The sequence below is a fragment of the Patella vulgata genome, chromosome 1 (assembly GCF_932274485.2).
Source record: "Patella vulgata chromosome 1, xgPatVulg1.2, whole genome shotgun sequence".
In the NCBI taxonomy this organism is placed as follows: domain Eukaryota; kingdom Metazoa; phylum Mollusca; class Gastropoda; family Patellidae; genus Patella; species Patella vulgata.
Genome location: NC_065879.2, coordinates 82,047,966 through 82,192,144, shown reverse-complemented (window position 1 = coordinate 82,192,144; position 144,179 = coordinate 82,047,966). Strand labels below are relative to the sequence as shown.

The 144,179-nt window shown below is 36.9% G+C and overlaps 5 protein-coding genes and 3 long non-coding RNA genes across 12 annotated transcripts; 4 read left to right on the top strand and 4 right to left on the bottom strand.

The window, feature by feature from the left end:
* Nucleotides 1–25,991: 25,991 nt before the first annotated feature.
* Nucleotides 25,992–37,043, bottom strand: LOC126824853 (uncharacterized). 2 transcript variants are annotated; one of them, XM_050554253.2, is made up of 9 exons: nt 36,851–37,043; nt 35,936–36,023; nt 34,230–34,360; nt 33,047–33,138; nt 32,385–32,534; nt 31,909–32,029; nt 30,824–30,938; nt 28,746–28,856; nt 25,992–27,337 (listed from the first exon to the last, which is right to left on the bottom strand). In XM_050554253.2, exons 2-9 carry the CDS (start codon nt 35,994–35,996, stop codon nt 27,150–27,152), a joined length of 969 nt encoding a protein of 322 aa, XP_050410210.1. In that variant the 5' UTR covers nt 35,997–36,023; nt 36,851–37,043; the 3' UTR covers nt 25,992–27,149. The 2 variants fall into 2 exon arrangements, with proteins under 2 accessions (XP_050410210.1, XP_050410220.1); XM_050554263.2 differs by lacking the exon at nt 36,851–37,043 and adding an exon at nt 36,819–36,838.
* Nucleotides 37,044–37,314: 271 nt separating this feature from the next.
* Nucleotides 37,315–47,373, bottom strand: LOC126825091 (uncharacterized). 3 transcript variants are annotated; one of them, XR_008788526.1, is made up of 6 exons: nt 47,292–47,373; nt 44,287–44,349; nt 40,228–40,379; nt 39,568–39,691; nt 37,658–37,725; nt 37,315–37,403 (listed from the first exon to the last, which is right to left on the bottom strand). It is a non-coding gene; the product is annotated as an uncharacterized LOC126825091 (long non-coding RNA). The 3 variants fall into 3 exon arrangements; XR_007681786.2 differs by lacking the exon at nt 47,292–47,373 and adding an exon at nt 46,270–46,508; XR_007681787.2 differs by lacking the exon at nt 47,292–47,373 and adding an exon at nt 46,304–46,508.
* Nucleotides 47,374–54,934: 7,561 nt separating this feature from the next.
* LOC126824461 (carbohydrate sulfotransferase 15) lies at nt 54,935–74,932 on the top strand. Its single transcript, XM_050553695.2, has 9 exons — nt 54,935–55,267; nt 58,035–58,142; nt 58,335–58,797; nt 59,571–59,808; nt 60,602–60,730; nt 63,875–64,028; nt 64,736–64,889; nt 66,285–66,432; nt 67,591–74,932. Exons 2-9 carry the CDS (start codon nt 58,039–58,041, stop codon nt 67,830–67,832), a joined length of 1,632 nt encoding a protein of 543 aa, XP_050409652.1. The 5' UTR covers nt 54,935–55,267; nt 58,035–58,038; the 3' UTR covers nt 67,833–74,932.
* A 4,048-nt stretch (nt 74,933–78,980) lies between these two features.
* On the bottom strand, nt 78,981–82,476 carry LOC126825060 (28S ribosomal protein S28, mitochondrial). The gene is made up of 2 exons (XM_050554497.2): nt 81,580–82,476; nt 78,981–79,750 (listed from the first exon to the last, which is right to left on the bottom strand). Exons 1-2 carry the CDS (start codon nt 82,272–82,274, stop codon nt 79,567–79,569), a joined length of 879 nt encoding a protein of 292 aa, XP_050410454.1. The 5' UTR covers nt 82,275–82,476; the 3' UTR covers nt 78,981–79,566.
* Nucleotides 82,477–82,536: 60 nt separating this feature from the next.
* Nucleotides 82,537–103,946, top strand: LOC126808625 (glutathione hydrolase 1 proenzyme). 2 transcript variants are annotated; one of them, XM_056098657.1, is made up of 16 exons: nt 82,537–82,685; nt 83,689–83,785; nt 84,813–84,921; nt 85,937–86,088; nt 86,635–86,758; nt 87,085–87,152; nt 88,479–88,552; nt 89,709–89,905; nt 91,199–91,286; nt 91,655–91,785; nt 92,408–92,499; nt 93,931–94,080; nt 95,538–95,658; nt 96,422–96,548; nt 97,483–97,593; nt 97,950–103,946. In XM_056098657.1, the coding sequence occupies exons 1-16, from the start codon at nt 82,640–82,642 to the stop codon at nt 98,123–98,125; spliced, it is 1,863 nt and encodes a 620-aa protein (XP_055954632.1). In that variant the 5' UTR covers nt 82,537–82,639; the 3' UTR covers nt 98,126–103,946. The 2 variants fall into 2 exon arrangements, with proteins under 2 accessions (XP_055954632.1, XP_050389470.2); XM_050533513.2 differs by lacking the exons at nt 91,199–91,286; nt 91,655–91,785; nt 92,408–92,499; ... (3 more) ...; nt 97,483–97,593; nt 97,950–103,946 and adding an exon at nt 90,873–91,162.
* A 4,641-nt stretch (nt 103,947–108,587) lies between these two features.
* LOC126825130 (uncharacterized) lies at nt 108,588–112,777 on the top strand. Its single transcript, XR_007681808.2, has 5 exons — nt 108,588–108,657; nt 110,241–110,392; nt 111,672–111,795; nt 112,383–112,450; nt 112,671–112,777. It is a non-coding gene; the product is annotated as an uncharacterized LOC126825130 (long non-coding RNA).
* Nucleotides 112,778–122,121: 9,344 nt separating this feature from the next.
* Nucleotides 122,122–125,500, bottom strand: LOC126824540 (tripartite motif-containing protein 45). Its single transcript, XM_050553775.2, has one exon. It carries the CDS (start codon nt 124,177–124,179, stop codon nt 122,704–122,706), a length of 1,476 nt encoding a protein of 491 aa, XP_050409732.1. The 5' UTR covers nt 124,180–125,500; the 3' UTR covers nt 122,122–122,703.
* An 8,656-nt stretch (nt 125,501–134,156) lies between these two features.
* On the top strand, nt 134,157–138,298 carry LOC126825116 (uncharacterized). The gene is made up of 3 exons (XR_007681804.2): nt 134,157–134,317; nt 135,352–135,469; nt 136,096–138,298. It is a non-coding gene; the product is annotated as an uncharacterized LOC126825116 (long non-coding RNA).
* The last annotated feature ends 5,881 nt before the right edge of the window (nt 138,299–144,179 follow it).

Below are 144,179 nucleotides of genomic sequence, written 5' to 3'. Positions count from 1 at the left end.
GGTCCAGGGTTAGAGTTAGCGCTAGACCTGTTTACATCTCGTGACCTTTGACCAAATCTGCAAGTGGCCTTACGCAATATACATAAACCTACACTATATGAGCCACCGTGTACTTGGCCATAGGTAAATAATACCGAATTGTGATCATTGGAACATCTTATATTAACGTATAACAGACGTCATTGCTACCGTCAGATAAAATCACGTGATGTCAAAATGGCCTACATATCACATGACATATCACGAAGCAATTGGCCGGAACAATGTTTTCCTCAATGATCGACTAAAATGTTCCACCCTGTTCGGCCGATTGCCTCTGATGTGAAGGTTGCCGATAATAGGCTGTGCTACATGGGCACTTAGGTCATATCCTGCTTAATCTACAGTATAACCTTCGACTCAAAAGGTGGTGCATTTTCATATTCATTCAGAGATTTGTTTAGATGGCCTTTATGGCGGACAATGTTATTGGCTGACACCGGGTTTATTTGACAAAGCTGCCGATGCAGAGAGGTCGTGTTCAGCAACAGGCGGTACCATGGCAACCATACCAAATTCTGAAACATGGAGTTATTTGCGATTAAAATTTGAAAATATGATAAGGTATTGTTACTCTAAAATAGTCTGAAATAAAAAAAAAATGAAATGAAATGGAATGAGTTTCGTAGTCTTGCTTTTATGCACAAACTGGGACAATAAAGACGGACATAGGTTCTACAGTTCCACATAACGCTGAACTACGTTGCACAAAGGTTTCGCAATGCAGTTTTACAAATGAAGATGGGCATACGCCATACAGTGGGCTATGATGGAAATTTTGCCCGGGCAGCGGCACTATCGCCTACTCTTATATCGAATTCCAACTGCGAATGGATCTTTTACGTGCATTCCAATGTATACACGGGACCTCGGTTTTTCGTCTCATCCGAAGGACTATACAGCTGTCCTTGTCAGGCCCTCCGTCCTGCATCACTGACAAGGGGGAACCACGCCGGAAAATCTGGATGAACTTTTTCGGTCAATGCAGGGATCGAACACCCGACCTCCAGGCTAGCGAGCCAGCGTCTTACCCACTTAGCCACGTGATCCCCGTTTTACAAAGGGGTTGAACTTCAAATTATAAGTTACTGAATTAGAAACATCTACAATTTGTTTTCAAAAACGGTACTCAGCAAGAATTCATTAGTACGATTTAAAATTCTAATAATAATAATACTATATCTACAGTACTATATTTGCGCGCCGAAATAAAGGAGTGAAATTCTATTAATAATACTATATTTACAGTACGATATTTGCGCGCCGAAATAAAGGGGTGAAATTCTAATAATAATACTATATCTACAGTACAATATTTGCGCGCCGAAATAAAGGGGTGAAATTCTAATAATAATACTATATCTACAGTACAATATTTGGGCGCCGAAATAAATGGGTGAAATTATCTTGGCTAATTTTAAAATTATATTTTATGCATCTTTCAGCGACTATGATTCAATCTGGTTGGGTTACCGAGATGAATCTCCCTATTACTGGTATACCCTTCAGGGTAAATTAACCGATTGGTCAGATATGAAGCAAGGGCACAAATGTGCTGCCTTCGATGTGAAATATGGAACATTCAAATGGCAGCCTATAGATTGTATTAGTAAAAATTCGGGCTTGTGTCAATCAACCGGACCTTCTGCCATAGGTGAGTCTAATATACTTATTTATTGAGCATGCGCACATTAGAATTTGTCAACATGGGCCTAACATGTTCTCCAATCTATTTTCAGTTGTAATAAAATATTGTTTATATATTAAACAAAAAACAATTATATTTTGTTAATCATTATGAACATATTTTTAAGGGACCCCAGGTTAACATTAGATATTAACAATTGTGGCTCATCTTGTGAGCAATTTGAAGTTTAGGTCTCGTTCTGGATCATCCGGCGATGAATATAGATTTTAGGCAATACCTTTCATAAATTATAATGGATTGACCCCCCCCCCCTCTAACATATTTTGATGGTGGTTGTGGTGAAGGGGGGCTTTGATTTTCAAAGTACGATATTGTCCGGATAGTTCAAACCGTAGAAAAGCATCTGAGGGTTATATAGCACCGCCAGTGGATCAGGGGCAGAGCTGTGATGAATGTTCTTGGTTGTAAATAATACAGTCGCTACAATGTGGATGCATTGCAAATTAATAATAACTTTAATTCATTCTGATCTACATCAAATCATAAGTTAGCTGTTTGCTCTTTGACGAGTGTTAGATCCACGGTGGCTAAGTGGGTAAGGCGCTGGCTCGCTAGCCTGGGTGTTGGGTGTTCGATCCCTGCACCGGCCGAGAAAGTTCATCGGGATTTTCCGACGTGGTTTCCCATTGTCATCAGTGGCGCAAGACGGGGGCCTGTACGAGAGAGAAATGGGGATTAACGTCCACTCGACACAGACTAGGTCACCTCGGGACCAACATATGGTTTGTTTTTTTTTAATTTTATTACAATAATTCGCTTGCGTGTAGGGGTCTTTAGCAGTGGGAGGAAACCGGAGGACCCAGAGAAAACCCACGAGGTTGGACAGGCAACCCTACTCCTTGTCACGTACAACCGGGGATTCGAAACCACGCCAGTTGACTCAATGACAGGCCTCGTGATACAGCGCGCGCGCGTGCTAACCATTCGGCCATCGAACCTCCCTTTATACAACGTACTATATCATACATTACCATGGCAATAGATTATAAATAATATCAGGTAAAATACAGCAAAAGGTTTTATAATACATAATATTACATAAATTTACATAGTGTTTCTGGTATACTTTGACAATACGAATTGAAATGAAATGGGGTTTAACGCTGGTCCGACTGGGCTAATGGGGACAGGCATACGCCAGACAGTGAGCTATGAGAAAAATGTTTACCGGGCAGCGGTACTATGACCTGCTCTTATATCGAATTCCAACTGTCAAGGGATCTTTTACGTGCACGCTAATGTATACACGGATCTCGGTTTTTTATCCCAGCCGAGCAACTAGACAGCTGTCCTTGGCAGATCCTCTGTCCTGCACCACTGACAAGGGGGAACCACGTCGGAAAATCTTGATAAACATTTTCGGCCAATGTAGGGATCGAACACGCTAGCGAGCAAACGGCCTTCCCACTTAGCCAGCTTAGTTCCCATAGTAGAATACAGAAGTAATGAGATAAAATGAATGTCTATAGATCAATCATGTAATCTGGCTTTAAACAGACAATATACAGGATTGTGAACTTTATTAGGATCTTTAGAAATTTTAATGCATAATAATCCAATAATAATAATAATAATACAAAATTACAGGGCTCAAAATTCCCTTTACATGTCGAATTGAAACCTGTAAAAAACACACATTTAAATATTTAAATTTGTATATTTACAGGGTGGTGGAATATATAAATATATAAAGTACAAGTACTTCTTTGTTTACGGTAGATAAATGCATAAATATACATAACAAAATGGCAATAATCTTAAGTTGTGTTTATTTAAGGTAACTGTAAGACGGGTGGTGTTGTGATCGATGGTAACTGCTACTGGCTGACAACTGACAAATTGGAACAAACAGAAGCTCAAGCGTATTGCCAGAATGAAGGTGGTGAATTAGCATATGTATCAAACAAGCAGGGGTGGTATAATATAACCCATTCATCCTTAACCTTTGCTACCGAGTATGTAATCTTTTTCAGTTCCTATTCATGTCATTTCATTTCACACTGTCAGATACTTATATTATCTTTGAAGGGCATTTAGTGAACGGGGTATATAATAAACAGACAACATTCACTAGGTTGGTTATTAACTGCAACGTTTCAATGAGGATACTCTCACCGTTATCAAGCAATGATACAATCAAACATGTTACAGAAGGTTATATACAAGTAGATAACAATAAACTAATTAAGGGTTTAAATCAGAAGCCATTAAAGTTATTAATTAGTTTATTGTTATCTACTTGTATATAACCTTCTGTAACATGTTTGATTGTATCATTGCTTGATAACGGTGAGAGTATCCTCATTGAAACGTTACAGTTAATAACCAACCTAGTGAATGTTATCCATAAAGTTGTCTGTTTATCAGATACTTATATATTGGCAAATATTATGGCATTTTCCCCTATGTTAAAACACGCCAATTGCCATATAGTTCAAAACCCATCTTGTGCAGCAATACTTATGTTTCCAAAACTGTAAACAGAAGAGGAACAACCATATATAATTTTTGGGCGTATACCAATAACAGAGGTCCAAAATAAGACCCCGATGGAAAACCGTACATACAATTGAAGGGAGTAGCTATGTTGTTGTCATTTTTAACAATTAATAGGCCAGTATACAGAATACATTTGTATTTCAGTGACGTGTTTATAGGAATTACACCTGAACCAAGACCGTTCAGAACATTGTATTTTGGGGAACTAACTTGGACTAATTGGAAACCATCTGAAGTAAAAACAGACGACTGTGTGGTCCTTGACAAGAAAGACTTTCACTGGGAAACCGAACCGTGCACCAAGGAACACTATGCTCTGTGTTCTAATAAATATGGTGAGTGCATGTACATGGGCAAATGTTGTATACAGCTTCAATAGATTTCAATCATAATGGTAAAGCTATTATAAGCTTAACCCATCTTCATTAGGTGCTAAACCCCAAGTCATTTCTTGTTGTTTACTGGCGTCATGGTGGGTAGGTGGGTCGGACAGGGGTTCGCTAACCTGGAGGTTCGATCTCTGTGTTCGTCGAGAAAGTTCATCTGGATTTTCCGCCGTGGTTCCCCGAAGACGGGGAGGCATGGCAAGAAACAACGCATGGTTGTTTGGATGGGACGAAAAACCGACGTCACGTGTACACATTGGCATGCCAGCAACGGTAAAACAGAAATTCTGCGAGTCCTGATCACATAATTTGTGAGTAAAAACGTGACGTAAAGAAATGTTTCGGCCATGGCGATGTCGAAATCATCATTTTTATTTCGTTAACACCTTTCTTGGAGTTTTGGAGTTCAGAAAGTATTCGCAGACTTCAGTTAAGAATTTAATCAAAATGTTCGCCTTATTTTAAATAAACTATAGCCCTTTATAAATCATTTGTTGTTTTAATGTATGAAATGCATCAATAAGAAACTGTGTGCAAAAATCTGTGTTTCTGGATCAAATATATATCTCATAAATCGTGACTGAAAGTTGAGTAAATCTTTACTTTATTCTGAGAATGCTTTATGAACTCTGGGCCAGATGTATCACATGTAATTGTAATATTGATATTACTATCTTTAAGAGAATTTAATTAATATCGAGTTAAAGTAGCTAAGTCTCAAACTCAATATCATCCAATATATTTCTCATAAACCGTGATTGAAAATTGAGTAAATTCTTAACTTCAGTCTGAGAATGCTTTATGTAATTGTACTATTGATATCACTATCTTTAAGGGCCTTTAATTAATATCTTGTTAAAGTAGTTAAGTCTCAAACTCAATACCATCCAAGTCTTCGACATTGAAAACACGAATTATTTGTTAATTTAAATCAAAACAGATGTTGTGATCTTACCGGGAAAAGATGGACTTCTGATATCCAATATTTAAGACAAATTAAACATTTTACTATTGCTACACGAATCGTGTACCATAATGCGTTTCAGCACCATTTGTAACAAGGGACTCGAAGAAAGAGGCTAGACATATTCCACAAGTCATGTCAAACGATGACCTCATATTCTTATCTGGAGAGCACCCGTAATAAATACTATCGCTATAGACTGGAATAACCAGGCGCTAGATTGCCATTCGATTGAGACTTCTGACGTATTTCGCCGAACATAACTGATTAGAAATTACAGTAAAAACAGAAACGATTGAATGTAAATCAGTTTATATACATTCATAATACATTTTGATATGCGTTGCGACCCATTTGAGTAAATTTCTAGGTGTCAAAGAATACCGATTTAGCTCTTTTAAATGTTAAATAATAGCAGTTCAACTTAAATTAAACATTGTTTAAGTGGCTTGTCACAACATAATTAGTTTCAATAGAGAGAAAAGGGGGGGGGGGGTAACGTCCACGATATAAATCAGGTCATTTCGGGACTAACATTTCGATAATTCGCTTGCGCGTAGGGGTCTTTTAGCAATGGAAGAAAACTGGGTGGCCTGGAGAAAACCCACGAGGTTGGACAGGCGACCCTACTCCTTGTCACGTACCAAGTTTCAAGTGGATATCTTTCGAAGGCGTGTACATATTTACCATAAAGGGTACAGAATCGGTACCCATAGTAAGGCTAAACATATCTGTTAAATCTATAATGTCTTTTGTAGCTGACGCTGCATGGCGTAAAAGAGGATGTCTTGTAAACCGTCAATGTTTCTGGTTGTTGGATACCTCATTACAGGATATGAGTAAAAATGCGGTTACGTGTGAAGAACAAGGTGGCACTTTAGCTACTTTTGATAAGGCGACCTGGGACCTTCTAAGGCCACAATTGCCGACAGATGTAGGGTATGGACAGATTTATTAATAACATTGTTTATTATTATATGCATAACCCTTTAAACTAAGATACGAATACATTCACTTTTAATGGTGAGATCAATTGATTATTTAAATATCTAAAATCAAGCCCATCTTAGGATTTGCGATGTTCAAATCAACTGGGAACATTTTACAGCCATTGCCGGTTTTATTGAAATGACATGAAATGAATTCGTTATATTAGACACGACTAAAGTATATTGTACATGAGTATGTGTAAAATAAAGTTGTGAGATCCTATAGGATGGAGCATGGGCACATTGAAATTTAGGCTAATTGAGCATAAGACGGGTAAACTAGTATTAGGGAACACAGTGGCTAAGTGGCTAAGACGCTGGAGGTAGCGGGTTCGCTCCCGGTGTTGGCCGAGAAAGTTCATCGGGGTTTTCCGGCTTGATCCCCACTTGTCAGTGATGCATGATGGAGAGCCTGACGAGGACAGCTGTTCAGTCATTCGGATGGGACCAAAAACCGAGGTCCCGTGTACACATTTACGTGCACGTAAAAGATCCCTTGGAAGCTGGAATTCGATATAAGTAGTGCGGCTGTCCAAGCAAAATTTCCCTCTTAGCACACTGTATGGCGTATGTCCGTCTGCATTAGTCCAATTTTCATTTTGCAAACTAGTACTGTAATTGACCAACAATAGGGAAATTGAACTCATTTGAAATGAAATTAAATGGTGTTTACCGTCCTTATTTTCTGCGCCATTTTGGGCAAATGAAGTGCTAAATACGTCATGTAGTGTGCGACGAGAGCAATTTTGCCCAGACAGTGGCGTTTCCGCCTACTCTACACTGAATTTCATCCAAAAGGATTCTTTTACGTGTACGCCATTGTGTACACGGGGCATCGATTTGTAGCACCAACTCAAGAGCTAGACGTTTTTCCCGTGCCAGGCCATCTGAGCTGCGTCGCTAACTTGAAGAAATCGGGCCGGAAAATGCCGATGAATGTTCTCGTCCAACACCAGGATCAAATCCCGGACATGCTGGATAGCGGCTGACGAAACTCTTGGACTCTAATATTTTTTTTTTTTTTTTTTAATTGATAATTTTCTTAGACAAAGCCAACAATGACAATGCAATGCAATGCATAATATTAGTATTATGTTTTGTTCAGTGAATAACTTTAATATTTATATATATATATAGTAGAATAGTTAATTAAAGCTTCTCTTTGGTAATATATAATTGAAATTAAAGATGGCAAAATAAAACTACATTTTTATGCTAACGTTAGCATAAAAATGTAGTTTTATTTTGCCATCTTTAATTTCAATTATATATATATATATATATATATATATATCATCTTTCTGTCAGTGACGACATGTGGATTGGAATCGCCAGAGCCAGATACTGGTACACAATGTCAGGCATTTCAAAATCCAACCCTGATGAATTATTCTGGAATGCTGGGGAGCCACATGATGAGGATAAACATTGTGCTGTACTCAATATTAGGAATGGCGGCTTAATAGCTGAAACGTGTAATACAGCTGGTAGTCCCAGGTACCATGGAGTTTGTCAACAAAAGATACCCCAGAATAACTCAAGTAAATGTATGTGTATTTATGTATTATAAAAGGTCCAACCCCGTGGGTTTTCTCCGGGTCCTCCGGTTTCCTATAGCACTGACAAAGACCCCTATGCGCAAGCGAATTATTGAAATATACTTCAACCATGTGTTAGTCCCGAAATGACCTAGTTTGTGTCAAGCGGACGTTAACCCGCCGGCCCCCTCTCTCTCTCTCTCTCTCTCTCTCTCTCTCTCTCTCAATTAACGGGCTTGAGGAATAAATAGCATTGTGTTCCTTAAAAGGGCATTAAGGAAGATTAAATAAAGAGCTGACAGTTCTCGCTATAATAGCTAGATCATAGATTATGAAAACAAAATATGCTGAAAATATCAGTCAAATTGCTTCATCCTGAATCGAGATATTAGTGATTCAATTTTAGGCTAGCCTCGAACGTCATAACTACCGTTTGTACGATAAGAAACAATGCCTTGGTTAAATCATTCGTCATAAAATGTATTCAAATCCACTAAATATCGCATTCTAACGATGGCATTGATAAGTAATTAATGTTTAATGTAACATTAGGTTTTATATGTATCATGGCGTGCAAAAAACTCCCCCTTTAGCATTACTATTTTCTCCAACTTTGCGGTAACACGTATATTCGCAACATATTGAACATTTTCAAGAAAACGACACAGTTTTTGCGACATACCTGTGGCAACTTTACGTCAGTCCAACTATCGATACACGTGTTGTACTACGTTGGTCTGAAACAGCGCGCTCTGACCTACGTAAATACCTACGTTAGGTGGCAAAAAGGGTGACGCGGAGTGACTCGTATGATCCTGCACCCAGAGGGGCGGTTTCAGACGAGTGATTTGCCTCAGAATATGATTATCTCCCTTATATAAAGATGAACGTAATATACTTTAGGCATCTCAATGCTATTTTTATACGACCACATGGCTCGCCCCTGTCCGTCCGTCCACAATTGTTTGTGGACACTCTACAGGTCATAATTCTTATCCGATTTCAACGAAACTTGAAATATAGGTTTATCTCCCCAAGATCTCGATTCCTGTCGATATTGGCATGTACCGGACTGTAACTGTAACTTCATGGATTATGGCCTCTGATTGTACGAACAATCGCATTTTTAGCTTGTGGTCCCTATAGAGGTCACAATTTTTATCCGATTTTGTTGAAACTTGAAATGTAAGTTTATAACTCAAAGATCTCAGTTCCTTTCGATATTTGCGCATATCGGACCGTAACTTCCTGAATTATGACCTCTGATTGTACGGAAAATCGCGTTTTGGCTTGTGGACCCTATAGAGGTTATAATTGTTATCAGATTTCAGAAACCGTTTGATTATATCACCATTTCACCCTAAGGATGGTTGAATTCGAATTTCGTAAAATTCGGACCAAAACTGACAGACAAAATGGCCGCCCCTCGTACTCAAATAACGTAAAAATATGGTATACTAGCAGAATGCCCGGCTTCGCTCGGGACTCATAACTCCGAAACCGGAAGTGGTAGACTAACGCCACCTGGCCTATGTTACTCCCCGGTCCGAGCTACCCCTATACCTTAAATTTCAGACTCGGGGCAGACCTAGTGTAGCCGCCAACCCCGAACAGACAGACAGACAGACAAACAAACAAACAAACAGACAGACAAACGACAGTCACAAATATTAGTATAGATGAATGTTGTGGACCCTCTAGAGGTCACAATTTTCTTCGATATTCGCGCATATTGGAACGTATATTCCTGAATTATGGCCCCTGATTGTTCGAAAAACCGCGTTTTTAGCTTGAGGTTCCTCTAGAGGTCACAATTATTATCCGATTTAAAAAAAACGTTTGAATATATCGCCGTTACACCGTTATGTTGGTTGAGTTTGAATATCGTAAAAATCGGACCAAAAATGACAGACAAAATGGCCGCCCCTCGTACGCAAATGTATAACATCTGGTATATCAAAGTTGTGAACCTTCTCGAGGTCTCAATTTTGACCCGATTTTGATGAAATTTTAAATACATGTTTATAGCCCAAAGATATTGGTTCCCGTCGATATTCGCGCGTATCGGATCATAACTTCCTGCAATATGGCCCTTGATTGTACGAAAAATCGCGTTTTTAGCTTGAGATCCCTCTAAAGGTCACAATTATTATCCGATTTAAAATAAAAAAACGTTCGAATATATCACCGTTACACCGTAATTTTGATTGAGTTCAGATTTTAAAAACCGTTTAGATATCACCATTCCACCATAATGAATGTTGAATTCGAATTTCGGGAAAATCGAAATGAAACTGCCCGACAAAAAGTCCGATCTTTGTACGCAAATTGTGTAAAAGTAGGCAATACGAAGGTTGTGGACCCTCTAGAGGTCACAATTTTTATCCGATTTTGATGAAACTTAAAACATATCTTTGATATTTGCACATTTCAGACCATAACTTTCGGGATTATTGCCCCTGATTGTACAAAAAGTCCCGTTTGTTTTTAGCTTGTTCTCTATCAATCTCTTGCAAAATGTGGGCGTATCCAGTCTGGCAGCCGCTGGTTGAAAGAGATGTTCCATGTTGCAAGCGTTTGTTTATAATTACTTGCAATGTTCGTGCGGCGTGTGTCGTGTTCGCGCGTTTCTCTTCTGGTTGGCCTAATGGTTAACGCGTGGCTTTGGATCATAAGGTTTGGCATTGAGGCAAGTGGCGTGGTTTCGATTCCCCGCCTGTACGTGACAAGGAGTAGGGTCGCCTGCCCAAACTCGTGGATTCTCCGGTTTCCTACTTCTAAAATCCTTACGCGCAAGCGAATTATTCACCGTGAAGCATATGTTAGTCCCGAACTAACCTACTTCGTGTCGAGTAGACATTAAACCCCATTTCTCTCTCCTCTCCGCGTGTTTCTCTTTTAGGTTTCGGGTTGTTTTAGTCTAGTGCGGTACCTATGTTCTTACTAATAAATATTATTGGCATCATTGTTTTTAAGTTAATTGTGATGGTAGCAATGCGTATATACACCTGACAGATGACACCTGTTACTGGATCACAGTGGATGAATTTAGCACACCTGTAAAAGCGAATGAGAATTGTGAGAATGATAATGGGAAACTGTGTGTACCAAATTTGGTTTTAAGTAATCAATATAAAGTAACGTAAGTTGTTATTTACATCTCCAATGTACATTATTTTACACCAGTCATCATTTAAATCATCTTGGTCTCGTGTTATTTCAGTAATGTAATTTTCAATAAAAAATAAAATCTAATTTTCAAGAATGGTGACTTCCCAAAAAACAGAGCCCAAGGCCATGCATAGATGAAAATGTTAATTCGAGCCAAGGTGCTAATTTGATTGTCTTTTGTCTTGTTCTAAGGGTGGATTGAAAGAGCAGAAATCGGATCTTTGGTGATAATACATGTACGTCTATAATTTGGTTACAAAGCAGTTTCAAGCCAATGAGAAGAAGCAATATTGTCGTTAGGAACGGTTGCAATTAGCATAATGTCAACAGGGAACTGTACGGTAAAACCCGATACTCCGCTAAAAGTACAATCTTTATCATATTATTAACCGAAAACGGAACAAATAATTTTATTAAAACATTTCGGGGATTCTAAAATTCCCCAGGTATCCAAGTGAAATTTTCGGACAATAGCTTACTTTTGACGGCTTGATCAACTCTAAATTGTGCAGACATTGGGTTTCAACATGGTATTTAAGTCAACCCGATAACACTATCAACCGTTGATAATTCGGAGAACTCTGGATCGGAGACGGTCTAGCACATATAACGTCATATGTGGAGTGTGGGTGAGGTTAGGTCTCGAGATATAAACAGGGCTAGCGCTAACGCTACCCCTAGACCTAGCCCTAAACCGTACCCTAATACTAACCCACAATCCACATATGACGTCATTTTATGCTAGACCGTCTTCGATCTAGCACTTTTCTGATAATTCACCGACTTGGATTCGAAATGAAATGAAGTGAATTGGGGTTTAACGGCCCACTGTTCTGCTCCGAATTGACGGGCATACGCCATACAGTGTGCTATATGGGAATTTTGTCCGGACAGCGGCACAACGGCCTACTCTTATATCGAATTCCTACTGTCAAGGGGTCTTTTACGTGCCCGCCAATGTGTACACGGGACCTAGGTTTTTCGTCCCATCCGAACGACTAGACAGCTTTCCTTGGCAGGCCCTCCGTCCTGCATCACTGACAAGGGGGAACCACGCCGGAAAATTTGGATGAACTTTCTCGGCCAATGCACGGATCGGCATGGATTCAAATATACTCTTCAAAAAAAGTAGTGGATTTTTAGAAACAATACAAAACTGCGGAAATGCACTGCTGTTTTATTAGAGGTAACCAGTGTATGTTAATAACAGCCCAATTGCCTACACATGAACATAAACAGTTCATATACGCAGCTTGTCTGACGGCCCCATTTCACTCGCAAAGAGATACACTGTCAAAAGTGAAAATGGACGTTTTTGATTTTTGTCTTAATAATGAGTAATTGCTCCACCAATCCTCAGACATTCAGCAATTCGTCGTGGCGTGCTCCTAATCAACCGTCCAATCACGATCTGGGGCAATCTGACCCACTCCTCTTGCAGTGCCACGGCCAATTTTTGCAATGACGTTGACGTTGACGAACACGTCTCCCGATCAAATTAAACGTAACACACTAAAGCAAAGATACACTAAACAGCAAATCTTATGCAAGAACCGATAGGAAAGCAAACATGGATAGATAAACCAGCACGCGGCAGATTTCATCAACCCTTCCTTGAAGTGTCAAATTTGACAATGAACCCCTCCCACGTGTATGGCGCTATTGCGTGTCGCATGTGCAGGTCAGTGGTTCTGTTGTAGCGATAAGTTCTCCATCTGTGAACATACTCTCAAAGCATGGCAAATGTCCATGACTATTTATCATATCACAACCTGCATAGGTATTTGCATTTCAATATCCCCTACTTTTTTTGAAGAGTATAGATTAAAAAGAGGTCCAGCCAAAGATTTTAGGGAAGATTACAGGTGGCACTGGTATGTTTATGAGGATTATAATCAAAAGCGGCTGAACAATTTGAACAAAACGGCCGTATTTGTTCTTAAGGGTCATAAAAAAACTAAACGACCAATTCAAGAATTGTTATTTAAAACGAATTCAATGATATCACAGTTTTGTCAATTTTGACAAACGTCAATCTATCTTAATGGATTGGGTTTTTTTTCGTACCTCCGTTTCACCATATCCGGGTTATGTCGTCTGCAAAGAATGCGTAATGTTGCGGCAGTTTCTGTTCACCTTATCGGTGTAAACCATTTGGGCTGATATACTATTGTAGACCAAACAGCTCTTTATTCAGTGTTCTTATTTCTTAATTCCTAATTCATAGTCTTTAATTCTTATTCATTTGTTCTAATATTTTGACATTTGTACGCTAAAATTAACATTTGTATCATAAAATCAATATTTGTTTTACAAATCAGAACACTGATTAAAGAGCTGCTTGGTCTTCAATAGATATACATGCCTTGATTTATATTGTCGTGTCTACAACCTGTAATGTTTTTATTTCAGGGATATTACTGGAATAGATCATGTATGGGTTGACCTAACAGACAAACCTAGATTTTGGTATTCGTGGCATGGGACGCGGATGACATGGTTTAACTGGGGGACATCAGAGCCAGACAGTGGTGAAAGTTGTGTGGTGTTTAAACCAGGATCCTCGTACAAGTGGTTTAGTACTAGTTGTGATGTGGACATAATCAATGCTAAACCTGCTCTATGTATGAGAACAAATGAAACTAATGGTAAGTTAATCAGACAGCAGTGCATCTAAGGGGATGGAGGGAGGCGGCTGCACCCTGGACGGTAGTTTGTAGCAGAGAGAGAGAGAGGGGGGGGGGTGAGGTTTAACGTCCCTGTCCCCTCGACACAAACTAGGTCATTTCGAGACTAACACATGGTTCAATTTTATTTCATTAATTCGCTTGCGCGAATTGTTGGAAGAGTCGAGAACTGACCCTTTCAGACTGAATAAGTAAGGTGCTCGTTCACTGACCAGACGGTACCGGGTTCCATGTCGGTATTGGCGTGTTTCCCCTTGTCAGTGATGCAGTAATCGCAGGTGGAAACCAGACTGGATAATCCCCACAAAATGTGTTCAAATAGATAAATCGAGTCACCGATGGATTGGTAGCATTGTAATTAAAATGGCCACATTTCAACTGTCGAGTGAATTGTCAGTAATTTATATCTTTTTATTTTCAGGTTACCAATATGATATAGAAAATATACTGCCCACAATATTAACAGTTACCAAGAGGATGTGCAGCAGTTCTGATAGCTTGTTGGAGTCTGATAGCACAATGGACTTTACTTCATCAGATATCACAGCATGGTCTTTAACTTTCCCAGCATCTGAATCCCTAACAGATTATTGGATATCTACAGATAGTAACTCATGGAAAATCCATTCAACTGATGTTTTTTCAAGTTCCACCATTTATGGTTTTGTCACAGAACATAGCCCCTCGGTAGTTGATCTCACCACACCCGTTGAAGCATCAACTAGTTTGGATACAGCGTCAATTTCGTTTGACGCATCAACCACTTTTGATATTACATCAAATGCATTTGAAGTATCAACTAGTGTGGATATCACATCAAATTCATTTGAAGCATCTACTAATATCGCAATTACATTAAGTGTATTTGGAGTATCAACTAATTTAGATATAGCATCAAGTTCAATTGAAGCCTCGAGTAATTTGGATATAACACCAAGTGAGTTTCAAGCATCAAGTAATTTGAATATTGCACCAATTTCATCTGAATTAGAAGAAAGTTCCCCAGGTTCAGTTGAAGTATCAACTAGTTTGGATTTCATAGCAAGTTCATTTGAAGCTTCGAGCAATTTGGATATAACACCAAGTGCGTTTCAAACATCGAGTAATTTGAATGTTGCACCGAATTCATCTGAATTTGAAGAAAGTTATCCAGGCTCTGGGGCAAGTTCTGCTACAATATTTTCAAACATTACTAAACCAAAGATACAAATCCCACCCATACCAGACAAACCAAAAGCACACTACAGACTATGTGGATGTGACTGTGGACGAGGACAGGGACGTGTTAGGGAGCCAAAACAACTAGCGGAGGAAATCAAGAAGATCACTAAAGAACTGAAAGTGCCCACCGAAAAACTGTCATCAACCATCCGAAAACGCCAATGTGCTATCGACTACCGTCCCTCCACAAAACAAATAGGAGCAGTAACAATGACTTGTATAACCATTATTTCTATCGTTATTGTGATTCCTGACATAGTTAAAATCTCACGAACACTTATATATCATGATATGTTATACAGATAGAAAAACGTTAATCCCCCACAACCAACTATACTAGCATTCGCAATTAGTTACGATCATCAGCAGTCCAAGGGTGATAACTCTAGCACTACCATTAACTATAGATTGGTAATATTCACAATAGTCCATGTGCAATTATTTTTACGATCATCACAGATGTGTATAATTAGATTTACGATTACCAACAGTGGAAGGGGAATAACTCTAGCACCGCATGTTATAGCCAATATTTATGTTGCTATAGTAACGCCTCGAACACTAATATCTTATGATATGTTATATATACATAGAACAAAACTGTATCGCAACAACTGAATGTGCTTATTACGTAAATGAATATGTGTGAAATTGAAATGACCCTGCATACATACCAGTGAAAGATGCCAATGAGACAGATTGCACGATTGTAGATCCCTCTACTATTCAATAATCGAGTATTGCTAACAGATCAAATCTATCAGATGACCTGTTTTGTTACGTGATCATAAGGCTGCACAACTAGCAGCCATTGGAAAATGGCGTCATAGCAACAAATTGTCGGCTGAGAGTCGCTCTCTCGTTTCCATGACGGGTGGTACGTAGACCCCCAGTATGTCGACATATGAACATGGCATATGCAAAAAGGAACATGGTAGAATAGATTCCGATTGTCTGCGACTCTGTCATGATATGAAGCTGTCTTTTATATTATATTAAGCTCCCAGTGGTAACAGTTAGATGTAATCTCGATGACCAACGGTACCAAATAGAGATTCTGAATTGGGAAGTTGCAGTGTCCCACTATGACAATCATCATCTCCTCACAAGACCATTCTTTATGGACCAGAACGATAGACTACACTGTGCGCGAATCTTAGTGAATTTTTTGTGTCGGGGGAGTCGTAACTACAATAACTTCACCAGCTAGAAACCCTGACCTGAATCCAGCTGAGTATATCTGGGACATTCAGAGGGATCCGTCAGAGCAGAATCTTGACGATTTGGGTCAGGTACTAGACTAGCAATGAAACAGACTATCAGATATCAACATTTTTCACTGCTTGGCGGCTCTATGAACCAATGATATGAACAGTGGCATTTGCTATTGACCTGTAAAAAGCCATAGCTATTTTGACTTGGTTTCAGCCATTTTCCGCCTCTCTTATTGAACTCGATAGAATCACATTAAATCCTCTATTTAAACTTCAGTTTTTGTCTTTCTTTGCTTATTCAATTTTTCCCTGTGACAGTTCGGGAAGATTGAATACCCCCTTCAGCGGTAATAAGCTGACAATCTGATTAAAAGGCCATATCTTTTAAAAGTAACATTCTGCACGTATAATTACTGGCAACAAGGGACAAACTAGACAAAATCGTTACCGTTAAAGTCTGTTTGTATTATATCACGTTCTATAACTTTATATTGTTGTAAATCTTCAATACTTAAAATACCACCAGCTTCTTCAACCTATAAAACATAGTATCAATATTTAAAATACCAGCAGCATCTTCAACCTAGAAAACATGGGATTAATACTTAAAATACCACAAACTTCTTCAACCTAGAAAACATAGCATTAATATTTAAGACACCAGCAGCATTTCCAACCTATATAACATAGCATTAATACTTAAAATACTACTAGTATCTTCAACCACAAGAGTGACTTACAGTTTGTATTATTGTATCAGCTATTTACTTACAGCTTGTATTATAGTATCAGCTATTTACCTACAGCTTGTATTATAGTATCAGCTATTTACTTACAGCTTGTATTATAGTATCAGCTATTTACTTACAGCTTGTATTATGGTATCAGCTATTTGTCCTAAATAAAGTGCATCAGATCCTTGTTCTGCAATTAAGTCCAATGTATCAGCTAAATCTGGGCGTCGTATAAAATCACCAGCCTGTAATACCACACCACCTGGAACAAACACTTCCTTAAACTTGCCTTCGAACTTAGTTGTTTTCAATGAATTGACTGCAAATTAAAAGATTCAAATTATGGTAACTGTGGATTAAACATACTTTCCGTATCTATTGGGGAAAACTAAAAATGAAATGTAGTTAACGTCCTACTGTTCTGCTCCGACTGGGATAATGAAGACGGGCATGCGCTATGCAGCGTGCTATGAGGGAAATGCTGCCTGGACTGTGGCGCCATGGCCTACTCTTATATCAAATCCCAACTGCCAATGGATATTTTACGTGCACGCTAATGTGTACACGAGACCTCGGTTTTTCGTCCCACCCGTCTGAAAATCCCGATGAACTTTTTCGGCCAATGAAGTATCATCTATTGTCGAAACGAAATGAGTTGGTTCTAACGTCCTGCATTTCCGCACCAACCGGACCATGAAAACGGGCAAATTTTGCCAAGACAGCTGTTCAACGGAGAACTAGTATGACGAATTCCATCCGTCAATGGATCATTTACATGCACGTCAATGCTTATCCGTACGAATAGGTACTGTTCCTTGTTAGGTCACAGTTATTACGGAGAGAGAGAGAGAGAGAGGGGGTTAACGTCCACTCGACACAGACTAGGTCATTTCTGGACTAACATATGGTTTAATTTTTATTTCAATAATTCGCTTGCGCATAGGGGCCTTAGCAGTGGGAGGAAACCGAAGGACCCGGGGAAAACGCACGAGGTTGGACAGGCAACCCTACACCTTGTCACGTACAACCGGAGATTCGAAACCACGCCAGTTGACTGAATGACATACCTTAAATAGCTGATACTATAATACAAGCTGTAAGTAAATAGCTGATACTATAATACAAGCTGTAGGTAAATAGCTGATACTATAATACAAGCTGTAAGTAAATAGCTGATACAATTATACAAACTGTAAGTCACTCTTGTGGTTGAAGATACTAGTAGTATTTTAAGTATTAATGCTATGTTATATAGGTTGGAGATGCTGCTGGTGTCTTAAATATTAATGCTATGTTTTCTAGGTTGAAGAAGTTTGTGGTATTTTAAGTATTAATCCCATGTTTTCTGGGTTGAAGATGCTGCTGGTATTTTAAATATTGATACTATGTTTTATAGGTTGAAGAAGCTGGTGGTATTTTAAGTATTGAAGATTTACAACAATATAAAGTTATAGAACGTGATATAATACAAACAGACTTTAACGGTAACGATTTTGTCTAGTTTGTCCCTTGTTGTCAGTAATTATACGTGCAGAATGTTACTTTTAAAAGATATGGCCTTTTTCGCCAGGACTAAGTCCTTAATGGTATAATTTAAAACTTAGTGTGATTGTAAGGAAGAACCATATAGCTAATACCCCAAATTTCTAATTGTGAAGTTAAAATTTGTTTTCCAGAGTTACCTATCCGTTTACATTTTGACAAAATCATGCAAAAGGTTGTAGATTCGTTTTCCAGAGTTACCTATCCGTTTACATTTTGACAAAAGCTTGCAAAAGTGCTCATTGTAACCTTTTTTTCTTACATTTGTGAAATTATTCACGTTGGGCTTAAGCGGGAACCCTAATATTAATCTTAAGAATGATGTCATTGTAACTCATGGAGTTGTCATACGCATTGTCGAGTTAACGTTCCGTTCACATGTTATCTTTGAAAGGTTTTGCACCTGATACAGGTGATAATTCTCTATGGATCTATAAACAATCTTAATAGGAGTTTTTTAAAATTTGCTCAGCTGGATTTGTTGACATTGATTTCAGAGCAGGCATGAGGTACTTTGCTGTTTATTAGCATATTAGGGGACCAATGTATCAGCTAAATCTGGGCGTCGTATAAAATCACCAGCCTGTAATACCACACCACCTGGAACAAACACTTCCTTAAACTTGCCTTCGAACTTAGTTGGATCGACTTTAGTTTTCAATGAATTGACTGCAAATTAAAAGATTCAAATTATGGTAACTGTGGATTAAACATTCTTTCCGTATCTATTGGGGAAAACTAAAAATGAAATGTAGTTAACGTCCTACTGTTCTGCTCCGACTGGGATAATGAAGACGGGCATGCGCTATGCAGCGTGCTATGAGGGAAATGCTGCCTGGACTGTGGCGCCATGGCCTACTCTTATATCAAATCCCAACTGCCAATGGATATTTTACGTGCACGCTAATGTGTACACGAGACCTCGGTTTTTCGTCCACCCGTCTGAAAATCCCGATGAACTTTTTCGGCCAATGAAGTATCATCTATTGTCGAAACGAAATGAGTTGGTTCTAACGTCCTGCATTTCCGCACCAACCGGACCATGAAAACGGGCAAATTTTGCCAAGACAGCTGTTCAACGGAGAACTAGTATGACGAGTTCCATCGTTTTAAGCTAAGTTCATACTACCTCCGTATCCATAAACGTATCCGCATCCGTATCCGCACCAGCGTCCGTATCCGCACCAGCGTCCGTATCCGCACCCGCATCCGTATCCGCGTTTTGCTGTTCAAATAGAAAACGCGAAAACGTCCGGCTTTCAAGGCTGAATTGTCTGTCAGAGATAACATATTGTCATTTGCAATCATGACAGTGACACAGAGGAAGTCTTTCTTTTGTATTTGTGGACCCAAAGACGAAAGAGAAAAAAGAGAGTAGGGGTCCATAAACTGTTACAAAGAAGAAAGAAATATGGAGAATACCACAACCTGGTGCAAGAATTGTATTTTCATCCGTACAAATTCAGACAATATTTCCTCTGTCTTGTCCATGTTGTGTTCTTCACAAGACAACACAAATGACACCAGCCAGATGAAATCTCGTCAAATTTCGCGTAACAGTTGGGTTTCATCAAATCATATAATTATTCGGTGAGACTTCACCTTTATTTCAATGGGAATTGGTTTATTATTTGTTAAGCTATGTGCAGTACAGTTTGATGATTTGGCAAGTTAGTAGATTCAAACATATTCACATATATGTACTAAAATACTTAAATCAAAATGAGTGAACGAATGACATATTGTTATATAAAAAAGAGTTATAGAACCAAAACATAGCTTGTTCTATATGTCAACAACATGGAACAGATATCTCATGAGAAGTTTCTCCAGTAAATTTCAATTGAAATATAAGGGTGGGTTTCGACGTCATTTGACTTAATTAACCAATAGCTCTAATTAATTACATCATATTTGACCAATGAGATAATTGAACTTCCAGAACCCACAGCTACAAAACTGTCGTACTTGTGAAAATTCGTTAGACAGCAGCTTGATTCCAGAAGGAGAAAGATGTAGCAATTGCTATCAGCTTGCCCATACCGAGTCTGGCTTGCTAGGGTTTGAGAATGACTTTAGTGTTGTAATCAATACTATGCTTATATGTATCCAGCTTGATATATAAAATGTAAAAACGAACAGTTGCATTGTTATAACTACTGAGAAGACAAACTCTTAAGAAAACAGTAAGAAGAAAATACACAACGCGAAGGGGGAGCAAAAACAGCTAGGGACAAATTCTAGACGATCACAAGGCTACTAAGATATGTAGTAAGAAAATATGCATGGGTCGTACGTAGGATGTGGTGACCGGTTTCCAACTCCCGCTCTCCACGTCGGACAGAAAGGCAAACTTGCGCAAAGGAACTCCGTAGGACGAGCCACTACTGTGGCTGGAGTAAGGCGGAAGACATCAGTAGTGGAACCATTTCTTGTAGATCAACCCGCATGCAGACCGATAAACATTTATGAAAATTCTGAGAAAACACCATAACAAATAATGATTAAATTCCAGTCTTTATCATGATTAAATCAAATGAAATATACATCTCCGTGATCTAGAATACACACAGATTTATAAAAACGCTATGATACATTTCAGCGTCTAAAATTAGCAAAAAAGACAGTTAAAAGACGCGACAATGTTATACGGACCTTTTCCGTATGGAAGCTGTTCGATACGTGCTGCCGTATACGTGTGTCGTATGACGTATGAGAAATCCACACACATTGATGACGTCACACCTTAAAGTCATACTGATACGCGATACGGACCAGGAATTTACGCTTGTCAAAAGTCTCTATTATCTCTGGTTTTGAGGCGTGTGGGTGATCGTGATCGCCAATCCGTACTGTCATTGTTTTGTATCTTCCAAGTGAATGTGTGCCCGTCACTAGACACTAGTTTTCTCTTGCCTTACTGGATGTCCATATGCACGACATTGAATGTCACTATTACCCCTGTCGTTGGCAAATCGTCAGCAATGGAATCATCTGTCGGCGAACTGTTGACAATATGAAACTAAATGTTGACAATATGAAAGAAGGATTATAATAAACAGATCAATTTTTAAATTTGGCTAAATAATAAGAAAATTAAAGTAATGAAATAAAACAGTACAAGTTCCATGCTGCCATTTTTAAAATCCATCACATTGAACAGCCTCCAGTTTTAAACTACTTCCAGCCTCCTGTCTTAAACTACTTACACGCAAACTATATGTATCGACAGCCTTCTGTCTTAAACTACTTACACGCAAACTATATGTATCGGATATTTTGAAAAATGATAATGAAATTATGCAGATAGGTAAGTAGTAGGTGTTTTATGCCCCCTTCAACCTTAGGTAATATCGCAGACCAGTGTTTCCTAAAAAAAAACTGGCAAGAGAAGCCACATGAAAGACTTAATCCAGCTTTGGAAGGTAGTATCGTTTGTTCGTTCGTTCCTGGAGTTTTACGTCCACTTCCACCAAGGGTGTTAACGTAGACAATAAGGTAGTATACGATTTGAGACTTTTTTATACTAAAAATAAAGAGTTGTTTTGTCTTCCATAATGAAAGACTTAAAGGGACTATCCCGATTTGTACGGAGTCTCGAAACTAAAAGTCTGAGTATGTACGAAATTTAGAGGATGTATTTACCTTGTCTCAAAATTTCAGCTCAAAATATTGAGTAATTTGCACGTGAACGTCAAAACTGCTTATCCGGACACGTAACCCTTTTAAGATTTCGGGTCAATTTTTTCGTTTGGTGGCCTGATAATCGATTCCTGTTCCATTAGAGATCTATAATGAATGACCTATGTGCTGTACTTGATAATGAAAGGTAAATTTCACCTAAACATTATTTTTATAAAATAATACAGCTTCAATTTAAAATCATTAATTACTATTTACCATTCGTTAACCTTTGATGGTTTTAGAATGAATGGATGTATAAAATTGGTTTTTGGGGTCTTACTTTTCTACACCAAACAATTTATTGACGGTGCAAAAAACAAAAACCATCAAAACAAATTTAGCATGATGATAGCCTACTTTGTTTTAGGAAATTATTTCCCTCCCCTTATAACCCGTACCACCCGAATCTAAGCTCTGGCAGCGATGACCTCCTGGAACTATGGTGAGAAACCTAGCGCCTCAAGTCATGTTAACAGCTGCTAATTATTAAACGATCGTGCAGGGGCGGACATGGGCTCGGATTTGGTCCCCATTGGAAAACAAATTTGACATATATTTTTTGTTCAAAATAACTAAAATTCATCTTCGCATCCACTGAAAAGTGATCTGTTCTTCACCGCGTGACGGGGGCCCAAGGATACCAGTTCGTCGGAGGACCAAGAGCTATCCAGCCCACCCCCTGGATCTGTGGTTCAGAAGGTTTGAGTCAGTTGGTCTAGGGAGCAGAGGTTCCGATCGTTTCGAAAGTGCGTTACAAACCTGAATGTGGATCTCTTTTAAAATAAATCAACATTAAGGACAATTGAATGGGCATATATAACATTAAACATAATACTCACCACAATATTAGGAAGTTGTTGTTTTGGTCTTCCCATGTTTCTCTTCTCTTAAACTTTTATACAAAATATCGCTCCCAGGACTCAACTGCTTTAAACCCACTGAACCACCTACTGCCCATTATATAGTCTTCTGTTTCGGGTTATTTGTAAATTGTTTTTGATTACTTTTATTCAGATGGTGTACCTAAAGATGTTTTAAAGTTTTTAGAAAAAAAGAGGTGAAAATATTCAGCCATTTTCTAAGATTCTCATCAGCATTATTCAGGCAGTGATGAAAACCAGTGACAAGATTTATGCTCATTCTGACTTCAGGAAAGGAGGGGTGGCTGCAATATGCGCAATACATGAATCCAATATCAGATGAAAGCTTGCTAGAATCTATTTCCCAAGACTTTGAAGTGTTATAAACCAATTAAAAATCCCACTCATGGCATATTCCCTATAAAAGTGCATCTATTATATTACTAATTCGATAACTGGTGAATAATGAACAACAAACTAGTTCGTTGTTAGTTATTCGCCAATATGAAAAAGCTCATTATTCAGGTAGAAAGACAGATTTTTAGAATCTATGGAATCATCGGACATGGGTTCATCATGTGTAGCATTGTCATCACCAACTCATATAGCGTTGAGCACAGCTCATCTTTCTTTTATTTTATCCAAATCCAAAGGTATACAACAGACTATGTGGATGTGACTGTGGTCAACTACAAATACGTGTTACTGAGCCAAAACATCTAGCGAAAGAAAACAAGAAGATCACTAAAAAATTGAATGTGCCCACCGAAAAACTGTCATCAACCATCCGAAAATGCCAGAGAGCTACCGACAGCCGTCCCTTAAGAAACAAATAGGAACAGTAACGTTGACTTTTATAACCATTAATTGTCGTGATCCCTGATCTATATAAAATCTCACGAACACATATATATCATGATATTTTATATAGATAGAAAAAGTTAATCCCCTACACTATAGATTGGTGGCAATCACAATTAGTTTTAAGATCACCAACGGAGATAACTCTAGCACTCAGTGTTACAGCCATTATTTATGTTACTATAGTAACTACGGTGAAACTATGAAATGAGGTTTAACGTCCTACTGTTCTGCTCCGAACTGGGCTAATGAAGACGGGCATACGCCATACAGTGTGCTATGAGGGAAATTTTTTGCGGACAGTGGCACTACGGTCTACTCTGTCAATGGATCTTTTACGTGCACGCCAGTGTGTACATGGGACCTCAGTTTTTCGTCCCATCCGAACGACCAGACAGCCGTCCTTGTCAGGCCCTCCGTCCTGCATCAAATATAGTAATTACAATGTATCGAACACTTATACATTATGATATGTTAAATGATAGAACAGGTTAGCAATTCACAATAGTCTATGTGCAATTATTCTTACGATCACCACAAGATTTATCATTGACCAACAGTAAAAGGGGAATAACTCTAGCACTGACTGTTAAAGCCATTATTTCTGTTGCTATAGTAACGTTTCGAACACTTATATCTTATTATGATATGTTGTATATACATAGAACAAAACAGTATCGCAACAACCGAATGTTTATGCGCTTATTACGTAAATAAATATATGCTAAACTGAAATGACCCTACCAGTGAAAGATGCCAGTAAGACAGATTGCGCGATAGTTTGGTTCCCATTCCTCGATTATTGAGAAGAGATCATATCTATTAGACGACCAGTCTTGTCACGTGATCATATAAGGCTGCACGACTAGCAGGGCGACCTTCGGTTATCGTGATTTCTTGACTATGGTCATAGTTGTCCGCTCTCCACGTCTGACAGACGACCCATGGTGTTACATTTGTTATTGACCTGTATCAGTCAGTTCTGTGCACTCGGTCTCACAAATTTCCCCGCCTCTATTATTGAACTCGATAGAATAACTCTACATTCTCTACTTAAACTTCAGTTTGTGTCTTTTTTTACTGTTCAATGTTTCCCCTGGGGAAGTCCAGGAAGACTAAATAGTCCCCAGAACATTAGTAAGTTGGCATTCCTGATTAAAAACTAGCACCATATGGAAACTTTTGTCGCTGTATAATGGGTTAAAATGATTAAAGATACATTATGGGAGATTAGATAAAGAGCTAGCAGTTCTTCACTATAATAGTTACAAACTAGGTAATGTAAAGCGAATTTGATGAAAATTTCACTCAAATTGATCCACTATGAACCGAGAATTAAGCGATTGAAATTTCGGTCTAGCCGCGATCATCATTACTGAAGTCGGTACGACAAAAACATAGTATCGATTATCCATTTCATGATTAAATCATGAATGAAAGTTGAGCAGCAAATCGGATCATAATCCAATAAATATCGCAGGCTAGCTTTGACATCGAGAGTTGATTATGGTCTGGATAAGTTAATAAGAAAAAAAAAACCACGAGGTTGGACAGGCGAACATACTCCTTGTCACGTAGAACCGGGGATTCGAAACCACACCAGTTGACTCAATGACTGGCTTTATGATACAGCGCGCGCGTGCTAACCATTCGGCCATCCACCCCGCAAGAGAAAACTAGTGTCTAGTGACGGGCACAGATTCACTTCCAAGATACAAAACAAGGACAGTACGGATTGGCGGTGTAGCATCCGAAACAAGACTACCACCTGTCCGATTGTCACCAGAGAACGAGCCGGGTCGTACAACTCCAACACCGATCACTGACACGCCTCAGAACCAGGGATAATGACAGCTGTCAAGGTTCAGGCCAAGGTAACCATTTTATTAAAATACTACAGCATCAATATTACTAAAGAATTTATTTATATATACATAAAAAGTAAATGTATTTAAAATATCAAAAAGTAAATCTATACAAATCTATTTTTTAGTTGACAGTAAAGGCTGTTATGAAGCTCTTCGGCCCAGCCCAAATTATTGTAGATAATATACTATCTGAGAAAGGACCAAGATATATTCACGAGTAATTGATATAAATTATAAATATTCGATAAAATTCACGAGTATTTGATATAAATTATGACTATTTGATATAATTCACGACCATTTGATATAGTTCACGACTATTTGATAAAATTCACGAGTATTTGATATAGTTCACGACTATTTGATAAAATTCACGAGTATCTAATAAAACTCACGACTATTTGATATAATTGACGAGTATTTGATATAAAAGTATTAATTTTAAATTAATCTTTATTACATCAATATTTAATTAAGTAATCCAGTTATTTTTTTTATTATACATTTATTTCATTTTAATTAATTTCAATATTAATCTTTTATAAATTGTTGATGTAATAAAGATTAATTTAATATTAATACCCTTATAAATTGTTGATGTAATACATTCTTTTATAAACTGTTGATGTAATAAACAATAATTTAATAAATAAAGAATGGTCCGAGTTGTCATGGTAGACTATTATATACATTTCTAAAAAAATATATTGTAAGCTTCGATCACTACAAGAAAAAGTACCAAATGTTAAAATAATATATATTTTAGTTCTTCGGGATCACCCTGAATCAAGGCCCACTACATGTCTCACTGGTCAACTATTATATATATATTGTAAGTTCAATCACTAGAAGAAAAAGTACCGAATGTTCAAAAGTCAACTTCCCAGGTAAAACCAGACCCGTAGCTAGCTGGAGTGCAAGAGAGGTACGTTGGTCGTTGGCTTCGTATTGTGTCCAATCGAAAGGGCGGTAAAGGTGCCCATTTGGAGAAACGATTTATTCTTCCCCAATGGACAAAGGTACCATTGATTGCGCCGATTATTTCCAAGGGAGGCAGCTGTTCCAGTTGTCCCCCGCTAGCTACGGGCCTGCAAAAATATTTCTTTTTTAGCTTTTCGGGGTCGCGATAAATAAATAGTCACCCTGAAACAAGAACAATAGTTCAAAATGAGGAAAAATCAGCTTCATCTGATATTGTAATCACGTATTGCGCATATTGCAGCCTTCCCTCCTTTCCTGAAGTCAGAATGGGCATAGATCTTGTCACTAGTTTTCATCACTGCCTGAATAATGCTGATGAAAATCTTCGAATATGGCTGAATGTCTTCACCCTTGCTTTTTAAATAGCTTAAGACATCTTCAGGTACACCATCTAATTAAAAGTAACAAAAAACACACAATTTAAAAATAGCCCGAAACAGAAGACGGTATATAAATAGGCATTGGGTGGTTCAGTGGGTTTAAAGCAGAGTATTGGGAGTCATGTAGCAGAGTATTGGGAGTCAAGTTTTCTATAAAAGTCTTAAAATATATATTTTGGTTGTAAAATTATCCCAATCCCCCCCCCCCAACACACACACACACACATATCCCTTACGTCATGGGAGAATCACAACATCATCTAACTATGTTAAGTTGATGTTATATGCCATTTTGGATATTCGCATTTAAAATTTAAAAAAAAATCCACATTCAGTTTTGTAGCTGATTCTCAAAACAGCTCGTTAGACCCACTGAACCTTCCGATCCACAGAACCAGGGGTTGGCATTATAGCCCAGAGAGAGATAGAGAGAGAGAGCGAGAGAGAGAGAGGGGTGGGGTTTAACGTCCACTCAACACAAACTGTGTCATTTCGGGACTAGCATATGGTTTAATTTTTTTATTTCAATAATTCGCTTGCGCGTAGGGGTCTTTAGCAGTGGGAGGAAACCGGAGGATCCGGAGAAAACTCACGAGGTTGGACAGGCGACCCTACTCCTTGTAACGTACAACCGGGGAATCGAAACCCCGCCAGTTGACTCAATGACAGACCGTATGATACAGCACGCGCGTGCTAACCATTCGGCAATCCACCCCCCCCCCAATATGGCCATGGTTCCTCAGATCAACTGGTATACTTGGAGAAAAAAATATGTCAAATTTGTTTTAAAAAGGGGGCCGATGGGCCCCTGACCGACGGTCCGAGGTCCTATCCGCTCCTGCAGACGATCGTTTAATTCACAGCTATTCACGTACTTGAGCCGCTCTGTTTCTCAGCACCCTGAGATCATATGGGTCAGAACTTTATTTTCGGGTGGTACGAGTTATGGAAGGGAGGGTTTTTGGTGGGTTTTTTGGAACGTCATTAGCTTTGTTGCTGCAGAACAGAAAGGCGTTAAATCCCATTCCCTATGTTGAAAATGAACTGAAATGGTGCTTCACGTCCTACTGTTCTGCACCGACTGTGCTAATGAAGACGGGCATACACCATACAGTGTGCTGTGAGAGAAATTTTGCTCGGACAGCGGCGCTACCGTATACACTTATATCGATTTCCAATTGCCAAGGGATCTTTTACGCGCACGCCAATGTGTACACGGGCCCTCGGCCCTGCACCAATGACAGAGATGAACCACACCGGACACCCCGATGAATTTTTTCAGCCAACGCAAAGGTCGAACACGGGACTACCAGGTTAGCGAGTCTTACCCACCAAGCTTTCCTGCATGCGTTGACTAATTATATAGACACCATGGGTTAACTAATGGTATATAATGATTAATACATTGTCGTGTATTACCTTCGCACTCAGTAAATTCGGGATAAAGTTGATGATGTAACCTTGGTTTATCTATAGCAGGTGTTAAATTTAAATCAAAAAGCATCACATTAGCTATAACTTCTGCTACACCTTCAAAGGAAAAAGAAAGGTAAAGGGTGGTTTGAAAAGAAAAGGGTGGTTATCATGCAAGATACGGTCCTAACTAAGGTTAACTGGTTAGGTTTAGATCTGGTACTAATTAAGTTGAACTGGTTAGATTTATATCTGGTACGAATTATGGTTAACTGGTTAGGTTTATGTCTGGTGCTAATTGGGGTGAACTGGTTATGTTTAGATCTGGTACTAGTTAGGGTTAACTGGATAGGTTTAGATTTGGTACTAATTAAGTTGAACTGGATAGGTATAGATCTGGTACTAATTAGGGTGAAATGGTTAGATTTATATCTGGTACGAATTATGGTTAACTGGTTAGATTTATATCTGGTACTAATTAGGGTGAACTGGTTAAGTTTAGATCCGGTACTAATTGTGGTGAACTGGTTAGATTTATATCAGGTACTAATTAGTCTGAACTGGTTAGATTTATATCCGGTACTAATTAGGGTGAACTGGTTAGATTTATATCTGGTACGAATTAGGGTTAACTGGATAGATTTATATCTGGTACTAATTACAGTGAACTGGTTAGATTTAAATCTGGTACTAATTACAGTGAACTGGCTAGATTTAAATCTGGTACTAATTACAGTGAACTGGTTAGGTTTAGATCCGGTACTAATTAGGGTTAACTGGTTAAGTTTATATCTGGTACGAATTAGGGTTAACTGGATAGGTTTAGATCTTAGGATTATATACTCCATATAGCAAAAAAAAAATACAGGCTGACAAAAGAAATGAAATGAAATGGAATGGGGGTTTCAAGTTCAACTCCTCTGCACCGACTCGGATAATAAAGACGAGCATATGAAATGCTGCGTGCTACGAGAGAAATCTTGACCAGGTATAGAGACACAAAGGCCTACTATCATGTCGAATTCCAACGTTAATAGACAAGGCACCGGATAATTGTGTCAAGTAACCGACTAGACGCTGTTACTAATCAGGCATGTTCTTGCTCATGGATCTTTCCCGGAATAACCGGGAGCGAACGCGACTCCCATCCCTGATTTAGCGAACCCTACCTTACCCACTGAGCCACCAAAAGTTTGATAGACAGCTTAATTTACTGGTACAAATCCATTATCAATATTTTTCCAGAGGAAATAACACGCCGATTTTGAGCAGACGAGACGACAAACCATTTGCCGTCGACATGTTGGCGTGCACGTTAAACATTCCTTGATAGTTCGAATTCTATAAAGACTAAATAGAAACGCCATTGTCCGGGAAAAATTCTCCTCCCTAGCATTACACATTATCATAGAAATCAAATAGATCACATAATCAAATATCCGGACAGAATATATCCCTCACAGCGCACAGAATGGCTGTCTTAATTATTTCAGTTGGTGCAGAACAATATGGCGTAAAATCCCATTTCTGGGGCTTGGTTGACCGAATGGTTCAAGCGTGGGGTTGTATCATAAGGTCTGTTATTTAGTCAAGGAAAGAGAAATAAATGGGGTTTAACGTCCACTCGACACAAACTAGGTCATTTCGGGACTAACGTATGGTTTAATTTTATTTCAATAATTCGCTTTAGCAGTGGGAGGAAACCGGAGGACCCGGAGAAAACCCACGAGGTTGGACAGGCGACCCTACTCCTTGTCACGTACAACTGGGGAATCGAAACCACGCCATCCAACCCCCCACTGTTATTTAGTCAAGTGGCGTGGATTCGATTCCCTGCATGTGCGAGTTAAGGATTAAGGTCGCCTGTCTAACCCCAAGGTTTTTTTCTGGGTCCTCATGTTTCCTTCCATTCCTAAAGACCCCTACGCGCAAGCGAATTATTGAAATAAAACTGAACAATATATTAGTCCCGAAATGATCTAGTTTGTGTCACGTGGACGTTAAACCCCATATCCCTATCTCTCTAAACCCCATTTCATTTCATTTTGATTGCAATAAAACCTAATCTAGGTTTAAAGGTTTACCTGATATAATTCTTGAGCCACCAGAAGCCCCAATAGCCATGATTTTATTCTTATTAGAGACTATAGTTGGTGCCATCGATGACAGGGGCCGTTTGCCTGCTATTAGTAGATTATTCTGATTATAAAAATAAAATTAAATTTATTACTGATATAGCAATATACATGACTACCAATTAAACAAAGCATATATTTTGGGCCACTTCAAATCGTTTTGTGGTATTTTCTATGTCAGTTATTTTCACTGGGCTTTAGATTTAATGTCGAACACTCATGTGGATTGTAGGCTATTAACGGGGCACAAATAATAACTCGGTGGATTAGGTGCTGCAAATAACTTACTAGGTTACTATATTAGGTGGTGCAAATAACTTACTAGATTACTATATTAGGTGGTGCAAATATAACTTATTAAATTACTGGAGTAGGTGGCACAAATAACTTACTAAATTACTGGAGTAGGTGGAACAAATAACTTACTAGATTACTGGATAAGGTGCAAATACTAGATTACTGGAATTGGTAATGTAAGTATAACTTACTAGATTACTATATTAGCTGGTGAAAATAACTTACTAGATCATTGAATCAGGTGGTGCAAATAAGGTACACGATCACTGAAGTAAGTGGCGTAAATAACGTAGGTGGTGCAAATAACTTACTAGATTACCGGATTTGGTGGTGCAAATACTAGATTACTAGAGTTAGTGATGTAAGTATAACTTACTAGATTACTAGATTATTTGATGTAAGTAACGTACTAGATTACTGGGGGTAGGGGCGTTGGATGACCGAATGGGTGGTGCAAACAATTTTCTAGATTACTGGATTGGGTGGTGCAAATAACTTACTAGATTACCGGATTCGGTGGTGCATAATTTATAGATTACTGGATTATGTTGTGCAAGTAACTTACCAGATTACTGGATTAGGTGTTACAAATAACTTACTAGATTACTGGATTCGGTGGTGCAAATATTTTACTAGATTACTGGATAAGGTGGTGAAACTAATAACTTGTTAGATTAGGAGGTAAAACAATAATTTTAGAACTAAAGATAAAAAAAAACTTTGACGATAACACTTACTGGATTAGGTGGTAGATTATACAATGAAGGGAGAGACGGGTTACTAAAATCAGCCATACTATTATTTAATATGATACCAGATGATGTCATAATTTGGGCGCCAAACCAAAGATTTACACTTCTACAAAACATAGAAATGATACACCACTAAAATTATTAGCCAGTTACTTCTGTAAGTAAGTGATTATACGTTCAATGTGTTCAAACTAGAGTTCTCCAATTTGATGAGTTTTTTTGTTCACTAGGAATAAGCCTTGCGATTTTTCAAGCTTATAGTGTGAACTGCCAACTCGTTATCGAATCTCCCATAATGTATCTTTAATAGTTGGCATTTTATGGATAGATGGTAGGAACACCACTATTTAGGCAACATTCACCGCCCTTCATACTTAGTCTCAGAATACAAAGGGTGAGTCTGACAATGTATTAACACAGATGTTCTGTAATTAATGAAGGAGACACAAATTTAGACTTACGTTGTTAAAGACACAGCCAAATCATCTGCATCAACTACAGAAATATGTGTAGTACCACCATTCTCAACAGGTTCATACTTGGCACTATAATACTCCGCAGGGTGACTTTGGTTATCTATTTTACTATGTAGAGTATTAGCATATTCTTTACTGAAAATATACATAATTATTCATAAATTATTACTGTATTCTTTACTGAAAATTAAAATAATAACTCATATAGTATTACTATATTCTTTATTGAAAATATAAATAATAACCCATAAAGAATAACCCATAACGAATATTATACTGAAAATATAAATAATAACTCATATTATAGTATTATTATATTCTTTATTGAAAATATAAATAATAACCCATATAGTATAACCATATTCTTTACTCATGTAGTATTACTATATCACTTACTGAAATATGAATTATAGCCCATAATATATTCTCAATAAAAACATGAATGTTTTGTTTAGTGTGGTCGTCCTATACATTCTGGTATGTTTGAAACAAATAAAGAGAGTCGTTACTGGTACTCAAGAAGTTACATGGTCCCATTCTGATAGCATTAATTTTAGGCTGTGGATGTGGTAATATTTAACTACATCTAGGGTAACATCGGTTCCAAGTCATAGTATCACTAAAATAAATAAAGAGTTAGAATTCACCTGATTATTTGTAACAATTTATTATTGACTGCTGTAGAGTTAAACGTTGGGTCACCCAAATCACCAAGATGAGCAAACGCAAACTTAAAAGCCTGGAAACACAAGACAATTAACTGTTTTAATACAGTAAAATTATACATGAAAATACAAACGAAAAAAGATGTAATGTTCTACTAATTACAATACCTTGATTGTTGTATTTGTTACTAATTAAACCATTTGATAGTATGTTTTACTAATTAAAATCACGTATTGCACTACCGATTACAATCACGTAACGTATGTTCTACTAATTACAATACGTTGATGGTATGCGTTACAATCCGTCAATATGATTAAAACACAGACCCTATTTCGTTTCGTTTCTTATAGTTCAAAATTTCGTTCTACGTGTCTTTACTACACTAAGATCTGGAAGAGTTGTAATATTACCGGCGTTCTGGTTGAAGTGGGGGATTAGCCAATGAAACGGTCTGTTACGGCGAGTTCTTGGCGTACGATGCACGGAACTGTGGGTAAACCACTAGAAACGTCAACGCTGATTGATTAATCAATATCTGACGTCATAGGCTCAAAAGTCGCCCGTACGACCCCTGACGCGACCTTCTAGTACAACCGGTCAGATCTTCATGTAGTGTAGGCCATCGATAGTATAAAAAAAAACGAAACGAAATATAGATCTGTATTTTAATCAGATCGGTATGTGTTTAATTTATTACAATCATGTAATGTTATGTTTAATTTATTACAATCATGTAATGTTATGTTTAATTTATTACAATCATGTAATGTTATGTTTAATTTATTACAATCATGTAATGTTATGTTTAATTTATTACAATCATGTAATGTTATGTTTAATTTATTACAATCATGTAATGTTATGTTTAATTTATTACAAGCATGTAATGTTATGTTTAATTTATTACAATCATGCAATGTTTATTACAATCATGTAATGTTATGTTTAATTTATTACAATCATGCAATGTTATGTTTAATTTATTACAATCATGTAATGTTATGTTTAATTTATTACAATCATGTAATGTTATGTTTAATTTATTACAATCATGTAATGTTATGTTTAATTTATTACAATCATGCAATGTTATGTTTAATTTATTACAATCATGCAATGTTATGTTTTACTTATTACAATAATCAGGTATGTTTTACTCACCTCAATCATCTGGTGATATGTTTTAGGGTCACTGACTGATGCAGGAGTCCAGTTAAATCCTTCCAGTAAATTTATCAATAATAACAAAATTGGTCCACTTGACGGTGCTTGAGTTGTACTAACATAACCGCCTGAAATATTATATACAAACAAAACAATCTACATATAATCATGAAACAAAATATAAACAATATCGCCCGGGGTTTTGCAGGTCCCATAATACGCTAATCAATAGCAAAGTACCACATGCTTGCTCTAAAATCAATGTCAACAAATCCAGCTGAGCAAGTTTAAAAAGCTCCTATTAAGAGTGTTTATAGATCCATAGAGAATTGTCACCTGTATCAGGTGCAAAACCTTTCAAATGCGTATGACAACTCCATGAGTTACGATGACAAATTCTTAAGATTAATATTAGGGTTCCCGCTTATGCCCAGCGTGAATAATTTCACAAATAAAATAAAACCAAGTACGAACAATCCAAACCATTAGACAAAATTCGAAGTCCTAAAAAACAAAAACGGTATAGGCAAAATAGTGTAATAAGGCAAAATAGTGTAATCAGCATATGGACTGTTCACCGTGTACAAAATACACGACAAACAGTGGTAACAGGTGTCCGGAAGAGTAAGCTTACCCTGCCTGACGCCACACCCGCCATAGCTGCATCCAAACTATTAGGCGAAATCTCGGTAAAATAGCGTGATTGGCCAATGGACTATCGGTATGCAAAATGCACGTGATGAACAGTGTTAACGATGTAGTAGACAGATATTATCAGGGAGATTGTATACACGTCAATTAAATATATCTAGAATAATAGCTGAGAGAGACATGTTATATTTACCAATCAAGTCAATATGACGCCCATAAAACTTTTTAAAGGTTTTAATAAGTTTAGTTCGCAAATATCCCTGTAGTTGAAGCTTAGATGACAAATGCCTCGATCTACTTAAAAAATCAGAATAAAATGAACAAGCTCTCGCGTAACGAATTAGTTGAGACACAAACACTCCATAAGCTGGTGATATTGGAATGTTACTACTAATAAATGGAAAGTTAACAATTGGAAAGTCAAAGTCATCACGTTTATCGTACAATTTAACACTAAGTTTATGGCAATTGTCAAAATCGAGACGCAGATCCCAGTAGGAAGCGTAATTGTCACTGTCAGTAGTGTTTTTAATTTCGAGCTCATCAGGATATATGAATTCTACATAATCACTAAATTTTGGATTATTCAGTGATAGTACATCATCGATATATCGATAAGTGAAATTAAAATGTCTGACTAATCGTTTATTGGATTTTACGAGTGCCTGTATGTAATCGGCTTCGTAGGAATAGAGAAACAAATCAGCAAGCAAAGGTGCACAGTTGGTGCCCATGGGGATACCTACCACTTGCTGATAAATTTCCCCTCCAAATTCAACAAAGATATTATCAATTAAAAAATCCAAAGGTTCCAATGAGCACTTTTGCAAGCTTTTGTCAAAATGTAAACGGATAGGTAACTCTGGAAAACAACTTTGACCTTTACAATTAGAAATTTGGGGAATTGGCTATGGTTCTTGCTTACCGTCACACTAAGTTTTAAATTATAGCATTAAGGACTTAGTACTGGCGACAAAGGCCATATCTTTTAAAATGATCATTCTGCGAGTATAATTACTGACAACAAGGGGATAGATAGACAAAATCGTTACCGTTAAATTCTGTTTGTATTATATCACGTTCTATAACTTTATATTGTTGTAAATCTTCCATACTTAAAATACCGCCAGCTTCTTCAACCTAGAAAACATAGAATTAATATTTAAACTATCAGCAGCATCTTCAACCTACACAGTATAGCATTAATACTTATAATACCAGCAGCATCGTCAACCTACACAATATAGCATTAATACTTAAAATACCAGCAGCATCTTCAACCTACACAGCATAGCATATTAAAATACTTAAAATACCAGCAGCATCGTCAACCGATAGAATACCACTGACTTCTTCAACCTAGAAAATATAGCATTAATACCAGCAGCATCCCCAACCGATAAAACATAGCATAACAACTTAAAATACCACAAGCATCTTCAAACTACAAAACATAGCATTAATATTTAAAATACAAGCAGCATCAGCAACCTACAAAACATGACATTAATACTTAAAATACCACCAGCATCTTCAAACTACAAGATATACCATAACAAATTAAAATCCTAACAGCATCAACAACCTACATAACATAGCATTAAAACTTATAATAAAAGCAGTAGCTTCAACCAACAAAACATAGAATTAATCTTCTCAGTCCCAGTGCTTCGCATTACATTTTAAAAAAAAACATCTGTTAAAAACCGTAGTCTCTAATATGTTAACAGGGCTATTAGGAAGGGGTCGGGCGCCGAAACGGAATATCGCAGAAGGCCGAATAAGAGCAGTTGATAGGAATACAAATGTATGGAATGCAAAGAATACAATAAAACCACAACTTGTAATATAGTATCAGCTATTTACTTACAGCTTGTATTATAATATCAGCTATTTACTTACAGCTTGTAATTATAGTAAAAGCTATTTACTTACAGCTTGTATTATAGTATCAGCTATTTACTTACAGCTTGTATTATAGTATCAGCTATTTGTCCTAAATAAAGTGCATCAGATCCCTGTTTTGCAATTACGTCCAATGTATCAGCTAAATCTGGGCGTCGTATAAAATCACCAGCCTGTAATACCACACCACCTGGAACAAACACTTCCTTAAGCTTGCCTTCGAACTTAGTTGGATCGACTTTAGTTTTCAATGAATTAGCTGTAAATTAAAAGATAGAAAATATGGTAACTGTGGATTAAACATACTTTCCGTTTCCAATGATGTATCTATTGGGTAAATGAAATGAATTGATTCTAAGGTCCAATTAATCTGCACCCAATGCGCCCTGAAAACAGGCAAATTTTGCCTAGGCAGCTGTTCAACGGATAACTAGTATTAAGAGTTTCATCTGTCAATGGATCGTTTACATGCACGTTAGACCACAGCTATTACGGAACAAAAATGTGGCTGCCGTATAGATAATAGACGAAATTAACTTGCCTTGACTTTCTGTCATAGTAAATCCTTTTCTGGCCATGTCTGCTGCTGGTCTAACTACCTGACACCATTTTAACCTGATATAATCAATTATATAGAAATACAACCTGGATTTCTCTTTCAAAATATTGTCTGTCGGGCATTTTAATTTGGGTCAGAATTGAGAAACTAGAAGTAGTTGCCTTCTTGCTTCAGGAAATAAGTTCAATATATTTACATTCCCATTAATAGTCTTCAACAAAAACATTTCAACAAAACCACCCAAAACATTATTATGGCAAATTTTACTAAGCACCAGAATTAAGAATGATATGTTTATAAATTCACCTACCTGCCATGTGCCTTATGAGCAGCTTCCAAACCTTTTACTTCCCCAGGTACTCCTATTGATAAACCACTCTGTAATTATATAATTATATTCAAAGATATATCTACAGATAAACCACACTGTAATTATAGATATATAATATTAACTGATACACAACTCTGTAATTATAAATACATATAATATCTACTGATAACCACATTATAATTATATAATGTCTGTAATTATATAACATCTACACTGTAAATATATACTATTCAAAAAAAGTAGGGGATATTTGATTTTTAAGTGTTATTAAAGTCACCTAATGAAACTGACGAAGAAACAAATGACAAAATGAAATGAAGTTCACATTCATCGATTTATTCCAAATGATCGTTAGACTAAGTAAGGCACAGACTGACCATCTTAAGGGTAAAATGATACCCGGGGTCAAACAGCAAAGTTACCACAGCATCACAACCAAGTCAGTAACGGGTAAATCCTCCTCTGTTTGCCAAACAAGCATTGATCCGACGTGGCATACTCCTAATGAGACGTCTAAGGTCATTTTGGTCCAGATTGTCCCATTCCTGTTGCAACGCAGCAGCAAGTTCTTGGACATTGGCAGGACGTTGTTGACGTTGTTGACGTTGACGTTACCTCTGTCCAAGCATGTCCCAGACATGCTCGATGGGGGAGAGGTCGGGACTCAGGTAATGTGGTGATGTTCTGTTGTTGGAGGTAACCTGTAACGATCCTGGCTCTGTGACATCTTGCGTTGTCATCCTGGAAGATGAAACGGCGGCCATGACGTCGTGCGAACGGCACAACATGGACTGCCAAGATGTTGTCCCGGTAGTACTGGCCTGTAACACGCCCTGCAACAACATGTAAAGCCGTTCTTCCAGCAACAGTGATGCCTCCCCACACCATAACAGAACCACCCCCAAATCGATCATGTCTGATGACGTTAACGTCTTGGAAGCGCTCGTTTCGACGACGCCACACCCTCCTACGTCTGTCCAAAAAATCAACAGTGAACCTTGACTCATCTGAAAACATCACATTGCTCCAGCGTCGATTATCCTAGTGTTGACGATCCCTACACCAACGACGTCTTGCCTGAATGTGATGATCTCTCAAACAAGGGATCACGCGAGGACGTCGGGCGCGAAGGTGACCCCTATGCAGTCGATTCCGAATCGTCTGGCCACTCACTCTCACACCAGTGTCTGTTTGAAGACGAGCGCTGATCTGATTTGCTGTGATGACACGATTTCTCAAGGCCAAGGTACGGATAAATCGATCCTGGGCTTGAGTTGTCGCCCCATGTCGACCTGAGCGTGGTCTGTCCTGTACAGATTGTGTATCACGGTATCTGGACCATAGCCTGCTTATGACAGACTGAGAAACATTCATCGTCCGCGCCACAACCGCCTGTGTTGTGCCGATCTGTAGCATGCCAAGGGCACGTAACCTTTCATTTTGGGTAAGCCGACGCATATCAAAATTTGTTTTCTGGTCACTAAAACAATTAAACTGATGTTTCCACCCTGGAATTAAATGCCACAATGACTGTAACATTCAAAGTCAGAGTCGTGCAAATCTTGGGTTGGACCCCCATGATGATCCCAAGCATCACCTGCATTCCATGCGGTAGCTATTGGTGCGTTTGGGCGTCACATGTAACTGGAAATGTTTCTTCTGTTAGGTTCTATAGTGACTTTTTTCGTAGTCATTTGCATATTTTAGTATTATGCCCCCAAAATCAAATATCCCCTACTTTTTTGGAATAGTATATATTATATAATATCAACTGATTAACCAATCTGTAATTATATAATATATAATATCTACAGGTATACTACCCTGTTTTATAAATAAACTAATAAAATAATTAAATAATTGATGACATAAAAATGTTAATATCTTACACTATAAACACAGTCGTCTTTGCTACAAAACATATCCGTTGAAGATCTTATAGGTGCGGCTTCACGGAAATCGTAACCGCAGGATTTCTGTGTTTTCTGGTCTTGAACAATCATAAAACCACCACTGAAAGTATGTGATATTAAATTCAACATATCCATGGGGAAATATACGCGAGGAAATTACTATACATGAGGGAATTGCTATACATAAGAGAATTACTATAGAAGAGGAAATAGACACGAGGGAATTACTATACCCGAGATAATTATTATGTAAAACATGAGAGAATTGCTTTACATGAGATAATTACTATACATGAAATAATTACTATACATTACTATACAAGAGAAAATAGACATGAGGGAATTACTATACATGAGTTAATTACTATACAAGAGGAAATAGATATGGGATAATTACTATACATGAGATAATTACTATACATTACTATGCAAGGGGAAATAGACATGAGTGAATTACTATACTTGAATGAATTACTATACAAGAGGACATAGACGTGAGGGGAATTACTATACACGAGATAATTACTACATAAGAGGAAATAGACATCAGTAAATTGCTACACCCTGGCACACACCCTACCCTGACTCACCCCAACCCCAGCCCGAACCCTGAACATAATTAAAATATCTACCAACCCGCCTAATCCTGAAGAATGTGAATTTATAACGCCCAGACAAAAACATGAAGCGACTGCAGCGTCAACAGCATTACCACCATTTTGTAGAATGGACGCCCCAATTTCTGAACAAATTGCCACATCAGTAGCTACACCTCCTTTACTGCAAAACTGTAAATATAAATAAATATACTAATTACTTTTCTTTGTGAAATGTGTAAAACTTTCATGTAGAACATTAAAGTTACATATAACGATCGTAAATTTTTCGACCAATGTCTAATTTTTCACGCTTTTAGAATTAATAAACTTCAGAATGCCTCGTTCGGCATTTTTGTCCAAACGTGGAAAAAACGTGTTAAAATTTTTACCACATTTTTGCCACGTTGTAACGTGGTAAAAGAAAATACCACGTTTGTCAGGAGTATGTGTTATCAACAAAAAGAGCCACACGGATAATATTCCGACCATCACATGACAAACTGCAGATCTACAAATTAGATTATTTATTTGGACATGATGTGATTCATTATTATGGTTTACTACATCGTGTGTAATAAACGCTTCCCAAGTGAGCGGTAGGGGGGTCGAATGGTTAGCGTGTGCAGGCTGTATCATAAGATCTGTCATTAAGTCAACTGGCGTGGTTTCGTAATACAGGATATAATCTTAAATATTTTATCTACTATACAGAACTTAATTAATTTTAGAAAAATTTGTGTCGTGAAAGAAGTCCCTGTTAGTTTTATAGAAGGCAATTTCTTTCTTTCTAGAAATAAAAAAGAGATGGTGTTTATCGTCCTAATTTCAAAAATTAAATTCTGAAATAATAATTGAAATTCTGTATGGACAATTTCACGAGTATGATTCAACGTGGACGTAAACAGAACCAAAGTACATGGGTTGGTAACATATTGTTGTGTTAATTTAACAAAATACATGTAAATACTTGTAAAACTTTATGTCAAATTCAGTTTGATATATTCAAATAATCAATAAGTTTATGTAGCGATATTGATTGCATTTGGCTTAGGTGTCTGGTCCAGGTTCTAGTCTCCTTTTAGTTATCAAATCACTGGAACTAACCCTTTTATATACAAACCAATAATAACCCATCTTAGCATCGTAGTTGACAGTGTGTTTTATTTGTGGTTATAATTAAATGCATGACAGTGAGTATCAAAATAATCATTTATTTGTGGCTATATTCAAATTTGTAAAAGACGTATTCTTGAATATATTTTAAAAAATAATAACTTAAATGCAACAGAAGAAACTAGCCCAGTAGGTTTTGCGATTTGGACACATTAGAATTTGCTGCATTGGGAAAAAACCTTTCATTAGTGACACTTGTTCAACAAACAATTGTTATACTTTTAGTGATTTGTAGGGCGTCCAATCCCAATATTATTGTACCGTTTTGACAAGCATATGCCACTGAAGTTATGGAAAATGCGATGGCTGATATATTTATAGTTCACAAGCAGTACCATAATAAAGATACGTGACGATAAGAAAATGAAATGAAATGGGGTTTAACGTTCTACTCCGAACTGGGCTAATGAAGACAGGCACACGCCACACAGTGTTATATGATGGAATCTTGCCCGGACAACTGCACTACAGTCTACTCTTATATAGAATTGCAACTGTCAAGGCATCTTTTTCGTGCACGCCAATATGTACACGGTACTTCGGTTTCTTGTTCCATCCGAATGACTAGACAGCCGGAAAAAACTGGATGAACTTTCTCGGCCAATGCAGGGATCGAACACCCGACCTCCAAGCTAGCGAGTCAGCGTCTTACCCACATAGCTACCGTGACCCCGCAAATATACATAGGACCGATATGTAACTTCATACCGAGAGAGAGAGAGAGAGAGAGAGAGAGAGAGAGAGAGAGAGAGATGGGTTTAACGTCCACACGACAAAACATATGGTTCAATTTTTTTCATTAATTCGCGTAGGGGTCTTTAGCAGTCTGAGGAAACCGTAGGAACCGCAGAAAACCCACGGGGTTGGACAGGCGACCCAACTCCTTGTCACGTGCAACCGGGGAATCGAATCCACGCCAGTTGACTCAATGAGAGACCTTATGATACTAACCATTCGGACATCCACACCTGCTTGGGAAGCGTTTTAATATACATAGTATAAAAATGAACCATATCAATAAACCAATAAATAATCTAATTTGTAGATCTGCAATTTGTCACGTGATGGTTTGAACATTATTTTTGTGGCTCTATTTGTTGATAGCAAATACCGCTAATAATTATCTTGAAAAAAAACTACGTTTAGTAAACAAGGCATTTTTACCCAGTCTCGTTCTGGACAAAATACCCCGTGAATTATTTAACCATTATTGAATAATTAGAACACGAGATACTGTAATAATTACACGCGGTTATTCTGATGTGTGTGCTACAGTCTACGTTTAAATTTACTTAAAGATGCATTATGGGAGATAAGATAAAGAGATGGCAGTTCTCGCTATAATAGTTAAAAACTAGATAGTGTAAAGGTAATTTACTGAAAATTTCAGTCAAATTGATCCACTATTAGCCGAGAAAGAACGGGTGAAATTTTTGCATAGTCTCGGTCATCATTACTAAAATCATTAATATTTACAGCATAGTCTCGATTATCCACTTTTTTTATTTAATTATCAATGGCCGTTAGCTGCATATAGGAATCTAATCCAACCAACATCGAAGGCTAGCCTTGACATCGAGAGTTTATTATGGTCTGGATAAGTTAATTAATGTCTAATTGATAATTTAGATAACATTTCAGGCCTAAAGAAAGACTTGTAATAAGCAGATTTTGCTCTTGCATAATGCATGTTTAAATTGGTTATTTAACATTAAGAGAGAGAGAGAAATGGGGTTTAACGTCCACTCGACACAAACTAGGTCATTTCGGGACTAACATATGGTTTAATTTTATTTCAATAATTCGCCAAAGATTTTACCGAACACTTGGCAGAATTTACGAAATTTTAACTCCACCATATCTTTGTAAATAACGAAAGGGAGAGAGAAAAATGGGGTTTAACGTCCACTCGGGACTAACATATGGTTCAATTTTATTTCAATAATTCTCTTGCGCGTAGGGGTCTTTAGCAGTGGAAGGAAACCGGTGAACCTAGAGAAAACCCACGAGGTTCGACAGGTGACCCTATTCCTTTTTGCGTGCAACCGGGAAATCGAAACCACGCCAGTTGACTCAATGACAGGCCTTATGATACATCGCGCACGCGCTAACCATTCGACCCCACCCCACCCCTTTGTAAATAAAAATTAGGAATGATATTCCATTTAGAGATTCAACGTATTGGCTTCAACGTGTGGCCTCTGTTTTTGGTCCTATCCGAACGATGATGCGATGCAGGTTTTAAGCGATAGATACTACAAGTTTAATAATCAACTTCCATTCAATTATTGAGACCAGGATTCTTGTTTCAGTCATATTCGCCTGCCTTGACTGACTGGCAGTAAATTGAACTGAATGGCAATGAAATTGACTGACTGACTGGCAATGAAATTGACTGGTTGGAAAACTCGGCATATCAGATGCCATGATAAAGAACTTCAACGAATTTAACATTGAAAAAAACTATAGAATCTTTGGAAAATTTTGAGTTAACGCAAAAAATCGCGATATTCTTAGAAATCAAAATATTTTGCTAATCCGATTGACCGACCAGCTAAATAGTGAAGTGAAAGCCCTGAGTAAACCATGGTATCTAAAATAAAGTATAAATCCACCATTTGTCTAGGGGGATGGGGTGGCCTTGTGGTCTAGAATGTCGCGCTTCGCCGGTTACCTCTGTCTTGCGATTTCGATTCTTGGTGTGAGCTTATGCGGATTGGAGATAGGGGCGCCTTCTCAACCTCGCGGGTTTACGCCGGGTACTCCGGTTTCTTCCCACAGGACAGACCTCTGCGTGTGTGCTAAACAAATAAAATTGAAAATAAAATAACATGTCTGCGATATCAACCTCGGTGGAAACGGACGTTAAAGACCAAGAAGAAGAACAGCAACAGCTGTCTCCAAAAGTCCATATGAATTTTACCTGTATTTTTCTGTCACTTGACATCATGTGTTTTCAAACTGTACAAGTTGTTTACTAGTTCTTCTGTTTAATGAAACGTAGAAAAATATAAGTATCATATTTAACGATGTATAGACAAATATTAAAGAAATAGGATGGGAATAAATATAGCAATTACAAGTGTACACAACCGCACAAACATTGCTTACACATGCATGATATATAATATATATATACTAATGTCCAAAAGAAAGTATACACTGTGCATTTTGTACTGCATCAACCAAAGTCGTTTTTTTCATGGTATACGGTATTTGGGTAGAATGTCAATTTGTTTCATATTTTTATTTTGCTTAGAAATGTTGAGTTTGGACAGAAGAGACAAACTCAGTAATGCTTTATCAAATGTTTTTAATCTAAACAAAACTTGGTCATACTTTTAGTGTGTATACTTTCTTTTGGACATAAGTATATATGATATAATAAATGCCCGAAGAGCAACTTCGGTTATGAAAACGTTAGCACAAAATTTGTAGTTTCATTTCGCCAACATAAATTTTACTATATATAGCAGTAGTAAGTGGTTGTTCTAATGTATAGTATCATATATTATAGTATAAAATATAAAAATAACACCGATTTGCTTAATGACTTCCCGGTGAAATTATATTGAAACATGTAGAAGCAAATCGGCGTTATTTTATATAATTTCATCAAGAAGCCATTGATATCAGTGTAGAGGCAAATTGGTGTTATTTTTATATTTTATACTTTAAATATATATATTGAAAATGTCTTTTTGAGGGGGCGAAGAGTTTGCTAAACCTATACCTAAATCCGGCGATGCATAGAACATTAAATGTAATTACTATTTTTTAAAATTATTTACACATCACTTCGGTCTGCTGATCATTTACAAATATAAGCATGTTTCGATGATTGTTTGGAATTTGCTCATCATCTTTGCGCGAATAGCTGAACCACAAAAACTGTCAAAAGCCCTTATACATGTACTTATAAAAACGCGAAGAGACGGCTTATATTCGCTTCACTGTACTAGAATGTAAGTACTTACATTACTGTCTTTTGTGTCTTACGTTTCACTTTGTCTGGATAATTGAAATTTTGAGAAAGCAACGTAATGTCAGTTAACGCTTTCTAAAATCGAATATCTGTTATTTATAGGCTCAAGGCATCAATTAAGTACATTTGCACATGATACCACCCTTACCCGTTCCCCCCCCCCACCCACCCCCATAGTTATTGGTTACATTTTTTTTGTCTTATTCTGCTCGTAGTATCGGAGCAACTTTTGATAGTTTCATGCTTATAAATAATATTTGTGAACAGTGCTATTTTAATATCAGAAATATAGGTACAATAAGTACACTTTTTAATATATCTTATGGGGGATTAGATAATGAGTTGGCATCACTCCGTATAATAGTTACAAACTAGATAATGTCAAGGAAATTTGCTGAAAATTTTAATCAAATTGATCCACTCTGAACCGAGAATTTAGCGATTGAATTTTCGACCTAGCCTCGAAAATTTGGTACGATAGAGAACATAGTCTCGATTATCCATTTCACGATTAAATCAAGAATGAAAGTGGAGCAGCAAATGGGATTCTAATCCAGTAAACATCTCAGGCTAGCGTTGACATCGAGAGTTGATTATGGTCTGGATGTGTTAATTAATGTATAATTAATAATTTAGATAACATTTCAGGCCTAAAGAAAGACCTGCAATAGGCATATTTAGCTCTTGCATAATGTATGTTTAACGGTAGAGGCCACTAAGTCACTTGTTAATTCTCTGGTCACTCAACGGTCAGACAATTTTAATTCATTTTAAGCTGGTTTACCTTTAAAGCTTATAGATAAATTACAAAAGGTAAAGAATAATGCAGCTAGACTTGTTACTTTAACTAAGAAATGTGATCACATAACTCCTGTTTTATATAATTTACACTGGTTACCTGTTAAATATCGAATTACTTACTTTTAAATGTTTAAATAATTTAGCTCCTGTTTACCTCTCCAATCGTTTAGAAATTTATAAACACCTGGGGCCCAAAACTGTTCAACTAGTCTCGTATGTTTTTATAAGCCAAACCCGCGTTCGATGTTTTTAAACACTCGGTCAACCAACTACTTTTAAGCCCAGAACTGTTCAACTGGCTTCTGGTGTTTTTACAAGCCATAACCGGTTTTTTAACATTCGGTCAACCAAGGAACTCCGAATGCATGAGCCGCTTATATCAAGGTAAAGTTACATTCTCCACACAAGTCTCGCTGTGCAGCATTCTCCACATAAGTTTCGCTAACCAGCATTAGATTAGTGCGAAATGCAAGGGAAGACTCTGCTTGGGAGATTGGAAAAATATGGCGTTCTCCTACAAAAAAAAAAAATTTTTTTCACGCAAGATCTTTCTTGATTAAAAAGGATGCTTGGGAACTAATTTGCATACTGGCTTGATTCAAAGGACATATGGCGAAGGAGAAAATACGGTGTGCGTGTGTCAAATGATGACAAGATATCGGAGTCCATAGTTTAAAGTTCTGGGTCACTTACTTTAGGTATTTAGGTCTGTTGTTCACAATTTAACAAGTCTAATGTGAAATGTTGAATGACAAAGGCCCAGTCGGAGCAGAACAGTAGGGCGTTAAACCCCAATTTATTTCTGAATGTCAAAGGTGCAAGGATTTGCTGTTTGTCACAAGCAGTGCATCGAAATAAAAGCCGTCACGAGTAAAGAATGGTTCCTCCTTATCAGTGATGGGGGGGGGGCTGACAAGTACAGCTGTCTAGTCGTTAGGATGGGACGAAAAACCGAGGTCCCGTTTACACGTAAAAGATCCATTGACAGTTGGAATTCGATATAAGAGTAGGCTGTAGTGCCGCTGTTTGGGCGAAATTTCCCTCGTAGCACACTGTATGGCGTATGTCCGTCTTCATTAGCCCAGTTCGAAGCAGAACAGTAGGACGTTAAACCCCATTTCATTTCATTTCATTTCACAAACCTGGGCAATATTGGTAAATACCATTCAATAGTCACAGTTTTAACACCTTAGTGCCATAACACCTAGTTCATGACTCCTGCACGATTACTGCCAGTTTTAACTAAGAAACATTAAGTATATAAAATGACGCATTTGATCTGCTAGTGATGTATATATTAACTTATAAAAGTTATTTGTTGCTTAGTCAACGATATCAACTTTACTGCGTATGTGTGTGATTATTTACCGAGAACCACTTCGGTGAGATAGGGCAGCGTAACCCTTTTCATTCAACTTCACAAATTTTTTTGAACCTATCCCAAAATCTATTGTGAGACACAAACCATTAAAGATAAATTATGTGAGATTGGATAAAGAGTTGGTAGTTCTCACTATACTAGTTAAAAACTAAATAATGTAAAGGCAATTTGCTGAAAATTTCATTCAAATTGATCCACTATGAACCGAGAACTAAGCGGTTGAAATTTCCGCCTAGCCTCGATCAGCATTACTAAAGTCAGTACGATAAACAGAAGAGTCGTGGTTATCCATTTAATTGTTAAATCGTGAAGGAAAGTTATGCAGTAAATCGTCTCATAATCCACTAAAGATCGCAGGCTAGCATAACCATCTAGAGTTGATTATGGTCTGGATGTATTAATTAATGTCTAATTAATAATTTAGATAACATTTCAGGCCTAAAGAAAGACCTGCAATAGATAGATTTAGCTCTTGCATAATGTATGTTTAAGAAAGAAAAGATGTCAACTGTAATTAACAGTAATGATAATTACATGTTAACAAATAAATGTGCAATTAACACAAAGACAGCAAAATGATGAAACAGTCATCCCAGAGGCATCATATCAGGATAATCTAATACAAATATCCATAATTAACCACACTGACTCACTAAAGTGTTGTCTATTAAATATAGACCCTTCCGCAAGATATAAAATTGTCGAATTATGTGAATACATAACAGATCATGGCCTTGACATTTTCATCATTACGGAAAACTGGATAAACTAGATAAAACTGGATAAAATCCTCAGATTCTGTTTATCTGAATGATCTATTCGTCTGTCTTTCTTAACCGTGATAATGAATGAGCTGGGGAGAGAGAGAGAGAGAGAGAGAGAGTCTTTAGCAGTGGGAGGAAACCTGAGGACCCTGAGAAATCCTACGAGGTTGGATAGGCGACCCCATTCCTTGTCACGTACAACCAAGGAATTGAAACCACGCCAGTTGACTCAAGATTTATACCAGAAAACAAACAACCCTTGTGTAAACATTAGTTTAATTAAACATACATTATGCAAGACATAAATAATCGTATGACAGTTTTTGATAAGTTATAATTTGTTGATAAATGATGCGATAGATTTCAGTTCTATTGTCGTGCATGTGGAACATTTTTATGCGAAGTAGTGTTTTCTGTTTAAATGTAACTATTGCGAAGAAACATTTATTTATCGCCTTTTCATTAAAATGTAGGCCCAATTTTAGGAAGCCTAGATTGAAAACATTATGTAAGCGCCTAGGGTGCAGCTGTGTATTTGTCCTGCGTGTGTTTTTGTTTAAAATAGTAATAGAGGCGTGAGGAGTGGAAAGCAGTGGGTTAAAAAGATTAATGTTTTAAATCCAATTACTATTAGAAATGATACAGTAAAAAGACACAGAACAGTGTACAGGGGCAATCTTGTTTCTATTCCAATAATTTCTGAACAAATCGATCAACGCCCAGACAACACACAATTGTGTCTGAAAGCATGGCCCGTCGAAAATAAAACAGCCGCTTTGAATGATTATATATACGACAACAACATTAATATTAATAAAGTAATTGGGAGAAATCAAAGACATTTCAAAGTTATCACCACCAACAGACCATATGAACCTCTAAACACTAATCCACTGAATATTAACATTAATCATAGCAATCTCATCCAGCTCAGCCCAAACTCTATCAAAAATCACAAACAGATCAAAAACTTTAGAACAAAACAGAAGATAAACCACAATCTTATACAATTTAGAAAGGCGGTCGAAAATGAAGCGTCAGTTTTAACAACTTCGTTTGGATTAATTAATGCCAGATCAACAATTTTATCTTTTTATATTTTTGAAAATTCTATTGATATTTGTGGAATAACTGATGGATATTCTATATAACATTGCCCTCGAGATTCATGTGGAGGAGGTGTAGCACTTATATTTAAGTCATCAACCAAGTGTAAAAAAATCCGTCATGAACGTTTTGATGCTTTTGAAATTTTGGATTATTCCCTACAGTTTTCTCCAAGAAGACTAGGATTATTACAATTTACCGCCCGCCCAATAGCAAATTGTGTCAAAAGTTTATGGAAGAATTTGGATTATTTCTGGACCAGTTAATGATGAAGAAGTGTTGCACTATTATTTGGGGGGATTTTAATTTTCATGTTGATGATTCCAACGAATCTTCCGCGGTTGATTTTTGTGATATGCTGAATAAGAGATCTCTCACACAACATGTTTCTTCTTCGACGCATAACGGTGGACATATTCTCGATCTGGTGATAGCTAATCCATGTTATATTAAACTGGATAATCTCTCTGTCTTGAACAAATTAATATCTGATCATTTCCCGGCAACTTTTAATCTTATGATCCAGAAACCACAACCAACAAGAAAGACTGTAACATATCGAAGGTTTAAATCACTTTGGTGTATAGACTATAGTTTCATTACATCAATACTTTGACTAAGTTCGATGATGAGAATCGTCTGCTTAGGCTAAGAAGCAATAAGCATTTTGATTGGTAAAGACTTTGGAACATAACAACTCTGCTTCTAATTGAGGTAGAATGTTAAAACTTGATGTAGATGTTCGTCTTAACTGAGTTCAATAATTAACATATCGAGCTAAAGCTAAGTAGAGATAAGCAATTTCCTTGGTCGATGCTTTCGGCAAGATAACTTTGATTCTATCTGATAGAGAGTGACGAAACTGAGTGTATAGTTGATAATCAGTTGCTCGATACTTTTGAAAAAAAAATAGATATGCGATTAATTAATATGTGTCATCTATTTATTTGGGGATTTCAGCGGGGGACATCAGCCCCACTGTTGGCTTGTTGTATGATTGTCAAAGACTCTGATGGAACTTGTAAAAATCCCCTTTGAATGCTGTCTACGAATTTTTTATTGTTATACCATTGTAATTAATTTTGAAGTGTTATTTTTTTTACATTTTAGAGCTTTTTTCGTGTTGTCACTTAAAAATTGGGTATTGAGTTTTCGTGAAAAATTAATGAAAGTTTAATAAATATATTTTCCACTTTAATTCACACAGCCAGCTTCATTCTGACTTTTATTTCATAGATATTGAAAGAAAACTATAGCAGGTAGGGTAAAATTGAAATAACGTCGGTGGCCATCTTTGATGGCATCATAGGGGAATAACCTACCACATGGTGAGTGTCCACCCAAGTCCAAAATACTGACTAAGCTACCTACTAAACATCTCTTCAAAGAAATTCTCCCTATGATGTCAATCAAGGGTACAAAGTCAGAGGGGTCAAAACCAAAAGTACGACACAGATGTCAGTAGCGCGTGTGTCCTCCACGGGCCATCATCACGGTAGGCTACAGCATTAACGCGATCCCTGCAAATGTGTAGGGCGGTCCGGTGATGAAATGTGAAGCCTCCCCACACCTTTACACTTCAGCCACCCCATCGATCTGTTGCGAGGACGCAGCAGTCTGCAAGACTTTCCCCAAGACGTCTCCACACACGTTTACGGCCAGTCTACTCTTATCCATGTCTGGTGTCCTTGGGCCCATATCAAACGCCGCTGACGATCATGATCCCTGAGGATAGCTCCAACATAAGGTCGTCGTGCACGGAGTACTACTTCTCTTAGACGACGTCTTACGGTGTTGGCACTTACTGGCCCTTGTCTTCCGACGACTGCTGCACCTGTTCGAGTCGCTGGGCGGAATCTGTCACGCAGATGAGTGATCCGGATGTAGCGGTCTTGAGCCTGGGTTGTAACGCGTTGTGGACCAGGACGTTGACGATCACGTGTTGATTCAGTAACTCGAACACGTTCCACCAACCTTACAATAGTGGACTGATGACAATTGAAGTGTCTGGCAATAGCACGTGTAGACATGCCAGCCCTGGACATTCCCATGGCTTCATTCCGTTGATTTTCAGTAAGTCTCGGCATCTCTAGCTTGATTCCTTCACACGTCCAACAACAAATTACGACAGATTGACGTTTCACAGTTCATGTACTGCACATTAAGTTGAAAACATGCTTTTAAAGGGCTCACACACAATGCTGCACGTGAATATTGGGTTTTTTCTGTGCATCTCGTGCAATTTTTTTTTTTTTTTTTGCACACGGGCCGATATTTTTTTGTGTTTGGGAGCATTGTGTGAAACAATAGTTCATAGTATTGCATAATATTATACATACAAAACCACCTAGTAATAAAATATTTGGGAAAAAGTGATGCGTTTTCTATGGCGCCCAGTATATATAATATAAAGTAGACGGTGTGTGAAATTGTATACGTATGTATAACATCAACGATAAATATATGGTTGGTGTAATTCATTATTTATTTGGATAATGACGTGACTTTTAAATTTTTTAATAACCAGAAGTCTTTAATCAAGATTAATCTGGAGATATCAGATAAACTTATTCGGGTTATGTAGATGGCGGTGCCGGTCGTCTGCGAGAGGCGAAGGAGCGAAGCGTACCGTTAAGCCCCCCCCCCCCCATACACCCTCCCGCCCTAAGATAATTTGTCGGCCGCTAACGCGTTTTCCTGCTGTTCCAGGCAGTGAATACAGCAACTTGTAACGTGGGTGGCTGAGTCGAATTCCTATCAACCAATCAATCGTTTACAGTCCACGGAGATGGGACCCTCGGGAGAAATTTTGCAAATTTAACTGTCGCAAACGCGTATTCCTTCTATTCCAGCCCTTGAAGACAACAAGTTCCATGTGATCCAATATAGCGGGGTATGGGAGCTTCGCGGTCCCCGAGAAAATTTTCTAAATTTATCCGCCGCAAATGCGTTTTTCTGCTATTCTAGTCCGTGAATTAAGCAACTTCAAACTTTCCAATCGGTTTGTAACCGAAATCCCACTCTATGCCGATCTGAATTTCAACCATCCAATCACGCTGTTGCAGCAGCATTCACAAATAATAATCGATGCCCGAAAAATGTCGCACAAAATGTTTTAATCCATAGTCAATTCAGTACAAATTCGTGGTATTCTATTAAAAGAAAAGTAAATTTAGTGTTTTATTAGATTTATTTGTCCAACTAGATGAAATAGTTTTTGTTTTCACTTTACCTGTCTGCTCAGAAAGTCAGATTGCCCGAAAGTTAGGGGGGCACCCCCCCCCCCGCCCCCTTTAGCTCGTACGCCTCTGTATAAATGGTTCGATCGCATTTACCTACACCGCACTTGTTATTAGTTCTATAATCATTGCGAATCGTTGTATCGATAGTCAAGTCTACTCGGTGTGTACAGTCGAGATTGAGCGATTGTTGTGGTGTATAGTTTCATTGTGACTGTGAACATTTGACTGAATATTCCTCTATTCCCTATATCTGATCCCCGGTTGTACGTGGCAAGGAGTAGGGTCGCCTGTCCAACCTCGTGGGTTTTCTCCGGGTCCTCCGGTTTCCTCCCACTGCTAAAGACCCCTACGCGCAAGCGAATTATGTAAATAAAATATATATATATATCTGTTCGTCCAGTGGTACATCTTATACACATTGTTATTCATCTGGTATAAAGAGATTGTCCAGGGTAAGTCAGGCTATCAATAACTGTACACGTATCTTACTTATACCCAGTGTAGTTTTACATAATTATAATCTTGGTTAACGCTTAATTATAAATAGTCCATGTGGTAGTCAGAAATTCATTACCAATCTTTTCTTAACCTACACAGCCCCACATCCTTTTCTCTGAGTTGTTAGAGGCCATTTTGAAGAGCGCCCTCATCATTTTACATCTTTTTAAAATGTGTGGTACATAATAATAAAGATGCTTTGTGAATAATTCTAATCACAATTAATGTAAAATGTGACCATTGCTGGCCTATAATAAATGCTTTTTAGAAAATATATACAGATTATCTATGATTTTGGCGGCCATTTTGACGAGCGCCCTCATGTGTTATAACTTTCTAGAGTCTGGAATACAATCGTAGCTTGTTTGGGAATAACTATAATAAAAACTAATGCAAAAACATGCATCATTGTTACCTATTTAACCCACATAGTCACTATATGAGATTTTGGCCTGACAAGGACAGATGTCTAGTCGTTCTAGTGGTATAACTCGATACGCCAACATAGAAAGCTAATGAAATTTGGCATGTTCATACCTTAATTAAGCATCTGTCGCTTTGGGAAAATAAAGATTTTGGAACCACCAAAGCTAGTTTAGTAGTTCATTCGTACGCGATGAGCCTACCCTAACCCGATTCCCCCATATTTAGTACGTTTACGGTAATATATTTCGAAAAGCCAGCATAGGAGGCTTCTGGATTTTTGTATTCCAGTAGTTTATTCATCCCTTGATTCCGTGAAACAAAAAACATTTTGCCACCAAAGCTGGTTTGGGTGCTTTGGGATGCAGCTTGGGCGTACAATTTGTTTATTGAACCCATGACCCTCGCCTCGAATCCAGTGGCTGTAGGATATTTGCCATGATATAACTCGATACGCCAACATAGAAAGTTACTGAAATTTGGCATGTTTATACCTTATGCATCTGTCGAATTGGTGAAATAACAATCTTGGACCCACCAAAGCTAGTTTAGAAGTTATTTTGTGCGCAGTGAGCCAACCCTGACCCGATTCCCCAATATTTTAGTATGTTTACGGTAATATATCTCGTAAAGCCAACATAGGAGGCTTCTCGAATTTTGCAGTCTATTAGTTTATTATTCCCTTGATCCTGTGAAATAAAAAAAAACATTTTGCTACCAAAGCTCCAAAGCTGGTTTCGGCGGTGCTTTTTCATGCAAATGGACGTACCCCTTTTCTGGGTGCTCAGTTAACCTAGTGTGCGATATTTTAGTATGTTTACGGTAATAGTATTTTTTTATTATTATTTTTTATTTTATTTTTTATTTTTTTCGGGGGGGGGGGGCTATTACATATATACTTTGCATTTTCTTATATAAAGGTAACAATTATTTTCGTGATAATTATGTATTTATTGGCGCTAAGAATATGTGTGTTTACATTCATTTCGAATCCGGGTTCTGGCCGAATACGGGTGAGAAATTATTCCGTTTCGACAAATTAATCTGTGCTTATTTTTGTTATAGAACTATTATCCAGACGCTTTATACCATCTAATTCCAGTTAAATCTTTTTGTTGAGGCCAGTTCAATATTTGTCAAGGTCGCTGAGACGTAATATTGGTTAGAGCACGTGATTGTTGCCGAGATTGTAGGTTAGGCTTAGGGTAAGCATTTGGGCTAGATCAAGGGTTAGAGTTGGGATTAGCGCTAGCTCTGTCTACATCTCGTGACCTATGACGACAATTGAGCTGGCCTTATCATTTAGCACTAACCATCTAATTGCCGCGCTTAGAAAGCAGCTGGGCGAACGCGACTATGTTGATGATATTTTGTGATAAAGTTTCAGATTTTTATCTGTCAGGTTTTGTGGAAATGGTCGTAATTCATGATGAATTTCGTTGATTAAGAAAACAGTTTATATCCGGTAGCCTTATTTGAAAGATAAGCACTCAGTATCTTTATGTCAGTTAGCTAAATCTCAGTGTTATGTTAGGAATTAGCTATAGATAAGTGGAAACTTGCAGAATGAATACAAAGTTGCGTCCAAAATATGAAGCGGAACTGATACTGAAACAAAGATTATGTCCCATAGTTTTGAATCGATCCAGCTAGGCCTTACTTAAACACCGGTTCACTACATGTGAAATAGGCCTTTGTATAATGTAAGTGATGGACAGGTTCAGTTATATTTAGCCTTAAAAAGGGCAGTCACTGATAAGGATGACATCGATGCGTCTTAAAGATGGGTTCCCGCGTACAAACTGGGTGATTTAATGGTATATATATGGACTAAAAACATATTCAAACTAATTAATTTGTCATAATTATGCTTCAAATCCTTCTCAAACATTGTAATTGCGAAGGAATGCCCTGCATACATAAGAAGATGTTGTCTTTAATCGCTTACTATTTATTATAAATATCAGATCACCCAACGAAAAAATTGACCAGAAATCTTTAAAGGGTTATGTGTCCAGATAAGCATTTTTGATGTTCACGTCCAAACAACTCAATATTTTGAGCTAAAATTTTGAGACAAGGTAAATACACCATTGCTCATTATTTTGGCGCTTAAATTTCATACGAACTCAGACTTTTATTTTTGAGACTCTGTTCAAATCGGGATAGTCCCTTTAATTAATGTCTAATTAATAATTTAGATAACATTTCGGCCTAAAGAAAGACCTGCAATAGGCAGATTTAGCTCTTGCATAATGTATGTTTATTAAAGAAATCTGATCAGTGTCCTTTAGCTCTTGAAGTCTTGAGGTGATCACATTTACTGAATGAACAGGTAAGCCTCGGAGTCGGTGGACCATGCTACCTTAGGAACTGTGGTCAAAAGAAATAACTTCTGTCTGAACCATCTAAAATTTAAAACAACTTACCTGATTATGAACAAACTACTTAACTTTGGTTATTATAAACTTACCTGTGTGTTTGAAATCAACTCCCGTTAAATAAAATCCATTGCACAACTAATTATCCCAACGAATAAGAAAGTTCTCCCTTGAAAAATTGAAATCCCACAAACTTTTGACACAGAAAAATACCAATATGGCAGCTAATTACGTCACTCTTCCGGAGATATCATTTCGTATAAGGGGTGACAGCATAGCAAATCGACACAGTTTTCGGTAATTTTACGACAATTCAAGTTTGGTGTAAGAATAAGCTATAAGTCTCGGCTCGGCTCAAAATTAAACCATCCCCGCAACAGCTGCATTACTTTCGTCTAACACTTGACGAAAGTATTGCTATCTTTCACTCAGTCAAAAATACAAGTAAATAGTCACATTTGTCAAGAGAAAACTTTTTTATTTGTTGGGATATTTAGTTGTGCAATGGATTTTATTGAACAGGAGTTGATTTCGCGGAAGTAATTAAAGACTCATCTAAATTAGTTAAATTGAGATTAATAAACTACTTTCAGTTTTTGTTTATTTTTAAACTGTATACTTTCGCGCTATCAGTTTTCATGATGATAATTCTGACGCTACAATATTCATCAAACGTACTCACCAAATATTAAACAAGACTATTTGGCTCTCCTTAAGAAGTGTTTTTACAGGAGCTTTTTTCTCATTTTTTGAAAGAGTTTTTTATGGCTCCCGCACGATTTAAAAAAATGTGAAGGACTTGTTAATAGAGGTTTATTTCGACCTAATGTGATTAATTAAGTGAAATATTCATTAATAGATGCATTATGTAAAAGCTAAAATTTCCTATTAAATTATTATTTAGACATTTATTCCCATGACGGTCCTGTAGGCAACCCACGGGGGGTTGGATGGCCGAATGGTTAGCGTGTGTGACATTGAGTCATAAGATCTATCATTGAATCAACTGGTGTAGTTTTGATTCCCCACTTGTCCGTGACAAGGAGTAGAGTCATCTGTCCAATCTCATTGGTTTTCTCCGGGTCCTTCGGTTTCCTCCCACTGCTATACCCCTACGAGCAAGTGTATTATTGAAATTAAATTGAATGTTATGTTGGTCCCGAAATGACCTCAGACCTAGTTTGTGTTGAGTGGACGTTAAACCCTCTCTCTATCTCTCTCTCTCTCTCTCTCTCTCTCTCTCTCTTATTAACTAAGCTCCTTTTACACACCTATGTCTATTATTTTTATAATATTTAATATTACCCATCATCCTAATTAATGGTTTTATATAGTATAGGTCACTGTATATAATGGCAATAGTTGAATAACTTCTTATTGTATAGAGAGAGAGAAATGGAGTTTAATGTCCACTTGACACAAGGTCATTTTGGGACTAACATATGGTTAAATTTAATTTCAATAATTTACTTGGGCAGTCTTTAGCTAGCAGTGGGAGGAAACCGGAGGCTGGACAAGGCGACCGTACTCCTTGTCACGCACAAGCGGAGAGTCGAAATCACACCTTATACCATTCGGTCAATTAAACTATTAGTTATCTTTCTATATATTGAGAGGGGGGGGTCACAGTGGCTAAGTGGGTAAGACCCTGGCTCGCTAGTCTGGAGGTGAGTGTTCGATTCCTGCATTGGTCGAGAAAGTTCATCCTGATTTTCCAGCGTGGTTCCCCCTTGTCAAAGATGCAGGAAGGAGGGCCTGACAAGGACAGCTGTCTAGTCATTCAGATAGGACAAAAAACCAAGGTCCCATGTACATGTAAAAGATCCCTTGGCAGTTGGAAATCGGTATAAGAGTAGGCCGTAGTGCTGCTGTCTGGGCAAAATTTCTCTCATAGCAAACTGTATGGCTTCTTCAATAGCCCAGTCAGAGCAGTACAGTAGGATGTTAAACCCTATTTCATTTCATTTCATGTCATATTGAGAGAACAATCTGATGGATTTCAGCAATATCTTATGGGGGAGGGGGGCATTTCAGATATTTTGCCTAGCCCTAGCACAGAATTATATTTATCTATATATTTATTTTGCAGAGTCATGAAGAGATCATGTTGTCAAAGTTTTTCGAAAATTTTTATATTTTTTGAAAAATTAAGAGAGAGAGAGAGAAATGGGGTTTTACATCCACTCAACAAAACTAGGTAATTTCAGGACTAACATATGGTTTAATTTTATTTCAATAATTCGCTTGCACGTAGGGGTCTTTAGCAGTGGGAGGAAACTGAAGGACCCGGAGAAAACCCACGAGGTTGGACAGGCGACACTACTCCTTGCCACGTACATTGAAAAATTAAAATGACATGCAGAGACTTTATTATTTTTTTTTTTTGCAGGATCATGAGGAGATTATATAATCGAAGCTTTCGCATCACCTTCATTCTTGGTTTTTGTTTGTCTATCTGGTTTTTTGTTTCGTATAAGTTGTTTAAAAATTCTCCGTATTATAAAATCAGCGAATCCCAATTTGATCCGTCAATTTCCAAAGTTCTGTCCTCATTGAACAGTTGGAACCTGCGCACACAACAGGATCTCTGGAATATTCATAGACCTACGAATAGATCACAAGAGACCACTAAATTAATATCCAGAGCTAATTTGTACAGAAACGTGGTGTTCGATAAAATAAATGACATCCCAGAAGGTAGAGAAGACGGAATATTATTTCCAGATTTATTGCAAAGAAATGAACAAGTTTTTGTTAAAAATGAAACAGGAAGTTATTTTATAGAGAAGTATGGAAACTATTCTGATCTGTGTACAGATTTACACAGTGATATTCAAGATCTGTTTTGCATGGTGAGATTTTTTTTTTTTACTTGTTATTATGTTTAAAATATTTTTAATTTTGATAAAATAAATTATGAGAGAGAGAGAAATGAGGTTTAATGTCCACTCAACACAAACTAGATCATTTCGGGACTAACATCTGGTTCAGTTTTATTTCAATAATCCGCTTGCGCGTAGGCGTCTTTAGCAGTGAGAGAAAACCTACGAGGTGGGACAGGCGACCCTACTCCTTGTCATATACAAGTGGGGAATCAAAACCACGCCACTTGACTCAATGACAGTCCTTCTTCATGATCCAATGCATTAACCATTCGGCTACCAAACCCGCCAAAATAAATTATGATCATTCTTACGAAGAATGTTAGCAGATAATAGCATGGACTCTTATGTAATATGCTGTACACATCATTGTCAGTGTTGGGGTATTATGTTGTTACCCAGTCTGTCAGGGATGCTATGTTGACTAGATTCCCCGGTTGTATGTGACAAGAGTAGGGTCGCCTGTCCAACTTCGTGGGTTTTTTCTGGGTCCTCCGGTTTCCTCCCACTGCTAAAGACCCCTACGCGCAAGCGAATTATTGAAATAAAATTAAACCATGTTAGTCCCGAAATGACCTAGTTTGTGTCAAGTGGAGTGGATGTTAAACACTCTCTCTCTCTCTCTCTCTCTCTTTCTCTATCTCTCTCTCTCTCTCTCTCTCTCTGTTGACTAAGTGATCCATATACATATTAGCCAAGACTTTATTCTAAGTAGCACACATCCTCTTTTACTTTTCTTTCAGACTAAATTACCATATTTGGAAGATGTGAAGAATCCATGTTGGTACGAGCTTGGTTGTAGCGGGAAGTTAAATTGTGACCAGAGGTTAAGATTGCGATGTCTGCCATATTATCATATACTAGGCTGTGCTAAATGTGCGACAACAGACATATATAACAGACTTATACAACATCCCCGGATATTCTCTAATAACGGCATGTTGAATAAAGAGGCTCTATGGTGGAGTTGGTCCAAATATGGTATGGAACAGCATCAATCTGATTAAAATACAGATTTATATTTCGTTTCATTTCGTTTCATTTTTTTATACTTTTGATGGAATACACTACATGAAGATCTGACAGTTAATAGCGATAGACCGACTTATGACTCTTTTGACGTCAGACATTTGATTATCCAATCAGCATTGATGTTACTAGTGGATTAGCCACAGTTCCGTGAAAAACACGCCTAAAGCTCGCCGTAACAGACCGTTTCATTGGCTTATCCCTGACACCATTCAGAACACGAGTTAAATAACAACTCTTCCAGATCCAAGTGTAGTAAAGACAAGTAAAACGAAATTTTGAACTATAAAAACGAAACGAAATAGGATCTGTGTTTTAACCAGATTGGAACAGCATTATCTCCCTTTATCAATATTGCTCATACACATAGTGCTGAAATGAAAAGAAATGAAATGGAGTTTAACGTCCTATTGTTCTGCTCCGAACTGGGCTAATGAAGACAGGTATACGCCATACAGTGTGCTATGAGGGAAATTTTGCCCAGACAGTGGCACCTCGCCCTACTCTTAAATCGAATTCCAACTATCATTGTCAATGGATCTTTTACGTGCACTCCAATGTGTACACAGGACCGTGTTTTTTTGTACCATGTGAACGACTAGACAGCTGTCCATGTCAGGCCTTCCGTCCTGCATAACTAACAAGGGGTAACCACACCTCTTTGGATAGAATGCGTGCAATATAGGTATTCATCATTATTATTCATTATTATTTATCATTACTAGTATTTCTTATATTTGTCTAGGTATAACTAACTGGAAAATTAACAAAGTTAAAACATTTGAAGAATATACAAGCATATTTGATAATACCGCAGAACATATTGAAACCTTGATTCAAGATGGCTCCAAATTAGTTCATAAAATAATAACAGGTAAGATAAGATAAAAGTTTGATTGCATCCGCGGGAGAGGGAGAGAGGGGTTTTAATGTCCACTCGACACAACTTAGGTCATTTTGGGACTAACACATGGTTCAATTTTATTTCAATAATTCGCTTGTGCATAGAGGTCTTTAGCAGTAGGAGGAAACCCACGAGGTTGGACAGGCGACCCTACTCTTTGTCACTTACAACCGGTGATTCGAAACCAGGCCTCTTGACTCAATGACAGATCTTATGATACAACTTGCACGTGCTAACCATTCAGCCATCCAACACACACACACACCCCCCCCCCACGCCATATAAAGTTTACAGTTTAAACAAAAGTTGATCATAACATCTGAGGTGAACATTTGTGGATGTTCAATGTTACTTAATAAGTCCATAAGCATCAAGATATAATCAATGTAATGAAAATCAGTATAGAGCTAAGAGAAGCTCAACCAGTTTTGAATATGTCATTGTCAGAAATCCTCCCCCTAATCCCTCCCCCTATCCCTGCAACCTCCCACAATATGGGAAATGAACAAACTAAATGCTGATGAAAATCAGTATAGAGCTAAGAGAAGCTCAACCAGTTTTGAATATGTCATTGTCAGAAATCCTCCCCCTAATCCCCCCACCCACCCCTGCAACCTCCCACAATATGGGAAATGAACAAACTGAATGCTGATGTGAGATCTGTTATGTATCCCAGTGGGTCGCAAATGAGATTGAGATTATCTTCTTTTGTATATGGGGGTTGGATGGCTGAATGGTTAGCACGTGCGCGCTGTACCATAAAGTCTGTCATTGAGTCAACTGGCGTGCTTTCGAATCCCCGGTTGTACGTGGCAAGGAGTAGGGTCCCCTGTCCAACCTCGTGGGTTTTCTCCGGGTCCTTAGTATATATTAGTAGAATGTATCCTCTAAATTTGAAGCATTATAATGGTCCTACAAAAACAAAATATTTAAAATTATTCAAGCATTTTTTATACGCCCACATTTTCATATGGACGTATTATGCCGTCGCCCCTGTCCGTCTGGATGTCCGTCCGTCCACAATTGTTTGTGGACTCTCTACAGGTCACAATTCTTATCCGATTTTGACGAAACTTGAAATATAGGTTTATCCCCAAAAGATCTCGGCTGCTTTCGATATTGGCATGTATCGGATCGAAACTTCATGGATTATGGCCCCTGATTGTATGAAAAATCACGTTTTTAGCTTGTGGACCCTATAGAGGTCACAATTGAAATGTAAGTTTATAACCCAAAGATCTCGGTTCCTTTCGATATTTGCGCATATCGGACCGTAACTTCCTGAATTATGGCCCCTGATTGTACGGAAAATCGTGTTTTTAGCTTGTGGACCCTATTGAGGTCATAATTTTTATCCGATTTAAAAAAACGTATTATTATATCACCGTTACACCCTAAGGAAGGCTAACTTTGAATTTCGTGAAAATCAGCCCAAAATTGACAGACAAAATGGCCGCCGTTCGTTCTCAAATAGCGTAAAAATATGGTATATCAAGGTTGTGGACCCTATACAGGTCACAATTTTTATCCGATTTTGTTGAAAATTGAAATGTAAGTTTATAACACAAAGATCTCGGTTCCTTTCAATATTTGCGCATATCGAATTGTAATTTCCTGAATTATGGCCCTTGATTGTAGGAAAAATCACTTTCTTTTTAGCTTGTTCTCTATCCATCTCTCGAAAATGTGGGCGTATCCTGCCTGGCAGCCGCTGGTTTTTATACGTCCACATTCATAATGTGAACGTATTATGCCGTCGCCCCTGTCTGTGTGTGTGTGTGTGTGTGTGTGTGTCTGTGGTTCGCCTACAGGGCGCAATTCTTCATGGATTTTCTTCAAACTTGGTATACTTATTCCTTATACCCCAAGGAAGATCCCTATTGTTTTTGGTGCATGCCCGACCCCCCGGGGCAGAGCCACGCCCATTTCTAGTATTTGTTTGTTTGTCGTCTACAGGCCACATTTCTTAACTAATAATCTTGAAACTTTGCATACACATTCTTTGTACCCTAAGGAACATCCCTATCGTTTTGGGTGCATGCCCAACCCCCAGGGGCAAAGCCACGCCCATTTTCTTTTTTATGTCTGTGTGTCGCCTACAGGCCACAATTCTTAATCAATCGTCTTTAAATTTTTTCATATGAATTGCTTATACCCTAACGATGATCCCTATTGTTTTTTTACCTCCAGGGGCAGAGCCACGCCCATTTCCTTTTCTTTTTATGTCTGTGTGTCACCTACAGGCCACAATTCTTAATCAATCGTCTTGAAAAAATTTCATATGAATTGCTTATACCCTAACGATGATCCCTATTGTTTTTGGTGCATGCCCGACCGCCAGGGGCAGAGCCACGCCCATCCCTTATATTTACAGATCGCATTTCTTATCGTATCACCTTGAAACCTAGCATACATATTCCTTCTATCCTAAGGAACATCCCTATTATTTGTGGTGAATACCCAACCCCCAGGGGCAGAGCTACGCCCATTTTCTTTTTTTATGTCTGTGTGTCACTTGCAGACCGCATTTCTTAATCGATCATCTTGAAAACTTTTTTATACTTATTCCTTATAGCCTAAGGCTACTTTTTATACTTATTCCTTAATCCTAAGGCCGACCTCTATTATTATTTTTGGTGCATGCTCGACCCCTTGGGACAGAGCCACACCTAATGTTTGTGTGTCTTGTGTTTTGCCTACAGACCGCAATTCTTAACAGATTCTTTTGAAACTTTGCATACCTATTCGAAACGTCATTTTTTTGGAATAAAGACATCGATTGTTTTAAAATAAAAATTGTGTTCTGTTAATGTGAACGAAGTGTTAAACTGATAGCAGTCCTACAACCCAGTTTTATTTCACAGACCCTCAATGCAAACTGGACCATATCAAACAAAACAGGAATGTGGACGTATATTGCTGCGTTAGCGATGCTCTTGTTTATCTTTTTTAACGTGTGTTCAATAAGAATGTTTTTGGAAACTTTTTTATATCAAGAACAAGCCTACAATGAGGCTGATGTATCCAAAACAATCTACACATTCATTTAATTCTAATGTATATCTATCTTCCTAAAGAGTTAATTATATTTTTATTATTATTATTATTTAACAGGCGATGCTAGTCCTCCAGATTTCTGGGACTTTCGAGCGTGGCCATTGATAGCCCAAAATAAAGGTCCAGAACCCACCATTTTGACTCCTCATTTAATGAAGCACATTTACAGAAAACCAAAATTTATATTAATCTTGAGAAATCCCACAGATAGGTCAGTATTGTTTACTGTTTAGCATAGCACAGATTGTATTCTGACTGTGTTGTATTTGTATTTGTTCGATCCCAGCATTAGCTGAGAAAGTTCATCCAGATTTTCCGGCGTGGTTTCCCCTTGTCAGTGATGCAGGACGGAGGGCCTGACAAGGACAATTATCTAGTCGTTTGGATGGGGCGAAAAACCGAGGTCCCATGTACACATTGACATGCACGTAAAAGATCCCTTGGCAGTTGGAATTCGGTATTAGACAGGGGCCGTAGCTCAGCTGCCCGGGCAAAATTTCCCTCACACTGTATGGCGTATGCCTGTCTTCATTAGCCCAGTTCAGGAGCAGAACAGTAGGATGTTAAACCCCATTTCATTTCTGTATCTGTATTACAGGTTATATTTTTGACTGTGTAGTGCTTATAGTGACTATGTATTGTTTATTTGACAGATTATATTCTGACTGTACATTGTTTATATTACAGATTATATTCTGACTGTACATTGTTTATATTACACATTATACATGTATTCTGACTGTATGTTATATATTACAGATTATATTCTGACTGTGGAGTGTTCATGTTACAGATTATATTTTGACTATGTGTTGTTTATATTACATTCTGACTATATAGCATTTATATTACAGATTATATTTTGACTATGTGTTGTTTATATTACAGATAATATTCTGTGTATTGTTTATCTTACAGATTATATTCTGACTATTATTTTTCTGGGTATGGTGATAATCCCTATAGTTTTCATGAAGATATTATTAATTCTATCTGGACCATTGAAACCTGTCTGACAAATCACACTGTCCAACATTGCTTCTATAGTGCAGAAATTTTTGCCAAGTTAAAGGTATGATCCTCATATAGAACACCAAATACACCAAGAAACCGTCATTAATAATATATTATGAATCTCCCTTGCCGATGACACATGACATCGGTTGGAATTAGGTCAATAAACCAGCGATGCTAGTTTTAGTTTTAAATAGCGTTTACTGTTATTGTTAGGATTTTTTATTTTATACACATGCTGACAGAGGCTTACTTCTTAAAATGTTGTCGTTAATATTATTGAAAGCTATATGGCATAGTCGTATGGAATTAATTTTAAAGCCATTTCAATTATGGTTGTCACATGATCACTGTGCCATGTGTCTATCATGGAAGAATGAATAAGTTATGTGATAGGAAAAAAATCTACAAATTTTTGTTATGAGGAAATACCATGGTGCCGTATCAGCTTATATTCATGGAAAAAAAAAGAATACAGTCATTTATTCAGGAATATTACTGACATGAATTTCATATGAAATATGAAACATTTTCCGAACAGTGTACCTGTTTGTTTTTTTTTTTTAGTGGTAATTGCATGTACTAGAATACGATATTTCTCATAACAAATTATCAATAATTATTTTTGTTGAAGTCTGGTTATAATAAAGGGAATGGAAGCTAAAAATTTTTAAACCCAGTTCCTATCGGAACCTCATTTGACCCAATTATGGCCACATTGTTTCAAAATGGATTAAGATTATTGTTTACTTTCCCAAGCGGTATTGAGTAAACAGTTGTAAACCCAATATTACACTATTTTAAATTACGTAACGTTAGGAAACGCCTGAAAAGGACAGCTGTCTAGTCCTTCAGATGAGACGAAAAACCGAGGTCCCGTGTATACATTGGAATGCACGTAAAAGATCCCTTGGCAGTTGGAATTCGATGTAAGAGTAGGCGATAGTGCCGCTGCCCTGGCAAAATTTCTCTCATAGCACACTGTATGGCGTATGCCCGTCTTCATTAGCCCAGTTCGGAGCAGAACAGTAGGACGTTAAACCCCATTTCATTTCATTTCATTTCATTACATTAGGAAACCCAATATTTTTTGATGATTCTCAACATATTTTAATAGTTTGCCAACAATGGTTTGAAACTAAACATTAAATCCAGAAACACATACTAAAACAGGACAAACTAAATGATACTCAAGTTGTAATTTTAGTTCCGTTGTTGATGTGAAAAGAAATTCTGTTTGAGAAAATCTGCGGTAGAAAATCATGAGTAGAAAGTTGGTCTATTTTCCAGATGATGATAAAAGAAAATTATCTGACATTAAGCTGTACATAAGACCCCAGTTTTTGTTCCCATCCAAATGACTATATACTGGAATTTTCTAAGAGGTTGTACCCCATTTAATTTTATTTGATGTAATAACAACGATTTTAACTGTTTTGGGTTTTTTTTTCAGTCTCGAATACATTTTGGTTGTTACGTGGTGTATTTAATGGAATGGCTGAAGATATTTGATAGAGATCAGTTTTATATTGTCAGAACAGAAGATTACGCTGATGATGTAGACAAATATATAGCGGAAATGTTTACTTTTCTTGAAGTCGGTAAGCAGCAACATCTAGTGTTTTCATTATTAAAGGACAATATTGGTGTCAGTCATTATAAAATATGTGATAGAGCTTGTTAAATACATCCCAAATATAATTTTAACACAGAGATCATTGCTACGGGAGATGTGTAACAAGCATGTGAAGAAAAGGGAAGTGACGTCAAACATGAGTTTTCCTTCTATATAACTGACTGAAGTAACGAGCGGTAACAGACAAACGATCGAATTTCCTTTCACTGATAATTCCGCTGAAGATGAAAAGTTGTTTTATGAGACGATGAGAGGATATCTGACAATTCAAAAAAAGAATTGGCTGTCAGTAGATAACGAACAAATTAGAAAAAGTCTGTGTATTACCATGTTTTTATTAAGAACAGAATGAATAAAAACGGGGGAATGCACAGGATTTTTCTACTTTTTCTCGTCTCCCTTATCTAGTGACAGCCAATTCTATTTTTGAATTGTGAGATACCCTCTCACCGTCCCATATAATAACTTTTCAACATCAACGGAATTATCAGTGAAATGAAATTCGATCGTTTGTCTGTTACCACTCGTTACTGACTTATATTAAGTTAAATTAGAAATCTATGAGCGGTGAGTAGCCGTCCCAAATTTCTCTCATGAAGCGACTAGTTTCATTCAGTTCGAACTCTTCAGGCTTAATGAGATTGTGCGGATGTTCCTTTAATATAGGGGGATCACGTGGCTAAGTGGGTAAGACACTGGCTCACTAGCCTGGAGGTCAGGTGTTCAATCCCTGCATTGGCCGAGAAAGTTCACCCAGATTTTCCGGCGTGGTTTCCCCTTGTCAGTGATGCAGGATGGAGGGCCTGACAAGGACAGCTGTCTAGTCGTTTGGATGGGACGAAAAACCAAGGTCCCACGTACACATTGGCGTGCACGTAAAAGATCCCTTGGCAGTCAGAATTCGATATTAGAGTAGGCTGTAGTGCCACTGCCCGGCAAAATTTCCCTCATAGCACACTGTATGGCGTATGTCCGTCTTCATTAGCCCAGGTTAGGAGCAGAACAGTAGGACGTAAAACCCCATTTCATTTCATTTCCTATAATATATAGGCATCACCATCTTCATTAGTCCAGTCGGAGCAGAACAGTAGGACGTTAATAAACCCAACTCATTTCATTTCAGATCCTTTGTCAGATTCTAAACTTCACAAGATTGAAATGAAGAAAAAACAACGCATCACTAAAAGTAAACAAAAAGCTGATCCCATGCTACCAAAAACTCGTAGAATTCTTGATAAATTCTACGAGGAGTACAACAAGGATTTATCACAAGTTTTGAAAGACAAGAAATATCTGTGGTCAGATGTAAACACCATCAACAAATTGAAATTAATTAATTTGAACATACTAAATCCTAAAGAATAGTTTCCTTTAAAGGTGATAGTAGTTAGTCAACATGGCCAGAGGTGGGAACTCGAGTTCCGGGTCTAAGCCTTGAGTCTGATTTAAGTCACATCAGTGACCCGACTTGTGACCTGACTTGAAATATTTATTGCGATTGGACTCAGACTCAGGCTTGAAGTCGCATCAATGACCCGACTTGCTACTCAACTTGAAATATTTATTGCGACTCGACTCAGACTCGGCAGTCGAGACAACTCACTACTTGAAAGAGCATAGGACTTAAATCGCTCATAAGTTATAACTCATAACTTACCTTATTCGCAATGAATTGGTGACTCATTTGACGAACTGGCAACTTGGGACTCGATTCGAATCGGTACTAAAGTCAGCCACTCAGACTCGAGGTCCCGCGACTTGTTCCCACCTCTAAACGTGGCTGACCTTTAAAGGTAATAGTTAGTCAATATGGCCGACCTTTAAAGGAGCTAAGTCTCTTACTTGATATTTTCTATAATATTTGAAATTAAAAAAACAAATTAGAATTCAACATTCATCAATTTCAATCAATATTGATGTTGTTATCTTGCCGTGAAACTATATAATCCTAATATTTAAGACAGAATTAACATTTTATGATCCCTCCATGAGTCATGTACCCTATAGTTGCAGGTGCCATTTTGTAATGAACATATAAAAACATATCCTACAACACAATGTGGAAGTAATTAGTAAAGGCTGATTCACAAACGACAAAATAATAATTTAAAAAACTTGTAGAATGCACTAAGCAGACGTAAAAGTCTGCGGTTCAGTTTGAACTGTTCACATATTTCACCAAACATAATTGATAAGAAATAACAATATTTTTTTTCAAAAATTGAATATAAATTACTTTAGAACCAATTTTGTCTATTTCAAGGTTACAAAAAATAGAGCCAACCTTTAACGGTCACATGGCCGACCTTTAAAGGTAAAACTAAAGAATAGATGGGGTCCTTTAAAGGTGATAATAAGTCCATGTGGGCAACCTTTAAGGTTACTGGTATAGTAAGTTAACATGGCCATGCTTTAATGGTGATAAGTCTGTGTGGGCAAACTTACTGGTATAGTAAGTTAACATAGCCATGCTTTAAAGATAACAGTCAGTTAACAATAGTCAGTAATAAATAGTAACTCTTAGATAAAGAGCAGGCAGTTCTCACTATAATAGTTTTAAAAATAGATAATGTAAGGGGGATATGACGAAAATTTCAGTCAAATTACTTCATTCTAGGCCGAGAAAATATCATTTTAAAAACACTGTAGCCTCAATTGTCATTGCTACCGCTGATAGGATAATTAACAAAATCTTGATTATTCATTTTTGCTGTTAATCATCAATGGACATTGAACAGCAGATCTGATTCAAATCCAATGATAATCGGACCCATAAGATGGCATCGAGAGATGATTATTGTCTTTTCATGTTAATAAATGTCTAATTAATAGTTTATATAACATTTGAGACCATAAGAAAGACCTGCAGTAGGCAGATTAGCTCTTTCATAATGTATGTTTAAAATGACTGGTAGTAGTAAGTTAACATGGCTATCCTTTAAAGGTAATAGTCAGTGAACATGACCAACCTTTATTACAGTCAGTGAACGTGACCGACCTTTAATTATAGTAAGTCAAAATGACCGACCTTTAAAGGGGATGGTAAATAACTTGGCCGACTTTTAAAGGTAATAGTCAGTTACGTGGCCGACCTTTAAAGGTAATATTAAGTTAACATGGCCGATCTTTAAATGTCATGGACAATCTGAAGTTCATAGTCAGTTAACATGACTGTCCTTTAAAGGCTGTTGTTTAATGCTCATAGTTCGTCAAAATGGCCACCCTTTAAAGGTAATAGTCAATTTCAGTGTCTGTCCTTTAAAGGTTATACTAAGTTAACATGTCTGTCCTTTAAAAGGTATAGTAAGTTAACATGGCCGACTTTTAAAGATGACAGTTAGTTAACATGGCCGACTTTTAAAGATGATAGTTAGTTAACATGACTACCCTTTATTAGTAATAGCAAAATTTTAACAGGTGCCCCTAAAGAACAAATATTCAAGTTGGTGTGGCCTTAAAGCTGTTGTTGAACTGTTAAGATAATAATCGACAATGAAATGAAACTACCATCTAATTTAATTAGACTGAATTAGGAAGCAAAAATTTTATCGTGTGCCAGTCATTGTGGCCTTAAAGAACAAATATTCAAGTTGGTGTGGCCTTAAAGCTGTTGTTAGACTTTTAAGATAATAATCGTAAAAGAAGTGAAACTACCATCTAACTTAATTAGACTGCATTAGGAAGCAAAAAGTTTAACAGGTGCCACAAAGAACTAAAAATTCAATCATTGTGGCCTTAAATCTCTTTCAAAAGTTGTAACATAAAAATCAAATAATTAGACTGAATTATCATGAATATTTTTCTATTTCACATCCATTTTCACCACAAGAATGTCATTGTCTTCTTTAACTCCGTAAAACAAAAAATGTGCCTCCTGCATTATATTAATGCTAATAATGACTATTTTATTGCAAAATTGTACTGGTTGCCTTTTTATTGGTGATTATTTTAGTGTAGATATTTCTTGAATAACACACACTATTTATGGATAACAATTACTATGGTTTATTTCACTGCGACGCAAATCCCCGGTTGTACGTGACAAGGAGTAGGGTCACCTGTCCAACCTCGTGGGTTTTCTCCGGGTCCTCCAGTTTCCTCCCACTGCTAAAGACCCCTAAGCGCAAGCGAATTATTGAAATAAAATTAAAACCATATATTAGTCCCGAAATGACCTAGTTTGTGTCGAGTGGACGTTAAACCCCATTTCTCTCTCTCTCTCTTTCACTGCGACGTTTCAACAAGATTTCACAAGTCGTTATCAAATGCTTGATAATGACTTTCGAAATCTGTTGATAACGACTTTTGAAATCTCCTTGACACGTCGCAGTGGAATAAACCATAGTAATTGTTATCCATAAATAGTGTGTTATTCGATTATGTTCCAATTACTAAATGCCATTCAAAGAATAGATATTTCTTGGTTTACAGAACATGTTAGATTTTGGTTGTGATTTTATTGATAGAAATGTATGAAATTGAAGATTTTTAAACAAATTGTTATAATTGTTTGTTGGATTAGATATTTTTAAACAATTGTTGAGCTACATTTTATTGTAAGATATTTTTATTGTATATGGGAGCCATAGTGGCTAAGTGGGTAAGACGCTGGCTCGCCAGTCTGGAGGTTGGGTGTTCGATTCCTGCATTGGATCCCTGCATTGGCCGAGAAAGTCTAGGCGTCTTCATTAGCACAATCGGAGTAGGACGTTAACGTTAAACCCCATTTCATTTCATTTCTAATCCACATGGAAACTGACAATTTGAATTCAATGTTACAGCATTCTTTGCATTAAAGATGCATTATCTAAAAGCCAAGTCTGCCTGTTACAGATCTTTTGCCTGGGGCCTATATTCGATGGCCTAAAAGACTCACAGGGTCATGCTGGTTAATTTGATACCACATATGTAGAGGTGAAGCGTGATGGCTGAACATACATACATACATACATACATACATACACTTTGATTTTATTTATATAGATTACAACATTATAGAGGGGGTCGGATGGCCAAGTGGTTAGCACGTGCACACTGTATCATAAGATCTGTCATTGATCCAACTGGCGTGGTTTCGATTCCCCGGTTGTACATGACAAGGAGTAGGGTCGCCTGTCCAACCTCGTGGGTTTTCTCCGGGTCCTCCGGTTTCCTCCCACTGCTAAAGACCCCTACGCGCAAGCGAATTATTGAAATAAAATTGACCGATGTTAATCCCAAAATGACATGGTTTGTGTTGAGTGGATGTTAAACCCATCTATCTATCTCTCTCTCTCTCTCTCTCTCTCTCTCTCTCTCAATATTGTATTGCATACAATTGTTGACAGGTAATTACTTGCCTTTTATCAATATGACTTTATAGAATCTCATCATAATATAGTCATGATCATCAAGTCCAATCAGTGATTGTTTTGTGTCCTGTTATTGAGATGAGAATATTTTTTTTAAAGTTACTATGTTATTTTCGATAATCTTTATGTCTTATTGAATTTTTTGTTTATTATATTGTATATATGTAAATATTGCTATTATTTGAGCCAACTATTAACTTAGTGATGTACCTTTGCCATTGGGGGGTTGGATGGCTGAATGGTTAGCGTGCGCGCGCTGTATCATAAAGTCTGTCATTGAGTCAACTGGTGTAGTTCTGATTCGCCGGTTGTACGTGACAAGGAGTAGGGTCGCCTGTCCAACCTCGTGGGTTTTCTCCGGGTCCTCCGGTTTCCTCCCACTGCTAAAGAACCCTACGCCCAAGTGAATTATTGAAATAAAATTAAACCATATGTTAGTCCCGAAATGACCTAGTTTGTGTATAGAGAGAACTTTAAACCCCATTTCTCTCTCTCTCTCTCTCTCTCTCTCTCTCTCTCTCTCTCTCACCATTGGCATTTTTCGTGAAAAAATATAACATTTCTCACTGCTTAATCCACACTAATATGTACTCAGATTGATCCCTTATCATTTAATTAAACATACATTATGCAAGAGCTAAATCTGCCTATTGCAGGTTTTTCTTTTGGCCTTAAATGTTATATAAACTATTAATTAGATTGATTGTTTTTTTATGAATTAATAGCAATATTACGACTTAAAATGGGGCAATATTTGAGACAATATTCTGATTCATTTAAAGCGGAAATTTCAAATTTATTAAAATAAAGCCTTAAAATAGATCGTATCCATAAACAGTCCTACCTTGTTAAAGAATAGTCCTATTAATCCTATACCGGTAATTCACTATTGCCAGCTGAGAAATTGGCAAAAATATCATTTTCAACTTCAAATTCCAACGTTGAGGAAATGGCTGACCATTGTTTTCAATAGGAAAACAAGGGAGGTAATTGTGTTGTTATTTCCTGTGTAAATGAGTTTTAAGTGTGAGAATGACACCTATGATCGTATAATAGTGAGTTGATAACCTATTGAGCAAAAGACATAGAAATAATTATGTTTTGACTTTTTTTAGAAAATATGAAATACTCGCTTTAAGAGATGAAATCCATTTGAATTTTTAAAGTCAAATATATTTTTAGGTGGTTTTTAAGAAGATTTAATTTTTGAGTTTTTATAAATTTTGACATTGAACCATGCAGTTGATAAGGTCAATGGAGATCTTACTATCAAATGTGCTTTTTATACGGCCACATTTCAGTGTGGGTGTATTATGTCGTCACTCGTCACCCTGTCCGTAAACAATTGGCTTGCGAACGCCATAGAGGCTACAGTTTTTGACAAATTCTTTTCTTATTTGGTGTAAGTATTGTGGTCATGAGAGGACAAAGCCAGCTTTCTGCATCTCTCCGTTTCAGAGGTATCCCATATTTGTAAAAATCTTGTGAAGGTGTCAGAGGCTACAGTTTATGATAAATTTGGTCTGAAGCGTGAGAGGACAAACTGTATCAAAATTCAGTGTTCCAGATTTATTTCCTCTTTGCCGAAAGGAGGCTGTAGTTTTTATGGGTGTTTTTCAAATTTGGTGGAGAGCATTGGTGTTATCCCCCACTTAGCCAAAAACCTTGTAAATATGATAGAGACTGTAGTTTTTAATGGATGTTTTTCAAATATGGTGGGAAACATTGGGGTCGTGAGTGGATGAACTCTATTGATTTTCAGTTGCAACGTTTCATTCTGGAGTTATCCCCCCTTTAACAAAAATCTTGTGAGCACAATAGAGGCTATATTTTGTTTTACAGATTTTTGTCAAATTTGATGGGAAGCACTGGGGTCACGAGAAGATGAACCCTATCAATATTCAACATTCTGCAACTTTCCATCCCAGAGTAGTCCCCCCCCTTGCCAAAAACATCGTGAATGCAATAGAGACTAGTTTTTAACAGATTTCTTTAAAATTTGGTGCAAATTGTTGGGGTCATGAGGGGACAAACCTTATCGATACTTTCTGTTCCTGAGTTTTCAAATCTGCTTAACATCCAAGTTTGCCTTTCGGATAAGCTACAGATGAGAACTTGAGACAAAGCTGTTTTGTGGGTGTATTTCCAACGTGATGGATGACTATCTTATTTTAATGTTGTTACTAAAGTGCAAAATTTCATATTGGATATTTATTTATGATTGATATCAAATTAGTGCAATATTATTATATGTAAACTGTTAAGTCATTTTCATGCATGTTGATTTTCTCATTGATATGTCTTTATGTAGTCTGTTATATAGGCCCATAAAAGAAAGTGCTATTATGATCATTTTCCTTATCATCATCAAAATATATCCCCATCATCATCCTAACAATCGGTGCAGAACAATAGGCCGTTAAATTTAAACCCCATTTCATCTCAAACCGTTTATCATACTTTACAGACACTTGTTATTTATCTTATCATCACAATCAGTCACAATCATTCATCATCACAATCATTCATCATCACAATCATTCATTCATCATCACAATCATTCATCATCACAATCATTCATCATCACAATCATTCATAATCATTCATTTTACTACAATCTGTAACTGGTAACATCTCTGAATATCAAATTTCTGAAAAAATCAAACATACAGGACCCAATTTGGGAGGCCTGAAGTTACAGAATATGAATACATTGCAGAATATAAATAACGTTAACTAGGCCATTCATTCATATTTAAGGTTAACTATGTTTTACTTCACAATTAGTAATTTGTTGAAATGGGTCAAATGTGCCTTGTATTACATATCTGTTCTTGATTTATCACTAGCCATGAACGGCGTCTAATCATTCGATGGTACAGAAACTTTATGGATTTACTACTTCTTGGTTTATTACATGCAACATTTCAATATTTTTACAGGTATCTTTATCAAGCAACGTTTCAATATTCTTAAAGGTACCTTTATCAATTGCTTGATAAAGATACCTGTAAGAATATTGAAAATTGCATGTAATAAACCAAGAAGTAGTAAATCCATAAAGTTGTGTAACTATGAATAGGTTTAAATATTGTTAATAAATATATTACTAATGTTCAGATATTGTTATTAAATATATTAATGTATAATTATTTATTAACAATCTTCTAATATTGTTAATAAATATATTAATAATGTTCTAATATTATTAAATATATTAATAATGTTCTAATATTGTTAATAAATGTATTAATATATAGTTATTTATTAATAGTTATTTATTAATAATGTTCTAATATTGTTAAATATATTAATAATGTTAACATATTATTATTAAATATAATATATTGTTATATAATAATACTGTTCAAATATTGTTAATAAATATATTAATACTGTTCAAATATTGTTAATAAATATATTGATAATTTTAACATATTATTATTAAATATATTAATGATATTCAAATATTGTTATTAAATGTAATATATTGTTATATATTAATAATGTTCAAATATTATTAAATATATTAATAAAGTTTAAAAATTGCTAATAAATATGTTAATAATGTTCAAATATCATTATTAAATATATCAATAATGTTAATATATTATTAAATATAATGTTTAAATATTATTAGATATATTAATATATTGTTAATTAATATATTAATAATGTTGAAATATTGTTAGTTTATCCGTGGGTCATGCTATATTTCTACTATGGATAAGAATTGATGAATTATGTTTTTGTGTGATAAGCAAAATGATGAGAGTAAAACTTGTGTGTGATAAAGTGCTGTGTGGCAGAATGGTTTAACATGTGCGCGTTGGATCATAAGGTCTGTCAGTTTGTGACGTGGTTTCGATTCTCCGCTTGTAAGGGACAAGGAGTACAGTCGCCTGTCCAAACTTGTGGGTTTTCTCCTGCTTCTACGGTTTCAGCCCACAGCTAAAGACTCCCACAAGCAGGGGAGTTATTGAACATATGTTAGTCCCAAAATTACCTAGTCTTGTGTTGAGCGGATGTTCACCCCAATTTCTCGCTCTTCAATCATCTCTGTGTTGTGTCCTATTATGCAGCATTAAATGCTAGAGTGCATTCATTTTATGATTGATTTTTATTCAACACTGTGACATTTATTCAATACTCTGATATTAATATGGTGCTATATTATATATAGTATATTTTCAATTATGCAATTATAAATTAAAGCACATATGAATTGAATTAAAGTTGTTAGTTTTTATTCCTGTGTCTGCTTGAAAACCATGATCCCTCCATCCGAATGTGGGAGCCACCATGGCTGATTGTGTATGGAGCTGGCTAACTAATCAGGAGATCCTGTTGTTGACCGAAAAATTTCCTCAGGATTTTGTGACGTGGTTTCTCCCTTGATATTGGTGTAAGATGGAGGGTCTAGTAAGAAACAGAATCAAGTCTTTCAGATGGAGTTAAACAAAACAAGGTCCAGTAAAGGCCTACACATTGGTGGGCATATACAAGTACTCTTGACAGTGGAATTCGAAAAAAGAGTGGGTCGTAGTGCCACCATCTGAGCAAACTTTACCATCCCAGATGGTGGGAGGGGTTGTTTGGCGGGACGAATGGTTAGCATGTGCGCACTGTATCATAAGATCAGTCATTGAGCCTCATGACAGTTTTGATTCCCCGGTTGTACGTGACAAGGAGTAGGGTCGCCTGTCCAACCTCGTGGGTTTTCTCCGGTTCCTCCGGTTTCCTCAAATTGCTAAAGACCCCTACTCGCAAGCGAATTATTGAAACAAAAATTGAACCATGTGTTAGTCCTGAACTGACCTAGTTTGTATCTAGTGGACGTTGAACCCCCATTTCTCTCTCTCTTTCTGAATGATATCATGTGCGCCTTAATTTATTTGGTCAGTCATGACGATGAGTAGGGGTCCTCTGATTGCTGAAGTCCATCGCGTGATTGTGAAACCCGATTTCCCTTTCTTGTGGTTTCACCCGTGGCGTGGTTTTGATTCCCAGCTTGTATGTGATAAGGCCCTGAGTTATCAGATTTAAGTTAAAAATTTACTCAAAATTGTTCACCTTATTTTAACTAAAATATAGCCCTTAATCAAAACCTTTATTGTTTTAATGTGCAAAGTTTGGTGTTTCTGAATCAAAGATATTTCTCATAAACAGTGATTGAAAGTTAAGTAAATTTTTAACTTAAGTCTGAGAATGCTTTGTGAACTCGGGGCAAGGAGAAGGGTTGCCTGTCCAATTCGTGGGTTTTCTCGACAAGTAGATGGAAACACTGTCTGGGAAGAATTTCACTCACTGAATGGCGTATTCTGGTCTTCATTAGCTTGGTGGGTGCAGATGTTAAACCCTATTTCATGAGTTCGTAGAAACATTCCTGTCTGGGCAAAGATTTTCGTGTAGCACATTAATGGGAGCCACGATTGCTCAGTAAGACAGGGGTCCCGTGTTTGGTGTTGGAAAGAAAGTTCAATAGGATTTTCAGACAATTGTCAGTGGTGCAGAACAAAGGGCCTGGCAGGGACACTGTATAGTCGTAAAAGAACTCTTTGACAGTTGGAATTTGAAATAAGAGTAGGCTGTAGCACCGCTGTCTGGGCAAAACGTTTATTTCATTCCATTTGCAGGACATTAAACCCCCTTTTCATTTTATGAATAGTTTAAGGCTTAAGGATATGCTGTCAAAATGATTAGCCCCCGTTAGTGCCGAAAATTAGGAGAGAGAGAGAAATGGGGTTTAACGTCCACTCGACACAAACTAGGTCATTTCGGGACTAACATATGGTTTAATTTTATTTACACAATTCGCTTGCGCGTAGGGGTCTTTAGCAGTGGGAGGAAACCCCGAAAATTAGGATGTTAAAACTCATTTCATGGCTTTTTGTCCCCCGCCTTTCGAAGAAAGCAGGGGACTATTAAAATGGGTTCGTCTGTCTGTCTGTCCGTCACACTTTTTGGGACACAATAACTCTCTGTCTAATTCAGCTAGAATGTTCAATGACTTGATGGAGATCAAAGATGAGCATTTTCTGCTTAGGGTAAGCAGAGATAAGCAATTTGATTGGTTGATGCTTTGGGACACGATAACTTTAGTTCTAATTAAGTGAGAGTGATGAAACTTGGTGTATAGTTTCATTACATCAATACCTTGACTAAGTTCGATAATGAGCATTTTCTGCTCAGGGTAAGCAGAGCGATAAGTAATTTGATTAGTTGAGACTTTGGAACACAATAACTCTTATTCTAATCGAGTTAGAATGTTCACACTTGGCGTAGGTGTCTATTAGGTGAATGCCTTGATGGAGTTTGAAGATGAGAATTGTCTGCTTAGGGTAAGCAGAGATAAGCAATTTGATTGGTTGATGCTTTGGGACACGATAATTTTAGTTTTAATTAAGTGAGAGTGAGGACACTTGTTGTATAGCTTTATTACATCAATACCTTGACTAAGTTCGATAATGAACATTTTCTGCTGAGGGTAAGCAGAGCTATAAGCAATTTGATTGGTCGAGAATTTGGAACACAATAACTCTCCTTCTAATTGAGGTAGAATGTTCAAACTTGGTGTAGGCGTTCATTACCTAGATTAATTTTGATGGTGAGAATTTTCTGCTTAGGCTAAGGAGCGATAAGCAATTTGATTGGTCAAGACTTTGGAACATAACATCTCTGCTTTTAATTGAGGTAGAATGTTTAAACTTGATGTAGCTGTTCATTAGAGGAATGTCCTGACTGAGTTCAATGATTAACATTTCGAGCTGAAGCTAAGCAGAGTTAATCAATTTCATTGGTCGATGCTTTGGGACAAGATAATCTTGATTCTATCTGATAGAGAGTGATGAAATTTAGTGTATAGTTGATAATCAGTTTGATTGCTTTATACTTTTGAAAAAAATAAATGTGCGATTAATTAATATGTGTCATCTATTTATTTTGGGTTTTCGGCGGGGGACATCAGCCTCACTGTTGGCTTGTTTATACTTTTGATGGCCTCCACTACATGAAAATCTGACTGGTTGTAGTAAATCACTGTAATAGATGGTTTCATTGGCTAATCCCTCACGCCATCCAGAACACAGGTTATATAACAACTCTTCCAGATCCTAGTGTAGTACAGACATAAAATGAAAGTTTGAACTATAAAAAACAAAACGAATTAGGATCTGTGTTTTAATCAGATTGTCATTTCATTATCTGATTGCATTTATAACAACATGTACATTTATTTTATTTTTTTTTTAAAAAAGCACTCTCATTATCATAACTAATCAACTCATTATAAAAAATCTCTCACACTACTAGGCCAAATAGAAAAAAAACATTCTGGTTCTCAGATACACCTGTGTCACCCAAAAAGAGCCTCACAACCTGTTTGTATTTCCAAAAATAAATAAAATTCATATCAATTAATGTATTAATCTGGTCACAGGAAGTAGCTCTATAAAAAAAATTGAATGGATCCAGAAATATGGAGTAGACTCATTTATCAAGTACACAACTCTGATACATGTAATGTTCCCAACAATCATGAATGATACTGGATAATCATACATTGCAACAAACATGATGGGATAAATGCAGTACCTTGAAATGTGATGTTTATGAGAAGTCATTTATCCCAGTATGCCAGTACTGTGATCCTTTGACACAAAAATAAAATCTGCCATCCCACATCAGATTTTTGGTTAAGGATTGCCTGAAAACCAGAATATTTTTTTGGTATGGCCTTAATTATAAATTCACATCCTATAGTCTCTGTTTGTAATCATTGTCTCATACTGTGATGTTTTTTCAAATTTATATAAACCAACCAAGATGGCATCAGCCTCTAATATAGTCACATGTTTTTCTGATCCTAAAAACTTGGATGTCATTTCTAAATCTTTCAACAGAAGTCTCACTTTGGCACCTGGATGATAAAGCCTGAAAATAAATAAACACTTAAAATAAGACCCAGTGCTCATCAATATTGAATAATATACGGTACAAGTAACAGTTCGATCTGTAATGATGGGAGTGGCTCAGTCAGTATGGCGCTAGCGTACTAAAGCAGTGGACACACTAGCCGAATCATTTAGCTGAATCAATCGATACCGAATTGCAGCCAATTGAGTGGACACACTATCGGATCTGAATCCTTCGCTCGATTCACCAGTCGACTGCGTCACCTTTCACATCACATGATTAAACATGGCAGCGCGCCCATGTCTTCAAACAATCACATGACTTCTCGATATGAGTGGTGATTAGCTAATGAATTCTACAATCGGGCGAATGCTTCAGCGACACAAACACACTAGGCAAATATATATCAAACATGTTTGATTCAGGTGAATCATTCGGCCGAATGACAGTGGACGCACTAGGCGAATTACGGCTAGTGTGTCCAACGCTTAACAAAAAGGTCCGGAGTTCAATCCAGGTGGGTTGAGATCTACCCACAGGGAGTTGTTCTGTTGAAATTTTGAGACAGACCCTTGAGTGACTACGGGTATAAAGTTGACTCATGGTGAACGGGAGCCACAGTTGCTTGGTGGATAAGATGCTGGCACACTAGCCAGTAGATCGTGGGTTCACTCCCGTTGTTGGCCGAGCAAGTGCATCAGGATTTCCCAGCGTGGCTTCCACTTGTCAGTGGAGCAAGACAGAGGGCCTGCCATGGACAGCTGTCTAGTCATTTGGACGGGATGCAAAACTAAGGTCCTGTGTGTACTCATTGGCGTGCGCATAAATGATCCCTTGGCAATTGGAAATCAATATAAGAGTAGGCCATAGCGCCGCTGCCCTGGCAAAATTGTCCCCACAGCACACTGTATGGCACATGCCCGGCTTCATTAGCCCTGTCGGAGCAGAACAGGACATTAAACTCTTTCATTTCATTTCTCAGGTTTAGCCTAATGGAGCGTAAAAGAAAGGATTAATATATATTCTTACATGAGCCAAAACCGAGGGTCTGACTAGATACAGCATATAGTTGTTCTAATCATTGGATGACAAAAAGTGAGATCTTGCACACCTTGCAGTGCACATAAAAGAACCCTTATCCCATGAAAGCTGGGATTCATAGAAACAAATCTATTTGCATTGCATGTCCAATATCCAACACTAATGTAATATTTCTTTTCAAGGACCATATATAATATATGCCATGGTTTTTATAAATCCTAATTCATCATCATAAATCATGTTAGTTTATCATTAATGCATGAATTATTGGATTTATTTCGGGACGGGACGCAACTCTTTCTTGAATTCCATTGCCCATGTAACCAGGAATTTGTTTTGTTATATGTGTTGGATTATCCAGTAAATTTTGTCAAATACGGACACCCTCCATACGTTGAAGATAAGGAGGTTCTGGGTATCTGAGACATACTGGCATGTTTTAGTTCGGCCCCAAAGATACGTATGTATGTAATTGGGGGTTTGGGTAGCTGAATGGTTAACGTGCGCATTGGATCAGAAGGTCTGTCATAGAGTCAAGTGGTGTGGTTTTGATTCCCCACTTGTACGTGACAAGGATCTTGAGTAGGGTTGTGCCTGTCCAATCTTGTGGGTTTTCTTCAGGTCCTCCGGTTTCCTCCCACTGCTAAAGACCCCTTCACACAAGCGAATTAGTGAAATAAAATTGAACCAGGTTAGTCCTGAAATGACCTAGTTTATGTTGAATGGACATTAAACCCCATTTCTTTCTCTATTAGTAAATCCGGCCCTGATAACACAGATGTCAGAGACTATACGTTGTAACTTACTCTGGTTCCATCTTTGGTCTACTACAAACACAGTGAAATTTACCACCAAAGTCTACATATAAATCATCACCAACCACTTTTGTTATTTTGCCAATAACAACTTTACCATTTGGATCACCAATTTGCATCAACTTTGATTTTCGTAGCATTGCAGCAAAACTGTCTGTATCGGTGATATAACTATCATCTGCTTTATCAGAATCATCCCTCTCTTTCGCTTTCTCGATTAATCTTGAAAAGTTGTCTAATGCCGATTCCCAACCAGCTCTTTTTGGTTTTGGAAATTGTGTCTCTTCTTGGGATTCACTTTCGTTTTGCTGTAGATCGACCTCTGTCTCGTTCACTATATCTCTTTCTTTACGGTCTTTCCTAACATGTAATTTGGATGATAACAAAATGTCTTGACTTTCATTTACCCCTTTGCTCTTTTCCCTTGCCTGTCCCTTGTCAAAATTCTCGAGCGTTTGTCTTAGCTTATTCACTGAAATTTCGGAAACCGGTGAAGCAGTTTTGTCTTCTTGTCCCACATCATTGACCGTTTGGGTTTCATTTTGATCGTTAGGAAGTGAGTCTGACGTTTGATTCACATCGCTAGGTCCACTTTTACCACCCGAATTCGAGCAAAATAAGCGAGCATTTATAAAATAACATTTTCTAATGTGCAAGAAACTCACGCGAGTTATGGAAGCAGCCATGTTAGTGTCCTGACCAATGAAATTTGAGAAATTATTAGGATTTTTGTCACAGGGGCCAGTTACTCAGTTAGGCTTATCGTTCATATAATGAAGGAAAACGAAATCTGTGTGCATTTAATGGTCACGGTTAATTCATTTTTATACTCTGTTATATATGTATGAAGATAGAGGTACAAGCATTGTAATTTTGATAAAGTGGGTCGAATGTTCGGTTTCCTTGCCAAGGGGAAATAACTCTAATTGACAGACGGTGCGGCGCTGTCTTACAATAATAATAATAATTTTGCCACGATTCTTGACAATTTTATGCTCAAAATATATTTCTTCCTTGAAATTAATTATTGAGTTGACCAAGAACAGACAGGATGATGGACGGAGCAGATCTTTACAGTGCAAACAGCACGATGTCAGGTAATTCAGTCTGAATTTTGCAATGGGAAGGTGGGGGGTAGAGGAAAACAAGCACACACACCGACTTCGTATTGTTATGTATTCACAAGCGAATCCATGACCACTCGGACCACCGACTTCGTATTGCATTCACAAGCGAATCCATGAACACTCGGGCCACCACCAGTCGGACCAACTGATAGACCAAACAAAAAGACTACCCGGACCATACAGAAAGACCACTCGAACCAAAAAAAGACCGCCGGACCAATAGACGGGTATATAATAATGTCACGCGTCAAAAACTTCAAAAAAAAGAAAAAAAGAAACAAATTTAATAAGTTGTTGATGTGAAAAATTGGTGTGATAAATTGTTTATTAAATTGTTGATGTAATATATAACTGACTGAAGTGACGAGTTTTAAGAGATACACCGGCAAATTTCTGCTCACTAATAATTCCTTCGAAGATTAAAAATTGTTATATGAAACTGATGGGAGGATATATGACTATTCAAAAAAAAAATAATTGACTGTCACTAGATAAGAGCAAACGAGAAAAATAGAAAAAGTCTGTGCATTACCATGTAGAATGAATAAAATCAAATGAAATAATGTAGGGACATCATGTTAATGTATTTCGATTTCTTATAGTGACATTCAATTACTTTACAGCGGCACTATGGTCTACTCTTATATCAAATTCAAACTGCCAAGGAATCTATTATGTGCACGTCAGTGTGTACACAGAACCTCGGTTTTCGTGCCATCCGCATGACTAGACAGCTCTCCTTGTTAGGCCCCCGGTTCTGCACCACTGGCAAGGGGAAACCACGCCGGAAAATCCTGATGAACTTTCTCGGCTAACACCTGGAGCGAACACACGACCCTCCGGCTAGCGAGCCAGCTCCGTACTCACTTAGGCACTGTGGCTTCGAAAGGGACTTAGCACAAGCATTATTGACCATTGACTTGTCAGCTTACATGTAATCTCTTTAATATTTTTTTTTTTTTTCAACTTTTAGTTGGTGATAAAGTAGAGTTGATAGCTGATCAAAAAACTGACAAAGAGTCGTTTCCCCTTCATGCAGCCAAAAACCTGCTCAAGCCCAGTAAATTTGTGTAAGTACTTCTTGTTTATTTTAAATTGAATGATATCAAAATTAAACACAGTGAAAATATTCTGTCTTTCTTTTTATTTACAGCGGGGGGGGGGGGGGAATGAAAAAAGGCTGAGACATACTGGCATGTTTTTGTGGGCCCCCAAATATACGTATGTATGCCTAATAGTAAATAATCCACAAAACATCATCGAACATAAAACCTGATGTTAACATATTAAATGAAATATAACTTTCTGTATTCCCTGGATGAAAATATGCCAGTGTCCCATTTAGAAATCCTAAGTTATCATCTAAATTGTACATACATGTTTTATACTATATATTTATGTGTCAATGTTAGGATTGCTAGTTACAAATTTGTTAATGATGCATCCATCCTATAGAGATGGTTTTATATAAGCCTGTTATCACATCCTAAATTTATCATATTAATTTTATAAAGTTATTTTTGGGGAGTTGGACGGCCGAATGGTTAACATCTGCGCGCTGTATCATAAGGTCTGTCATTGAATCAACTAGTGTGGTTTCAATTCCCCAGTTGTACATGACAAGGAGTAGGGTCGCCTGTCCAACCTCGTGGATTTTCTCCGGGTCCTTTGGTTTCCTCCCTCTGCTAAAGACCCATATGCACAAGCGAATTGTTGAAATAAAACTGAGCCCTAAGTTGGTCCCAAAAGGACCTAGTAGTTATTTGAGTGGATGTTAAACCCCATTTCTCTCTCGCTCTATAAAGTTATTGAATAAAATATCGTTTAAATCTTAAAAAAAATGATCCACATTTCATTTATTTGTTTATAACATTTATATTTTGTGTTTTAAGTCCTGCTGATCATTCCACATTTCATTTCGTTTGTTTATTATAACATTTATATTTTGTGTTGTTTATAACATTTATATTTTGTGTTGTTTTTTGCATTGTTGTTTACATTTATATTTTGTGTTGTTTATAACATTTATATTTTGTGTTGTTTATAACATTTATATTTTGTGTTGTTTATAACATTTATATTTTGTGTTGTTTTCAGTCCTGCTGATCATTCCTATAGTTTTAAAGTGATAGTAATATCAGGGATAGTGTTTGCTATAGCTATTACAGTAGCTTTGATCCTGTCTATATACCTGGGACCACCACAGGTAAGTTTAAATCCAGTTTGTGACTTAAAGATACATTATGTAAGAGTTAGATAAAAAGCTAGCCATTCTTGCTGTAATAGTTAAAAAATGAATAAATTGAAAATGTCATTACTTTATTCTGAGCAAAGGTATATTAGACTTTGAAGGTTTGACAAGATGTATGCACCGATTGTAACCACCATACTGGTTATTAGAAGGTTTGCCTCACTTTACCATTTTTAGATTAAATCAGTAAATGGCTGAACCGTTTTAGTCTACTTATGGCATCAAGACTTGATTATGGTCTTGTCATGTTAATAAATGTCTTTTGCCATTGCTCGGTGATGTCACCGGAAGTAGATTACCGAAGAAATCTTTGCGAGACTTAGTGGCCCTATCAATAATTTATAAAACATTTAAGGCCTCAAGAAAGATCTGCAATAGGCAGATGTCACTCTTTCATAATGCCTGTTGGACAATTATCTGATGTGTGCAGTCACAGTGGCTCAGTGAGTAAGAAACTGACTCAGTAACGTGGGGATCAAGACAACAATTGTACCGATGTGTGCATGCTTTCTATTTCTATGACATCTGATACCAGTTCACATAGCTAACAAATGTAATTGATCAGGAAGCCTTGGTGACTTGTTGCTGGATCCCAGGATTGTCTGTCCTTGTTTTACATTGTCTGTATTACAGGATGAAAAGCATTGCAAGGAAAAGTGTCTAGCCATTCAGATGGAACATAACATTGAGGTTCTGTCTATACCATTGGCAGCATATTAAAGATCCCCTAACAGTTGGAAACTGAAGTGAAAGTAGGCCATAGCGCTGCTGCTGGAGGAAAATGTCCCTTATAGCACACTGCATGATGCCCAATTGCACAGTTAAACCCAGCTGAATTGACGTAAGACTAAGAGTAGAACATAATGCAGCTTTCCTGGCAGAATTTTTCTTCATGCCCATATTAATTAGATAGGTTGGCACAGAAAAGTAGGTCGTTAATCCCCATTGGGGCCATTTCATTTCTTTTCAGGTTGGTGCTAATGGAGCTGTTGCTACAGATGTTCCATATTGTTCTGATATTGGTCTGGCTATTCTACAGAAAGGTGGGAATGCTGTTGATGCTACTGTAGGGGCCTGTCTATGTCTTGGTGTTATTAATTCACACAGCTCTGGATTAGGGGGGTGAGTATTTTCAGATCAGTGAGTAGGCTGCTGGCCTTATCATCCACATGAAGGGAGCCACGGTAGCTAAGTGGGTAAGATGCTGGCTCGCTAGCCTGGAGGTCGGGTGTTCGATCCCTGCATTGGCCGAGAAAGTTCATCCCGATTTTCTGTGGTGATTTCCCCTTGTCAGTGATGCAGAATGGAGTGCCTGACAAGGACAGCTGTCTAGTCATTCAGATGGGATGAAAAACTGAGGTCCCGTGTATATATTGGCATGCCCATAAAAGATCCCTTGGCAGTTGGAATTCGTTATAACAGTATGCCGTAGCGCCATTGCCCGGGCAAAATTTCCCTCATAGCACACTGTATGGCGTATGCCCGTCTTCATTAGCCCAGGTTAGGAGCAGAACAGTAGGACGTTAAACCCCATTTCATTTCATTTCTATTTCTCACCCTAAACCTTAGTCCAAAAATGACCTAATTTGTGTAGAATATAATGGACGTTAATCTCTGTTTGTGATACATGTATATAGGTAATTAAATATGTCTTTTTTATTTTTTCAGTGGTGGTTTTATGGTTGTTCATGATCACAAAGTACAGAAATCATGGGGTTATGATTTTCGTGAAGTAGCGCCACGTACAGCTACTGCAAAAATGTTTGAGGGTAAAGAGGATCTGATCTATGACGTAAGTTTCAAATAATTCTATAAATTAATTGTTCAAATCCATCTATGGGTTGGTCTTCGAGTGATCTGACTCATGTGCTTTAGACTATAAGGTCTGTCATTGACTCGGGTGGCGTTATTCTGATCCAAAGTTTTTATCTGACAAGGAGTAGGGTTGTCTGACACACCTTGTGGGTTTTCTCTGTGTCTATGCTAGTTTATTAGCCGTTGATGACGTGTGGGAAATAGTTTTATTTAACATCTGCTTCCACCAAAGTGATATCACAGACAAAGTGTTGATGACGTACGTAATTTACTTTTTATATGCTCCTTGTTTTATAATTACAGAGTGGTTTATCCATAGGAGTACCAGGTGAATTGAAAGGTTTAGAAGCTGCTCACAATGCACATGGCAAGTATGTGAATATTTTATAGTTATCTGTAATATTGACCATACCTGGGCTCTCAATTGGGCAGTGGAAATGGTGTCCCACGTCCTACTTTGGTGCACCGACTGGGATACTGAAGACGGGCATACTAAATGCTATGAGGGGCTTTGTGCCCTTACATCGGAACTACAGCCTAATCTTATTTCTAATTCCAACTGTCAAGGGTTCTTTTACATCTACGTCAAAGTGTACGCCAAACCTCATTTGTCACATCCAGCGTTTTATTCACTAAGCCACTGCGACTCCTGTCTTGATTGACTGACTTAATCCTTTGTCGGACAATTCATCAATCTAATCTTAAACAGAAGTCATTGCTTTCCTTTTGTTGGACTATTCATCAATTCAAGAAGAATGATTATAATTTTAATCCACCTGTTTACCTCGTGGTTTCTCAATTGTCGGGCATCTTAATCGCATTGATGTGAGCCGACAGCATATATAATAAACTAATCATAGATGTCACATATCGTAAGTGTATATAACACCCTAAATCAATGGACAGTCATTTTGTCTATGATATCTTTTACGTCTTTTAAGAATCCATATAGAAATTCTCAGCCACAGTGGCACTTTCCCTTGATCTCGAGCGCGGCACGAATATTGCTTAACATAATATTATTAGGCAGTGCTTACTATGAAACTGTGTGATGTGAATCACGTAGGCTATTAGTCTCTATTATCCAGAAAAATATTCTACGAATATGTTGAAGACTAGGAGTTTCTGGGTGACTGAAACTAGTACGCCGTATGCTGAAGTTGGTTGATGCTATACCGCACCCAGCAAAATAACAAAAAGGGGAGGAGCTACCAATAGCTATATGAGCAGAAATTCTAACGTATTTGTAGATGGGAATTAAGAAGAGAGAGAGAAATGGGGTTTAACGTCCACTCGACACAAACTAGGTCATTTCGGGACTAACATATGGTTTAATTTTATTTCAATAATTCGCTTGCGCGTAGGGGTCTTTAGCAGTGGGAGGAAACCGGAGGACCCGGAGAAAACCCACGAGGTTGGACAGGCGACCCTACTCCTTGTCACGCACAACCGGGGATTCGAACCCACGCCAGTTGACTCAATGACAGGCCACCCAAACCCCCGGGAATTAAGAAGCATGTCAATCATTCTGCTGTGTTGCCTATGATGCCTGTCACTCTGTCATGACTATGAAAGAGTGTTATTCGCTGAAGTTAGCTATGCCTGTTTACAAGTGATTGAACTATTTCTGAAGTTCTGCATTCATGTGGTGTAAGTCTGATATATTTGATGCACTGGAAGTATGTATAATATTTCAGATTAAAATGGCGAGATGTTGTCCAACCAGTGGCTGATATGGCTAGAACAGGTTTCAATATAACTAAAGATCAAGGTAATTTGTTTATCATTCAGTTCTGCGTCCATTGTTTTTGTACCAGCTCGGCTAATGAAAACTGGCATATGGGGGAAATTTTACCCAAACATTGTCAATACCGCCCATTTGTATTTTGAATTCCAACTGTCAACATTTAAACACAACCTTGGTATATCAATCCATCCGAACGACTAGACACTGTCAGCCCCTCAGTCCGTCCATGCTGAAAAATCCTGAGGAACTTTCTCAGCCAGCGCAAAGATGTCCTGGTTAGTGAATCCGCATCTTACTCACTGAGCCATCGTGGCTCCAACCTCAAAAGTGAAAGGGGCAAGAGCTTGCAAGATTTGTGGATAAACTTCAGTTTGGCTTGGTGAATCGTCCATGACTGTGGTCAACTAATCAGGAAGTCCCAGGTTTGATCCACAGGCACTTGAAGGGATTAAAATAGAAATATTTTTTGCAACTCGGAGACTTGACTCGGACGTTGTGACTACTCGAGACTTAGGACTCGGGTCATGGCAAAGGTGTATAACTAGACTCAGGCTCGAGGTGCGGTGACTTGGGACTCAACTCAGAGTCTCGCGTCTTGTTCCCATCTCTGGGTGTTTAACGTCTCACTTTGATGCACCAACCAGACTAATAAAGACAATCACATGCCATGCAGTGTACTTTGTGGAACTTTCTTAGCCAACATCAGGATCAAACCACAGGCACTTGAAGGGATTGAAATAAATTGTTTCAATGGCATTTAGTAATTGAACTAGAGTATACAGGTCACAATTCTATGGAATGCTCAGTAATAAGCAGTATTCCATAGGATTCAAATAAAATTTCTTGCACACCATTTTGTTTTGAGAAAACAAGTCGCAAGACTCTAAGTTGAGTCCCAAGTCGCTGCACCTCGAGTCGAGTTATGCACCTTTGCCGTGACCCGAGTCCTAAGTCTCGAGTCGTCACGATGTCGTGAGTTGAGTCTTGAGTTGCAATAAATATTTCTAGTCAAGATGCAAGTCAGATCATTGATGCGACTTAAGTCCAAGATGCAGGACCCAAGTTCCCACCTCTTCTTTAAACACCAAAATATATCTGGAACTTCTGCATTAAACTGGTGATACTCTATTAATTACAAGAGCTTGATCCATACCAAATATTGTATTTTCATTACTTACAGCCAAAGTGTTAAAAAATCGACTCAAGCCAAGTGAATTAAAGGGCAAGTTTAAGGAAGTGTTTGCTCCAGGTGGTGAGATACTACAGGCTGGTGATTTTATACGACGCCCAGATTTAGCAGATACATTGGACTTAATTGCAGAACAAGGATCTGATGCACTTTATTTAGGACAAATAGCTGATACCATAATACAAGCTGTAAGTAAATAGCTGATACCATAATACGAGCTGTAAGTAAATAGCTGATACTATAATACAAGCTGTAAGTAAATAGCTGATACCATATTACAAGCTATAAGTAAATAACTATAACACATGCTTGGGGCATGGTCTAACATGGCGCTTTGGATCATTAGATCTGTCATGGCATGAGTTCAATGCCGATTTTGGGAGTGACAAGGAGTAGGGTCATCTGCCCAACTTCATGAGTTTTATCTGTGTCCTCTGGTTTCCTGTGCAAAAGTGAATTTTTAAAATAAAATTGTACCATTATGTTAATAATCCTGAAATAACCTTTTTTTTGTCCAGTGGAGGGGGGAGGGGTCGATGGCTGAATGTTTAGCACATGTGCGGTGTATCATAAGGTCTGTCATTGAGTCAGCTGGCATGGTTTAGATTCCCCGGTTGTACGTGGCAAGGAGTAGGGTCGCCTGTCCAACCTCGTGGGTTTTCTGCAGGTCCTCTCTCTCTCTCTCTGTCCATAGAGAAATGGGTTTTAAGATCCACTCGACACAAAATAGGTCATTTTGGGGCTATTAATTTTTATTATATGGTTTCCATTTTATGTCAATAAATTGGACTGCATGCAGGGGTCTGTAGCAAGGGGGGTAAACCAGAACACCTGAAGAACACCAATGAGGTTGAAGAGACGACAGGTAGTAGGCCTATGCTATGATTTGTTGATTAAAGAAGCTAGTAGTGTCGTACGTTTAATGTTATATTTCATAAATTGAATAAGTTGGTGTATTATAAGTTTTAATTGTAGATTCTGGTAGTATTATAAGTTTTAATGCTATATTTTGTAGGTTGCAGATATAGGTGGTATTATGAGTATTAATGCTATATTTTCTAGGTTGTAGATATTGGTGGTATTATAGTATTAATGCTATCTTTTCTAGGTTGAAGATGTTGATGCTATTTTAAGTATTAATGCTATGTTTTGTAGGTTGAAGATGCTGGTGGTATTATAAATTTTAATGCTATGTTTTGTAGGTTGAAGATGCTGGTGGTATTTTGAATATTAATGCTATGTTTTGTAGGTTTTAGATGCTGGTGGTATTTTGAATATTAATGCTATGTTTTGTAGGTTTTAGATTCTGGTATTATAAGTTTTAATGATATGTGGTGTAGGTTGAAGATGTTGGTGGTATTTTGAGTATTAATGCTATGTTTTATCGGTTGGAGATGCTACTGGTATTTTAAGTATTAATGCTATGCTTTATAGGCTAAAGATGTTGGTGGTTTTATAAGTTTTTATGCTATATTTTCTAGGTTGAAGATGCTGGTGGTATTTTAAGTATCGAAGATTTACAACAATATAAAGTTATAGAACGTGATATAATACAAACAGAATTTAACGGTATGTCATACATGTAATGGTATCTCTGTGTCCCTTCCATTTCAAACTAATCAAAATCAGTGTGGTTTACTCTTGTCAGTGTCTAGTCGTCTGGGTAGGACAAAAAAAAACCTGACGTCCTGTGTACACAATGACGTGCATGTAAAAGAACCCTTGACAGTTGGAATTTGAAATAAGAGTAGGCCTTAGTGCAAAATTTCCCTTATATAGCACACCGTATGACATATGACTGTCTTCATTAGCCCAGTCGGTACAGAAAAGGAAGACTTCAAACCTCATTTCTCTCTCTTTTATTGGTACCTCACCATCTCTGTCAAGTGGGCCAGTCTTATTGTTAATAATCTACATGATATTGTGATTTATTACAGGAGGTTTTATTGGTACCATGCCATCCCCATCAAGTGGACCAGTTTTATTATTGATAATGAATCTACTAGAAGGTTTTAACTGGACTTCTGCATCAGTCAAGGATCCTAAAACATATCATCAAATGATTGAGGTCAGACATTTTGAAAAAAAAACATTTTTTAATTTTGTCATTGATTGAAAAAAAAAGGCCATGTTACATGAGTAGTCACTGGACTTTAGACTAAAAGCCCCTCGGATCAAATCTTGGTTTGAAAACCATTCGGATTTTTGAAGCCCTGTCTTTATTTATCACTGATGGTGCCCCCGAAGGCTGACAAGTGAAATGTGTATAGACCATAGGATACGACAAAAAATAGAGATTCACCCTTGTATACATTAGCATGCACATAAAAGAGCCCTTGACAGTTGGAAATCGAAGGTGGAAATGCCACTGTCTGGCCAAAATTCTCCTACCCTGCATTGCACAAGCAACCAGTCTCAACGAGGCTGATACGGAAAGTGTGCATAGACCTTAGGATAGAACAAAAAAAACGAGATCACCTGAGTGCACATTAGCATGCACATAAAAGAACCCTTGACAGTTGGCCAAAATTCTTTTACCTCATATTACGCAAGCAATCAGAACAAAATGGCGGAACTATTGTGTAGACAAACCATTAAATGCCATTTCAACGATTAAAAATTCTGATTCCGTAAACTACCTTTTCTTATAATTGCACTGGTAAATCATATATTTTGTCTTGTGTTTCCAGGCTTTTAAATTTGGTTATGCTCATCATAGTGATTTGGGTGACCCGAAGTTTAACCCTACAACAATGGAGGATAATATATTACAGATGATCAGGTTGGTTCTGTATTTCACTCTAGATGAGGGTGGGGTCTAATGTGTGTTTAATAAAAAATATAGTAATTCTATATGAGTTATTATTGATATTTTTAATAAAAAATATAGTAATTCTATATGAGTTAGTATTTATATTTTCAGTATTATAAAGAATATAGTAATACTATATGAGTTATTATTTATATTTTTAGTATAATAAAAAATATAGTAATTCTATATCAGTTATTATTTATATTTTCAGTATAATAAAGAATACAGTAATACTATATGAGTTATTATATATATTTTCAGTATAATAAATAATATAGTAATACTATATGAGTTATTATTTAAATTTTTAGTATAATAAAGAATATAGTAATACTATATGTGTAACCGTAGAACTTGTATTAAGCAAGCACCCAAGGGAAATTTAAAAATGCTTGCTTAATGGAGGTGCTCTTTGACTAGAGGTATCCAATATTGCCCCAACCCCTACCACAAAAAATAAAGATATAGATTGCATATATTTTTTTATTCATGTAGTATAACAATAACAATACATGTACTTTTTATCTAGTTGTGAATTCAAAATGCCGTGAATTTGAGTATGTCCCACCCAAACTGATAACTGTATCACTTTGACACGTTCTTCAAGAGTCAAAACTTTTCCAGTAGGTGTAAGAACTTTACGAGGCGTAGTAATATTGGACATATTGATAAACAATGTCTTATCAATTCAGATTCTTTCTTATATATCATCATTGGCTTGGATATGAATAGAATATTGATTAATGGTTAAAATTATCAGTTTGGGGTGTGAGTAAACTTGTTAATTAGTGATAGTTAGTTCAAGCCAAGCGAGTAAATCGTGTCAAGATTAGTGACAGTTGAGTCTCGTTCGCTCAAGTGAGAATGTGATTCTCAGTGATTCTCCGAGATTCACTATGATGTGCTCGCTTAATGGATGAAATAGCATGATCTGGGGCTAATATAGATGCCCGTTGCATGCGTTGAACAGGTGCGTGTTTAGTAGGGGTAAAATTACTTAAAAATCGCTCCGGGGGGGGGGGGGGAGTATTTTGGGTGCTCGTTCAAGCAAGTGTTCGCTGATTAGGAGTGCACGCCCAAGCAAGTTCTCCTGTATTATTTATATTTTCAGTATAATAACAAGTTGTTACTTATATTTCAGTAAAGAATATGGTTATACTTTATGAGTTGTTATTTATATTTCAGTACACATTAATAAGTTGTTATTTATATTTTAGTAAAGATATGTTTATACTTTATGGGTTGTTATTTTTTTTCAGTAAAGAATATACCAATACAATAACGGTTATTATTTATAATTTTAGTAACACTGTATGAGTTATTGACAGTAAAGACTAGATGCAATACTCTACGTAGTAAAGAATACAGTAATACTTTATGAGCTGTTATTTATACTTACAGTAAAGAATATGGTAATACTATACGTGGTAAAATAGATAACCAAAGTCACCCTGCGGAATATTATGGCGCCAAGTTTGAACCTGTTAAAAATGGTGGTACTACACATCTGTCTGTTGTTGATGCCGAGGAGTTGGTCGTATCTTTAACAACGTAAGTTACAGAATCTCACAACATTTTAATTTAGCATTCTACTGTTCTTCACCAACTTGACGAATGCATGCGCCATACAGTGTGCTATGAGGCAAAATTTTCCAGCCAGTGGCACTATGGCCTACTCTTATATTGAATTCTAATTGTCAAGGGTACAAAAGAGTATTTGTACTACATATTTTAGGTGTATTGTAGTACTACATTTTCTAGCCAGGTGTAAATGAGTATTTGTACTACATTTTTTAGCCAGGTGTAAATGAGTATTTGTACTACATATTTTAGCCAGGTGAAATGAGTATTTGTACTGGGGGTTTCAGGTCAAAGTTTCAAATGACAGAAAAAAATTTTTTTTTAAATATTTTGTGAAAATATACATAAAATGCTACCCAATTTTTTTTATTTCATCAAAATATTGTAATTAGATCTAAAGTTATGGAATTTTAAAATCCAAGATTGACGTGAATAATGTAATCAAAATGCTCTATACCAGTCAATGCGTGGCATGTCACCAAAATAAGTCCTTTTCAGTCATATCTGAGTGACGTCATAAGCGGTATTTTCCCTTCAGAATTGCTAGTACCAATTTTAAAACTGAAATCCGCAAGTTATAGTCAGCTAAGATTTATTAAAATCGTAATAATTTGAATGATAATATGTCAAATATTTATAATCTGGATGATATCACAAAAAAGTAGGCTATATTTAGTCAAAATTTAGCAAATTTCAGTGAGCAAAACACATAAATCCTGTTTTCTACGGCTGTAATTGTCGGATCGTTTAATTGTTATCTATCGTTTGATTGGTTCTATATGAAAATCTCCCGGAAACTAACGTGCGGATTCACCAATGAAGTGAGCCGTAGCAATGGAAATTCCCCGGCCGTGTGACGTCAGAGCGTTATTTTCACGCGAGCGGCTCCTGTAAATAAACGGTAATTTTGCTTACATTTCGATAGTTTTTGAGCCCGAATCTTTGCAGATATTGAGATTGATATTAAACTATTACAATGCAATTGCTAGTTATACATTTACATAAAATAGTAATTCAGAATCGTAGATTGAAGTGGGCAGTATTTCAGCCGCTGGCTGTCCGATTTCACGCTAAAGTCACATGATCTGAAACCCCTATTTGTACTATATATTTTAGCCAGGTGTAAATGAGTATTTGTACTACATATTTTCACCAGGTGTAAATGAGTATATGTACTACATATTTTAGCCAGGTGAAATGAATATTTGTACTACATACTTTAGCCAGGTGTAAATGAGTATTTGTAGTACATATTTTAGCCAGATGAAATGAGTATTTGTACTACATATTTTAGCAAGGTATAAATGAGTATTTGTAGAACTTGCCAGATGTAAATGAATATCTGTAGTACATGTATATTTTAGGTATATTTTATTTATGTATATATTTTAACAGGATGTAATTCAGTATTGTCTTGAATATTTTAGGACGATTAATACCTGGTTTGGTACAAAGATAATGACTTCCTCAGGTATTATATTAAATAATGAGATGACTGATTTTAGTATACCAACAGCACCATCAATGTTTAATCTACCTCCTAATCCAGTAAGTTCTTATTCATCATTGCTAATCTACGTCCTAATCCAGTAAGTTCTTATCCATCATTGTCTGAGCCATGTGGATCAGGCTCACTACCTAATTCATCCAGTAAGTTCTTATTCATCTTAGTTACCAAGTTTGGCCCCCAAATAACTTTTGTTTTATTTAGTTTTTATTCAACATCAGTAACAAACTACTGTGTAAGACATGTGGTTTGTGGAGTATGGTCTTTGCTCACTACCTAATAATCCAGCTATAAAGTTCGGATACATCCTCGGTTTCATAGTACTCTCCGCACTATGTGGTGCAGGGATTATGAGCTTGGTTCACTACCTCATAATCCAGTAAGTTCTTATACATCCTCGGTTTCAAAGTACTGTCCGCACCATTTGGTTCAGGGATTATTTGTGTGGTTCAATACCTCCTAATCCATGCATATCTCTCTTTGGGAATAATGTCTGTTTATAGAGCGGTATTGTAGAAAATCAGTCAACCCATTTATACCTGTCATTCACATTTATTGTTAGTACGAGACAGGCTATTTATTTTTTAGAGATTAATACAGGTTGTCTACCATATCTCATGTAGTAAAAATATTTGTATTTATATTTTCACCATTATTTATTAGAAGCAGGAAAACGTCCTTTATCATCCTTAACACTACTATTTTTATTGTTTTTATTTGAAACTTCGATTGTTAGTCATGTGAATTGTTATGCTGGTCCTACTATCAGTAATAATTATAAACATTTTTATATTTTTTTTTCAGCATAATTTAATAGAACCAGGAAAACGTCCTGTATCATCTATGACACCAACTATAGTGTTTAATAAGAAAGAACCATGTTCTAAACGTATGGTGTTGGGTGCTTCTAATGGTACGAAAATAATCTCAGGTTAGTTAATTAGTTTATGATTAGTCCCCTAACCGATCGGGGGGTTGGATCGCTGAATGGTTAGCATGTGCGTGTTGTATCATACAGTCTGTTATTGAGTCAACTGGCGGGGTTTTCGATTCCCGGGTTGTACGTGACAAGGAGTAGGGTCGCCTGTCTTTGCTTACACTAGGATTTGGGTGTGTTGTTATTTAACCCTCGTTCTGGTTGATGTGAGGGATTAGCTAATGAAACAGTCTGTTACAGCAAGTTCTTGGCTTGCGGTGAACGGAACTATGTGTACCGCACTAGAAACATCAACGCTGATTGGTTAATCAAATTTATGCCGTCATAGGGTCAACAGCCGCCTGGAATGACCCCTTACACGACCTTCCACTACAACCAGTCAGATCTTCTTGTAGTAGAGGCCATAATAAGTATAAAAAAAACGAATGAAATATAGACCTGTATTTTAATCATTGGTCCCCTATCATGAAACATTTTCTCAGGTTTATTAATTACTTCCCTACTACTGAAACGTAAATCAGTTTATTAATCCCTGACCGGTCAAACCAAGGTAAACTTTTGGGGTTTAAAATTTAATTTAGAGATATTAAGCCTCTGTAAAATACTCTGAGAATTCTTGTTCTGCGTGCAAACTAAAAATATATTTGATATATTTGAACTAATCTATCCAAAATTTTCTTCAGATCCCTCTCAAACTATTATATTTGTGGGGGGGAGGGGGTACCTCAAGCTATGAACTGGACACAAGTACAAATTAGATGACTTTTGGTGATTTTAAATGATTTTTACAAATTTTAAACAAAGATTTGATATTAAATGAATGTGAAAGAAATTAGTGCTAAATACACAAGATTAAATGATACCCTGATTACAGTGTAATCTTTCATGATTTTCATATTTCTCTCTCTCTCTCTCTTTTTATTTGAAGGTGTAGCAGAAGTTATAGCGAATGTGATGTTATTTAATTTAAATTTAACGTATGCTATAGATAAACCAAGATTACATAATCAGCTGTATCCTGATATTACTGAATACGAAGGTAAATATAATTTATAAATCTAAAATGAAATGAAATGAAATGGGGTTTAACGTCTTACTGTTCTGCTCTGACTGGGCTAATGAAGACGGTCATCCGCCATACAGTGTGCTATGAGGCATATTTTGCCCGGGCAGCGGCACTATGGCCTACTCTTGTATCGAATTTCAACTGCCAAGGGATCTTTTACGTGAACACCAATGTATACACGGGACCTCAGAATAAAGTAATTTGTATGAAATTTTGAATATATTCATTTTGTATTATCTATTTTTGAACTATTATAGCAAGAATAGTCAATTTGTTATCTAAATCTTTCATAATGTGTCTTTAAATAATATTTTGTGTATATTTTTTAGCTGGATTACCAGAGAATGTGTATAAATATTTACAAGAGAGAGGTCAGAGAATGCAAGAAGTTACAGAAGGTATCAATACTGTTCAAGCTGTCATGAAAACAAACGACCAATTATTTGCTCATTCGGATATCAGAAAAGGAGGGAAAGCTGCAATATATACTCCAAAATCTCGATAATTTTAGTCTGTTTATATTTATACTATTGTTGAAGATATTTATATATTGGGCTTACTTTTGTCTGTGTGTTTTCCAGTGGAGACACTACACAAACTACATAGATCATTTTGGGACTAACATATGGTTCAATTTTCTTTCAATGATATGCTTGGACATAGGGGGTCTTTATATGTGAGCGGAAACTGGATGACCCAGAGAAAATCATGAGGTTGGACTGGTTACCCTATTTCTTGTCAAGTGCAAGTGTGAGCTTGAAACCATGCCATTTATTCAATGACAGACCTTATGATCTAAAGTGCCTATGTTACACGATTCAGCCACCCATTAGAGAGAACATTGATGGAAGATTGGCTTTATTATAATTAGAGAATGTTGTAGTGTCTTCATCAATTTCTCTGTGTAAGAATAATGCAAAGACACAAGTTAAGCCATCTACTTCATTCCTCGAGAATAGATCTCTGCCCTAAATGGCCGGCATTTCCAAAATTTAGTATACTGTCTTGTAATGTATTTCTACTCCATTTCACATCTGTCATACACACAAAGATTAAATAAACTTTTTTCAATTTTATTAAGATGGAAGGAGAATAAATACTCAACAAAATTCTCAAAGTATACTTAGTGTTTTTCACTAAAATCGTTGATTTAGGATTTAAAATGTCGATCAACTATCTTAGTGTCTGTTCTCAACTGTAGACAGACAGTCTAAGTTTAGTATGCAGTTAAGCCTAATATATAGAATATGTTGTTATATATTGTAATTTATTAACACTATTTAAATGTATATATAGTAAATGGGTTTGTTTTTTTGTTAATATAAATTTGATGTTAAAATCATGTAAATAATACGTTATAACTCATTTGTAATAGCTGGTCTACACAGTTAGAAAATTTTTATAGAGGTTAGGGATGTGAACTGGCCTGAAAATGTTTATAGAAAATTGCATAGGTTTTGTTTTAGATTTCATAAATAAATATCCTAATAGTATTTGATGATAAGGGGGCCCAACAATTTAACAGAAAACTTCAAGGGTTAGTGTTAGGATTTCTAAATAAATATCCCAAAACTTCTTATGCTTGTTTTAAAAGTAATAATAGCTGATCTACATAATTAGAACAATGCAAGTAAAAAATGTTACAAACTTTGATTATAAATATGCAGTGGCAGTCTTATGGGTGATATGCAACTTAAGGCTGCCCAAAAATTCAAAATAAGATTCACAGGGATAGGGTTAGGATTCCTAATTAAATATTCTAAGACCTCTTATGATTGTTTATTTGATAATAGTAAAGCAATAAGTTAAGACTGTTGGTTGTCTGTAACAGGTGCCCTTGTTTAGTTAAATTAAAATGACTAGTGGTCAATAACAATTTGACATGTGTCATGGCTTGTAATTAGAGCATAGAGCCCGAATTATAATGTTACAAATTTTGGTTACCAAATATAGAAATGATACAAATATCAAAATGTTATAGAATTTTGACAGAAACATAAAAAAAAATTTTACAGATATAAAACAGGTAATATATTGTGAGTAAAAATACAGCTTTATTTCAGCTTTCTCAAATTTATGAAATTTTTATAATGCAACTTTTATCAATCAATCATATTTCCAGATCATGATATTATTTTAGCTGATCCAACATTATTGACCTGATCATTAGAAGCTAGAAATTAACATGATTTATTGTCCCTAAATGGTTTGGCATTGATGAACTTTTTTTACAAATGCTATTTTACTCTTTAGATTCTCAAAATTATTTAAAGTACCCATATTATCATCTACCTCTTGAACTGGTTGTTTTATTTCAATGTTGAGACATCCCTAACTAGTTATAGAATTTGTACTATTACTTATCTCATATAAAATAAATAGGGATCTTATGACTGATGCGTAAGTAATCTCATTGCTGAAAAAACTAGAATCAAGTTAGTAATCACATGACGTGCCAGTGAATAAGTGAGTAATCCAAAGACTGTCTAGTGAGTTATATCATGAGTGACAAGGTAGTAATTCCAAGATTGCCTAGTGAGTAATCTCATAACTGACCAGCTAGTAATTCCAACACTGTCTAATTAGTAATGTCATGGGTGACCAGCTAGTAATTCCAACACTGCCTAGTTAGTAATGTCATGGGTGACCAGCTAGTAATTCCAACACTGCCTAGTTAGTAATGTCATGGGTGACCAGCTAGTAATTCCAACACTGCCTAGTTAGTAATCTCATGACTGTAAAAGTAGTAATCTCATGACTACCAAAGTAGTAATCCCATGACAGGCACGCTAGTAATCTCATGACTGGCACACCAGTACTCTCATGACTGGCACACTAGTAATCTCATGACTGGCAAGTCAGTGATCTCAAGACTGTCCACACAGTAATCTCATATCTAACTGGCTAGTAAACTCATGTTTAACTTGCCAGTTATATAATTTCTAATGCTCAGCTGTGTAGTAATTGAATGATTAATCTCTTAATCAAAATAGATTAAAGTATATATTAGGGTAGTTTATATTAGTTCATATCTTACACAATGGTAGTGATATCAGTGTCACAATAAGCTACAAAATAATAATAATCCTCTATTTACATGTATATAGCTCAATAATACTTAAACATACATTATGCAAGAGCTAAATCTGTCTATTGCAGGTCTTTCTTTAGGCCCTAAATGTTATCTAAATTATTAATTAGACATTAATTAACTGATCCAGGCCATAATCTACTCTCGCTGGCATCGGTGTTCTGCGATATTAAATAGATTAGAACAGTTCAGCCATATTTTGATTTAAGCTGAAAATGGAGGAGCAAGACTTAGCTTCGAACAACCAATATGGTTATTGCACATGTCTTGTCAAACCTTCAAAGGCTAATATCTTCGCTCGCAATAGAGTAATTTGAATGAAATTTTCAAATTATTCATTTTACATTATCTATTATAGCAAGAATGGCTAGCTCTTTATTTAAATCTTACATAATGTATCTTTAACCAGAAGTATATATTGAATTTTTCAAGTTTTCTCTAATGAACTATGGAAATCGCCTCTGTAAACAGTGAAGTTTTTACCTGAGCTTTAAAAGCATTTAAGGAGTCAATGGTTCTAATGTTGTGACAACCTGTTTATGGATATATATATGATTTATCTTGACATGTATTAATTTATCAAGCTGTCAAATTATTGAAATGTTTTTATATGTTGTGTTTTAGATCATCTATATTATACATGAATGGATTTAATGTGTATAGGCATATGCATGAAATTAATAGTAGTTCTTATGGGCCATAAAATGTGAAGTGTTTAATATCTGCTCCAACAGGGCTAATGAAGACAGGCATATGTCATACAGTGTGCTATAAGGGAAATTTTGCCTGGGCAGCGGTACCATGGCCTACTCTTATATCAAATTCCAACTATCAAGGGATCTTTTATGTGCTTGTCAATGTATACACCGAACCAAGTTTTTTTGGGGGGGTTTTGTCCTGTACCATTGACAAGGAAGGAACCATGCCCTAAAATCATGATGAACTTTCTCGGCAACCTCCAGGTTAGCAAGGCAATGTTTTATACACTGAGCCACCGCGGCTCCCATTGTGAGCCATAAATCATCTTGGTGCAGAAACTCCATTTCAATTCATTTTATTCCAGGGAACCACAGGTTGCTAAGTGAGTAAGACGTTGGCTCGGTAGCCTATAGGTCGCTTGTTCGATCCCAGCGTTGGCAGAGAAAATTCATCAGGTTTTTCTGGCGGGGTTCCCCCTTGTTAGTGGTGCAGGCCGCAAGGCCGGACAAGGACAGTTTCTAGTTGTTTGGATGGGACGAAAAACGAATGTCCCATGTACACATTGGCGTGCACGCAAAACATCCCTTGGCAGTTGGAATTCAATATAATAGTATATGCTGTAGCGGCACTGTCTGGTCAAAATTACCCTCATAGAACACAGCACCGCGTATGCCCGTCTTCATTATCGCAGTCAGAGCAGAACGGTAGGACGTTAAAGCCCATTTCATTTCATTTCAATCCATTTTATTCCATGAACCATCAACTGAATGTAATGGCAATTTATCCATCTATTTATGCTTTCACTGTTCGATGAAGTAATTTTTGTTGTTTTTGTGGAAAGTGGTTGTGGATGTGCACTTAGCATTTGAAATCGGTTACCAGTAAAATATTAGAGAATCTCAATTATACAATCTTTAAGTCACAACTAAAAACTGATTTGTTTGAACTCTATTATCCAGATTAGAAACGGATTTGTTTAGATTGTTTATGTGTATTTTTATTGACGAGAGATTCCTGAAATGTTGCGCTTTAAGCATTCGTATATGGATGGATTATTAATATAATTATTATTATTAAATTGAATACCAATTTACGTAATTAAGATGCATTATGTAAGAGTCCCGAAATGACCTAGTCTGTGTCGAGTGGAGGTTAAAACCCATTTCTCTCTCTCTCTCTCTCTCTCTCTCTCTCTCATATGCCAAGCCTACAATCAACTCTGTCTGACATTGGATGGACAAGATTTCTAAGGTGAATCTTGTCAAAATTTCAAACACTTCCCTCAGAATAAAGTAATTTGAATAACATTTGTAATAATATATTCATTTTGCATTATCTATATTTGAACTATTATACCAAGAATGACCAGCTCTAATTCTTATGGGGGGTTGGATGGCCGAATGGTTAGCACGTGCGCGCTGTATCATAAAGCCTGTCATTGAGTCAACTGGCGTGGTTTCGAATCCCCGGTTGTACGTGACAAGGAGTAGGGTCGCCTGTCCAACCTCATGGGTTTTCTCCGGGTCCTCCGGTTTCCTCCCACTGCTAAAGACCCCTACGTGCAAGCGAATTCGAATTATTGAAATAAAATTAAACCATATGTTAGTCCCGAAATGACCTAGTCTGTGTCGAGTGGACGTTAAACCCCATTTCTGTCTCTCTCTCTCTAATTCTTACATAATGCATCTTTAATAAGGCAACAGTTCAATATTTCACAATAGATCTATGTGATTAAAAAATATATCTATTTTACGTTCTATTCTCACTGGTTGATGAAGTAATTCCTTATAAATATTTTGTATTATTTTGTTGTTTTTTTGTGGAAAATGGTTGTGTTACATTATCTGTGATGATTGTAGCAAGAGATTTGTTTTTATTGTTAATATATTATTTGATTTTTCTTAGATGAATTATATTTATTATATATTGTAAGCAAGATTGATGGTATTCTTTTATATATATTAATTTTTACATTAAAACATGCACAAAAAACTGATATCTGGTAATAATATATTCGATATTGGTCACTTGTTTGTGTAACACTTTCTTACAGATAACAGAATATCAGCAAAATGTATAAAACATTTATTGAGAACATGAAATAGACATAAATCGGAAGAAGCTCTATTCCAAGTCTGACTTGCTGTCAGTAAACGTCTGCTTATAAAGCCTCTAACAATTAGCTGAGGTGGACAAGAGTGATAATCATATATGGTATTGTTTATTATCAATTATGGTGTTTGTAATTAAACTGCATATTTCTTTGAAAGTCATTGTCAGGTCAAGGTATAATGAACTGACCACTAATACATTCTCTTTGAAGTTCAGTCTAGTGTTACACGCGGATCATGTGTAGCTTGTTAAAGAACATCTTGAATAAACTAGATGTTTATTAATAGTCCAGTCAATCTGGGGTTAGACCCAAAACAAATTGCAACAGAATTAATTTCACTGGGATGCATTTCAGTATAGTCCCCTAAACAACATCCCAAAAATGTTCCAAAATATTTTTGGTGGAAATGGGTCAAATTGCGTAAAGTGCTAATTAGCATAATTTCATATTTCAAAAATTGACTTAATGCTATAACTTGGCTATTAAATGTTCAAATTTGGTGGAAATTGTGTCTAAACCCATGTTTTCGTGGCCTGGGAAGCAAATAAACACATTTAGAATATAATCACTTTATTACATAATGCACAATATGCAAATTAACAGCCGCCATTAGTGAAAAACTTATATTTCCCCCTAAATCTGAAACTCTTTGACTTAGCTCCATAAAACCAGTATCTACGCTCATAATTTCAGGGTCAAGGGTGCCAAAAAACACTAGGAGAACATCACAGTGGTATTGCATAATATAGAATATGCAAATTAGACGCCTCGGCCATGACTGAAAAATACACTATTAGTCCAAACTCAAAGCATTTGCAATAACCTGAAAAATCAAGTTCCCACACCCATTTTATTACTTTCAAAGAAAGTAATAAAAGTATCTTTACCTCATTATGGAGAACATTTGACTGATTGCATTAGTGCCAGAGCACTGTTGTCAAGGGGGGGGGGGGGTCACATAGCCCTGATGAAAACAAACAAATTATCAAAACTTTATCATCAGAATTGTCTAAAACTGGTTTCGGAGGTGCTACAGCTATGTCCTTTGAAGTCTCCACAAGTATGTCAGTGCAGTCCAGTCGATGTTTTTTATAAGTGCACCAATCTGTGCCACACCTAGATAACAGTTACACCTGAACAGTCACAGGAACTCTTTAGGTATTAAGAAACCCTCGACATTTTTCATCACCATTATATGTAATCATTATAAAAACATAACTGTCAATCTTATTGTCAGTGATTTGATTTGTTTTTAACATAGCTGTTAATTTTATTTCAAAGTTAATCACATAAATAAGCACAATGTTTATAATAAAATGAACAGTAAATTTGCAAAAGTCCTTGCTAATGGTGCTGTTGTCTGGGAATGCGAGAAACGCAGACATGGTAAATGCAAAACCACAGTAAAGATCCAGAGATAAGAGGTCAGCCAGTCAGAAAAAGTGACACCTCAAACGTACTATAAGATGTTTCAAGACTACTACCAGGAAAGCTGGTACCTCTACCACCAATTAAACAGGCCATGAAAATACCGGACCAATACAAAGAAAATTTTAATGGGGAACCTTTCCTTCTGTCTGGCAGTGGTACAAACAATCCAGGTGGAATTTTACTATATTCAACAGTGACCAACCTGAGCATCCCGACCTCAACCGATCATCGGTTGGCTGATGAAACCGCTAAAATTGCACCTGAAATATTTTACCAGATTTACACCATACATGCTCCTATCGACAACCCCATAGTTCCACGTGTTGGTGCTCTACTTAAAAACAAGACTCGGGAGCTCCACGTGTTGGTGCTCTACTTAAAAACAAGACGGGGGATACCAATTTCCGGGTGTATTCCCAGTTGCTTGTATTAAAGTCAGATTTTCGTCTGTCGTCTGCCATTAATGACTTTGAGATTACTAAAAAAAAGTCTATCCAGAGAGCTTTTCCTGAAACTGAGATATACCGTAAATTGCAGACGTAGGGAACTCATCAACGTTACCAAACAGACAATGAATCCAATCTTGACTTCAGAATGATACCGACATTTGGAGACCTGATAGTCGTAACCGTAGGAATATGTAGACAATTGAACTATGACCCAGCTTCCAAGAACGAACAACAATATAGAAGGGTGGCACAGATGATTTCAGACTCCAGTTAGTTGTTGCCACGTCAACATATGGAAGTTTCTAGATGCCCTGAATAAACATCAAGCTCTACAAGAAGTTACTATGGAACAGATATTTGATGGAGAACAGCCTGTTCAACACACGAAGTATAGAGACTGAACAGAGCATGTACTGGACATTATAAGTTAAACAATCACCATGTGTTGGACTTTTTACATGGTATTGCTCATAATATTCACTTGTAGTCACTGAGTGAGTGTTATTATGGACAACATCAATGCTGATTTAAATTGACAAATAATTCGTGTTTTCAATGTCGAAGAATTTGGATGATATTGAGTTAGAGACTTAGCTACTTTAAACGAAATGTATAACAATAAACGTTTAGTAATACACCGAGAATAGTCTCTTGCAGTAAAATATTGGTCTTAGTACTCAACGAAAGTCATTTGGGGTGGGGTGGGGGTCTAAAGACCATAATTTCTGTAACGCAAATGCCTAAATGAACTATAATAGTTTTCACTGGATTCCTAACCCCCATAAAAATTGGTAATGATACAATTGTAAACAAATTAGTGCACTGATTGAAGTTATTTAGTAAAGCATGATTTTCAAATCAGTCATACTTATTGCAAATGATTTTTGAGATTGGACTAAAAGTGTGTTTTTCAGTCACGGCCCAGTTGTCTAATTTGCATATTCTATATTATACAATATAACTATGCTGTTCTTCTAGTGCTTTTCAGCATCCTTGACCCTGTAATTATGGGCATAGGTACTGGTTTCATGGAACTAAGTCAAAGAGTTTCAGATTTAGGGGGAAAAATTAATGGCGGCTGTTAATTTACATATTGTGCATCAGGTAATTATGTGAGTATATTCTAAATGTGTTTATTTGTGTCCCTGGCCACGAAAACATGGGTTTGGATACAATTTCCACCAAATTTGAACATTTGATAGCTAAATAATAGCATTAAATCAATTTTTGAAACATGAAATTATGCTAATTAGCATATTACGCAATTTGACCCCTTTCCTCCAAAAATATTTTGGAACATTTTTAGTATGATGTGCAGGAGACCTTACGGAAATGCATACCACCAAAAGAAATTCTGTTGCAATTTGTTTTGGGTTGGGCCCTTTTTTCAGCTAGATTGACTGGACTATAAGAACGTGTCTTCAAAGAAGTTGTCGAGAGTTTAAACGTCAACTTCAGTTATAGATCAGTTTTGTCACACCAGGTTACTTATTAAAAATAAATAACGAACATAATATAAACGTCAACTTCAGGTATAAATCACTCTGTTACATTTGATCCAATAGTCATGATGGATTATATTCAATATGTGTCACGGCACAAAACCCTGATATCTGATCGTATTAGATCCAATAGTTAACACTGTTATCTGATGCTGTTCATTTACATCCCTAATAAATCCAATTGGTGATATATGAAATCAGAAGCAAAAAGATATAACTTCGCTGCTGTGGATGAATGTTAGTTGGCTAGCAACCTATTATTCCTTCAAATTGAAATTTTTACATTCCATGTTTCACTGTGTTATACTATAATAAAATTATTTATTAATCAGATGTTTTCATTGTTCACTATTCGTTCTAAAATGTCAGATTTTCCTTCAATTGAAGGGGGGTCGGATGGCCGAATGGTTAGTACATGCGTGCTGTATTATACGGTCTGTCATTGAGTCAACTGGCTGGGTTTCGATTCCCCGGTTGGTTGTATGTGACGAGGAGTAGGGTCGCCTGTCCAACCCCGTGGGTTTTCTCCGGGTCCTCCGGTTTCCTCCCACTGCTAAAGACCCCTACGCGCAAGCGAATTATTGAAATAAAATTGAACCATGTGTTAGTCCCGAAATGACCTAGTTTGTGTCGAGTGGACGTTAAACCACATTTCTCCCCTCTCCCTCCTTCAATTAAAACATTAGCATTCCTTGTTTCATTGTGTTATATTATAAATAATAAAACAATATAATTATAGAGCATAAATATTAGAGAAGGCTAAGCATTAAAAATTCCCCTTGGCACTTGAAATTCGATGTGAGAGTAAGCCTTAGCACCGCTGTCCGGGCGAAATTTCAATCACAGCATACTGTATGCCCGTCTTCGTTAGCCCAGTCGGAGCAAAACAGTAGGACGTTAAACGCCATTTCATTTCATTTCATAAAAAAATTCCAATATTACGCCACCTGTACAATGTATGACACAATATAACACAAGGTACAATTTTATGGATACACAATTACTGAGTTTATTACTGTGTATGCATAAAATTGTACCTTGTGTTAATATGTTCAATTACTAAATGCTTATCAAAGACGTCGGATATACTGCCCGAGTGCAGTAGGCATCGGTAGACATTCGAATTTTGCTTCTGGCATTTATAGTCTTTAAGATACGAATGAATGTATAAAACTCAACGTCCATCTTGAAATCCAATATGGCGGCTGTTGTGAGAGAATTTTAACAGTCGGATATACTCACCAGGTACAGTAAACGTTTCTGGCATCTATATTTTTTGAGAAAGAACAGGATTTCTAAAACGTGGCAGCCCCCTTGAAATTTCCAATATGGCGGCTGTTTAATCGAATGCCTTCGTAAACACCATTTCATTTCATTTCCAACTGTTGTATTTTATTTCAGTGAATAATAATTATTAGTCAATTTGTGACGTATCTTGTTCACTTCAGAAAAGCAGTATCTCGTCGTTATAAATATACATTTTACGAAGTTCAACTCCATGATTTTTAATCAATAAATACAATGTATATTATTATGCTTGTGTAAGTGATGCATAGATAAATGATATGGTTGTTTAAACCCTGTGGGTACTATTGTTGTATCTGTTCACACCCCATTACTTTTATATCTATAAATTGGTATATATAACATTTATATACTTATATTATTTTTCTATGTTTTATTAAATAGATGAAATCGTGAACAACTTGTACAGTTTGAAAACACACGATGACAAGTGACGGAAAAATACAGGTAAAAATCATGTTTTGAAATTTGCTGTTTAAGGTCTTCTTTACCAAGGTATTCACGTCGGAATCTTTTTAACTTTGGAAAGTTTTAATATACGTGACGGGAAAATACAGGTAAAATACGGGTGGACTTGATTTCCCCTTGTCAGTGATGCAGAACGGAGGGCCTGACAAGGACAGCTGCCTAGTCGTTCGGATGGTACGAAAAACCGAGGTCCCGTGTACACATTGGCGTGCACGTAAAAGATCCCTTGGCAGTTGGAATTCGACACAAGAGTAGGCCGTAGCGCCGCTGCCCGGGCAAAATTTCCCTCATAGCACACTGTATGGCGTATGCCCGTCTTCAATTAGCCCAGGTTAGGTGCAGAAGAGTAGGACGTTAAACCCCATTTCATTTCATTTTTTGGAGACAGGGAAATGGTGTTTTGAAATTGGCTGTTTAATGTCTTTATTAACAGGGCTTTCACGTCGAAAAGTTTACCAGTCGGTCAATCTTTTTAACCTTGGAAAGTTTTAATACACGTGGCGGGAAAATACAGGTAAAATTCGTGTGGACTTTTGGAGACCGAGAAATGGTGTGTGTATACTTTATTTTAGAGGTTATTAAGTAGTTTGTTTGATGAAGGCGTTCAATTCAAAATTTTGCCGCTCGGTCAATCGGATTATTTAGCCTGGCTAAATTGGGATTGAGAGAATGACTTTATTCTATTATGCATTGTATCATATGTAAGCAGCTCGATATATAAAATGTAAAATCGAACTGTTGCATTGTTATAACTACTGAGGAGACAAACGTCTTAACTAACTGAGATAGATAAGAAGAAGAGAATACACAACGTGAAGGGGAAGCAAAGACGACAAGTGAAAATACTAGACGACCACAAGGCTACTAAAACATGTAGTAAGAAAAGATGGGTCATACGCCGGATGTGGCGACCGGTATTAATGCGTGGGCCGCTATCCACGTATGACAAAAGACCCATGGTGCTACATTATTAAGATATGACGATCTTTAGCATTAACTCGAATTTTAAAGTGTTTTTTTTTTCACGGTTAATTTCTTTGAAATTCTAATGTCATGGCATGTATAATGGCTGATAGTCAAGTTCCCCAACCAGTCAAGTTTACTGCCAGTCAGTTAGGACTGGCCACTGTGACTGATAGCCAAGTTCCCCAACCAGCCAAGTTTACTGCCAGGCAGTTAGGACTGACCAATATGACTGATAGCTAAGTTCCTCAAACGGTCAAGTTTACTGCCAGGCAACTAGGACTAGCCAATATGACGGATAGCCAGGTTCCCCAACCAATCAAATTTACTGCCAGACACTTAGGGCTGGCCAATACGACGGATAGCTAAGTTCCCCAACCAGTCAAGTTTACTGCCAGGCAGCTAGGACTGACCAATATGAATGAGACGAGAAACTTTGGTTGGTATATTACGTTTCTTACTAGAAGTAGGTTTAATTAATAGTCGTGTGGTTATTATCAATTTCTTTAAACCCTGATTGATCAAGCGGTGCTGACAAGGATTGTATCGCCTCATCGTTGGGGTGGGATTAAACACTTTTCGTTCTTGTTTATTTGCAGTTTTGCAGCAAAGGAGCTGTAGCTACTGATGTGGCCATTTGTTCGGAAATCGGGGCGTCCATTTTACAAAATGGTGGTAATGCTGTTGATGCTGCAATCGCTTCATGTTTTTGTCTTGGCGTTATAAATTCGCATTCTTCAGGATTAGGAGGGTAGGTAGATATTTAATTACATACAGGGTTCGGGATGGGGGTCGGGGATGAGTCAGCGTGAGGTGTGTGATGTGGTGGTTGGAATGTCATCTATCAAAGCCTGGATCCCAATCAGTGGCGGATTAAGCTCCACCAAGGCCTGAGGCGGCAGTTGCTGGAGGGCCTATTTAGTTTTTAAATAGGGCCTATTTAAAATGGCGTGGGCCTAATTAATTTCGGGTCAAGGCCTATGTTGATTCCCGTTGGGCCTAAACCCAACCCCCCTAACATTCATTGTCTATGCGTTTTTAATCGTATCAGACAAGTCTAAAAATATTTTTTTTACAAAATCTTTGGGCCTGAGGCTGCAGCCTCATCAGCCTCACTGTTAATCCGCTACTGATCCCAATGGACTGCCTAACCTCATAATAATATGTTTCTCTGTCTTGGAGCTCAATCGACTGCCTAACCTCATATGTTTCTGTTTCCTGGAGCTCAATCGACTGCCTAACCACATATGTTTCTCTGCTGGAGAGTCCTGCACATTAAAGAACGAGCTGGTCAGTCAGTTCTGTCTTTATTATAAATCTTATCATTAATCCACCCATGCATATTCATTCTTTCGTGTATATCAATATATTATTGCCTCATGTAGATGTATCACCCCGCCCCCTGCATAGTATATCCATCATGTATATTGCCCCCCCCCCCCCATACACACACACACACACATACGCACACCGCCACCACCATCACCACCACCACGTGAGCTCCTATATTATATATATAGATCATGTGTATTTATCTCATATTAATATGCTCATGTATATTATTTCCTCGTGTGTATCTCATCATGTATATTACCCCCCCCCCCCCCCGCCATGTCAGCTCCTGTATATATCTCATGTGTATTTATCTCGTGTATCTCATTAATTTCCCATGTGTATTTCCATCATGTATTTCAATCCCCTGTGTCCCAATTTTATTAATTGCCCCATATTTATGTCATGTATATTAATCCCCGTAGTATATATCTCTTTGTGAATATCAATTCCCTTATGTGTATTATGTATTAATTCCTTACGTGTATTCTCCCATTAATGGTATGTATAATAATCCCCCCCCCCCCGTAGTGTATATCCTATATGTGTATTAATTCCCTTATGTGTATTATGTATTAATTCCCTATGTGTATTCTCCCATTAATGGTATTTATAGTAATCCCCCCTCCATGTGTATATCCCTATATGTGTATTAATTCCCTTATGCGTATTATGTATTTCGTATCATATACTTTCAGTGGTGGTTTTATGATTGTTCAAGACCAGAAAACACAGAAATCCTGGGGTTACGATTTCCGTGAAGCAGCACCTATAAGATCTTCAGCGGATATGTTTTGTGGTAAAGAAGACTGTGTCTATAGCGTATGATAACTTTTTTTGTACTAGTTGTATTCTTACGTGTTAGGAAGTGGGATGGCATAGAATATTTGCAGTAAACTAGCTGGGCCATTTTTTAAAACAGAAATTAGATCGTAAATTCATGCATTGAAAAGTGCGTCTGCGATGATCCTGCATGCAATGTGCTTTGTTGTTTGGCCATCTTATTTCAACTAGAAAAATCAAAAATTAAAACATGGTTCTGTTGTGCTAACAAACAAGCCGGATTGAAATGAAGAGGGGCCTTAGACTATTCCACTTATGAGATTTTTTTCCCTTTCCATCATCATCACTCTTGGGGAAAAAATCATAGTGTATTTTAATCACTTGGACAATGCTGGGGGATGAATACTAATGCGTGTAAGAAAGTCTTATGACAGTGTCAACCTTGACCAGGGTCTCCTTAGATCTTGGGGCCCAAGGCTTCAGCCTACCAAGCCTAAGAGTAAACCCGACACTGTTAACAAAAACTTGTGTCTAAAATTGTAACTCAGATCAGAAGATAAAGGTCTCTAAATCAGCTAAACGGAATAAATTGGCTAGATCTGTAGATATTATTTTTGTAATTACAGAGTGGTTTATCGGTAGGAGTACCAGGGGAGGTAAAGGGTTTGGAAGCTGCTCATAAGGCACATGGCAGGTATGTGAACTTATAATATACATGCCATTCTTAATCCTAGTGCTTGGTAATAGTTATGTTTTCGATATTTTTAATTGAAGATTGGAAATATATTGACCTTATTTCGTGAAGTGTGCAACTACTTCTAGTTTCTCTATTGTGAACTCAATTGAAATGTTCGACGACGAGCAATATTTTGAAAGGGAAATCCTAGTTAGATCGGTATAATTGATTATATCAGGTTAAAATGGTGTCAGGTAGTTAGACCAGCAGCAGACATGGCCAGAAAAGGTTTTACGATCACAGAAAATCAAGGCAAGTTAATTTTTTCTAATATATATACAGCTGCCACATTTTTGTTGAGGTTTATTCTCTAATAGGAAGCCATGGTGGCTCAGTGAGGAGGACGTCGGCTCGCTAACCTGGAAGTAAGTTGGCCGAGAAAGTTCATCGGGATTTTCCGGCGTCGCCCCCCCCCACCCTTGCCAGTGGTGCAGGACGGATGACCTGGCAAGGGACAATGTGCAGTCGTTCGGATGGGACGAAAAACACATTGGCGTGCACGTAAAAGAAAGCTTGACAATTGGAATTCGAAATAGGTTTAATCGCCTACTCTTATATCGAATTCCAACTGCCAGGGGATCTTTTACGTGCATTCCAATATATACACGGGACCTCGGTTTTTCGTCTCATCCGAAGGACTAGACAGCTGTCCTTGTCAGGCCCTCCGTTCTGCACCACTGACAAGAAGAAACCACGTCGGAAAATCTGGATGAACTTTCTCGGCCAATGCAGGGATCGAACACTCGACCTCCAGGCTAGCGAGCCAGCCTCTTAACCACCTAGCCACCGTGGCTCCTTTACCGAACGTAATTGAGTAGAAATTACAATACCAGTTATTGAAAAAATAGTGTAAACCACTTTATAAACATTCATGTTACATTAATATGTGATTTTAGACCTATTTTCGTATATTTCAAGATTCCAAAGAGTAGAGTTATACGCCCTTTAATATGTAATAGCCATCATAATTTGTTTTGTTTCACCTGCAGCCAAATCCTTGCAAACTAAAGTCCAGCCAAGCGATTTCAAGGGCAAGTTTAAGGAAGTGTTTGCTCCAGATGGTGAGGTATTACGGGCTGGTGAGTTTATACAACGCCCAGATTTAGCAAATACATTGGACATAATTGGAGAACAGGGGGCTGATGCACTTTATTTAGGACAAATAGCTGATAGCATAATACAAGCTGTAAGTAAATAGCTGATACCATAATACAAGCTGTAAGTAAATAGCTGTTATAAGTAAATAGCTGATATCCTAATACAATCTGTATATCACTTTTGGTCGTATTTCATATTGCAAACTAAAGTCCAGCCAAGCGATTTCAAGGGCAAGTTTAAGGAAGTGTTTGCTCCAGATGGTGAGGTATTACGGGCTGGTGAGTTTATACAACGCCCAGATTTAGCAAATACATTGGACATAATTGGAGAACAGGGGGCTGATGCACTTTATTTAGGACAAATAGCTGATAGCATAATACAAGCTGTAAGTAAATAGCTGATACCATAATACAAGCTGTAAGTAAATAGCTGTTATAAGTAAATAGCTGATATCCTAATACAATCTGTATATCACTTTTGGTCGTATTTCATATTACCTGTGCTGTCAGGCCACTTATCTTTTAACGTTTCTTGGAAAATATTTGATGTATTTTTAAGAAACTATTTGATGGATCTGATGGATTTCAAAGAAAGCTAATGGATTTGTAGGAAACTGTTTGATGGATTTCAAGGAAAATTTTTCTTGTGAAAGGTTCCCAGGAAATTATTTGGTGGATTCCGACAACATTTCGTAGTGATGTAGCCACATGGTGGTATTTATCTGGAACTAAAGTTGCGCAGACACCTTAAAACTCAATCTTTAGTGCTATGCTCTGTAGGCTATAGGTTGTAGATATTGGTGGTATTTAAAGTTTTAATGTTATGCTGTATAAGTTGAAACTGCTGTTGAAACTGCTGATGGTATTTTAAGTATTAATGCTATGTTTTATAGGTTGAAACTGCTGCTGGTATTTTAAGTATTAATGCTGTGTTTTATAGGTTGAAACTGCTGCTGGTATTTTAAGTATTAATGCTATGCTGTGTAGATTTAAACTGCTGCTTGTATTTTACGTATTAATGCTATGTTTTTAGGTTGAAACTACTGCTGGTATTTTAAGTATTAATGCTATGCTTTATAGGTTGAAGATGCTGCTTGTATTTTAAGTATTAATGCTATTTTTTCTAGGTTGAAGATACTAGTAGTATTTTAAGTATTAATGCTATGTTTTCTAGGTTGAAGAAGCTGGCGGTATTTTAAGTATGGAAGATTTACAACAATATAAAGTTATACAACGTGATATAATACAAACAGAATTTAATGGTATGTCTTAATGTGTCCATCATCCTTGTAATTTACAAGGATGTGACTTCTTTTGTAAGGACTGCCGAGTTATCGATGGCTTATTTTAAAACTCTCCGAGATTGTTTATTATGATATAAAGAAGAACTCTACCAAATTTAATTTTCTTTAATCTTTCCATTCACATTTTAATCTGTATAACTTGTTTACGTTTTCAGTTGAATGTCTTAAAATTAGTTTATTAAGGGACCTGACAAACCCTTGGTCATGTTTTGTATAATTTGTATCAGTGCTTATGTGTATTATTTTGTTTGTATATATCTTTACAGGAGGTTATGTTAGTACAATGCCATCACCGTCAAGTGGACCAATTTTGTTATTATTAATAAATCTACTGGAGGGTTTTAACTGGACATCAACATCAGTCGATGATCCTAACGTATACTATCAGATGGTTGAGGTGAGCACAACATACCGTCTGATGATTGTAATAAGTAAAAAATGTCATTACACGTCTGTAAGTTAAAAATACCATAACATGGTTCCGATTAGAAAATACCATTACATGGTTGTAATAAGTAAAATATAGTTAGCTAACATACCATCAAATGATTGTAATTAGTAGAACATAGTAAACATACCATCAAATGGAAGAGTTTAGTAAAGCATAACATTACTTGATTGTAATTAGTTGAACATATTAAATGATTGTAATTAAACATACCAACAAATTGTTTGTATTAGTAGAACATAACATTAAATGATTGTAATTAGTAGAACATACCATTACATGATTGTAATTAGTTGAACATACCCGCAAGTAGAACATACCATTACATGATTGTAATTAGTAAAACATGTCATTAAGTGGTTGTAACTAGTTAAACATATTATCATCAAGTGAGTGTAATTAGTACATGTAGAACTAATCAAATGATTGTAATTAGCAGAACATACCATTAAATTAAATGCTTGTAATAAGTAGAACATACCACTAAATAATTGTACATTAGTAGAATATACCACTAAATAATTGTACATTAGTAAAACGTGTCATTAAATGATAAAAATTAGTTAAACATACCATCAAGTGAATGTAATTAGAAGAACTAATCAAATGGTTGTAATTAGTAGAACATACCATTGAATAATTGTACATTAGTAGAACATACCACTAAATAATTGTACATTAGTAGAACATACTAAACATACTTAATGATTGTACATTCAGTAGAACATACCATCAAATGATTGTAGTTAGTAAAACGTACCATTACATGATTGTAATTTGTAGAGCATATTAAATATTAATTAGTAGACCATACCATGAAATGATTGTAATTGATGGAACATTACCATCAAATGGTTGTAATTACAACATTCCATCAAATGGTTTTAATTAGATTATACCATTAAATAATTGTAATTAGTTAAACAAGCCATTAAATGGTTGTAATTAATTAAACAAGCCATAAAATGATTGTAATTAGTTAAGCATATTAGTAAACGATTGTAATTAGTTAAATCTACCATTAAACGAGTGTAATTAGTTAAACATACCATTAAATGATTGTAATTGGTTAACTCTGCCATTAAACGATTGTAATTAGTAAAACATATCATCACATGTAATTAGTTCATGCCATTCAACAACTGTAATTAGTAGAAAATATTAATTGGCTGTAATTAGGACATCAAATAATTGAGGTGAACGCCAATAAACAAACTTACATTACTTTCTATATTGTATTCTTTATGTCTAATACATGTGTATTTTTACTGGTAAATCAGTTATTTTATCTGGTATTTCCAGAGTTTGAAGTTTGCTTCTGCTCATCATGGTGATTTGGGTGATCCGGAGTTTAATTCAACAGCGGTCAATAATAAATTATTGCAAATTATTAGGTGAATTATAACTCTTTATTTATTTTGTTAATAGGATCATTTGACTCAAAATTATACGACTTGAACAATTGATTTTACTCTCTTTGTGGTTATGATATTCCAGCTTCTGTTCCAATTTGTACACGCCCCCCCCCCCTTTAATTCATCGCAAACACACAAACACATGAATATTTTACATATTGCCTTTATGTTCAGGGTGGGGGTGGGGGTGGATGGCCGAATGGTTAGCACGTGCGCGCTGTATCATATGGCCTGTCATTGAGTCAACTGGCGTGGTTTCGAATCCCCGGTTGTACGTGACAAGGAGTAGGGTCGCCTGTCTATCGTCGTGGATTTTCTCCGGGTTCTCCGGTTTCCTCCCACTGTTAAAGACCCCAATGCGCAAGCGAATTATTGAAATATAATTAAACCATATGTTAGTCCCGAAATGACCTAGTTCGTGTCGAGTGGACGTTAAACCCCATTTCTCTCTCTCTTTATGTTCAGGTTTCTTTTTTTACAGTAAAGAATATGCTAATACCCTGCGTAGTAAAATAGATAATCAAAGTCACCCTGTGGAATATTATGGTGCCAAGTATGAACCTGTTGAAAATGGTGGAACTACACATATTTCTGTAGTTGATGCAGATGATTTGGCTGTATCTTTAACAACGTAAGTCAAAATTTCTGTTTCCTTTGTTAAAATTAGAACATATTTTTAATGCATTTTTCGAGACAAACCTTTTATATTCTGAGGCTAAGTTTAAAGGTCAATGGACGTTCCAATCTGATTAAAACACAGATCCTATTTCGTTTCGTTTTTTATAGTTTAAAATTTCGTTTTACTTGTCTTTACTACACTAGGTCATCGAAAGTATAAAAAAAAACGAAACGAAATATAGATCTGTATTTTAATCAGATTGTGGACGTTCCCACATCCTCTTCTTCAAACTCCAACTCTGACAAATCATAAGGCGTATCTCTAGTCCACTAAACATTTTATTCAAAAACTCTAGTTTGGAGAAAATGAAATGGAATAGGGTTTAATGTCCTACTTTTCTGCTCCGAGTGAGCCAATGAAGACGATCATGTGCCATATAGTAGGCTATGTTATGAAGGATATTTTTGCCTGGACAGCGGCACTACGTCCTACGGCCTACCTCTTTATCAAATTCCGACTGTCATTGTCGTTTTGCGTGCACTCCAATGTGTACACGAGACCTATGTTTTTCGTCGCATCCGATCAACTATGCGTTGTCCCTTGACATGTCCTCTAGGGGGGTCTGTGCGGGTTCTCCCCCCTATAAAACTTTTGAAATTTGACAACGGGAAACGCGTTTTGCAAGCACTTCTGGGAGAAATCTAGGTATCATATTTTATGATTTTGCTGTAGTCGGCAAAATTTTTAATCAAAGACCATTTCACCTTAAGGTGACAGACATTTGCACGTCAGCATAATATATTTTACTAAACGTTGTGTATGTATGATTTTTCGCGTGCGCACTCTCAATTTTTTGAGGGGATTCCGCGTGAAAATTAGAGCTCTCAGGGGGGCCCGCTTATACGGGTGGACTTATTGTTTAATGGAGGCCTGGGAGGACACCGTCCTCCTAAACTCCCTACCAGCACGCCCCTGACTACGACCTACTCTTATATCGAATTCCAAATGTCAAGGGATCTTTTACGTACACGTCAATGTGTACACGGGACCTCCGTTTTTCGTCCCATCCGAACGACTAGACAGCTGTCCTTGTAAGGCCTTCCGTCCTGCATCACTGACAAGGGGGTATTCACGTTGGAAAATCGGGACGAACCTTCTCGGCTAATGCAGGGATCGAACACCCGACCTTCAGGATAGCGCGCCAGCGTCTTATCCACTTAGCCATCGTGACCCCCACTTGCTTCCAGAAGTAACTGACTAAAAATTTTAGTGTTGTATCATCTCTATGTTTTGTAGAAGTTTACATATTTGGTTCGGATCAAAAATCATGACATCATCTGGTATTATATTAAATAATAGTATGGTTGATTTTAGTAACCCGTCCCTTCCTTCAATTTGCAGTCTACCAGCTAATCCAGTAAGTTTTATCGACTAAGTTTTTATTTATACTATTTTATCATATAAGTTGTCCTGACCTGTAAGTTATCCCCCACCACCACCACCAACCGAAAATTAGTTATTTGCACCACCTCCTTAAGTTATTATTTTTTTATCTCCTAATCTAGTACGTTTTTATTTTACCTCATGATGTGGTAAGTTTTCATCTTTCACTACCTAATCTTGTTAATCATTTGCACCGAAAAATCCAGTCAGTTATTCTTTTTACCTCCCAATCTACTAAGACATTATCTCTTACGTTATAATATAGTCAGTTATTATTTTACCTAATAATGCAACGAAAAACCGAGGTCCCGTGTATACATTAGAATGCACGTAAAAGATCCCTTGGCAGTTGGAATTCGTAAGAAGAGTAGGCGATTGTGCCGCTGCCCGGGCAAAATTTCGCTCATAGCACACTGTATGGCGTATGCCCGTCTTCATTAACCCTGTATAGGAGCAGAACAGTAGGACGTTAAACCTCATTTCATTTCCTAATAATGGAGTATGTTATTATTTTCAATACCTAATCGTAACCTAGTAAATTATTAGTTTTACACCATAATGTAGTGTAAGTTATTATTTTTACCGTCTAATCTATGTTATTATTTTTACCCCACAATGACTTAAGTTATATTTTTTTCTTTCGATTTAGTAATTTAGTATTTTAACTAGCAAACTCAGTAATCTAGTAATTTATTAGCACCGCCTAATTCAGTACGATATTTTTACCTGCTAATCTAGTTAGTTATTATTTTTATCCTTCAATGTATTAAGTCTTTATTTTTACCACCTAATCCAATATGTTATTGTTTTCGGCTAAATCTAGTAAGTTATTATTTTTATTTCTCAATCTAGTATTTTTACTACCGAATCCAGTAATTTATTACGCTATTATTTGTATCCTCTAATCTAGTAAGTTATTATGTTTACCCCACAATGTATTAAGTTACTGTTTTTACTCTAGCATCTAGTAAGTTATTATTTTCACTACCTTATCTTGTGTGTTATTATTTTCACCCAAAAATGCAGTACGTTGTCAATTATATTAAGCACGCAATTCTGTAATACCATGCATATGATTGGTCAACATTGAATCATAAGTCGTCCAATGGAAACCAATGATAAAACAAATTCCACAAACAATTTCAAGTGTTTTTATTAGAACATTTAATTGGTAGTCAAAGGTCCTGTCATCAGCAATAATTTTAAACATTTTATATCTTATTTGAGCTTTCCATCGTCAGTAACATTTATCGACATGCGGGTGAAGGGTCATTAGTAATAGTAATAAATTTAAATAGTTTTATTTTTATATTCAGAATAATTTAATAGAACCAGGAAAACGACCCCTATCATCGATGGCACCAACAATAGTCTGTAATAAGAATAAAATCATGGCTATTGGGGCTTCTGGTGGCTCAAGAATTATATCAGGTAAACCTTTAAACCTAGATTAGGTTTTATTGCAATCAAAATGAAATGAAATGGGATTTAGGGAGACACAGACTAGATCATTTCGATGGCACCAACAATAGGCTGTAATGAGAATAAAATCATGGCTATTGGGGCTTTCGGTGGCTCCAAAATTATATCAGGTAGAACTTTATACTTAGATGCAGAGTGACCCATCAATTTTATGTATTGTTATCGCCCCTTGATAATCAACATTCAAATTGCTGGTGGATAGGCGTATATTTATTGCAATGTTTTAAGTCTCTCTCTTCTTTTTTTAAGGTGTAGCACAAGTTATAGCTAATGTGATGTTATTTAATTTAAATTTAACATATGCTATAGATAAACCAAGATTACATAATCAACTGTATCCTGATATTACTGAATACGAAGGTAAATATAACCCTTAATGGTTTTAGGGAGAGAGACAAAGATAATATGGTTCAATTTTAATTCAATAGTTCGCTTGCGACGGGGCCCAAGGAAATGAAATGAAATGGGGTTTAACGTCCTACTGTTTTGATCCGACTGGGCTTATGAAGACGGGCATATGCCATACAGTGTGCTATGAGTGAAATGTTGCTCAGGCAGTGGTACTACATTTATACCGAATTCCAACTGCCAAGGGATCTTTTACTTGCACGCAAATGTGTACACGGGCTCTCGGTTTTTCGTCCCATCCGAACGACTAGACAGTTGTCCTTGTCAGGCCCTCAGTTCTGCATCACTGAACCAAACCCGGACAATCCCGAGGAACATTCTCGGCTACACTGGGAAGGAACCCGCGACCTCCAAACCAGCGTCTTACTCACGGAGCCACCGTGGCCCCCAGCCCAAGGAAACCAGTTAGTCCAAGATCCTAGAGCTATCCACCCCACCCCTGCTTATATGTCTAGAGAGTAGAAGTACCGAATAGTTTCGCAAATGAGCTATGAAGCTAGATGTGGATCCTTTTTAAAAATCAGCATTAAGGTTATTTGAATGGGCATATCTGAAATCATGTTCCTGAAGTAACGACTGCGAGTTTTACAACATCTGGATGTTGCGAGATTACTTCACAATTCCCGAACTTATAAGTACGTTATCTACAGACACGTGAACAGTAGCGACCAATCAGAGGTTGTGACATAGAGCGACCTCCACGGACACCTTGACATTGAACGAACCTTGAACTTTGCAACTCGATTATCACAAGTAGAAATTTTAGTTTGAAAGCGCGAGACTTAGTGTTCGCGACGATCGAGGAATCTGATAGGCTCACAAGCTTGGATTGTACCTAATCGAAATTAAAGCCGATATATGCTGGGTATTACATGATGGCCTTGATAAGATGTACGTAGTTAAAGCGAGATCAAGCCTTCTATTGAAGATGATCTGAAATGGCATTGAACATTTACTCAACACAGTTAGATAGTTGACCACCTACTGCCTATTATTCACCGTCTTCTATTTCGGGTTATTTTTAAATTGTTTTGTATTACTTTTATTCAGATGGTGTACCTGAAGATGTTTTAAACTATTTAGAAAAAAGAGGAGAAAATATTCAGCCATTTTCTAAGATTCTCATTAGCGTTATTCAGGCAGTGATGAAAACCAGTAACCAGATCTATGCTCATTCTGACTGCAGGAAAGGAGGGAAGGCTGCAATATGCTCTAAAGACACGTGATTCCAATATCAAATAAAACTGAGTTTAGCTCAGAGAATTGGACAACTTTGGAACTACTAAATAATAAAGAATAACAATAACAAATGTCCATTTCTTGAGCGACAAATCCATCCATTAGCATGCTCAAAGCGCTTTTAAGAGCAATAAACTATATACATGTCTCTTCAAAAATTTAGTCAACATAAGATTGTTTGAGCAAGTGGGTTTTTAATTGGGATTTGAAACTTGTAAGGCCATATGAATTTGAACTGGTGAAAACAATAATTTAAAAACAAACATACTTGTTATCGCTCCTCAAAAACTTTTAATAACACATTTTTAAATTATAATTAGTTTAGAGGACTCAAACAGTTAACCAATGATACATGTAGTTGACTTTCTACAGGGCCCCCAGTCCTACCCCTCCTCCTTTTTGCTGGCTTTAAATGTTATCAAGATTATTATTTTAACATGTATTCACATGACAAACCATCAACTCTCTCTCTAAATCATCGGATGGCTGAAATATTAAATAGATCAGAACACCCGCGTCATATAATTGGTTAAGGTTCCAATGGGCAGTAATAAATTAAAATAACTGCAATTTTAAATATATTCATTTTGTATTATTTAATTTTGAACTAATACAGCGAGAATGGTCAGCTCTTTAACTAAAACTTATATAATGCATCTTTAAATAAACATTTGTATTACGGGAGCTTGTACAAAAAAGTTAACTGACTTCATTTATGTTTATCACGTTTTTCTGTTGATCGATAGTTTTCAAATATTAACCACGTTCAATGTTAATTACTCTGACCGATGCCTGTATAGTAAAGTTGTTGTTATCATCAAGGAAACCTACCTCTTTATTTGCTAAGATGTTATTCCAATTTACAAATTCAGACCATCCCCAATCGGTGCCGGGGTTAAATGTATTACTTGATGTTTTTTCAGTTGACTGTTTCATATGTTTCACGTTAAGGAGTTTAAAAGTAATAGTTGCTTGGCAAGATTTAACATCCAGTCTGTGGCCTTCATCTTTCAGTTGGATAAATAAACCTAGACTTGGTGGGGATTTCTTAGATTTTCTGACAAGGAAACGCCAAGCTAAACCTTGAATGTAAAGAGCGTCGGTATAAACCTCCTTCCCCAGTTGTAAATTCTCATCATCAACATTAAATGTACTGGTAAAGGTATACTGATACAGTAATGTTCCTAGTTGTTCTACTAATTTTGTTTTATCAATCAATGATGCTTCAAACCACGTGTAATCTACAACAGGAATATCCAACTTTTTTAATTTACACTCTTCTTGTTCTTTATCAACTTGTGGTATTCTGTTTAAAACCTGAACAATAGATGTATCTTCTATAACATCTACTGTACATTTAACACTGGCTTTTAAATCTTCTATTAACATTTCCATCTCTTTAAGCGGTTTGGTTAACTTGCTTCGTTCATCATCCTGTGACTTGTGAATCTTAATTTTAACGTCTTCACCAATTTGTTTGACTTCGGAGCAAATCTTTTCAACTTGTGTATCGACAGCTTTACAAGATTTTTCAGCACAGCTTTCAATATCTGCAACAGATGCTTTCAGAGAATTTGTATATTTATAGAATTCGTCAATTCGGGCTGCTAGATACATTTTTAATTGCTTTAGTTTCTCTCTCGTCTCGACTTTAATCTTTTCGTCCTGTAAATCTAAGAATTTATGTCCATTATGACCGATCACAAAACATTCTAGACAGACTGACAACGAGCAGTCTTTACAATAACATCTGACTTCTTTTTCCGGGTGGTTTGGACAAATATCCTTAGAAGCAGACTTTGGATTATCTCCTCTGGGAGTCTCAAACTCAGAATTGACACCTACTACCAAGTGACCCTGACATACTTTAAGCCCATCATGTGTTGTTCTACAAGGGTTACACAAATATTGTTCACAGTTCTCACACCTGAACTCAGAATTAACACCAGTTTTACAGGCATCGCATGGGGGAATTTCTGTCTTACAAGTTATACTACTCACCAAATCCTGTGGAACATTCAAATCAGACTCAAATTGCGTCACACCACCAACAGGAATGTTAACAATATTACGGCATAATGGGCAAGGGAACTGGTTGTTAGTAGAGACTTTGTTGATATAATCTTCAAGACACGAGAAACAGAATGAATGATGACAGTCGATTATCTTAGGCTGTCGCTGCACGTTTAAACATATGCTACACAGTGGTTTATCCATGGCGTTAGTCGCCATATTGATTATGATCTAATTTAGTCCTAATTTGGTTCACACGCGTTTCTATGGTCACCTCCTTACGGTTAGCCTACACACCCAACCCTTGTTATCTATAATGGTGACAATTGATTACACACATTTTGCACAGTGGACGGTTGTCCGTGGTGTTAGTCGCGATATTGAATATGATCTAATTTAGTCCACACGCGTTTCTATGGTCACCTTCTTACGGTTAGCCTACACTTGTGTAACCATTATGATGACAGTCGATTACACAAAATGTTACACAGTAGACGGTTGTCCGTGATGTTAGTCGCCATATTGAATATGATCTAATTTAGTCCACACAAGTTTCTATGGTCACCTCCTTACGGTTAGCCTACACACCCAACCCTTGTTATCTATAATGGTGAAAGTCCATTACACAAATGTTGCACAGTGGTCGGTTATCCGTGGTGTTAGTCGCCATGTTGATTATGATCTATTTTAGTCCACAGACGTTTCTGTGGTCACTTGTCTGCGATATCACCTCGGAGGAATCGGACGTTAAATAAAGCTATTTCACACACTCTATGGTCACCATGTTACATACACCCTAAACTTGATTATCCATAACAGTGATTAATGTCGTTATTATCTTCACAATTCAAGATACAAATCACCCCAATAAGTTTAGATAGTTATGTATATTGTTGAAACAATAACAGCTACATTTGATGTACGAGGAGTGAAAATGACAGCAGTTAACTACAGTCTTATATAACGTCTATCGCCCGTGTCGTGTAACGTATACTTGATTGACTTATCTAATGCATTAACTGGCTATATAGGTCACACCACAACCACAACCAGGCCTATAACCAATACGTATTATATAGAAATACAAACAAATAGAGTAACACTAATAGCGATAACGTAAAGCGTGCGTGGGTCACAGTGTCTCTACTGTTAAGTTACAAACCACATGGTTATATAGTCCTCCGACAGATTTCTTATTACGAAGCATCTTCCAGAAGCCAGTTTATCTATGTTATTGTATGAATGCTAAGCCCCGACACACGTTATATTATGTTTAAACTGAAAGTAGATATTCTTAGAAAACCACACCTCACATGGCCACAGATCACTAAAGATTTTCCCATTGACTCCAATGTTAATTCTCGTATCTTAGACCGGCTCTAACCTTTTCCCAAATTTTCGTTGGGTAGAACGCTTTCTACCACAGATAGAGCAACATGTGGCAACCTCTTGCCCAAAAGCACGTATGTGGTTCTTCATGAAAAACTTGAGATGTACAAGCTGGAAGTAGAGACAAGTAAAAATGCAATTTGAGGCCCTACATTTCAACCTAACCAACCTCTGAACTCTTGTATCCTTCGGCATCAAAATTATGAATATTCACCAAAACCTGGCAGAAAATGTATTTTCAAACCCTTTTCTTCGATTCTACACCAAAACGTCAACACAAAAGGCCATGCAAAAGGGGGGGGGGGGGGGGAGGAAGACTAAGGTGACGGCGTAGGAATATTTGGTGATCTGTGTCCACATGTTTAAACTGAAAGTACATATTCTTAGAAAATTACATCTCTTATATTAGAGGTTTAAAAAGAAAGTTGATATTCTTAGAAAAGACAACCGTCGAATTCTGATTAATAGACCTTCATATCCAGCCCTATTCAAGCGAAATATAGCGTTGATGAAATAATTTTAGACTGTCGCCATTTTCAACACACATTTACGTCGACTTGAGGCGATATTTCAAAAAATTGTGGGCCGATGAAATAAAGTTTTTGTTCAGATTAATTAGGCAGCATACACAACAAAGTTAACAGAGATAATTTGAAATGAGATGAAATGGGGTCCTACAGATCTGCTCCCACTGGGCTAAAGAAGACGGGCATATGCCATGTAGTGTGCTATGAGGAAAAGTTTGCCCGGGTAGCGGCACTATGGCCTACTCTTATATCGAATTCCAAATGTCAAGGGATCTTTTACATGCACGCCAATGTATACACGAGACCTCGGTTATTCGTCCCATCCGAATTACTAGACAGCTTTCCTGACCACGCAGGAAAATCCCGCTGAACTTTCTCGGCCAGCGTCTTACTCACTTAGCCACCGTGGCTCCGAGATAATTTGAACTTTCAGAAAACATAATTGTATTTTTTTGATAATAGTTGAGATCGGCCTAATCATGCACGACTTCTCCTTAAACCGTCAGACGAATGTGATTAAAGTTGTGTTGATGGAACCGGAACGGTTCCTGGTATTATGTGCATTGTAAGCTCGATACTGACCAACCCTGCAAATAGACGTAAGGGTAAGGTTTCGTTGATGAACAGATTGTCCAGGGCGTGACTGCAGTAGGTACAAGTGATTCAGGTACCAAACTCTGTTTCACAGAGAATTACGAGTCTAGAGTAATATCTCTGTCAAAGATAACTGCCTTAATACGTGCCGTCACAGCACGCGGTGTCAATCATTGGCTGAATGGCGCGTGCATTGTTTACATAAGACATTACTGCTTCGGGCGGAATGCTGCCTTTTAGTCATTTTAATACCCATTTACACTAAATAGGAAATAATTTTTACCTACAAATACGTCAAACGCCTTTATTTATTTTTCCAATACATAAAAAAAATGTTTTAGAATTTAATTTGTCGCAGGAAAAAAGTTAATATTTCTGGCTCATTAAGTCGCATCGATATAAAAATAAAACCAAGTACGAACAATCCAAACCATAAGACAGAATTCGAAATCCTAAAAAACGTCATAGGCAAAATAGTGTATTCAAGCAAAATAGTGTAATCAGCAAATGGACTGCTCCGCAACTAGAAAATACACGACAAACAGTGGTAACAGGTGTCCGGAAGAGTAAGCTTATCGATGTCATCCTTATCAGTGATTGTAGAGGCCTAGCAAAAATTCACTGCTGATCAGTGTGGGTCCCTTGTTGTCGGCGTGCACCAGGAAAAAATTTAGAGGCGTGTTTTCCAAACTCAGGCGTAGAGACTTGAATAAATTTGTCTGCGGTATCCTTGTGCCACAAGACTTGATGGTCTAAATGGTTTGTCTTGCCTTGTTTTCCATAACTTGGTAAATTCTCTAGGTAAGCTCGATAAGCCTAATTGGTAGAGGAGACGTGAACCATGTATCGGAATTTTTTTCCCATCAGCAATTTTACATCTTTAAACAAAGAGTGCATCTAACTATTTACGAGACCCACGGCTTCGTTTGCTGGTAGATTGGTATCATCCTCTTTCACCACCTTTAGTCGCAGGTATAGGGTCGTATTGACCAAATCGATGAAATCCGTACTTCAATCGGTCTATCGTGGTTAAGACCGGGTGTAATGGAGTATTTACGTATTTTGGTCACTCCGGTAATGGCCATTTGCGTGTTGGCCACGTGGAACAGGAATCGTTACGCATTTCTAAAGCCATGATCGAAGATGTCTGGTCGAGGACGTTTGGCTAGTAAAATGACGCAGAATATTTGGTCATGAGTGGTCTTGTGGATAATGACATGACATCGGATAGTGTTTGTCGGAGACGCGGTTTTATGGTGCGCAGGAACACACTTTGTTTTCCGACACCATACCGAGGGCTGGTTTTCTGAAGTCCCCAAAAGTCTCATTGGTTTTTAACGACTCGCAGAAAAAGTTTCACCATGCTCAGGAGCCCCTGTAGACGTCGCGCGCCCTTCTGCCGCAAGACACAGCCTCGGTACACGTTGATGGGTGTAGGCGTGTTCATGTTGGCGCCCTTGTGGAGTAACACACCACGATAAACTGCATTACGCTTTTCGTGGGAAATGTAGTTTGACGACGACTTTTCCTTTGGTGAATAAAATAAAACCAAGTACGAACAATCCAAACCATTAGACAAAATTCGAAGTCCTAAAAAAACGGTATAGGCAAAATAGTGTAATCAGCATGGACTGTTCAGAGCCCAATGATGGTGATGCTGTCATACTTGAAGGGTTCAGAACTTGGAAAGACATCCAACAAAAGCGCCACCATATTTCCAACATTTTGGGGTTCCCAGAGATCTGCATACAGATAATACGTGGTGATGTCAAAGGTTTCCGGGGCCAGGATAACATTGGCATTTATTTTGGCTTGATAATTCTTGTCCTGTTCTTTATCGAGTTACTTGAGTTCAGGATTGTGTGCATGTTTACCTATGGGTTTCGAGCATCACGTGATCTTTAAAAAAAGGTTCGTATTAGCGAATTTATCTCAGCCAGTACGCCTATGAATACTGTTGTGCAAACCCTCTAGTTTTTCCTACAGATTAATGGGGAATTTTATATAGCAAAAAAACATAGATGAGTAGTCTATCTGTAGGAAATTCTCCAGTTATGTATAGGAAGGAATACTGTAGTACATGTGTTCTGTAGTTTGGGTATTAAATCACCTCAATTTTCTATAGGAATGGGTACTATAGTATTCTAGTTCTTTTATGAATTATTTTGGGGGAAAATATACTTGGTCCATTATTTCTTCAAGGTTATTTCTTGAAAAGCCTACGTTTGCTCTCTGTGGATTAATTTAAATTCTGTTGATTCACCAGACAGAACAATGTGTGAATAAAGCTACAGAATGAAATCGTTTTCCTTTAGTATTCTAGGGGGATGGATGGGCGAATGGTTAGCGCGTACGCGTTGCATCACAAGGTCTGTCATTGAGTCAACTGGCGTGGTTTCGAATCCTCGGTTGTACGCGACAAGTAGGGTCGCCTGTCCAAACTCGTAGGTTTTCTCCGGGACCTCCGGTTCTCTCCAATTGCTAAAAATTATTGAAATAAAATTGAACCATATGTTATTCCCGAAATGTCTTAGTTTGTGTCGAGTGGACGTTAAACCCCATTTCCCTCTTCTTTAGTATTCCATAGCATTCTGTGGAATCCTACAAAATTATATGGGGACCTACACCTTTTCTATATGACCGTATCTAAAATTATGCACACAATCTAAATTACCGATAGTCACTCAAACTGTATTGTAAAATCGATTTAAATCCAAAACAAAATAACTGTAGTTCAGTTCTATGACATTAATGTTTTAAAGTACACTTGACTAAATCATACAAACGTTATTCTTGTCCTATATAAAAACACTGTGGACTAAAATTAACAATCAAACGCGACCCCTCGAATGTCAAAGCGCTCGTCTTATCTATTTATAGTAACGCTGTTTTAATGTACTAATCTTCAGTGCTGTTCTATTTCTAGTAATCGTGTTTTAATGTATTAACGAATATGTCTGTGACACTTACAAAAACATTATTGCCATGTTTATTAGAGAGATTACACAACTATTTCCCTGATAGTTTAAAGGTAGGTGTCTATTGTATACAGGTCACAATTCTATGGAATACAATTACTGCTTTTTACTGAGCGACGTTTCGACTAGGCTTCTCTAGTCATTATCAAGCTATGATAAAAAATGAAAATATGACAGGACAATATATACATGTACACCACAATGCTAAGTTAATGATGACAAACCAGGGATGTAACTTATCGGCATCCCTGCATCGCATCAAGAAAGTAAGATTATTACATACATGTACATATTTTCCTTCTGTTCTTCGTATCTGATCAATGAGTTTGACTGCCACATCTCCATACTGATGTCTGATGTGGCAGTCAAACTCATTGATCAGATACGAAGAACAGAAGGAAAATATGAACATGTATGTAATAATCTTACTTTCTTGATGCGATGCAGGGATGCCGATAAGTTACATCCCTGGTTTGTCATCATTAACTTAGCATTGTGGTGTACATGTATATATTGTCCTGTCATATTTTCATTTTTTATCATAGCTTGATAATGACTAGAGAAGCCTAGTCGAAACGTCGCTCAGTAAAAAGCAGTAATTGTATTCCATAGAATTGTGACCTGTATACTCTAGTTCAATTACTAAATGCCATTGAAACAGTTTAGGTGTCTATTATCGTACAAAATCTCTGCCGTGCAGTAGTGTCAGCTTCATAACCATAGCGAGGCTACAGAATTGGGCCGTGTTTAAATAGGTCACACTTTCTTATGCACAACACGAGTGTCACATCACGTCTGAGAAACATGTTCTTATTATTGAATCAAAAACTCTGTTATCGCGAAGTGCTGTCCGAGTAATTCAGGATAGCGCTTCCGTAATTTGTGGGATATTATTGTTATGATTAAAACTGAGATTCCGCCATTTTACATTTTTATTGTTTATAATTATTGACCATCGTGTTTTAAATTATTTCCAATTCTGCAGATAGTTTCTTCTTTTTTAATTCAAGAGGCATTATGTAAGATTTATATAAAGAGCTGGTCATTCTCGCTATAATATTTCAAAAATAGATAATGCAAAATGAATATATTGCAAATTTCATTCAATTTACTTTATTTTCATCGAAGTTATCAATGGTTGCAGTTTTGTCAAGATGTGTGCATTGATCGTAACCATCATACTGGCCATTCGAGTCTTAGCCTCGCTTCTCCATTTTTAAATTAAATCATTAAATGGCATCGATGGTTGATTATTGTCATGTTAATACATGTCTAATTAATAATTTATATAACACTTAAGGCCCAAAGAAAGACCTGCAATAGATAGTTTTAGCTCTTACATAATGCCTGTTTAGCAAATTAACCCGCCGGGTGTGACGTTATTAAAGAAACTGTCCTGGGCATTCTGTAAACAATTAAAAGCGAAACGACTTACGTTTTGATTAATTGATTCAAAAGACTCAAACTGTTTTAATCAGCAACGATTGACGAAATAATTCACGCGCAGAAGAGAACGAGGACGCCATCCGGGCAACGCATCTATGTTGTTAATGAAGTGAGTAATCAATGTATTTATTATGTATCAATAAAATTTAATTTTGTATAAACTATTTTTCTAGACTTCCGGAGAGATTCGTTGCCTTATAGATGAGAAATGGTGGCAATATTCCGGATATGACGTCGTTGTTGACAAATGGCCAGATTTTACGACTGTTATTGTAAAACCAAACTACCCATCATTAGAAGGTTACGGTGGAATATCATTCAGTTGTTTACTTGAGCAGCAATTTCAAGATATTAGTATTACTACCTTTTTAGTTGAACAAAATCAACTCAATTTTAACACTGTTCATAACTTTTTAAACGTTTCTCAAAATCGGACATTAAAGTCCGAATCATCCCGCGGTTATTTATTTATTCTATAATTCATATATATCCATACACCTAATAACATTTTAAAGTAGCCAAGTCTCTAACTCAGTATCATCCAAAGTCTTCCACATTGAAAACAAATTATTTGTCAATTTAAATCAACATTGATGTTGTAATCTTACCTGGAAAAGATGGGCTTGTGATAACCAATATTTAAAAGAAAATAAATATTTTACCATTGGTACACGAATCGTGTACAACAATGCGTTCAGCGCAATTTGTGACAAGGGACTCAAAGAACGAGGCTAGACATATTCCACAAGTCATGCCAAACGATGACACCATATTCTTATCTGAAGAGCGTGCTCAATAAATACTATCGGTGTACACTGGAATAACCAGACGCTAGGGATTCCCATTCGATTTAGACTTTTTGCGTATTTCGCCGAACATAACTGGTTTGAAATTAGAGTAAAAACGGAAACGATTGAATGTAAATCCGTTTATATACATTCATATTACATTATTCTATGCGTTGCGACCAATTCTTGTCAATTTCTAGGTCCCAGATATTATCGATTTAGCTCCTTTAAGGTTAAGTAGGTCTTATTGGGTGGGGTATCATAAAATAAAATAAAACAAACTAATATATAAATCAACGGAACTGCCAGCTGTATATATTATTATTATTATTATTGTACATTTTCACCCGAAAAGGCTTTGTTGAAATTTGCATATTAAAGTATTATAACTACTGTTCTTATAAACCCATTGTTTACGTTATTGGGGATTACCCACTTCATATTAAAGTATTATAACTCTTGTTCTTATAAACGCATTGTTTACGTTATTGGGGATTACCCACTTCACGTAATGGTAGTGAGGCAACTGGTAGATTTTAGAATAATTTATTTGTTTAGTAGATTGTCACTAGAACAGTAGTTATAATACTTAGAGGAGCTAAATCGCAATTATTTGGGACTTAAAAATTGACACAAATGGGTCGCAACGCATATAATAATGTAATATGAATGTATGTAAACTGATTTACATTCAATACATTTCCGTTTTACTCTAATTTCAAATCAGTTATGTTCGGCGAAAAACCATTGAAGTCTCAATCGAATGGCAATCTCTAGCGTCAGGTTATTCCAGTCTACACCGATAGTATTTATTGCGCATGCTCTCCGGATAAGAAAATACTGTCACCGTTTGACATGACTTGTGGAACATGTCAAGCCTCGTTCTCCGAGTCCCTTGTTACAAATGGCGCTTAAACGCATTATGGTACACGATTCGTGTACCAATGGTAAAATGTTTATTTTGTCTTAAATATAGGATATCAGAAGCCCATCTTTTCCCATTAAATCACAACATCAATGTTGATTTAAATTGACAAATATTTTGTGTTTTTAATGTCGAAGAGTTTGGATGATATTGATTTAGAGACTTAGCTACTTTAAATATAAAAATTTCAATAAAGCCTTTTCGGGTAAAAATGTACAATATAACAATATGTATAAATGTTTAATTTAAATTTTAGTGTCTGATTTTTATTTTGCATGTTCTTGTTGTATATATATTCTCTATGTACATAAATCAAATTTAGTTTTGTAATTCTGGAGAGGAGTCAACATAGGCCTAGCCTGTTCCACAATCCATTTTCAAATTAAAGGGACTATCCCGATTTTAATAGAGTCTCAGAAATAAAAGTACATATATGTATAAAATCTAAGCGCCAAAATATATAGGAATGGTATATTTATCCTGTCTGAAAATTTCAGCTCAAAATATTGAGTCTTTTGGACACGAACGTCAAAACTGCTTATCCAAACACGTAACCCTTTTAAGATTTCAGGACAATTTTCTCTTTGGGTGACCTGATTATCAATTGCTGTTCTTTTTGAGGTCTATAGAGTGAATGACCTACGTGCTGTACTCGATAACGAAATGTAAATTTCACCTACACGTTATTTTTTTAAAATAAAAGTCTGGTTTTATCCAGAAACCGTATAACATAGCTTTGGACATAGGTCTCCATTTGTTGTTTGAAAACATATCATGTATATTGAGTTAGTTGCTCGGGCCTAAGGTAGAGGATTTTAAGGGCTTTTAACACAATTCTAAGTAGTTTTATTCTCCAAAATATAATCGGGATTGGCCCTTTAAATAGAATATTGTTTATAGAAAAAATTGTTCGCTTTGTTAGAAATTATCAACCAAATATGCTAGTCGTTCATTCTGACGTTAAAACTGAAATAGAATTCAACAGACACGATATTGAACTACCACAGAACGTGTCTCAATGTGAAAATATATTATGTTTGTTATTGTAGTTGTTATATAGAAAGTATATGTATATGAGTGTTGTTATACAGAAAGTATCTGTATTCAGTTGTTAGTTGTTATACACAGAGAGAGAGGGCTGGGGGGGGGGGGGGTAACTTCCACTCGATGCAGACTAGGTCATTTCGGGACTAACATATGGTTTAATTTTATTTTAATAATTCGCTTGCTCGTAGGGGTCTTTAGCAGTGGGAGGAAACCGGAGGACCCGGAGAAATAGTTATAATACAGAGATCATCAGCATTTATATTTGTTATTTTAGTTGTTATGCATTGTTATGCATAAAGTGTCTGTATGGTAGTTGTTATACAGATAGTATCTGTATGCAGTTGTTAGTTGTTATACAGAGATTATCAGTATTTATGTTTGTTATTTTAGTAGTTATGCATAAAGTATCTGTAAGGTAGTTGTTATACAGGCAGTATCTGTATATGAGTGTTGTTATACAGGAAGTAATAATAGTATGTTAATTTCAGTAAAGTAGGTCCACGACCATAGTTACAAACATAAAATATCTGTTTTAATGTTTGTTATTTAAATTGTTATACAGAAAGTATCAGCATTCAGTTTTTACCACAGATAAAGTCAATTTAAAACAGATGTTAAAAGTACCAGGTGTGATAAATTGGAACAAAGAATGTAGATTTTCAGGTAAACAAAGTACATTTTTAATTTTTTTAATTTATCTAATGATAATAATAATAATAATAATAATGCCATGGCTGATTAACATAAGATATGCCATCAATGGTAACAGGGAATAAAAAAAAATCCCATTTGAAACTGGATCTTCCATATAGAAATATCATAATAAACGTCGATATCAGATGTTTAAAAAGGCTACGGATATCTGCTCCATTTTAGCCAAATCATATAAAAATACCAATCATTAGGCAGCTAGGCCGCTACAATCACTGATAAGGATGACATCGGTGCGACGTAATGAGCCAGAAATATTAACTTTTTTTCTGCGACAAATTAAATTCTAAAACATTTTATTTTTTTGTATTAGAAAAATAAATAAAGGCGTTTGACGTATTTGTAGGTAAAAATTATTTCCTATTTAGTGTAAATGGGTATTAAAATGAGTAAAAGTCTCCATTCTGCCCGAACTAGAACGTCTTATGTAAACAATGCACGCGTCATTGAGCCAATGACTGACGCCGCGTGATGAGACGTCACGTGTTAAAGGTAGTCATCTTTCACAGAGATATTATAATACTTTCGTAATCCTTTGTGAAATAGATTGATCAATAGGATGAACTGAGCACTAGCAGTCACTAACACCGACCGTGACAGAATCGGGAAGCTGTGGCATGAAGAATTGAGGATCCTAGCTAGGGCAATAAGCTGGACGAGTGCCATTGTTGCCATTTCACACAATCTGTCAAAAAAAAATGCTATTTTTGCATATTTTCTTACACCACAATACTAAAATTATTGACATTATCAGTTGCAAGAGCAATGGGCTCCTTATGGCTGTCAAGATTGGGACTACCGGAATGTTAAAAAAAAATGTTATAGGCCAAGAAATGTGCAGGAAGTCAAATGGTGGAATATTATCTAGCATTAGTCCAAATCGCTTGGCTAAAACAAATGGGAGTTTTCGATCAAACAGAATCAAGGTAATTTCTAATATCCGCTACACGCTGTAATTTCAATAATTACGCTTTTGTGTTTTTCAGCCACATCAGAAACTCTATTTGATGTGCTTAAAGAAGCCTCTAGAGAAAATGGCGGTGAATTACATGTTCACCCTACAGCTCATGTCTGGTCAACGGATTTAAATAAATTAAAAATTGTGTAAGTATTCAAAACGACTAAAATGTTTTTAATCGTAAATTAGACTTACCAGGGCCAGTATTAACGAATTGAATTACAATGTATATGTATGCTATCCAAATAGTGTGACATTTTGTAAAGATACACGGGCTGATCCAGGAATTTTTGCAGGGGGTGGGAGGGGGGGGGCATGTTCCTGTTAAGGAAATTTGACAGTTGACAGTGCATGATGCCATCATCGTCTCTAAATTACATAGGCATACATACACATTTTTAAAGAGAGAAATCCAACACCTCGTTTGACGTCAGTTTTTATATTGAATTAATAGTATCACATTGATATTCAATTTCATTGATGCAAAACATTAAATTGTGATATCACATATGTCTATATCATTATCTCTCGCTTTGAATGCCCATCCCATCCCACCATCTGATGATAAAGGATAAAGCACACGACCGTTACACTTTTCTCATAAAGTATTGTTTTACAATTTATTTTATGTAGCTGAGCAGGGTGCCTCCCCCCCCCCCACACACACACACACCTTAATCCGCCCTTAAGATAGTCGCGGGAACATGATTAAATATAACACGTTATTTTTGATCGAGAGGTGATTTTGCTTTCCATTTGTTCTCGTTTACAGTCCAGTTCCAGCGGGACTTCATCTTACGGCTTTGAACGTGGCCCAAGCTGAGTTTGTAGCAGGAATCTGGGATGATAGTGGAGATGGAACGGCAGAATATATTCAGGCTCTAATACAAGATTATACGTCATTAGCCCTTTATAATGAAACGGATAATTTGATTGGTTATATGTTAGAAACTAACTATGACACCATGGGGATGTTGTATGTGAAAGAGGATTTTAGGGGTCAAGGCTTTAGTAAAGTTTTAGTGTCAAATTTATCTAAGCTTCTGTTAGAAAGTGGAAGAATGGCAAATGTTTATATAGATGCGAGTAATACTGTGTCGGCCAAATTACACCAAGATTTGGGTTTTGAAATGCAAGAAGGATGTTACAGATAGTTGAAATACATCCCGGGCTGATTCATTCTGATTAAAATACAGATCTGTATTTCGTTTCGTTTCAATCTGATTAAATTACAGATCTATATTTCGTTTCGTTTTTTTATACTTTCGATGGCCTACACTACATGAAGATCTGACAAGTTATACCGATACGTCACGTAAGACCGACTTATGATCCTATGATGTCAGACATTTGATTAACCAATGAGCATTGATGTTACTAGTGGATTACCCACAGTTCCGTGCAAAACACGCCTAAAGCTCGCCGTGACAGACCGTTTCATTGGCTTATCCCTGACACCATTCAGAACACGAGTTAAATAACGGCTCTTCGAGATCCAAGTGTAGTAAAGACACGTAAATCGAAATTTTGAACTATAAAAACGAAACGAAATAGGATCTGTGTTTTAACCAGATTGGTTTCGTTTTTTTTTTATACTTTAGATGTTAATTGATGTAATTAATTGATGAAGAAATTGAATGTGTATGGAGGACATTGACGATGAATCAATTGAAACAATTTAATTGAATCAATTAATTGACGGATCAAAGTTCTTTTAATATTTATTGACGGCTCTTCACTTAAATAGACCGTGTCAGAGATCCTTTCATCTTGAAGTTTGCAATCAGAATGAAAATTAATGCTAAAGCATTGATCGTGTATGGGCAAGGTCAATTTCGCCAACTAAGTTATATCAATTAATTGACATCAATTAATTGACGAAAATAGTGAACGTGTATGGACCGCTTATGGCTTCATAAAGGACGTCAAATTGTGAACGAAGACTGTTCAAATCAACAACAAAGACGGAGCTCCTTTTTAAAACATGGTTTTAACAAGCATGAAGACACACGTTTCCAGTTTGGTTAGTTAAATATTTGAGGTACACGTCACAGAAGAAAGATCTATATTTCGGTTCATTAAAAACTTGTAATGGTTTAACTGGGTGTATGAACAGATTGTCTGGGTGAAAAAAATCGTATGAATGGCGTCTGTCTGTCGTCCATAACGTCGTATCATTCAACCAAACCACGTCTGCCATTGAAGCTATGCCCACAACCATAGAAGGCAGAGCAACCTCGTGCATGACGTCACCACGGGAGAAAACTTTACAATAATGTCTGTATTCTTTTTCATATTTACTGGGAACATAAAACAAGTCGCATGGACGTGATATGGCGAACTGTTCACTGCCCGTAGCTTGCAAGAAGTTCTCCCAGAAAGTCTTTTCGGCATGAAGATTCGGTCCTTTACCCAATGATTGTATATTATCAAGAACTGCGTTGGTTTGTCGTTGATACCACCACCACCACCCCCAATCGTTATGTTTTGTCGTCCGATTTAAAAACGTAAAGCCTTCCGGTAACCAAAACTTATCTAATGGTAATTTTTTCACATTCCACGAATTTAGCAAAACGTCCTCTCCAACTTGCAGATAACCCTTGACCCCGAGTTTCATCTCCATGGCCAACATCGTGCATTCGTACATAAACTTCCATGGATCTGTAATATTACGATACGCCCCTAAAAATATAACGGAAGGAGTCGAACTGTTTTGTAGAAAACGGTAGAATGTCGTAATATTCGGACCACAGAATATTAAATGTTTAAAATATGGCCGATGCATGAGGTCTGTTAAGTTTCTATTAAAATAAAATTGATCTTGATTATATGTAACTATCAATGCAACATCATCTATTAATGGTTGTTGCCATGGTGATTGGACATTCGGGCACATGGAATGGTAATGATCCGATTTTATAGGAATTTCTGAGTTCCAATCAGGAGGATACACAAAGTTATAGAGAACCGGAAATTGGTTTAAACATGATGTCACCTCTATCTGTCGCAAAGGCATGACATAATTAGCACGCGCCAGTTCCACATGCCATTGTCGAATTTTCACCACGGAATCTTTTTCCAGTACGTTAGAGTTTTCTAACCTTTGAACTAATTCCAAAAAACAGAACTGAAGAGTTGCATTAGCACCACATTTGAAATCATTTAGAATCCCTAAAACACTTACAGGAGGAACATCATAAAGGCTTTTATTGCTGGTGTATTCAACCGTACACATTGGGCTGATCATCATTTCTCCTACCATTTCCCCAAGTAACCTTTGAACTATGACGTTTCTGATCACCTGGGTCAAGGCTTCGGATTCTGCATTTAATGTGGATACCCCCAGAATCCAAAACGCATTGTATGAAAACAAGGCATCCTGAGAATAATCTATGAACTGGGTGCTACTAGAAAGAAAGAATTTCGGTAATAGGTTGATTTTAGTCATCTGATTAAACGGGTTAGGCGCCATTAAGCATTTCTGTATTAATACCTCGTGTTCCATGCCAATACAGAAAAAATAGTCCTCTCGATATTGGCCCGGCTTGATGAATTTATGTAATTGGTTTGGATCAAACATACCCGAACGATTATACTGTAATCCAGTAGACATTTTGGAAAATGTAAATTCCTTTAGATGAGCTGAGTTAAACACATCACCATGTATATCAAATATAAATCTGGCGCCATGTTTGATTGCCATAAGATGAGCCTCAGTTCGTGTTAAATCTTTCGATGATTTATTTGGCAAGCTGAAATAAAATTTTAAGAAAGATTAAGCATACTAATTGTTTCCCTTGATTTCACGAATTGCCTCTTTTGGCGGATAAATACTGATTAATATATGCCCATAAAAGAATGGAATCGTGTATTTACTACTCTGGACCTAGATCAGAGAACTAGAGTTACTCCCCTTTAATAAAAATCTTTTTCGTTGCACGTCTTCAATCGAGTATTAGGGCAGTTCTCTTTCACTTCGGAGTGTTAGCACGTGCATGCTGTATCATACGACCTGTCATTGAGTCAACTGGCGTGGTTTCGAATCCCCGGTTGTACGTGACAAGGAGTAGGGTCGCCTGTCCAACCTCGTGGGTTTTCTCCGGGTCCTCCGGTTTCCACCCACTGCTAAAGACCCCTACGCGCAAGCGAATTATTGAAATAAAATTAAAAACCATATGTTAGTCCCGAAATGACCTAGTTTGTGTCGAGTGGACGTTAAATCCCATTTCTCTCTCTCTCTCTCCCTTTCACTTCGAATATCATGGTTCAAATCCATCGCTCCTGTTGGCCGAGAAATTTCATCGGAATTTTCCGGCGTGGTTTCCCCTTGTCTGAGGTGCAGAACGGAGGCCCTGACACGGACAGCTGCTAGTCGTTCGCATAGTACTAAAAACCGAGACTCGTCTACATAGTGGCGTACACGTAAAAGATCCCTTGGCAGTTAGAATTCGATATAAGAGTTGGCTGTAGCGCCACTGTCTGATCAAAATTCCCCTCATTGGCCTAGTCCGAGCAGAACAGTAGGACGATAAATCCCATTTCATTTCGAATTCATTGAGTTATCATCAAACGGTCTAACTAAACTACATTTTTTGTTATATATTTGTAAGAGTAAGTGTGGGAAAACAGCAACAAAGAAGATCGGACACAAAACATTAACACGGGGACATTGCACACTATACACCTATACACAATAAATGTACTAGCAGATCAAGTAAAATCTAATCTTTCAATTTGTTAAATTAAATATTCTTTTACCCTTCCGCCATATTGGGGGGTTGGATAGCTGAATGGCTAGCACGTGCGTGCTTTATCATTAAGCCTGTCATTGAGTCAACTGGCGTGGTGTCGAATCTCCGGTTGTACGTGACAAGGAGTAGGGTCGCCTGTCCAACCTCGTGGGTTTTCTCCGGGTCCTCCGGTTTCCTCCCACTGCTAAAGACCCCTACGCGCAAGCGAATTATTGAAATAAAATTAAACCATATGTTAGTCCCGAAATGACCTAGTTGGTGTCGAGTGGACGTTAAACCCCATTTCTCTCTCTCTCTCTCTTTCCGCCATATTGCTTATTTAAATAATAATAAATAATGAATTTATAGAGCGCCTGCATTCTAGTAAAGATTGCAGCTTCGCGGCGCCGTGACATTTTTTAAAAATGATAGATGCCCAATAAAATAAAAATGAATTATAAATATGATCACATAATTTTATTCTAGAATTAAAAAATTCAGTTTTTAAAAGTCATCACTGTCGCTACATAAAACGTTTCTTAACATGTTCAGTTTTTAACAATCTAATTAAAACACAGATCCTATTTCGTTTCGGTTTTTTTATATTTCAAACTTTCGTTTTACTTGTCTTGATTACATTAGGATCTGGAAGAGTTGTTATATTACCGGCATTTTGGTTGAAGTGAGGGATTAGCCAATGAAGTGGTCTGTTACATTAGTTCTTGGCGTGCCGTGCACGGAACTGTGAGTAAACTATTAGAAACGTCAACGCTGATTGATGTCTGATGTCATAGGGCCAAAAGCCGCTCGTACAACCTCTGACACGACCTTCCAGTACAACTTGTCAGATCTTCATGTAGTGTAGGCCATCAAAAGTATAAGAAAACGAAACAAAATATAGATCTGTATTTTAATCAGATTGAATTTTTAAAAGACATCACAATCACTAAAAACGAGAGGGAGAGAGAGAGAGAGTTTAACGTCCACTCGACACAAACTAGGTCATTTCGGGACTAACATATGGTTCAATTTTATTTTCATAATTCGCTTGCGCGTTGGGGTCTTTAGCAGTGGGAGGAAACCGGAGGACCCGGAGAAAACCCACGAAGTTGGACAGGCGACCCCACTCCTTGTCACGTACAACCGGGGATTCGAAACCACGCCAGTTGACTCAATGACTTTTTGATACAGCACGCACGTGCTAACCATTCCCGTCATCCACCCCCCCCCCCCCCACAATCACTAAGACGGTAATGAAGCAATCCAATTAAAATATAGATCTATATTTCGTTTCGTTTTTTATACTTTCGATGGCCTACAGTACATGTAGATCTAACAAGTTATAGTGGGAGTTCACGTTCTATGACGTCGGGTACCAAGCAAGCGACATTTGACCCGATTACGTCAGTCATTCGATTAACCAATTAGCGACCGCCATGTATTTTTTATCTACTTTTGCTTTGTTTTGATTTCTTATGCCGTTAATGTCTACCCACAGTTCCGCGCAAAAAAGGTCAAACGCTCGATTCGACAGACCATTTGATTGGCTGACCCCTCATTTCAAGCAGAACACGAGTTAAATAACAACGCTTCCAGATCCAAGTGTAGTAAAGACAAGTAAAATCGAAATTTTGAACTATAAAAACGAAACGAAATTGGATTTGTGCTTTAATCAGATTGGTAATGAAGGAACTTACTGTGTGGACACAGAAACAACTTGCCAGTCATCAGCTGTCGCCATCATTGATATTGGTTTAATGATCCATTTAGGGAATATCCTAAAATAGAACAAAGAATTGTCGGAACCAAAACATAATATCACGATTGTATGGTTAGTTCTAAAAGTTAAGCCCACTGCAGATTTGTCAAAGATCACGAGATGTAAACAGGGCTAGCGCTAACTCAAACCTTAGAGTCAAACACTTACCCTAACCCAACAATCACGTGCCCTAACCCTATTTACATCTCACGACCTTGAAGAAATCTGCAGTGGGCTTTAACTTTTAGACTCTGCCCGATTGTATGCATTTTTAATTTTTGTTTTGTCCAAGATGGATGATATTATATTTTGGTGAAAGTATCCGTAGCAGGTTAACAGACGTCATGTCGGGGTAGGGGTAAGTAACCCTTTCCCCATCGACTCCAATGTTAATTATTCCATGCTTACATACGGGCCCGTAGCCATCTCATAAAATTTGGTGGGGCTACGGAATTTTTTTGGAGGGACAGAGGATATGGCCGGCTAAGAACTTTCCGAAGAAATCATTAATGTTGGCGAAATATTGGTGGGGGGGGGGGGGCTAATTTGATTTTTGGGGGGCTAAGCCCCCCCCCCCCACCCGTGGCTACGGGCCCGCTTACATATAACCTTCTTTCGGACTCTCCATTATAGTTGCATTATGTAAGAGCTAAATCTACCTATTGCAGGTCTCAAATGAATTTTTAATAAGGCTTTTATCCACACGACAATGGTCGCGATTTTCAATGGATTGAAACACGATCGCCATTTAATAATTCCATCTAATAAATGGATAATCGAGACTTTGTTTATTATCATAACACTGGAACTTGACACTTCAAAGCCTGTTAACTTCACCGAGACTGAAAACCTCAATATATTCATTTATCATCAATCTGATTAAAATACAGATTTCGTTTCGTTTTTTTATACTTTCGATGGCCTACAGTGCATTCGGCAAACCTCGACAGATTCTACGCATCTAATCTCGGCTGTGTGACCATTTCCGCCATATTTGAACTATTTTAAAGGTTCCGAATGAAAAATGGCTGCCCCCATGGAGATTTCTGTGGAGAGTGTATTATATCAACAAACGTCACGTTTGGCATTGGGTTTGGGGAATTACCAGGGAATTTTATCAAACCAGCAGCCTTGAGACAATATCTCTGCTCATTTAGGTATATACACTCTACAAAAGACGCAATTTGGGACTTTTTTGTAAAAGCGACACGTTTTCCTGTTTAAAGTAAACCGGTAGCCGCATCGCAAATGTATGGGCGTAGGCACATATCACTTACTGTCATACAGCCGAAATTAGATGTAGGGTACCGGAATCTGTCGAGATTTGCCGAGTGGCCTACAGTGTAGTAAAGACAAGTAAAACAAAATTTTGAACTATAAAAACGAAACGAAATAGGATCTGCGTTTTAACCAGATTGATTTATCATTATCTATTTTTGAATTAGTATAGCATGAACGACCAGCTCTATACCTAAATCTTACATAATACATATTTAAATGAGAAAAAAGAAACCCAATACGTGTCACGTTTATGTAATAAATATATTAAAGAGGGTTGTGCGGCTCGATTTCCTTACTATGCATGGAGGCACCTTTACGTCCTGGTCCTCAAAACTTAAAACCTGACGGAAATTAAAAATGCATACTCAAGTCATCAATTTTATACCAAGAAATAAACAAACATAAGCTTACAAATAGGGGAAAATGAACAAGAAATGATTTATCCACAAATATTTGACTATATACAGCTAATAATTCTATGGAATACAATTACTGCTTATGACTGAGCGACGTTTCGACAAGGCTTCTCTAGTCATTATCAAGTAGTCATTATTAAGCAATGATAAAAGCAATGATCATTGCTTAATAGTGACTAGAGAAGATTAGTCAAAACGTCGCTCAGTCATAAGCAGTAATTGTATTCCATAGAATTGTGACCTGTATATTCCAGTTCAATTACTACATGCCATTAAAACAATTTACATTTGACTATCATGAAATTTCAGACAATTAGTAGTCTGACACCTTCTGTAAAAGTCAGTTGACTATATACTCTAATAGACAAAGTACTATAAATTGAATAAGTACAAATTCAATGGTACAGAAGTCCAGTTATACTTTAAGAAGCGCTGTCGTTCGTTTAAAAAATAATTTCCATGCTCGATACGCCCATATTTTGCAAGAGATTGGGAGATAAAAAGCTAAAAACGTGATTTTTCGTACAATCAGGGCGGCATAATTCAGGGCGCCAATATCGGAAGGAACCGAAATCTTCGGATTATAAACGTACATTTTATGTTTCATCAAAATCGGAAAAAACATTAGTCACCTCTAAGAAAGTGTCCACAAGCTAAAGGCACGATTTTC

Coding starts and splice junctions, on each gene's coding strand:
- LOC126824853 (XM_050554253.2), bottom strand. CDS start 35,996: ATGGAAGATTTACAACAATATAAAGTTATAGAACGTGATATAATACAA. Junction 32,535..33,046: donor AAATTGTTACAAATAATCAG/GTGAATTCTAAC, acceptor GTATATTTTCAG/TAAAGAATATGCTAATACTC. Junction 32,030..32,384: donor TTGGCTGTGTCTTTAACAAC/GTAAGTCTAAAT, acceptor TATGTTTTGTAG/AAGTGTAAATCTTTGGTTTG.
- LOC126824461 (XM_050553695.2), top strand. CDS start 58,039: ATGAAGAGATCATGTTGTCAAAGTTTTTCGAAAATTTTTATATTTTTT. Junction 58,798..59,570: donor TTCAAGATCTGTTTTGCATG/GTGAGATTTTTT, acceptor CTTTTCTTTCAG/ACTAAATTACCATATTTGGA. Junction 66,433..67,590: donor GTTTACTTTTCTTGAAGTCG/GTAAGCAGCAAC, acceptor ATTTCATTTCAG/ATCCTTTGTCAGATTCTAAA.
- LOC126825060 (XM_050554497.2), bottom strand. CDS start 82,274: ATGGCTGCTTCCATAACTCGCGTGAGTTTCTTGCACATTAGAAAATGT. Junction 79,751..81,579: donor AGACCAAAGATGGAACCAGA/GTAAGTTACAAC, acceptor ATTTATTTTCAG/GCTTTATCATCCAGGTGCCA.
- LOC126808625 (XM_056098657.1), top strand. CDS start 82,640: ATGATGGACGGAGCAGATCTTTACAGTGCAAACAGCACGATGTCAG. Junction 84,922..85,936: donor TATACCTGGGACCACCACAG/GTAAGTTTAAAT, acceptor ATTTCTTTTCAG/GTTGGTGCTAATGGAGCTGT. Junction 96,549..97,482: donor TGGTACGAAAATAATCTCAG/GTTAGTTAATTA, acceptor TTTTATTTGAAG/GTGTAGCAGAAGTTATAGCG.
- LOC126824540 (XM_050553775.2), bottom strand. CDS start 124,179: ATGGCGACTAACGCCATGGATAAACCACTGTGTAGCATATGTTTAAAC.